Raw genomic sequence first — 144,179 nt, 5'->3', positions numbered from 1 at the left:
ATTTTATCTGGCCAGGGCGGCTTATTTTATATTATTTATTTTATTTATTTATTAAAACATTTTTATGCCGCCCCATTCGCCGAAGCCTCGGGGTGGCTTACAACAATAAATAAAACCAATAAGTTAAAATATACATATAAAATAATCATAATAATTTAAAACACACACAAAAATACTGAATTTTATCTGGCCAGGGCGGCTTATTTTATATTGTATTTTTTGGATTTTTAATGTTTATATTAATTTATTGTTGTTAATTTATAAATAAATAAATAAATAAATATCATTGTTCTGGGCTCAATCCAGTCCAAGTGCAAATACCAGGGTTTCTGGAGGCTTCTGCCATGAAGAAAACCATGGAAAATCCATGAGGAAAGCTGCAACATCCACAATCATTAATTATGTTTATATTAATTCTGTTTAAAAGGTCTCCTACAGCTTTATGATAGCGACATGTGGACATATCTTGAGAGAATCTCCATCATGCAATAGCTTTCCACTTGGTATAGCTAGTTATATTTAGCAAATTCAGGTCCAAACTTGTACTTCCATATTGGCTGGTATCTATGTGTCCATCAGTAGGACAGTCTCACTAATGATAGGTAAGCGTGGAAGAGGAAGTGATGACCAAAACCTGACAGCCGGCCACAACTGGACAAAGAAGTGGGGCTGGGATCAACACAGCCGATTCTGAATTTTGCAGATGTCTATTTTTATTTCTGTATATTTTAAACTTGAAGGATTGCAGGAAGTGGGATGCTATATTTTCAATTCTAATTAAAAGTCATCTCTTGCACACAAAGGTCTTTGGTTCCAATTTTCCACTGGGACTAAGGTTTTCACAGCTGCAAATTATTTGCAAAATGTATATATGTGAATGATCTTCCTGAGTCTCATTTCTATCGGTGTCTCTGTACACACACATCATTTGAATCCAAAGTACAATGTATGAAAGCAATTGTCCCTTGACAAACATGGATCAGTCCTAAGCCACCCTCATTTCCCTTTTATATTTGTGCTTCATTTCACATGTGAGCAAACTGGCTTTTATCATTCTCTCTTACTACTTTCAAATGAAAAGTAACTGGAAGAAGTTGCTGGATCTGAACACTTTGGATGCTGGTGTTGAAAAAGTAAGATGTTCCTTCTTGAAAAACTTAATATTGGCTTCAGGCATTTTGTTACAAGAGACTGTTCTATCTTGTACTACAGTACTGATCACCAAACCTTTAGAATGATAGCTTTACATTCAGTTTTTGCAAGCAAAATTTTACTGTGTTTCTAAAGAAGAGATGTTTGTCCAGAAAGGAATGAGGATATTTACAAGCCTATATGGCCTTCCCTTGAAGGTTTATGTAGAGCTGTCGGGGTGAAGGGAGAGAAACTGATCATCTGCTTTGGAAATGCAAGTGGTACAGCAGACTAGAAGAGAATGGAGCAATGGCAGGGTGAGCAAGTTGAGGCAGAGAAGCACCCCTTGAGAGGTGTGCTTATGGGGCTCAGGGGCACTGCCCCCACTTTACTGCCTTTCCTATGCAGATGGAGAAGAAAGGCCTTCCTTACATGCGCAGATCAATTTGTCCCAAAGCAGGCACTTGTCTATTCCCTTATAAAATTGTTTCTGACTCAGCCTTTGTTTATTGCAATTCTTTCAGGTCAAGGGCCAAATCCCATTTTGGAAGACCTCTTGAGAGATATATCCCAGTGGGAGAGGCTGAAGGCAAAAGGAGTGGAGCCAGACCTGAAGAAGAAAAAAATCCAGAATATTTCAGTGTAAGGCCATCACTGCCAGTAACTAAGCCTTAGAAGAAACATCTCAGCTTTTCAGAATGGTATGAAAGAAAAAAGTAATTCCCAGCACAACAGTTCAGAAACCACCAGAAGATTGGTGGTTAGACAAAGGGGATATGGATATCTGGGGAACCCCAGAAGATCAAATTTGGTGCCCTGGAGGATTGGATTTGGCCCCCAGGCCTGAGGTTATGAACCCATCTGGAAGTTCAGATGTTGTTATTGTTCAGTTGCAAAGTTGTGTCTGACTCTCTGTGACCCCATGGACCACAGCACATCAGCACAAAACCCCATGGACTGTATCAAAAGGAAGTTCAGGTACAGTAGTTGTCCTTAACTAATCTTTTATAGTTCTGATGCGTATTTGTTCATGATGGAATCTGCTGGCTGTGGAAATGCCTGTAGTGTGTGCAGTTGGGTAGACTGTGGGATAATATCATAGCTGAGCCAGGGAAAAGAGGAGGAAGAGGAGGCAGAGCACGAATAGAAAGAAGAGCACAAAGCAGCTCTTGCTTATGATTTTATCAGTAGAACCACACATTCCAGAAAGTTTATGAGATATCATCAGGTTTATGTTGAGAGGTGAAATTTATTTTATCTCATTCTGTTCTAGTAGTTGCAATTGACACCTCCCAAAATACATACTTTGTTTCACTGATTGCCATCTGCACAGGCTTTTAATCTTCCCAAAGGAGAATTACAAAATGATGGTGATGCATTTATTTACAAGCTTCTGTTTACTTAAGAGAGAACAGCCCGCCAGGACCAATGGGAAATCAGCCTTTTCACCAATGCGTCTATAAATCTCAGAAATAAAGATATGGAAGAAAGGGCAGCGAGTTGACTAGGTGACACAAACAGGTCAGTTAAGTAGAAGAAAATGAGTAATCGAATCATACATCTACATACTGTTCATACTGTGTTCAGCAGGACAGCAGAAAATTTCAGAATTTTTGTTTCTAATCTTCTGGACAAAACCATGAATACTGCAAATCCAATTAGATAAACAATGACAATTATTCAATGTACAAACCCTTGCAGGGAGCTGAACATTTGCTAACAATTTTATAAAGTACAGATTCTATGAAACTGCCGTTTTAAGTGAAAAAGCAGTCCCTTAGTCCTGTGGGACTTGCACAGAACTGCTTGCAAAGGCTGGTTAGCTTGCAAAGGGTTAGACCTTTCACTGAACCCCTCCTTTTAACAATGTGCCTAGACAGAAACTATCCACTGTCCATAACACTCATGAGAATGTATCGCTGTGCCGGTGGGAGTCTTGTTTTCTGCTGGCGCAGCACTTTGAAGAATAGTTCCAGAGTCAAGCACCACATGTTAAGTCCAATTCAGCCTGTGACCTTTGCACTGCCAGTACTTTGGGTGGTGTGCTTTTTGTACCCCTCTGGGTAAGATCCTTCACTGCTCAAATTCAAAGGTAGCTCCACTGGAAATGGCAGGAAACAGTCCAGTTCAGCTCACAGCTGAAATCAATGGCTAAACACTCCTCAAACCGTACAATTCCAGCGGTGTCCTAAATAAGCCACATAAACAGCCTTCCCGGGAGATTCAGTGGGAATGGTGAGTTGAAAGGAAAAACAATGAAATCTAGTTCACGGCAAGGCTGAACTTTGCTTGGTAAGAAGAGAGGCCAATCCTAATGATACCAGAGAAAAGCACTGATTTTGCTTCTCAAAGGGAGAAAAATGAAAGAATTTAACTTGTTAATAAATGAGTTGTTTCTTTACCCTTTCATCCCACAGAATGTCTGGACAGCTGCAACTTCATGTAACGTGCACTTCTATTTAACTTGTGTGTGACTTGTAGGTCATCCATTAAGTGAAAGTGTAATGTTTCTGTCAGTAGTGCAGGATAGGAGAAAGACTGGAATACTGCCAAACAACAGACCAGTGTTTTATTGTGTTAGAAGCATACTCGGTAGAAGCCAGACTGGTGAACATTCAAAGTTAAAAGGTCAAAGGCTACTTATCAGGTTGGTTGCTTTCGAGGGGGCTACTTCAAGCTGGACAGCAGTCTGACTAAACAAAATTAGCTGGAATGGCAATTTGGAGCAGGAAAGACGACTGGGAGTTACATTTGATAGGAAGGGAAGAAGGGATTGTCTTGCCACAGAACAGATTAAATTATTAGGCAGCTTGAAACATTATTTTTGCAAGTTAAAAGGCAGCAAGCTGCCAATGGCCTCTTTAGTAAATTCAGTAGGTTAAGGAACAAATTGTTCCTGGACACTCTCTGACAATACCCAGAGATGAATTGGTTTCACAGAACTCTGGCACTAATTCTCATTAGGAAAAGCCAAGAGACTAGCTGATTGTGCAATGCAAGCATCACCATTCCTGGCGGTAAAAACCCAGCACGACTTCAGTTCTCAGTATTCATACAGGACTTCACAGCCTCGCCTCGTCATAGCATGTCCCAAATGATTGTTCATCTCACTTAAGGGTCAATGGTTGTTATTAGCATTTACTTTACCGTTGTTTTGCCTAAGCAGTTCATACTAAAATGCAGCCTCACAGGATAAACTGTGAGATTAAATAAATAAATAAATAAAAGCGGTACAGTACCATAACAGTTTGTACAAGGCTTGGCTGAAGATCTGTGAAAGCGGCCTCAGTTTCTGTCCACTGTCACAGCTTATGCTACGTCCATATGGCCCCTGGGCAACTTTTCAGTGATGGCTCCCAAGAGTTGGAGTGTTCCCTGATTCAGAAAGCATTCTCCTCCCAGATTATGTTCACTGTCTACAATGTCCACACATGGCCAGACGTATTTGCCTACCTAATATCTACTCAATATTTATAAATATTTATAATGTGTCAGTGATAAAGAATGTCATAATGTCATCCTCTTTGGCTGAGGTGACCCATGTGACTAATTCATGAAGACACTAGCACAATGACAGCAAGTAGGATTTTCTTCCCCAAAATCTTCACTACTGAGGATATGTTTGTACTTTGATTATTAACATTAGCGTGCTAATATTATTAACATTAGCGTGCTAATATTACTAACATTAGTGTGCTAATATTATTAACATTAGCATGCTAATGTTAATAATAAAAGTACAAGAAGAACAGGGTGTTCCATGGAATGCAGGATTTCATCAGATCTTCCTTCAGAGGGGAACAGAGGGAACACCCTCAGAAGGGGAGATTTGACCCCCTCTCACCAACATACACACACGTACACACTGCCCTAGAACGTTTCGACACAGTTGTTTCCAGTACTAGAATCTCACATCAGAAAAGAGTAAAAGAAGGCATGGCAGTGATCGATCGAGGACGTGCCAAGAGAAGCTGTGAGCATGTGAGAACAGTAGTCCTCCTGGCTTCTAGACATGTCTCCAAACAGGTTCGTAAGTGAAAGCAGCCCTGGAACTGCTGTTGATCATTTCCTTCCCATGGGCTTCAGTGCAGTGCGCTGTCTCTGTTCTTCTGCCTAGCCAGACCTGTCCCAGCAGAAGTTCTGATCTGATGTAGGTTCCAGCATTGCAGCTAAACAGAATGGCAGCTAGGATTGCCATGCCCTTTACAAAACCGAATGTAACAATCAGGTCTCAAATAGGATCTAGTGCACAACAAGCTCAACAGCTACCATCCAGGTATGCCTGATTATAGGTTCCCCCTGAATTACTATACATTTGTGCTCTGGTTCCTCCTTGGACAACTGGTTCCAGAAGATAGCATCACACACTGCTCATTACTGCCCCTGCCCCCAAATAGCTGACATTTTTGTAGAGCTTTTCTGAATGATCTTTGTGAGTAACTGTGTCCATTATAAGAGACATCAGACAAATTCATGGCTGATAAGGCTATCTGTGTCTAACAATCATGAGAGCTACGTGCTACATCAGGAGTCAGAGGCAGCATATTGTTAGTGAATACAGGCAGAAGAAGGATGCTGACCTGTATCCTGCTTGGGAACTTCTTATAAGCATCTGGTTGATCACTTTGGGAACATAGTGCTGGACTGTATGGGCCTTTGGCCTATCCAGCAAGGCTGAACATAGACTTGGATGCAATCTGAGGTGCAAGCCCATGCATTTCTGAGTTTGAAATAATATTTGTGAATCAAAAGATATAAGACATACATTTGACAGCTTGCACATTTGAAAATGTGTGTGAAAAATATGTACTTTGATAAATGCACATAATTGCACTTTAATCAATGGGAGAAGAATGCATACATTTCCAGGATGTTCACAGTTGATGCATACATTTGTGGAAATATGGAAAATCACATGGGTTTTAATGCCCCTCCACCAAAAAAAACCCTTTACAATCTGATATGGAGCAGAGTCAAAACAAGGTTTGGAAAATATCAGCAAGCACAGGTTTTGATGATTCTCGGATCATATACTATAAGGTTAGCTTTTCTTTCAAGTGGTTCTAGAAGTAGAAGAATCTTTATAGGTTGAGAAATGGTTTTATAAAGCACTCCTTTTTAAAGATGAACACTTACTATGCAAATGGTAATATCAGTCTTTGTTTTTCAGGTAATCACCCCCATTTCAATTTATATCAACCTGAAGGGGCTTTGCATGCACGCACATATATTCTGCTGACTCTTGTTTTCAGCCTCTGTTTATGTTTTATCCTTTGTGGTCATGTTTGTTGAGCACTGCAGCCTTTTCCTAGGTCCCAGTGCAAATGAAATATTGGTTCCATCAATATTTTTTCTGGCTGAAAAAGCTAAACCAGCTAACTCCAAATGCAAGTCTACCAGCAAGAAATCAGGATCACCTTATCTTTTCCCCACAGAGATTTTAAAAATGAGTAAGAAGCACATCAATGGAAACATAGCAGAAGCATCCAGTTTTTCACATTGCATCTTGTCGATGTGGCAAGCAGGGTTAGTGAGTATATTATAAGAGCAGTTGGGCTGCAACATGAGCAGTGTGGCTCCTGATACTCAGAGCAGCTTTGGGAAAGAGGGGCCTCTCGTCTTACAATCACATGGAAAAGACCTCGTCCAAAGAGTTGTGGAAGGCAGCAGTGTGCTTGCATTAGGAAGCCCAGCTTATTTGAGTCCAGTGGACTTCCTGCCCATTTCCAATCCATTGGCTAGAAGCAAGCCATCAGGGGTTTTCAACAGTATGTATTTTCATGCACGTTTTTCAAATGCACACATGCTGACAAATGCACTTGCTGTGGTCTGCAAATCTCATTGTGAGCTCAAATGTACAGACTTCAAGTGCAGATTGTAATTATGTCTGTGTTTGGTCTAGAAGGTTCACACTTGATCAGAAATGGGCTGAAATACTTTCCTCATACATCTTTAGCTATAATAATTTGCTGTTTGGTTCAAAGACATCCAGTATGCACTGCTTCTTCACTTATACAACAGACTCCTAGGCCCTGGACCTCAGACCCAAGATCTGACACAACTGGTGAGGAGAAGCCCTGTCAGGTCTACTTGGTTGCAGAGAAGCAACCTTTCGATTTACAGTAGTATAGTGGGGTGATATAAGTGTATCCCCTAATCCTAAACTGCAACTTATGTTCCCTGAAAATGTGAATACTGCGGGACTATCTCAGCTAACCAAAGTGTCATTTGCAACCAAATATCACAGGGCTTGTGTTAGCCTCAGAATCACTGTCTCTAAATGGTGGCAATGGAGTGCAAAGTTCAATTAAAGCTGGAGCAAATTTTTTTCAACTGATTCAAATCAGGAACAGCCAATCTGATTCGAACTGGAGCTTCCTCCCTCTTGACTATTCAACTTATTTATGTTCAAAAAGAATTAGAAAGGGTTTAGAAAGGTAGTAACTTGCTCCCAGTTGAGGTATGCTTACTGGACAATGATCTAGGCTAGGGATGTGTGAAGAATCTGTTTTGGAGGTGGGGATCCATTGGATTCTCTGGAATCATCTTCATGGACTCCAGCCCACTTTCTTGATTCGGCTTCCTGGTAAATGTACTGAATGTCCACCTAATTGTGACTGAAATACTCAGAGAGTCCTGTGGGATTAATGGAGCAGTATATAAGTTCAATAGATGGATGGATTCCCACCAAGACTCAAACTCATATGAATGCTGCACAAGCAGCATCCCCTTCCATGCATGTGACACTTGGCACATACTGCAGAAGAAGGTTGTCGGACAGACGACTGGAGTCCTGCAAGAGTTTGCTGACATCCTTTCAGCATGGCTCCTAAGGAAGCACAGGAAGTCCAATGAACAGAAGAGAATAGGATTCCGGGGAGCATCGTCACAACCCTAATCTTGGGCACCCTGAGCTGAACATCTTAGGAGAACAGTTCTGGTTAAGGCACTATAAAGCAGAACCTTTGGGAAAGGCAACATCCAAATATTTTCCTAGAGACACAGAGAACCCCTTCTCTGATTTAGAGGTAGAAGTTTATCCATTTCCTTCTCTGAGAGAGTGCAGATACGAGTACTTCAAAGTGCTGGCTCAGTCCCCCAAGAGGCAAAGACCTGCTGAGCTAACAGTGCTCCTCTTTGCTAAGGTTCTCCTCATGAGTAAGGATTCATTGGCTGTATCGGTGCCCTAGGTTGGGTTCCCTGTGCTAAGGCTTAAATGCCTTCAGTTCCATGAAGAGAGTTGCTGGGCAATGTCCGTTTCTCATGTTCAAGGGCCCTTGCACTTCCTGGCTTTCTTGCTCTCTTTAGATTTTCTATGCCTTTGTTGCATCTCAGGTTTCAGTTGGGGTAGCCAAAAGAAGAATGTTTTGATGGCTAAACTTTATGTTATTCATGCAAAGGTGGCAAAAGTAGTCCATTAATGTTCTACATTGAAGACTCCCACATGTTGACAATTAGCCACAACAATTATTTGCCTTCACCTAAATGAGTTTCAGGATCCCACCATCTTCAAATATGAGTGAAATGAGTATCTTTTTCAAGGGGTTCTGTGAATCCATATGCCATAGAATTATGATCCATTGACGTCATATGGAAAATACCCAGGTTGGTGTCAAATTTTGGACAGAGTTTCTACTGGCAGTTTAACATTTTTCCCACCAAAAGTTTGCCTGAGGGTCACACAAGTCTAATTTTTTCCTCTACTTTAGTGTAATAACATGCAGCTCCGATTTGGATCAGATCCAGTGCTTTTTTTGTAAAAAAAAAAAAAGGGTGCTGGAACTCACGTCGCTGCCGGTGTGCGACCACACACACACACCAATCCCAAGCCGAGCAGCGTCCCAAGCTGGGCAGTGTGGACACAAAAGCAGCCCGCAGGCACCATGTTAATGATGTTTGCTGCTGACCTGCTACGCCGGCAGGCGATTCAAAATCACTTCGTAAAATCCATTGGAAAAAAAGGTGCCAGAACCAAGAAAGCCCTGATCAGATCCATACGCACTGGTCCCAGTCTGAATTAAGGCTGTGCACAATTACACTAAAGTAAGCCATTAGGTTCAGCTAATTTAATATGGTGTGTAGTGTGACTCCGATATCTTGTATTTTAGAATAAAACTTTTTTCCAAACATTTAAATGAACAAAATTTAAAAACAAATAAAAAAAAAGATCAAATGTTGTTTCTGTGGCCATGTCTGGCATTTTTATTTGAATATCTGCCCCTTTGTAGAAATTGACACTAAAATTATATTATTGTACTATTATAATAGTATAATATCCTATTATGTTATTCCTCAGTAGGGATATCTGTGTGTAAGTGTTCATTTACAGCTGTAAAGAATCAATACATTTATGCTTGCAGTACTTAAGAATGAACTTTTTTTATTGGAATCTGCTTTTAATATATTACTCATCTATATTATCCATGTGACTTGATTATTTCTGGGGAGTCCAGAGATTTTTATAAGGTTGGATGTATTAACATGTGCCTGCTGAATTCCCTACTGAACCACTGTTAATTTAGCTAAACTGAAAGAATGATGCCATAAAAATGTCCATTCAAAATCTCAAAACTTGTAACTCTTGTGCTGGCGGAATTTCTATATACAAAATTCCTCACTGATGATGATCTCCAAACTTGGCTCCTTGAAAGAACAAAAGCTAATTTCCAAAAATGTGCAGCAGAAGGGGAAACAGCAATTATGACTTGTTCCCCGAAAACTTAATGCATAGTTCCATTCTTCCCCAGGAGAAAAGTGAGAAAGATGCCAACTGTCAAAAGAATAGCACAGATCTAAAACAAACCCCCTGCCCCCCTCCCAAGAGCAACTGATTATTCATTCAATTCAATTTTGCACCAAAACTTTTTTTCTCTTTCATTTTGCTTGTCAGGTCTTAGCTAGAGAGCCAATGAATATAGAGGAAAGTTGGGGATGGAAAGGTTTGGCCTGATGGCCTTTGGGTGCCCATATATTTGTGCTCTGCTCAAGGAAAGGGACGGTGCATATTAAAGGAACCTTTATATTCCCTATTATACAATGACTGAAGAGACCTTGTAAAAGCATTGACACTTTTCAAGCACGTAGCAGGTGCAACCTATGAAGAAGGTGTAACATAGCAATTCTCCATAAATTTGGGTGGCAGCTAATTAACAGCAGCTTTCAGTTGTGCATTTTCAGCACTCTGATAATAGTAAATCTTCCAAAGCCTTAAAAACAGCTAGTCATGAAAAGAGTTTCATAAGAATAAATCCTGCACAGGATTGCATCCTATTTAGATAGAAAAATAACCACCTTCCTGTATGTCATTATGATTATTTCTAAAACATGAATGAAGTTTTGGAATCCTTTCTCTTAGTCAGATTGAACTTTTATCTCTTGGTCACAAATTACATTTGCAACACTAAGGGTGCAATCCTGTGCAAGTTTAGGCAGAAAAAGTCTTATAGGCCCAGCATGCCCAAGCCAGTTGTAGGACATTTTGGTCTAAACTTTCACAGGTTTGAACCTTAAGTTTTTCCTTGAAAACTTGTAATTTTCAATAGAAGCACTTTTGTGACACAATTTTATTTTATCACATTAATAATAATCCCTCCTTCTTGAATCACTGCCTTGTCCTGGCGAAGGGGCTTGCGTAGCTCAATGAAGCTGTGAGCTATGCCTAGCAGGGTCACCCAAGATGAACAGGTCATAGCAGAGAGCTCTAACAAAAGGTGATCCACTGGAGAAGGAAATAGCAACCCACTCCAGTATCTTTGCCATAAAAACCCCATGGACAGTACCAAAAGGCAAAAAGATATGACGTCGGAAGATGAGCCCCTCAGGTCGGAAGGTGTCCAATATGCTACTGGGGAAGAGCGGAGGGCTAGTACTAGTAGCGCCAGAAAGAATGAAGCGACTGGGTCAAAGCCAAAAGGACACTCAGTTGCTGATGTATCTGGTGGTGAAAGGAGAGTCCGATGCTGCAAAGATCCATGAATCAAGGCAAGCTGGATGTGGTCAAACATGAGATGACAAGACTGAACATCGACATCTTAGGAATCAGTGAACTAAAATGGACAGGAATGGGTGAATTTAATTCAGATGACCATCAGGTATACAACTGCGGGCAAGAATCCCTCAGAAGAAATGGAGTAGCCTTCATAGTCAATAAAAGAGTAGGAAAAGCAGTACTGGGATACAATCTCCAAAATGACAGAATGATCTCAGTTCGAATCCAAGCAAACCATTCAACATCACAATAGTCCAAGTCTATGCCCCAACCACTGGTGCTGAAGAGGCTGAAGTTGACCAGTTCTATGAAGGCCTACAACACCTTCTAGAATTAACTCTGAAAAATGATGTCCTTATCATCATGGGGGATTGGAATGCTAAAGTAGGAAGCCAAAAGATAACCAGATTAACAGGCAAGTTTGGCCTTGGAGTACAAAATGAAGCAGGGCACATGCTGGTAGAAGTTTGTCAAGAGAATATGATGGTCATAGCAAACACTCTTTTCTAACAACCCAAGAGACGACTCTACAGATGGACATCACCAGACGGTCAACACAGAAATCAGATTGACTATGTGCTCTGCAGCCAAAGATGGAGAAGCTCTATACAGTCAGTAAAAACTAGACCAGGAGCTGACTGTGGCTCAGATCATGAGCTTCTGGTTGCAAAATTTAGGCTTAAGTTGAAGAAAGTAGGGAAAAGCACTAGGCCACTCAGGTATGACCTAAATCATATCCCTGATGAATACACGGTAGAGGTGACAAATAAATTTAAGGAATTAGATCTGATAGACAGAGTGCCTGGAGAACCTGGTTCGCAACATTTTACAAGAGGCAGCAACTAAAACCATCCCAAAGAAAAAGAAATGCAAGAAGGCAAAATGGCTGTCTGAGGAAGCTTTACAACCAGCTGAGGAAAGAAGGGAAGCGAAAGGCAAGGGAGAAAGAGAAAAATACACCCAATTGAATGCAGAATTCCAGAGAACAGCTAGAAGAGACAAGAATGCCTTCTTAAATGAACAGTGCAAAGAAATAGAAGTAAACAATAGAATAGGGAGGACCAGAGATCTCTTCAAGAAAATTGGAGATATGAAGGAAACATATCATGCAAAGATGGGCATGATAAAGGACCAAAATGGCAGGGACCTAACAGAGGCAGAAGAGATTAAGAAGAGGTGTCAAGATTACACAGAAGAACTATACAAGAAAGAGCTTAATGTCCCTGATAACCACGATGGGGTGGTCACTGACCTCGAGCCAGACATCCTGGAATGTGAAGTCAAATGGGCCTTAGGAAGTCTGAGCAACAACAAAGCTATTGGAGGCAACCGTATTCCAGCTGAGCTATTCAAAATCCTAAAAGACGATGCAGTAAAAGTGCTACACTCAATATGCCAGCAAATTTGGAAAACTCAACAGTGGCCACAGGATTGGAAAAGGTCAGTTTACACTCCGATCCCAAAGAAGGGCAATGCCAAAGAATGTTCAAACTACCGCACCATTGCACTCATTTCACATGCTAGCACAGTGATGCTCAAAATCCTACAAGCTAGGCTCCAGCAGTATGTGGACTGAGAACTACCAGAAATACAGGCAGGGTTTCAAAGAGGGAGAGGAACTAGAGATCAAATTGCCAACATACGCTGGATCATGGAGAAAGCTAGCGAGTTCCAGAAAAACATCTACTTCTGCTTCATTGACTATGCTAAAGCCTTTGATTGTGTGGATCACAACAAATTGTGGCAAGTTCCTAAAGAGATGGGAGTACCGGACCATCTTATTTGTCTCTTGAGAAACCTGTATGTGGGTCAAGAAGAAACAGTGAGAACTGGACACGGAACCACTGATTGGTTTAAAATTGAGAAAGGAGTTCGGCAAGACTGTATATTGTTGCCCTGCCTATTTAACTTATATGCAGAGCACATCATGAGAAAGGCGGAGCTAGATGAATCACCAGTTGGAATTAAGATTGCTGGGAGAAATATCAACAACCTCAGATATGCAGATGATACCACTCTCATGGCAGAAAGTGAAGAGGAACTAAAGAGTTTCTTGATGCGGCTGAAGGAGGAGAGCGTGAAAGTTGGCTTGAAACTCAACATTAAGAAAACTAAGAATATGGCATCCAGTCCTCTCACTTCCTGGCAAATAGATGGGGAAGAAATGGAGGTAGTGACAGATTTTATTTTCCTGGGCTCCAAGTTCACCACAGATGGGGACTGCAGCCAAGAAATTAAAAGACGCTTGCTCCTTGGGAGGAAAGCTATGGCAAATCTAGACAGCATACTAAAAAGCAGAGACATCACCCTGCCAACAAAAGTGCGTATAGTCAAGGCTATGGCTTTCCCAGTTGCAATGCATGGCTGTGAAAGCTGGACCATAAGGAAGGCTGAGTGCAAAAGGATTGAGGTCTTTGAATTGTGGTGCTGGAGGAGACTCCTGCGAGTCCCTTGGACCGCAAGGCGATCAAACCAGTCAGTGCTAGAGGAGATCAACCCTGACTGCTCTTTAGAAGGCCAGATACTGAAGATGAAACTCAAATACTTTGGCCACCTAATGAGAAGGAAGGACTCCCTGGAGAAGAGCCTAATGCTGGGAACAATAGATGGCAAAAGAAGACGAGGACGGCAGAGGATGAGGTGGCTAGATGGAGTCACTGAGGCAGTTGGTGTGAGCTTGGGTGGACTCCGGGAGATGGTGGAGGACAGGAGGGCCTGGAGGAATGTTTTCCATGGGGTCGCGATGGGTCGGACACGACTTCGCGACTAACAACAAGAAGAAATGATAATCCAGAGAATGCTGTTCTCTGGGTGAGGGAGCAGACAGAAATAAAAGTAATCCAATAAGCATATAAGAGACTTGCTTTTGCATGTCTGGTTGCAGAAAATAATGGCGGAACACTCTGGAGTCCTATTGGATTGCATTACATTGCCAGTTGTACAAGCTGGCAAACCAAGTGTGTTCAAAATGGTAGTCCATCTGCTTCTCAGTTCAAGGAATTTCTAATAAGTCAGTATTTCAGTAACTTCTAGTACAAGCCCTAAAAGCTCTACATCAGTATTTGTGTGACGCATTTGCCTGGGAATCTTTAATCAGCAGCAAGCACTATGAGATACTGCCCTTGGAAATTTACTGAGGTATTGATATACATGAAACAGAAAGTAGAAGTTTAAATTCACATTTTATTCAATATTAGAATATTTGTATTTCAGTCTAACTTTAGAAAGTATAAATTTAGGGGAAAGTTGGCCTGTTAGAATCAAAGTTGTGATATAATCTATAATATGGCTGTGTATAATACACTAATAATATTATAGTGAGGTCAATATTAAACATACCTGTACCTCCATGATTTGAATTTCATCTTCATCATCTGGTCATCTCCCAGTCAGAGAAAACTGACAGAACTGGAACAGTTTTGTAAGAACCTGGGCTGGAGTGATTAATTTTTGCAAAATGACATTATTCACATCCAAACATAAAGTAATATTTTGACATGTTGCCCTTATCTATCCACTTACATAACAATTGCTGTTATATTTCATTAATTATATATTGCATATTATTATCAGTTTAGATTGATTGCTTGTGTATGTGTGTGAAAGACAATGTCTATTTCCCTTAAGCTTCTACATTTAGAACTGTAGGTCTATCCTGCAATGAGCAAAAACCCAACAACTGAGTTTTCAAGGTCTTCTGCAGGTGTGTGGGACTGCAACTTCTATCATTCTGAGGTAACATGGCTAATGAAGGACATCACATTAGAGAATATGGATACAGACACAAGTGGTGGGGGTTAATCTTTTCTTTTCTTTTCGGGTAGGTACTTTTTTAAAAAAGAATTGTCCAAACAAAACTTATTTGTCTCTAGAATGTGAGATACTGCAAATCATTTGACATTGTGACTTCCTGAGATCCTGTGGGAGAAATATGCTCATTTACGTCCAATTGATTGATTTTATGGAAATAATAATGTCTTTATTATGGCAGATCGGTTGGATTTCTGTGGTTTTGGCCAAAGGTTTTCCAGATGATTTCAACAGTTCAATATCCATAAAGCATAAATCTAATATGCACAATTTCTAAAACAAAGGTTGCTTTAAGAGGGAGTCTGTTGTCATTTTCCACTTTTGTTGACAACTTGAATTCTGAAATGTTAACATTGATATAACTAGCAGATGATGAATCAAATAAATATTTTATACTTCCACCAAATCTTCCCATTGCTGATCTGGAGATATTTCACCAGACATTTAATTAATATGACCTTTATACCTGGCAAAACATTGCAACAAACATCCAAAATATGAGAATTTATAAAAAAGACAGAAATATTAGGAGAATATTCCACTGATGTTTTCCACTAAGGAAAATGTCTTTAGATTTTAACAAACTAATGATTTATTTATTTTTTTCCATTCACAACTAAAGGATGGTTTTCATTAAGGTGCTCTGATTCAGTTTAGAGATATCCTTGCTATAAGTTGCATATTTTTGAAGCTAGATTTTTAACAATAGCATATCTGCAACATAATTTGGATGTGTTAGAAATGCCTTTCACACTTTGCTGTTGCTATTGCTGCAGAAAAAAAATAGCACTGTCTTCCTGCAAGGCCAATATTCCATGCACCTATGAACAAAGCCACTACAAATGCAGTGGCTGCCGGCAGGAACCAGCCAGTGTTAGGAACATTGGAAGCTGCCTCACATGGTCCACCTGGCTCAGCATCGTCTACTCTACTGTGACTGTCAATGGCTCTCTGGGGGCCTGACCCATCCCAGTCGAGGCAGTCCCAATATGTATATTTCATTCCCCAAAAAAGCTCATACTGGGAGCCTTCAACACCAAATCTGAGGCCCTCTCCATTGATTCAGACATGGAGATTGCTGGCCAGCCGCTGGCCAGTAAACCTGCAGAGATTCTCCAGTCTGTCCAGACTGCTCCCCATAAGGCACAGAGTAGTAGTGTGCAAACCCCAGAAGTGACCCTTGCAAAAAATCTTTGCTTTACTCTGAGTGAGACATTTTTTCAGCCTCTTCCCTGGAGAGGGGACAGTTTCAAAGAAATCACTCGTGGATAGCGGGGAGACCAGAATCCCGTAACTGGTGGCTTTATTCGGTGACGGAGGTAGCTGAGAAGTCTTTTGCATGTTTTTAACTTAGAGGATGGCCGCATTCTGCCCTACCCCACCCACATTCTTTATCACGGGGCTCTCCAGCTCAGCTTCAACTTTGTGTGTTTCGGGGTGAAGCCCACTCAGAACAAAGTCTTGGACTCTTTGCTTTACATTCCTGGGCTGCAAAAAAATTACCAGGGAAGGTGTGGTGGAGTTGTGCTGAACTTTGGCATGCTAGGCTAGGAGGTACCTTGCCCAGTAAATACATAATAACTTGCTTCTTATTAAATGAGCACAAGTGAGTACTGCTAAGCATCCAGTTTATTCTTCTCAGCAGATGCTTAGACAGATGGTAGATTGCTTCTGGATCTTAACAGACCACAACTAGGGGAACCATAAAACACAGCCTTTCTTCCTTTTTTTTCCTCCTAAAAAAGTATAGATTTCAGCTTATCCAGTACAGTTTAAAGGGAGCCAGTAAGCCTGGAGGCAAGTGACCAAGTTCAGCAGCTTTTCAAGTAAAATGATATCAAATTTTAAAAAGAATTTTGTCAGTTGAGCTGGACAGTTTCCTGAATAATATAAATATTGCAGGCTGGGTAATGTGTCATATCATCAATTTTCCAAGCTCCTAAGTTCCCTGCTTTTGATCCCTGATGGAAAGATTTATGGAAGCATTTTTATTTTAACAATAACCATTCACCTTGTTCAAACTGCACCAGTTTAAAGGGAGCGTTTTGTTTTTGTTTTGCTTTTCAAAAGAAAGAGAAAGTATGTTCTCTAAAGCCTTGAGGTCACCTGATGCATTCCAGCAATCATACTAAGCCCAAGGTTGCCTGCAGACACATCAGACTAGATACCTGTGTGCAGGGGTGGTTAGCCTGAAAGACGAGGCCGGCAAATCTCAGAGGGATGGCAGATAATGTTTTCAACTCAGCAAGAGCAGAAGGCCTGGAAATCTAGGTTCCACTCTTTGATCTACTCCCAAATGAATTCAAGAGCAGGTACAACATTTGATCGTTTCAATAATCTTAACAGCATAACAATAATGTTTGAATTAATTGGAAATAAATGTGCCAAAGCAGAAATAAACAGTACGTTGTAATCTTTTTTTGGTGAAGACTTGTGGATGAAGACAGGCGTGAATAGGGAAGCCTTGTTGGCAACCTTGTTATATAGGAATTCTGCACATGCTCTGCTGAGCTGTACCATTGTCATATTATTTCAGCCTTGTACATGGTTTGTTGACTGTCCTCTTCATTCAAAGAATTCTTGGCAGCAGATATTTTGGTGGATTTTCCCATCCTTTTGAAACAAGTGGATGACTGGGCGAGGAACCCTTACCCTGAATCATCTATTTCACCTCAGAACTTGACTTTAAAAGAAGCAGAAGAATTTCACGAGCTACAGTCTGATCATACACTCAAGATGAGATTTACTGACTTGTCTCTGTAAAAGTTCTGGATTTCAATGACAGAAGAGCATCCTACTATTCACAGGAAAGCAATAAACATTTTGCTGCAGTTTTCAGTTTCTTACATGTGTGAGCAAGCTGCTTCTTGTTTAACAAGCATCAAGAGTAAGTTGTATCATTTCAGCTGAAGATGAATTCTACGTGTGGTTATCTAAAGTTCATCCCAGAAGTGTTTGATTAGCAGAAAAACAAGCACAGGTTTCACACTAATGAAGTAGTTTCTAAACTATTACTGTCTTAACTGGTAGTTCTGTTATCTTGCTTTGATTTATTGTAGGGTTTTAAGTAAGTGTTCTATTCAACATTGTCAATAAATTTTCATCTTGTAAATAGCACTAATTAGGATCAATTTAGACCCCTTACTTGTTCCATCCAGAGCCAGTCTTGTTCCCTGAGACAGGAACATTCTTTCAGAGGTTCCTCTAAGGTAAACAGGTTGAGAACAGCTGCTCTAAGTACTATACAGAAATTGCTCACATAGACTAATGCTAACGAGCATTGACAACTATTGCCTGTTTCAGTCCATGCGCTTTTTTGTAGTATTGGAAGGTGTTAAGCTTTAAACCTGGGAGAGGACACAATATCCACTGCTCTATGGTTTTCTTCCTGTTTGCATAGGGCATGAGGAAAACTGCCTCCACCACTCCAAGGAAGCCAACCCCTCATCTCCAATTCTGACTTCATTCTGAGCTAGAGAAGAGTTTGGGAGCTTGCAAATCTCAGTGCTCATTCGGTAACCCCATTTCCTCTCCTTCCTTTGCCCTTTTCCCAGCTTCTGGCCTCTTCTGCCTAAACCTACCTTCAAAAACATATCATTGCAAGGCTTGACTTCAGTTCAAGCTGCACATGATGTTAAATGCATCACTGGAGCAAATAGTGAGGTTTCTGGAAGTGCAGATTACACCAGGTGGGAGGCTTGTGAACTGGTGTCATCGGAGCAGAGATTGTCCCTTTCTTCCCCCGCTTTGGTCGTGACGAGATTCCTCTCCTGAAGCTGGTCCCCTTTTTGGAAAATCATTCATTGGTGCTGAAATTCCATTACTACTAATTTATAGTAGGAAGAAGGTCTGCTCAGATAGTAATTAGAGAAGCTTTTGCATATTGATGCAGATGTCAGCAGATTAAATCACTCCGGTTCACTCTGGAATAGCACCTCCACACATTAAGTCTATGGAAGTCTACTCATTTGATGCAGGCTTTAATGAGTTCCTAAAAGTGTTATTTGAGCCTGGCTCAAGAAAATTTCATCAGCAGCTCAAATAAATAAAATAAAATCCTGTCCTACATTTCTGTATGCATTTTCATGAATTATTAAAAAATGTGATGTCTGGAATGAACTGAACTTGAAACCCAAGCAACTAAAAAACTGACAGAGTCGTTCACCAGAAGTCTCAAAGAACAACAGTTCATCTCTTTACTCCTCGTGCCATTCAGTTATGGGCATTCCTCTAACACTTCTGATACAAAGTCTGAAAAATTAAATGGTGGGTCTCCTTATGCTCAAATTGTATAGAGAAATTTAACTTGCTATTAAACTTAGAAACAGTTTAAAGATTGCAAAGACAACATTTATTTTTATTTATGTCAAGTGCTATGATCTACTGGATGATCCGTGTAAGGCTAATGTTACAAATTAAAAAGAAAATCATTTGTAGTGCAATTTCATCTGATTAGAAAGTTCACACCAGGACAGAAATGTGTTTGATGTACTTAAAATAAATTCTTAAATCAATAGGGAAAAGACTAATGACAAAATGCCCATAAAACATCTCTGTTTCCTAAACATGAATGAGTGGGTTGGGTTGGAGGATGCTTTGGAAGGGAGCTGAAGGAAGCGCAAGATCAAAAAGTTGATGATAGTCCAATTTTCTATAAATGTAACTGAACAACAGCCTTCTGTGTGTATGTACTCTGTTTTCCCTTCCCCTGTCTCAGCTGAATTTTCCTACCAACTTCCTGAAAGCGCTTCCTGATTTCTCACCATAAACATCCTTTCCTTTTATTGGACTATTTGACTAACTGCTCCTATGGTGTGAAGCCTTCCTCTGGCCTCTGACAGAACTGTTGTACATTTCCCTGTCTTTGATAATTTCCTGACTTTGGCATCAGCAAACACGGAGCAGCTGCTTTTTCAAGCCATGCCAGTCACACTTTAGTATCGCTATCACCTCTGGAGCAGGTAAAGTATTACTGAAAGCACCAATAGCATTTCTCGCTTGCATTGGACTGTATCAGCTTCTTTCATATAAATATGAAGAATGAGAAAATGCTATGGAGCATTCCTTGAAGAGTTGACCTTGGAAACAAAGATGTCAGAGGCTTCATCTTCCCTTCTTGGACCAGAGTGGGTTTAAGAATGAGAATTCACTGGGCCCTCTGTAGCATGCCGGGACTTCTTAGCATGAAACTGGGTATCATTCGAAAAGGCATCCATCATTGCATGCTAGTTTTGGAATGGCCTGTGTGCCTCAGTGGCAGTGCATTTCCCACAAAACAGCCCACTAGAGATCCTTTTCCTCAATGAGACCTTACAAAAATGTTGACACAGCTGCTAATGGGGCCAGGGCAGTTTTTAAGGATGGCAAAGGGGCAGTTGTCCAGGATTTCCTGGGGTGCAGCACTAGACTGAAGATCAAGTTTAAAACAAGAGTATGAAAATACAGGACCCAGATCAGTCCTGAATTTAACATACTGTAGCTATTGAAATACATCATGATTGAGAAAAGTGGAATTGGACTGGCTTGGCCTGTTCTTGTGCACTTTGCAGTGCAGAAATATGCTGGCAAGGGTTTACTGTCTGCATCTCAAGCCATGCTTAAAGATGAACCAACAGATACACCACCTGGGTGAAAAGTTAGCAACACCTGGCCGAGGGAGACCAGTTTATTGTCAATGCATCTTTGAGGCCACCAATGACGTTTTATCTATGAGTGTACTTCCCCCGCAGGGTCTCTTTGGTGAAGTCACATCAAGGTGTCAGCAAAGGTAGAGATGTGCTGTTCCCAAGCACAATGTTGTTCTCAAGTGCAGCATTTGTACCTTCATATTAGTGAATGTCCCCCTTTCCTATTTAGAGGGGAGGGATCCAAAAAAAAGGGAGAAGCTAAATCCAGGGATCTTAAAGGAGTGAGAGCTGTCTTCTACTACTGGCATCTGACCTTGGTATCTGGAAGGAAAGTCCAGTGATGTCTCTTCTCAATCATCTATGGATCAAAATTCAAAGCCACTGATGGTGCCAAATACAATACCCCCCTTAAGAAAGAGCTCATAAGTCTCCTTCTAACAGCAAGACACACAGACATTGCCCATCACTGGAAGTCAAAAGAGCCACATTCATTGCTGAGCTAACAACCTGCTAGAGTGAATCTAGGCTGCCAAGTCCTCATTCACTGTAGCTAAAAGTATAAATAAGATACATAAATCCATTTGGAAGAACCCTCTCATCTAAGGGCTTACAGGGCAATCCTAGAAATACTTGTTCAGATGTCCATCTGACTAAGATCAATGTGGCTTTTTCATATGTAAAGGCTCTGTACAATCATATCCTGTAATTATACTAAGGGTAGAGTTATATCTGCATTGCCAGGAGCAGAGGAATAAAATGGCTGCTCTATCCTGTACACTTTTGGCTGTGAGGAGGGAAAAACATAATCAGGGATGTGCCAAAATAGGGAAATCCATCCGGTCTGAGCTCAACGGATTTGCTATCCACTTCCAGTTGGAAGTAAGCTGACTCGGGTGGGGGGTGCAACGTTTGTTTCTAAGACAGACTGTGATTCACACAATGTTTATAAAATGTGCATGGATAAGTGTCGCAGAGCCACACAGCTCTAGCATGACTTGTGCAAAATCAGCCCATTCTGCTCAAATCACAACAGAGCCATGCTGTCATGAACAGGCCTCTCCATCACTCTTTTTCTCTGCAGAAGGCAAGATGCGACCTGAAAAGTACAGCCCTTTGATGAGAGCTGGACTGTTTACAATACAGAATAAGTCAAAGAAGAGTGCTCTTCAAGATGCTGGGGAGGCACCTGCTCATGTAAAGAGTTGGATCCAAATGAAAATGTCCTTTTCTTCCCTCCCTTTCAGAAAGGAGTCTAATTCCAAAGAGTCTAATATTCACCATTGCTCCACGCTTGCTGCAAAGGTGAGTATTATGAACAGGTGTGTTTTTATCACAGAGGTGACTTATTCAGCAACATCACTAGGATTAAATATTCCCAAACCAAAGCTCCTTTTGAGAAAAAAAAGATCCATGCATAGTTTAGTGGATGTTCTTGGCCATTATTTCTATATTCTATGAAATGTTTATAAGATCACAGTTCATATGGGATAGAGTATTTCATTCAGAAAATGGTATGGAATGCATATTGTTGTTCAAGAATTGTGTTTTTACTTGCAAAACATAGAAGCATGTCCTGTTCAAAGTTCCAAATGCATGAGCATGTGCCACCAAAAATATTTATAAATTTTCAAACACATGCTTACATCTTATTCCTACTTACCAGTTTGTTTTGCACAAATTTACAATTCACACATATTCCTTCCACTGGCTCTAGTCAGTGGACAAGGTGTGCAAATATCCTGTTTGATTACTTCCTGATTTGCTCTGGTTTTCCATTTTCTCAGAATAAGCAGTAATCACAAAGGTAAACAAGAGTCAGACACGAGACAAGTGGCAAAACAATGTTTAGCAAAACCAATCTCAAACATTGCTCGCTCACTTATTTCTGAAAATGAAAGCCCACAGCTACAAAAAAAGTCAGGTGATTAGAATGAAGGACTGATTATTTTCTCACCATAATAAACCTTCATTCAAGTCTTTTCCAAAACTTTTATTAAGAAGGCTTGACACAAACATTATTAAACTGAAGTTAAATGGCATCTTCTCCTATTAGTGATTTCATTCCACTGTTGATGTGAGTTGCTTTCCTTAGATCACCCTAACAGAAAGATTACAGAAATTAAGAGAAGTACAGCACACGAACAGTATGGACATATTGATCCACACATTAATCCAGGAGCAACAGAACAGTCAGTCAATTCCAGGCTTCACTATAGCTCAAGTATTCCCCATTCACATGAATGTTTCTGCAGACCAGTGCTTACAAACTGAAACCCATGCAGAATAAGTATTCAAAGCATGACTAAAGCACACATGAGAACTATGACCAATGAGATGGGACAATAGATAATCACAGAATCTAAACAAACTTCCTAAAATCCCCCCAGGAAACCTTACTTCCTTGTCTGCTCACCTGTCCATTGTTGCTAACGTTTGTAGGCTTCTGGAGGCTGGGGCGGGCATATTAATGTTTGCTAGGTTTGACTGTTTGGCTAACCACCTGGAGCTATGAAGAAAAGGCAAACTTAAAAAAAATAGATGAATGAATAAATAAATAATAGTGGGGCAATCTAGTAAGTGATGGCCTCTGAACAACCCCTGTAGTGAAGGTCTGTGTCATAAAGGCACCATATAATATCAAACTACATCTGCAATTAAAGTCATATGCTGTAAAAGTTTGAGTTGTATCTAAATATTTTCATAAGATAAGATCAGCAACCAGTGCAGCAGTATTTCAAAGGGCTGAACTTGGCTTAGAAACAAATTATATCAAATGCGTAAGAGTCCAAGAAATATGCAACATCAATACAGAAAGATGTTTACCCTAAAGATGTTTCTGTAGGGTAGAATGATCATATGAAGTATATGCTGAAGAGGTAAGCTTTTGTGGATCATATACTTTATGGACTAATACTGCTGCGAGTCCTATTCTTTATGTAGTATGCTGACGAGACAAGCCTTTGTGGGTCAAAAAATAATGGTGTGAGGACCACAGTCTCTTGGATGGAAGCAAAACATGCTGAGTGCTTTCACACAGGTTCGGGTTTTCCCCATCACTGGCAGGACAATCCTATACATGTCAATGCTAAGTCCAGCTGAGGAGCTTATAATCAATTAAGTGTGTAAAGAATGTCAGCCTAAATGGGTCATAAATAATCAACATGACAGGATGAAGTGGGGCTACCTAACACAGGTTGTCACCATATTCTAAAGAGTAACTGCTTTATTTACTCAAGTGTCCAATCACAAACTAAGTGCAAAACAATGACAAGTATATTCTGATGTATATTCCCATTTCCTCTCCTTCCTTTGCCCTTTTCCCAGCTTCTGGCCTCTTCTGCCTAAACCTACCTTCAAAAACATATCATTGCAAGGCTTGACTTCAGTTCAAGCTGCACATGATGTTAAATGCATCACTGGAGCAAAAATGAGGTTTCTGGAAGTGCAGATTACACCAGGTGGGAGGCTTGTGAACTGGTGTCATCGGAGCAGAGATTGTCCCTTTCTTCCCCCGCTTTGGTCGTGACGAGATTCCTCTCCTGAAGCTGGTCCCCTTTTTGGAAAATCATTCATTGGTGCTGAAATTCCATTACTACTAATTTATAGTAGGAAGAAGGTCTGCTCAGATGGGAGAAGCTTTTGCATATTGATACAAAAGTCAGCAGATTAAATCACTCTGGAGTAGCTCCCCACAAATCATGTCTGCAGAAGTTTACAAAGAAGTAAGCATTAACAGCATGCCTACTCACATGTAGGAAGGACAAGACTCCAATGAAAGCAGGACTTATAACTCTAACCCAAACCCTCCCTGCCTCAAAGGGGAAAGTTTTTCTCTAGTCAGCTGTTGATCAGGAGAAGCACTTTATCATTACTGCCCAGCAGAAAGCAATTGCTTTTGACCATCCACCAGGGATGTACAGACTTTGTTAAATCTATTTTGTTTTGCAGATCCTCAGATGCCTTTCATTATGTCATGTGCTCATGGATGGAATCAGTTTTTGCACAACTGTGTTGGAATGCATTCATGCAAATTCACACTTCTGAAAATGTGCAACCCCCCCAAACTATACAAGCCCCCAGTGCACATAATTATTGTTATTGTTAGTTAAGGAAAATGGTTCACCAGTTTATGGAGTCTTTACAATTCTCGAATCCTGGTCAGAGTCCTGAAATCGTTTGAATCTGTCGCAGCTTTTTCCAACATCCCCCTCAGCTGCTGATCAAATGGGAACAGCTGCCCCCCTTCTCCAGACTCAGAAAGTCTACCTGGACACCAACCGGCTTGATATGTTGGTTGTTCATGCAAAGTGCTGTAGAGCAATTCAGTCCTGCATACTTTAGTGTCACCATGCAGAGGTTTCCCCTACTTACCTCTGAATAGTCAATTAATGGGATCAGGCAGGGAGAGTGAGATCAGAGAAAGAAGCTCCTTGGCCAAAGGGGGAAACCTCTGCAGGCTTGATGAGGCCTGTAGACCACATGCTTTCCATCCCTGTTTTAGTCCATGCCAAGGGTGGGTGTATTTGCTTATTGAGGGGGGCAGGCGAGAGAACCACCACAAAATGACTGCATGGGAGTCATAGCAAAGCAGAAATAAACTACCTGAAAGTCTGAGTATGAGACAGAGGCAGGGTCAGAAGCCCAACAGGCCAAGCAAATCCTTTTAACTCACTGGTTTCAGCACCAACAGAAACTTATTTTCTGGAAATCCCAGCTGCTGTGAAGGAAATTAGCTTTAAAAATGGATGGGGGAGGTCACCTTGGCAAGACTAAGAAAGTTATCTGAGAGTTGCCTACTCCTGATCCATGCTATATAAGGTGGAAGCATGGCAAAGAAATGTGTGTCATCCCAGAGGTTACACACAGTTACCCCAAATGCCTACATTCTACATGTATCTTTGCAAGCCTGTCCTGTCTGTCTGGGCTTGAAGACCACAGTTCCTTTATGTCAGTAGGAACTGTGAACGTCAATGGAATGACTCAGCAGCATGCAAGCTGTAGATCTCTGCAATCCACGGCTGAAAAGTTTAGTTGATGGATCGAGCTATCCTGTGAGAACACAGTCAAAGTGTCAGCTGGGAAGAAAACCCACATAATTCTCATTTGTTACAAATGATACACTCCATTCTCATCCAGCTGTTTTGCACATCCCCTTCCCCTGCCAGCTGTTTTAGCACATCTATGAATGCAGGGACTGTATTAGGATACATACAAGATGCTTGATGCCAAGCATTATCTAACTTGTTAGTGTTTTATGATTCTCTCACAGCTTTAAAAATTATTAGGAAACAAATGACCAATGGTTAAAAGGGGAGGGGGGGGAGAACAACAAAAAGAATAATTTTAGTAGCCAAAATGACCACATAATAGATATTTTATGTGCTGAGCATAACATATGAGTCATAGTCCATATGGTGGTTTTGGAACCAACTTATACATTGCTTTTAAAGCCTGTGGGATGAGCTCTCCAAGTTTTTCACATATAATCGATGGTGATTAGGAAAGGATATGAATCACGATGGTGCATAGCTCTCAGCTCATGTTTTAATGGTGAGAGGTTCACACTTTTCCTGGATGTGTTTGTGCTTGATTCTCCATGAGCAAATTGAATGACAAAATTTTAAAAAGAATTGCAATGTAGGGAGCTTTGTTTCATTTCTTGTTTTTGTTTGTTTAGATGTCCACATGTGCATTACTCATGTATTAATGATTTAATTAGCACACACCAAACCCACTGCAGCTACAATGAACATTAAATAATCCATTATCGTAGGTGTAGTTCCCCCAGCAAGAATGGATGGTGGAATAGATTCTCACCTCCATCCTGAAGCCCCATTTGGGGTAAAAGTAGGGACTGCAAAAGGGAATTAATAGGAAGTTCCATCACAAAAGTGTACTTATGCTTATGAAAGAGCTGGAACCAAGACCATATACATTTGCTAATGTCCCAAACCATGTTTGACAGGAAAACTACCTCCTACGACACCTCCTTCCACTTCAGAGTGACACCAACTGACGAGCTGTTTCTGCAGCCACCAAACCTTTCTCTATGCTCATCTCTTATGAGAGCTCAGGGAAGTGAATAGCACAGCTGGAAATTCCTGGGTTAACATTTGAAATGAAGGCAAGTGTTCAAGAATAATCACATAACCACATGATAATACATTTCACGGCGAAGTTATGTATGATGCTATAAATACAGATTTAGTAGAGCAATCAGTTGCAAAACAAAGTGACAGTAAATCATATGAAGGGGGGGACACATAGGGTTCTTAGCTTGACATACTTGATACAGGTTTGTGTATGTTTCCTAGGGTATCTCACTTCCAGTGCAATCGTATGCACAATTAGGTGGGAAAACATCCCACATTCCCCAGTCAGCATGGAGTTGTAGGACTTCCTTTTCTGTTCAAATGGATTGCACCTTTAGGTGACCAATCACTTGCAACACAAATTCAGTTTGTTTTTGAAGACAAAACTTATGAGCAAAGAAGTAGCATACAAGCAGCGTTTCTATGCTCATGGGTGGGTGGGGGGAGTGTTTTCCTTTGCATGTGTATCAAGGATTTGTTTGTAACAAAATCTGACTTCTTGCATGGTCATATTCATCTATAGAACTCAAAGAGCTTTACAGAATTGAATTGCTAAATTAGGACTGGTCAGAAAAGATTTCATGACCTTTTTAATAGAACACCCCAGCTTTCTAAACTTTCTGCAGCACCATTTTGTGTAATGTCACAATTGTACCATGTGGGTACAGCTGTCTACAAATATTCTCCGTGATCGTTCGACAAAGGTCTTGATCTGGAGAACATCCCATCTGTTCTTGAAAGGAGCTCCTACTCTGACAGAAAACTGTACCATATTTGGTTTTGCTTTCTGAATGTCACCATTGTTTAATATTTGAATATGATTGTTGTTTTTCAAACATGTTACAGCATTTCGTAAAGCCAAGGGTGAAAAACCTGGGGTTTGGGCCAAATCCAGCCCTCTGGTTCCCTGTCTGACCTTTGGGGTGGCTTTGCCCCTTCACCTGGCTTTTGTGATGTATTCACCCCTTCTAAAAGCTGAAATGTCTCTCCTGAGGCTTTGATGCTAGCAGTAAGAGTTGTAGCTTAAAATGTGCAGCTATTTTTTTAGTTTGTGCATATGTGTTTTGGGTTCACCCCTTTGCCTTTGGCTCCAGCTGCCTTCAGCCCAACACAGCAAAGGAATGCGGCTCCTGAAAAGTTCTCCAAGATGGACTTTGTCCCATGGGATGAACCAGGCACATGTGATGCCATAACCACAAGAACAACCATTCTGCTTCCTTTCCTGACCAGCCCCTTCCCCACAACCCAGCTGTTCCCTCAGCCTCTTTGTAACTACTGCATCAAGATTAAAAACCGTATCAAGGAGGCAAGAGAGCAGTTGGGAGAAGGGCAAATTCTAGTGAGCAAAGTGAACTTTCAGGGCCCCCATTCAGCTGTATGCTTGGCTATACTTTTAATCCTGCTTATCTGGAAATAGTCCCCATTGAGCAATGTGAAATTAGGAAATTTGCATAGGGTTTGTGCTGCAAGTGGCAAGAGCAGTGCCTTCTAATATTTGCTTTAATAGCGTATGCTTCTGCCTTAGAACTAGGCCAATGCCATCACAACACAACGGTTCATGACATTGTTATAGTTAGGAGGGTAAGAAACACTAAGCAAGGGATTTGTTCTTTGCGGGTACAGAATTACTCTTTAGGAACATTTATTTGTTTACCGCCATGGTTATGTGATGTGGGGCTCACCAGACTCAAAAACACTGGGAGCAGGCTTGGACCCAGACGTCCCGCCATCGAAGGCAAAAAGAGCTGCTGCCACTTCTCCCATCTGGAGGAGCTGCCACTGCATCACCGTGAGTCACCTCACCCATCAGTGTCTCCTTGTGAGGGGCTCTTCCTCCGAGTGATGGGGTTCTTCCTCAGGGGTTCTTCCTTCCAGTGGCTTTGGAAGTGCCCGCTTTGGCCCACACAGGCCCAAGACGGCTCCTGAGGCCACATCCTGCGTGATGCCCTGCTTCAGGAGGCCCACAGAACAAGGCAGCAGACCCGGCGGAGCTCTCTGGAGTGGCCGCCCAGTGGCTTACTCCAAGGGGTCCTCCCTCATACGGAGGCACTGGACCCACGTGGCTGCAGCCAGCTGCACAAAAGCTGCCCACCCATGTCATGGCGGATGGCTCTCCAGGTGGTGGATGGGGACGCAACACCTTGCACGGCTTCCAATCTCCCGGCTTTTGAACTTCTATTCAGCTCATGCTATTCGAAGTATTAATCCATTAAATCCTTGATCTGAAGGATATGTGGTTATGTCACTGTTGTGCAATCATCATGCCCAAGAAGGCTTTCATATATTTGCTGATGTGAGCCGCTCCTGATTTGATGGGTTGTCCTTGCTGAGCACCACCAAGCATCTGTTTAGTAACTCAGCCCTCTTGTTGATGTAACTGGAAATCATCTTAGGAGGAATCTGGAGCAAGGCAGCATGGCCTGTCAGGCACCCCATGCTCCAAAGGAAGAATAGTCAGCTGCACTGGAGAACTGTGAGCAAAGCAGCCAAACTGAGTCTGCAGGCTTGCGAGGGACCCCCATGCCAAGAACAGCAATAAATAACCTGTTCCAAGATGATCTCCAAGTAGCAAGAAGATTTCCAAGCTCAGCAGGGGCCCTTTTCCTTCTTTGTCTGAAATAGTCCAACGGCCCTGGGATACCTGGGGGGCATGGGGGAAAGTCACATTACACTGAGCACAGCTGCCTGAACGGGATATTTAAAGCTGGCTTGCTAATGACCTCAGTGTGAAAAAAAACATTTCAATCAAAACAACTCAGCAGTGCAATAGATGTTAGATCCCTCATGCAGTATAAAGGACTTTAGTAATGTCAGGTTCTGCCTGATCATCTCTGTCACTCGCCCCCACCCCCCTGCCACTAACTCTTACAGTTTGGAATGCTCCGTGTTAAATACAAGAATTTCTGTCTCTCCCTGTATATATATTTGGGTTGTGGGTTTCAGGAAAACCTACAAGCCTCAAATGAACTCACATAACGACACTCTTTTGTCTCTTTTTAAGCTCTGAGTATCAAATTAGTTTCACATAACCAATGTCAGCTTCCCTTCCATTTGCAGTCATTAAGAATGTGCTACAGACAGATCAAATGTTTATGCCCTGTACAGACGATTATCTGGCAGGAATGAGTGCATTGCAGGAGAGCTGAGAGCGTACCCACTGGCATCTCCTCCAGGCCCGTGCATTCCTCTGAAACCCTGCATGCACACGCTGAATGCACACAGGCGTTCTCCCACATTACATTCTGCACATGTGCAGTCTGTCCATAGTGCACATGATTGCCTGCCCTGCAAAAATGCATGGGTCTGATGAGGTGGAGGCAGCCCACATGTGCTGCTTGTACGGAGATGATACAAAGCTAGATGAAGGTTCAAAGGGGTGAATCAACTCTCTCTCTCTCTCTTTCTCCGTAAAATGCCACCTCTTCAGGGCTTTAGTAAATGAGAATGACAGTCACTCTACAGATCACTGGAATGAGTGCCTTTAGCCAATATTTTTACGTGTCGTTGAAGCAGGGTTTTCTAACACATGCAACATGAAACCAGCTCTAGAAGAGTCCTGGGCTGGGCTTCTCAAAGGCTCCAGTTGGCTAAAACAAACTTCCTTGTCTTCTCAGTTACCTAGAAATAAAATACGCAAAGACCAATGTGCTTATTCATAATGCTCACATAACCATCTTGCACAGAAGAGTACCACTGAAAACAAATGAAGCAAATGAGCAATTGGTGAAAGCAAAAACAGGCCAAGATGAAATCTATTCCAGGTGATCAGAGTCCCAGTGAGCAGGTCAGCCAGCAGTTAGCTCTAAATACTCGGTAAGGAGTTTCCATCACAATGGTACATCACTTTCATAATCTAGGCTTCTGGCAGGATTTTAAAATGAAATATGAGATGCTCACTGACCCTCTGCTTAAAAAATAACACTTCTGTAATGCTTCTAATTTAAACACTGCCTGGACACAGTCAGAAGAGAAAAATAATATCTCCATTTGATCCAGCTTCTACAGCTTTCACCAAAAGAATGTTCATTGTTCCCTCAGTTAAAGAATAACATGCTTTCCTTTCTGTGGCATTGTATGGGCTCCCACACCAATTTGTCAAATTAACTACATGCAGCCTGGTGTATCCTATGGCATGATTCGTGATTTAGGGTGGAATAGTCATTCCCCCTTGGGCCACCTTTAAAAACACCTTTCATATTTGTGGGGGAAATGCATATCAGCCGCTAAAGTTGCAAGAAACTGATCAAATGCTGCTCGAAATCTGCAATAGCAGGCATGTGAAATTGCCATTGATCTGTGCAAAGTAATCATTCCACAGGGTGTCTAGGTAGGGAACCTTCTCTAAACTGGGATAGATAAGCCCTCATCCCCCTCCTTAGACTGCCAGAAGGCCAAATTCAGCCAATGCAGTATAGTGGCTAGACTGGGCACCTGGGAGATCTGGGTTCTAGGCCTCACTCAGCTATGAAGCTCACTTGGTGACTCACAGCCCAACCTACCTCTCATGCTTATTATTGTGAGAATAACAAAGGCATGAAGAAGAATTGCATAAGCCTTCTTGGGCTTCTCACAAGCGGAACAAAATGAGATGCAAATATAACCTTATAACAACAACAATAGCAACAGTGACCATTCCAGTGTGAGAGATACCTCAGGAGCCGCATTCCGGTGCTAGGCAGGGCCAATGGTCAAACAGCCCGATTTGTTTTTTTTATTTTAAAGCATATGGTATTGCGTCTGCTTCCCTATGATCCAGTTCTGCCATATCCTGCAGTGTGAAGGATGCGGTCTCTTTTCTTTGTTGTTACTGTGATGTACCGTCAGGTCATCTCCAACTTCTGGAGACCCGATGAATGCTATCCAAAATGCTCTACCCTACAGCCCTGCTCAGCTGTTGTAGACTCAAGGTTGCAGCTTCCTTCCTGAAATTGAACCATATTTGAGCTTCTGCCTCTTATTCTGCCTTCAACTTTCCTTAGCATTATTGCCTTTGCCAGTCAATCTTGCTTTCTCATGATATGCCGGAGGTACAACAGCTTCCATTTTGTCATTTTTGTTTCCAAGGAACTTTCCAAGGAAAGTTTTCGCTTTTGATTTAGGATCTGCCTGATTGTCTTTCTGCCAGTCCAAAGTATTTGCAAAGCTCTCCTCCAACACCAGGTTTCAATGTACCAATTTTCTTTCAGTTCATATTCTTCACTGTCCAGCTTTCACACCATACATAGTGATCAGGAATGCAATAGTATGTGTCCAGCCTACAACCTGCTCGCTTGACTCTTGCCTTGGCTGTAAAGTCTAAAGAGGGGATGCTGGGTTGGGTCCAGAAGGTTGTTAATGCAATTCTTAGAGAATGAGTTATGCCTTCCACTGCAGTTATTACAGCACTCCTGAAAAAGCCTACCCTGTACCTGACCAATGCCAACAACTTTAGACAAGGTTCCAACATCCCTTTCTTGGGCAAGATGATCGAGTGGGTTGTACCCGGGCAGCTTCAGGCTCTCCTGGCTGAAATGGATTATTTTGATCTATTTCAATCAAGCGTCAGGCCTAGTTTTGAGACAGAAACTGCCTTGGTTACCCCATGGAATGACCTTTGTTGTGAGACAGACAGAGGGAGCACAACCCTGTCAACAGAGCCTCTCCACAGTTTTCGATACGATGACCATGATATCCTTCTGGAGAGATTGACCAGACTGGGAGTTGGGGACACCATCTTATGGCGTTTCTGCTCCTATGAGGCCAACCATCTCCAGACTGTAGTGCTGGGACACTTTTGCTCTGCAGCATGGCCTTTGTGCCATGGAGTTCCACAGGGCTCCATTTTGTCCCCCATACTCTTTCATATTTACATGAAACCACTGGGAGAGGTCATCAGGAGGTTTGGCTGAAGTGTCATCCATATTCTGAGGACACTTATTGTCACACTCAGCTCTATCTTTCATTTTCATCTAATCCAAGTGAGCCAGCGTCTGCTCTAAACTGGTGTCTGAGCTCAGTAATGGACTGGATGTAGGCCAATAAGCTGAAGCTCAATACAGATAAGATGGAGGTGCTGTTGGTGAAGAGTCTGTCTGTTCAACTAGGGAGTTTTCAATCTGTCCTGGACAGGGTTGCGCTCCCTAAAGGACAAGGTCCTCAATGTCTTCAGCCTTGGAGAGCTGCTCGATCTCAAGTTATCACTCGTTGCTCAAATGGACTCAAGATCTAGAACTGCTTCTATCAGCATCAGCTGATCTATCAGCTGTGTCCCTACCTGGATGAGCGGAGCCTTGCCACGGTTTTCCGTGCACTGGTAACCTCCCATTCGGACTACTGCAATGTGCTCTGCCTTTGGAGACAGTCCAGACATTGCAGCTTGTTCAAAATCATACAGGATGCCTGCTAACTAGGACTAGCATTTCTGAGCATATCACGCCGGTCCTATGCAGGCTATATTGGCGGCCAGTTGTCGTCCAAGCCCAATTTAAAGTGCTTGCAATGACATATAAGGCCCTAAATGGCCTGGGGCCAGGCTATCTGAGGGAGTGCCTTTCTCCACATATACCCTCCATATATACCACTGCGGTCAACATCCAAGACCCTCCTCTATGTTCCTTCCAAGAATGAAGTGTGTGGGGGGGTGTATTTATTTATTTATTTATTTTCTGATTTATATCCTGCCTTTTTCCTACAAAGGGCTCAAGGCAGCTTACATCATTCTCCTCCTCCATCTTATCCCCACAACAACAACCCTGTGAGGTAGGTTGGGCTGAGAGTCTGTGACTGGCCCAAAGTCACCCAGCTGGCTCCATGGCTGAGAGGGGACTAGAACTCAGATCGCCTGAGTCCCAGTCCCATGCTCTTAACCACTACACCACACTGGCTCTCACTGGAGTTGGCAAGGAAGAGACTTTCTCTTGCATTCCACTCCAGTTGTGGAATTCAATTCCGCAGGAGATTAGGCAGGCCCCAATTCTAGGCTCCTTCAGAAGCCAGCTAAAGACCTTTTTGTTCCACACAAACTTTGAAGGGTAATTGGTTGGGTATGTTCTGAAATTTGCTGCTGTTACCATTTTAACTAAATTTTGTGGTCTTCTATTTTGATTGTTAATGATGATGTTTTATTGGATTATTGTTTACATCCCCCTCTGTTTATTAACTTTATGTACTTAATTTATGCTTTATTATTAGTTGTTTTATCATTATTAATTTTATTGATATTATTGTCTTATTGTATTGTTATATTTTATTCTTTGATTGTATGTAAGCTGCCCAGAATTCTTATGGCTAATCAAGCAACTAATAAATCAAATAACTAAATAAAAGTGTAGATGATCTTGGTCTCCAGCGAAACATCCTTACACTTGATAATCATTTTTAGTTCTTTCACTACTGCCCTTTGACTTTCAGTTTTCTTTGAATTTCTTGCATGCAGTCTTCCCTTGAATTGAATTGCATAGCTTAAGGCTTTACTGTAGTCTATAAGACTGATCTTCCGAAATTCTTCGGTGTGCTCAAGTACCCAATGTATATTTGCAATTTGAGTTTGAGGGCCCCCTTTTCAGAATCCAGCTTAAACACCAGGCATTTTTGTGCCATATGGGTTTTTGTTGTTGCTTTGCTTGCATGAGAATATGATATATATATATATATATATATATATATATATATAACATAAAAAGATGAGGAGGCAATCAGCATAAAAGAGGAAGCAATCTTAGTTCAGCACCACAAAATTGCTTGAATACATTGAGTTTCAGAGCCAGCTCTTAAAGTACACAAATCCTGACCCTAGATGGATGAATTAACCCCTATCCACAGTTTGTAAATCTTATATTCTTTCCACCTTACTTATGGAGAAATGTGCAAATAAGTTCTTATTTAAAAAATAACCAGAGGAAATTCTAACCTACCCCAAGATGCAAAACACAAAGAAGGGAGAAAGCTTCAGAGGTACACACCAAAACATTGTGTACCATGTCCTCTTTTACAGAGGACACGCCCCTGTCTGAGGACCTGGTACAGTATTTTATTTTGAAGACAGCCTCTGTTCAAAGTCGGTCAAGTAAAAAAAATCCTAAGGAGAGAAAGCAGCAACAACCTTGAAGTCAACTGTTAGGACCTGGGCAGCCGACCTGTTACCTGCCCACAGGCTTCCATATGACGGTGAGATGTGTTGTGTTTCTATTCAAGATGCAATTATTTTAAATGCACACATCTATATCTAAATTAGCATATGCAAACCTATGCAAAGATATGTATGTATATATGTATGTATATATTTATTTATTTTTGCAAAACACTTTTTTGACAGGTCATAAATAGTCAGCCTACTTCTAGCTGTGATTTATTTATTTTTAGGTGTGCTAGTGGAACTGCTATAATGTGGGTGTGCTCATGAAACATGATGAAACCTATAAACAGATGATTGAACAAATTCAGGATCCATAAAGAAGCATTCCATATCAAAGAGCACAGACAGTCTATATAAATGCAAAAGAAAAGATTTGTTTCCCATTAAGTTTGTCCTATAGGGTACTAAATTGCACCAACGATTTACAAATGCAGTCTCCTAGCAACCCAATGCAAAAGAGAATACTGTGTCCAATGGGAAACATGGGTGGGATTTTGGCATAAAGGGCAAATTCTCACAAGTAAACATCAACTGGGATTCAGTCAGGCCTACTTTCACAGAAATCAGACATTTAATGACCTCACAGGTTGCCAAGAATGTGACTGAAAGTTGGCTCTCCACATCCCTTAAGGCTGCATTTGTAAACACATTTACTGGGAAAGAAGCTCCATGGAGCTCAATGGCACTTTTAAATAAACCTGCTTAGGATGGCCCTGCATGTGTCCTGAGGCTGCAAAAAGCATGATTTCTTGAAAATAAGCCCCACTGAAAGTAATGGGACTTTCTTACAACCAAACCTGGTTAAGATCTGGCTCCAAATCTTTGACAAGCCTTGAATGCTCACTCAGGGATAATCTGTTTCTTAATGTTATCAATAATAAGTGTTATTATTACTTCATGCAATTAGCTGCATCTATTGAAATAAACAGGGATATACGCCAGGGGAGTAATTGTATGGCTCTAGCAGCGAATTATCTGTCAACTTGCATTGTGGGTCAGTTGGATTCACATCCCAACTGAAAGCACCTGGATACTGTCCCAGAGTGAATGCCAGGGTTTATATGCCTGTACTTCTTTCTGCTTAGCTTGGCAGTCCAAGGTCCTAGAAACATTGGTCTTGGCTAGCTTTACAAGTACAGCTACGAGCCAGAAAGGGATGCATTCACCCCCCCCCCAAAGCCATTCATTCACGGCACTCACCATCCCAGATTGTCACAGTGCTGGATATTCTGAATGGTATGAGAACTCTTCCAATATAAATCTCATTCTCTGCCATGAGGTCTCAGTCTGGAACATGATTCTGAACCAGACTGGGATCCCAGACCAATTTCTAACCACCCTTCCAATACAGGCACACAGCTTGTACTGACCCCAGAGCTGCCATTGGCTCCAAATAGTACTTTCAAGGGCAAATAACAGCTGGCTTGTAAACTGGGTGTTGGACGCAAATTTGGACTGGTAACATATTCTGGGTCAAAATAAGGGAAACCAGTTTAAACATGCTTCTTGCTAAAGGGTAAATAATGTAATATGTAGTTTGGGCCCAAAATGCACTCAGATTCAGTGGGATTGTGGCACTGCTTAGCTCAAAATTATGGCCTGGTCCTCCAAACTGACCTGCAGGGTGTCATATAATGCTGTTTAAATAGCACTGCTGCTTCTCATCCAAATCTGAACTGTTGAGAAAATGATTCATACCAAAACATGTTTGGATCATGGTTCTTTCTGAAAAAGGGCCAAATGGATGCTTTAAATTATTTTTTTCAACTGCATAACAAATGACTCCCTTCCTTTTACTACAGCCAAATCCTCTCCATGCTGCATGGGTGTTCCCTAAAAGGATGAAGTGTGACTCTCCTGTGTTACTAATTGTATAACTTAATGAAACAGTCATTTCCCCAGTTCATACTGACATCTATTCTTAGGTATTTCATATGCAACAACTATGTTTACTCAGAACTAAATCCCACTGATTGTAATGGGAATTATGCCCAAGACAAAATGCTTAGGATTGCAACCTTTACATGTGGAAAATAGAAAACGGATATAGAGTTAGTAAAAGGGATTTATATGGAACAACTCAGTGCCTGTGTTGCTTTATCCTATCACTCTCTTCCAAAAATGGGACATCAGTCATTGGGTGTTTATCCCAGCCCCCTGAGATGCAACTTGAATAACACCTAGTACAGCGTGATCTGAAGGCCTGTTCTCTCCATCCATGTTCCATATTAAGAAGATCCTTGCTCAGGTATTTCATAACCAACAGCAGTAAGCGCATGAGGAAAGGGGCCTGCATGCTTCCAGTGTCACTGGAAGTATCACCACATCTTCACATGCAATGCAACTTTGTATGGAGAAGATGTTCCTGTCTAGTAGAAGGCTTTCATAATTTCCCCGTGTTCCCATAGATAGAAGACACTTTCCACAAAGTCATGAGGACATAAGGAAATGAAGAGTCAAACTGGATCAGACCAATGGTCAGCTCCATTCAGGATTCTGTTTGCCCAGCCTCTGTCTTTAGGAAGCTCATGCATGATGTGACTGCAGCAACGCCCCTCCTGCCATGTCCCCTAGCAAGTGCGCACAGGAATGTCGCCTCTGATACTGGAAGTAACATCAGGACTTGTAGCTACTGCATGTGCCTAATCCTCTTTTAAAGCCATCCAGATTGGTTGTCATCACTGTATCCTGTGGCAATGAATTCCACAAGAAGTGTGTGGAGAAGTACCACCTGCTTCCTCTCCCAAATCTCCCACCAGTCAGCTTGATGGAATGACCCTGGTTCTCATATTATGAGAGCAGGCAATGGACAGAGGGTGACATGGAAAGGAGGAACTAGCACACCTCCCGCTCCAACTTGTATGCTTATTATTTATTTGATTGTTTTTAGATTTATAAACTGCTCCCATAGCCCAATAGGGTTGCTCTGGGCAGTATACAGTGTAATAATAAAATCAGTCATAAAAACAGATAAAATATATACAATAGTACAATTACAGCAACTACATAGATAAAGAATTATTCAGGCATAGTAGTAACAAAGCCATCATAAAAATTACTCATAATATAAAATTAATTCAATATTATTCAAATTTAAAATATTTGGAAAAAAGGAATGCCTTTGCCTGGTACCAGAAGGATAATAACAAGGGTGCCAGACATGCTTCTCTGGGAAGCCCACTCCATAGGTGGGGCACGACCACCAGACAGTCCCCTTCTATCTGCCACCCGCCTCAGCTCCCACCATGAGGAGGCCTGAGTAGGGCTAGGGGAAATAAATGTGGTTTCCCAATTTGAACATCAGCATGCACACACATACAAAGTGTCTAACTTCTGGGCTAATGAAAAGTGATAGAGAGAGAATTCAAGAACTTCCTCACTACTGGCCTGACAAAGGTATGTAGAAGGACCATGGCTCAGCATTGCAGGCAGCAGGGTCCGGGATCAATCCCTGGCATCTCCAGGGAAAGCAAGGAGAGAATCCTGGCTCAGATCCACCAGCAGCCCATGCTGGCCACCCTGGGTGAGATGGACTAATGCCACGACTCAGGAGAAGGAGACTTCCTATAAATGTAGGTTTAGGTTTTAATTGATGTGCTTTAAAATGGTATAATTATATTTTAGTATTCCAAATGTATTTTTATTGCTAACTGCCCCAAATACTGTTTTAAGGGAGAAGGTGGGATTATCAGTGCGATGGGTTCTAGCCAATGTTATTCTGACATAAGCCCCATATAGACTAATGGGTCTGCTCCAAATAGGATGGACACTGGATGGAAGCCAAGAAATAAATGATAAATGTACTAAAATTGCTTTTTAAGGCATACGTGAGATACAGCATTCCCCCTCCCCACCCCCAATCACCTTTCACAGTTATTACTTGCATTGTTGGTACATTTTGTGTTGTGTGTGGAAGAATATTAGGTTTTCTTACTTTTTATCTTGTTTTTTACCTTACTTCGTAGGGAGGGGAGGAAATGGGGAGGGGAACTGGACTCTGACAGAAAAGGTTTTCATCTATGATCAGTAGGGGATTCATTTGCCCTGGATGGGAGGCAGCATGAAACAGCTACTCTTGCCTATTGCTGTTTCCTTTCAAGTTGCTTCACCTACCCAGCCACCCAAACTTCTCATAAACTGATTCCAGGAATGTGGCTTAGAGTCTTAAGAGATACTCAAAGTCCTCAACATGCGACTCAGGGCTTTGGAGGCATCCTAAGAGTCTAGCTATCACAGTGGACTTTAGAGTCAGGGAATGACCATCTGCAAACAGGGTCCTTCTAGGAAACAGATCACAGATTGGGCTGAACAGAACTCTGCCTGAAGCAGATACTGTGAATGAAAAAGACTGCTATCAGTCAAGAGAAGGACAAACACATGATTAATGTGGTTTCAGAATGAATTATATTATTTATAGCATTACTGGAACTATGCTCGATTTTTTCTGTTCTAGTCTCCACAGGGGAAAAAAAGAACACAAAAGAAACTCCTGTGACTTACTCAAATGCTTCCCCAGTATGACTTTCGTTTCCACTGGCCCCCAAATTGTTTACAGAAAGGATTATCTGCATGTATGTAAAGGGTAGGATCCCTCCTGCTGCAAAATGGCCCATTAGAATTCCAGCCACACTTCCAAGTAAGGCCTTTACATATGACCCTCCCGCCCAAAAAGACAGCAGCAGCTGTGGAGGGGGCTGACGCCAATGGCGGCTTGATCCGTCAAGGTCTGGTAAAAATGCAGGTGCGCCATTGCTTGCATGTTGCCGGATTAATGCAACGTGTGTTTGAACGGCCGACCTCTCAGTCAACCAGCCCAGTGACTCAACAGTTTCAACCACTTTCCCTAATAGCTGCTATTCTAACTTTGCTGCTGTTAATTATTTCTGCAATACTCCTTTGGTATCACAGAACCAGCTTCACTGGCCAACTTTAACCTAATGAAGGCTGCAGTTAAAAGCCTCTGGGCTGGATCTGCTTGGAAAGAGAGGAATGAGAAAAAAGCAGTCTTCCAAGAGCCTGACTTTTAGATGATCTACTTATTACACTAGTCCCTTCCTCAAAAATACCTCTTCTGTCTTTCCAGCATCTTGAAAAATTGGTAAGAAAAAAAAGTATATTCCAAATTCAAAACACTCTAAATTTTGAACCATTGAATGGAAGTTCATTAAAAACCACTAACCGTTTCTCCCCTAAAAGAATATCCACAAATTCTTCAATGATTGTCTGGTGATTGATACCCAGCCTCATGTACTGAAGGTCAGGGGAACAATGATACACAGAGCAAGAGCCAATGCAAGGTGGATCCAATACATTCTGGATGTAAAGGTGGGTCCAATGAATGTTGTTCCCATTCTCATCCCTTTTAATGATTCCAGGAACTTAATCACTGCAGTGCTAAACAGCACCAGATTAGCAACAGATCCACGAGATAGGTTCAAATCTTCACATCACAGGTAACATTTGTCTACATACACTGGACTGAAAAGAGAGAGAAAGGGAATTCTCCACTTTCTAGTCCCACCACTGAATTGATCCAATGTATGGATTCTCATGGAAATGAATAAATAAATAACTAGTCAAACAGGCTCTTAGATCCAGACTTAATCATGCTTAAAATAAATCATTGAAATTAGTGGCATTTTAGCTAGTGTGTGGTGTAGTTTTAATCATTTTTATGGTTTTATATATATTTTGATGACAACTTATGGACTGGCAAATATTTTAAGTAAATTCTCTATTTTTTTCTCATCAGGACTTTGAACCTCCTCCTCCTCATTATCATCTCTATTAATACTAACAAAAGCCTCTTCCAGATAAGGAATTTCTTTAATGTATGTATGCATGTACTTTCTCTGTTTATATAGCCACTCCATAACATGAGTGCTCCTTAAAATACAAGTAGAACCATATAAAGACTGAAACTACTATCATCTTATTATTATCATCGTCTATATTACTAATAGTAATATTAATTACTATATGCTTAAAGCAGGCCTTTACAGAACTTCAAAGTCCACAGGAGTGTGGATGTGAGATGTATATATCCTTGTGCTTTGATATTTTGATATGCAGTGAAATTATTATCTATTCAATCCAGTCTGTATTTATTTTGCTTAATTTATCTCTGTTATTTCTTCAGCAGTAAACTGCCAAGGAAGAGCCCTCCCCCTGATTATTGGCAAAAGCAGAAAGCAAAAATGGAAAGTGCTGGTACTTTTATCTCAAGCATTTGAACTCGCTATGCCAGGGCTCTAAAGGGACTTGCCCAGGCTCCTCCTCCCTTAATTTATGCCTTTCAAAACCTGGCCAAGTTTTCTTTATATAGGTTCCCCTGTGCTCAGAGAGAGGGAAAAAGTCAGGAAGACTACAGCCAATCTAAAGTATGATCTAGAGATATTTTCTTTCCCCTTTTCATTTGAAAGGAGTGTTCTGTGTTATATTTTAGAAGCAGCCAAAGAAAGAAAGAAAAAAAATAAGAGTCTCTAGTCTTGTTTGTTCAGCTCAGTCTGCTAAAATGAAGATATGCATAAGCTAGGCAGATTTTATTTTTTATTATTTATTCATTTATTTATTTATCTCTGCATACAGACATTGCATGGATAAATGAAATGCACTGAGATAGGGGAAGAGTGCTAACTACCAACTTAATTTGGATTTTATAACCAGAAGTGCAGTCCTATAAAAGACTACTCAGAAGTATCAATTTGACCCGTGAGGTTCACATGGAGCCTTCAGTTTCCAACCTTGTCCACACTTACCTGCCACTAAGGTCAGTTGAATTCAGTCTTCCTCTGAGTAAGCAATCATATATAATACTGCTCCAAAAGGGTAGTAGCCAACTAGGGCAAGTGACATGACTGGAAACAAAGTTCCAGTTATGCACAAAGAACCCATTGAAGGCTCATTTTGTGCAAGTACAATGATACAAGTAATTGCACAAGAAATTGTGCAACTGATTGGCAAACATGTGATACAAGTATCATGCATAAGCACTGTCACAGTGGAAAGATTCACTGGGGGGTTTTGAGTTTGCAGAATGATACCTTTGGAATCAGAGGCAGAATGCCTTTGAACATTGTCACTGGGAAACAGCAGGAGAGGTTTATGTCCCTGTAGGAATCTGGCTGCCTGCCGTGAAAAGTGATACTTTATTCTATCAGCCTTTGATAGGTAACTTTGCAGAGTGATACCGTTAGATATCACCACTACCCAAGTCACTAGAAATTGAGGTATTGTAGCTGTGGCATCGAAGAGGATATTAGATACTTTTAAAAGCATGGGAAATGATGAATACAGCAATGGTGGAAACAGCAGAAGGAAGCCTTTTTGCTTTTATCCTGGCATCTTCTGGTGATAAAGAAACACTGAAGAAGTGTCTCCCAGCTGGAAGAGGTGGTGCAATATCAAACCCAGGGATGCAGAATGTTTAGCTGAATTCCAGTTTGACATTTCCAGCAGCTGTATTCCAATGGGGGGGGGGGGGGGGAAAAAATGGCAGTGTTTTCTAGATTAAAGCTCTTACTGCCAGTAGGACACTAAACCTTAGAAAAGGCATTTCAACAATTTAGAATGGTGAACTACTTCGGAAAAACGAGGAAACCACCAAGCAATTGTTTGTTGGGAAAAGGGAAGGAGGTGGGGCTCGTAGAGGTCCAGGGAAGCAGGTGGCATTCTCTGGAAACCTCGGAGCACTGGACTGGGAGAGCTCTAGGCTTGGGGTTTTGCACCTGGTCAAGATAGGTGGTGATGACTGTAAAAACAAGTACAAAGGGGATGATCCATGACCCCATAACTATGACCCTTCTTAAAAGTTGGTTGGTTAGATCTGTTGAATTTCAGTCTACATTTTCTATGTTAACATAATCCTATCATAAAAATGTAGATATAACTATATAGAGAGACAGTTTATCTGCCCTTGATCAGAAGTTCATGGTCCCTGTACAGAAATCATAATCATACCAACATCGAAATGTGCTTACCAAAGTTTCAATAGAACTTGATGTAGACGTTCTGTTTGTAGGGAGACAGAGTCAGAAAAAGAAAATGTTGGGAAACTATGCAGTTGCACACAGTGAAAAGTCTCAGAATTTCATTGCTACACCTGATATGTCAACTGGTATGCACAGAAGTGGGAATTTTTGTTTGTTTGTAAAAGAAAATTTAAAAAAACCTGTGAGCACTAAATATTTCTGAGTCATCTTGTCTGTGGATCATATCCCAGTCTTTGAAAAATCTATATACATTTTTGTTTCCTTTCTGCTTTGTTTTGTTTACTCAAGAATTCCAATTACTACATTCTTTGGTGAGCAGAATGCTAGTTTGCTGCTATTCAGAAAATTATTTTGCTCATTTATCCATGGAAGGATTCTCTGTGTCATGCCCAGGATTTTTCATAAGCTCAACACATGAACTAAAGTTGTATTGTAAAGACTGTATCCCAGGAAACTGTCCATTATCAAGACACTAATCATGTGCCACAAAGAAAAGATTGATAATTGCAGATGAGTTCCCCTTAGTTCCCCTGACACCAGTACTGACTTTTCCCTGAAATTTTCAGCTCCAGGGCAATGCTGAATTCATTCTAGGATACACTCTCTGTTTCTGTTCTAGGAGAAACAACAGTGAGGCCCAATAAGCTTGATCAATGTACCTGGGCAGATAAGCCAGTGCAGAAAGTATGAACCGGGAAACAGGAAAACCTCACAACTAGGATGGTTTACATACCACCTAAGAAGATGGCAAAAGAGAACATGGATTTGCATAAAAACTGCAAGAGCAGTTAGTGTAGAAACCAGAGTGTTGAACTGAGGTTCAAGAGATCCAGGTTCTAGGAAGTTCCATTCAGCCATGAAGCTCGCTGGATGACTTGGGCCAGTTCTGGACTCTCAACCTAACCTACCTTATAGCATTGTTGTAAAAATAAAATGATGAGAAGAAAAACCATCTTGGGTTCCTTGCAAGATGAAAAGATTGTATATGAAAATGTAACAACAACAAATACAGTGCATGTGTATTAATTTGCATTTATAATTAATTGCTGGAATTTAAACAGAAATGCCCTTTAGAAGGGAAGATTCTAACCAGGTGACCTATGCGTGCCTAGTCCATCTGCTGCTCCTAGCTGCTGATGACCACCTCAGAGCCCTTAGACTCTCCCTACTGTGGTTTTTAAATTGGACTTGGACTGGACAGACCAAACAGAACTTTCTTCTGTAAAGCAGGACACACGAACACCCTAGACTGCCCTAAAGAATCACAGATATACCACAACACCGTAACAGTCCTTTTCTGTTGGGCAAATGAATAACAGTCCAACTACACAGTTGAATGCTCTCGTTCATGGCCTTTTCCCTGTCCTGACTCCTGCAGCGCTACTCCTGCAGAGTATTGCTCTCATGCATTTTCAACTTTTTTCACATAGACAACCAAGAAGCCCAGCGCAGTAAAGTTACTCTGCATGTACATACATGCTCATATGCACACAAGTGCATGAACAACCATGTGTGCATGCTACGTTTCACTTCCTGCACACTCATCCTGTTTTCCCCATAGCAAAGTACCAGGAAAAGACAAGCTTCCTTCTCCAACATGCTCAACACAATAGCAATGGCTTTAATGCAGAGGTGGCCAGCCTTTCATCTCTTGAAAGCCAGAAGATTATTCTGTCAGAGGCCACATATCAGAGGTGGGTGGAGCTGAAGCTAGCAGTAGGAATAGTACCACTGTAAACTGTGGGCGGCGCTTCCCTCTGTCTCTGATACTACCCTCTCTCCCCTCCTTTCCACTACTTCTCCCTCTTCCTTCTTGCCTAGCTTGCAGGAACAAAATCAGTCCCGCTGGAAGACTGAACTGCTTGCTGCCAAGGTGATATGAAATTACGCTGACTACCACTCTGGTGGCAAGAGGGCCTTCTGAAGTGTCTTCAAGGGCATCCCCAAAGGGCAGGCTTTCCTGTAATCTGACATGGAGATTACCAGGGCATCGATTACTGAAATCAAACTATCTGTGTAGAAGCATAGGTGGACAACCAGCCAAAGCTGAGGACACCTGAGCCTCAAGTAACAAAGACAGACAGTTCCAGGAACATGCCCTAAGCTATGAACCTGCTCCTTCAAGAGGAGTGCAAATCTGCCCAGGACAGGTTGAGCAGCCTCCTTCCTGTCAGAAAAACCACCTGCTAAGAATATCTCGACCTCAGTTTATTAGCCCTCATCCATTCCATTATTGCAACCAAGCACTGATGTACAATATCCACAGCCTTACCCAATGGAGGTGAAAAGGAGGAATAGAATGGTCTGTCGTCAGTGCACTGACAGCAGTGCACTCCAAAACTCCAGTGATGCCACTCAGTGGTTTCATGTATATGCTGAAAAACAACTCTGTGCTGGAAAACACACAGGGCTGAGCGATATTCCCCAAGCACCCTCTTCAAGAGCTGAACATTGAAGAGGAGTGGAACCACCGGAATGCAGTACCTCCTACTCCCAGCTCAGACAGTTAGTTGCCCAAGAAGGATGCTGTGGTCAATGGCACTGAAAGCTGCCAAGAGATCCAGGAGTATTAATAGAGTCACACTCCCCATGTTTTTCTCCCAATATAAGTCATCACACAGGACAGCTAAAACCTGATCTGTGCTCTGACCGAAATGGATCCAGGTCACATCCAAGGGCACTTGGAACCAGCTGACTACCTACGAAAGGAATACTTGCCACCAGCCTAAATTTGTAAAGCTCTTCCAGGCCCAAACAGAGAGTGCTTCACCACTTCTTTCAAGTGGCATCAGGCAACTCTTTCTCACGAGTAGACATTAATCACTTCCCTGGCCCAGTCAGCTATTTCCTCTTTGCTACATTTATAAGCCAAGAAGGACAAAGATCCAATACATGAGCACCCTACACTGGGACAGTGTATTTGGGCAATATTTTCTTCCAGGTTTCAGTATGGCTTCCCCTCCACCTCAGTAGCCTACTGAATCTTCTTGAACCTTCCTGGTCTACAAGGCTGTAGATCAGGATATGTAGCACTCTAAATCTTTCTTATGTCACTTCTGATCTTCTCCAGACTTGCCAGTCTCCTTTTCAGTGTACTGCCATCCTATTAATATGTATCATTTCACACCTCTGCTCAGTTCTACCTGCAATTATCATCATTGTCAGTGGTGTTACATTACATTTATACCTTCCCTTTCTTCCTCTTTCAAGAATCCCAGGGCAGCTTATAAGGTTCTTCTCCACTCCTTTTTCTCACCATAACTGTAGTTCAGTGAGGTAGATCAGGCTGAGTCCACAAGTCATCCAGTAAGCTTCGTAGCTGAGTGGAGAATAGAACCCCCATGTCGCAATCCCAGTCCAGCACTCTTAACCGCCATGTTTGTCTTTGATACAAACTGATCCCTTGGTTCCAAATGCACACCACCTTAAGGAAATAATCGCATTTGGGTTTCAACTCAGATTTGGCCAAAACAATTTACTTGTTCCTAGAAGTGTCCATGTCAGCTAAGTTCAGCCTGCTAGGTTGTTGCATCCACACTTTGTGGTCTTCTAATGTACTTATACTCTAACTTACTCCATTCCTGATCTTTCTTGTGTGTGTGCGGGTGAGTGGGTATCTTTTGCATTTTGTTTAATTTTAGCACCAACAATATTTTATGCTTTCAAATCTCCTTTAATTATGATCATAAATGCAATTAACATCCCGTGGCTAAAAATGAAAGCTTTGACCAAGTAGGATAGTGTATCTGGACTTAAAATGATCACAGTAATTGTGGAGAATTTATTCATAGCTATGTTGTCACAAATTAGTTGTAAAGTCTTTTGGAGAAAAATATCAAAAGTATGACATAAAAGTAATTTATTTCAAAAGCTTGATGCAGTAGAGAAACCCATCCCAATGCAATTTCCTTCTAGCTATTAAACTGCTAATAATAAAGGCTGGGCAACATCACTTCCTCCCCCCACCCCCTCCCACCACCTTTAAATGATAGCTTGCAGCTGGACTGCTATAAAAGCCATGACATAATATGTGGCTTTGCCCCTAATGAGATGAAGGCTGCCTGGCCTATTTGTATGTCTAATGCACCAATTACAACTGTACTCTACGTCTTCACTTTGCACACTAATCTGCTCAGTGAGAGAATCTGTTGGCAGCAGCTTTCTGGTTCAGCCCTTCTTTACGTCAAGGGAGCTCCTAGTGTCGAGGGTAAAAAGCCCCCCCTCCCAGCCACCCTCCGAAAGCTGAAAGCTGGACCTCTGCATGCTGGAGAGTGAGGCTCACAGTTCAAAGAGGTCGCAGTATGAAATAATCCAAGAAAGGAACAGGCTTCAAGAGATTGTCTTAAAAGCATGAAACCAAATACACACTACCTCAAAGAAGTAATCACATTTGGGTTTCTAGTCAAGTTTGGCCAAACGTAACTGTGTCTTCCTAACACAGTTTAGTCATTCATAAAGGTCTCTATTTCTGCTAAGTTCAGCTTGGCAGTTCAGATTGTTATGTCCGCTTTTTGTGGCTTTCTCTCACACTACCCCTTAGAAAACTTACTTTCACTTCCAATTTAACACTAGAGGAGGGGAAAATGAAACAGAACCTACTGCATCTCAGAGGCAACTTTTTCCAGATTTTTTAAAAAATTACTTCATTGGACTGGAACTATGAACAGAGTCCAGACAGAGGTCTTTCCTACCAGCTTTCAGTTTGTCTTTGCACCTGATATTCTGTAGACATTTTCCTCTCTTTGCTTTTCAGCTCTAATGTTGAATGGTGGGAGTAGCTTTGATGCTGTTCCAAACGCAAATGCCAGAAGGACTTCAACTTTCCAGCATACGCTGCCAACTTCAGCAATCATTAATTTTATGTACTAATTTTTCATTTGGCCATCTTTGTGTCTTAAACTCTGAAGGACAGCTTTATTCAAAATTGAGGATGTATTTTCAAATGTTGAAAGCAACAAGCAAATAAAAAACAAAAAGCCCACCCTGTGCTCACTCTCACGCTCACGTTTTCTCTTCCAAAAATAAAAAAGGCAAATAAAATACCATTCTTTTTGGCAGAAAGTAACTCAAGTTTCAGGGAACAAACATTTCCTCTTTATAGACTCAAGGAATTTGGTTGGGAAACATGCTAAATATTTGTTTTGACTAAGGAAAGCAATAAAAATGGAGAAAGAAAGCAAAACCTCAATTGTGCAACAACCTTAGCCCAATTTTTTGTGTGTTTGTATGTGTGTGTGTGTGTGTTTTTTTTTTTTTGCAACCACAGAATATTTAATACTAGAGAGTATGTGATTTGTTGGTAATTGGTTTGACTGATGCTAAAAATACATTGCTACATGCATTACATCCTTATACAACTAACTAGTTTGGATAGTAATTATAACATTGTTGAAGTGGGTACAGTAAAGTTCATCAGCCCATAAATGCCAAGAATGAAGTGGAAGGAGGATTCCAATGAATCACAAAGTGGTTTTAAACTATACCAGAGAAGCAAAAGCAGCCAAGCAGATGCTAAGCTTTGCTTAACTGCCCACTGTGCATTCAAGAACATCACAAACGTACAGTTTCCATCAAGGATGCACTAGATTTCTCAGTCCAGAGTGTACAGCCTAGAATTGCCAAGCTGAAGGGTGAAATCCATTGGTGGCCCTGCTTCCCATTGCTACCTGCCTTCCTTAAACCCTTTGCTTTGGGATTTACTTAAATCCCAAAACTTCTCCAAAGAATTCCTCAGTTCTAGATAGCAGATTTTGTAGGCATGTGGTTGCTGAGGGGAGAGGGAGAGACTCATTCTCAAGTCCCCCAAAGTGTAGCAGTCTAATTTGCTAATTATGGAAATGAAGTGGTAATTTAAGGAAGGGTAAAGCACTGGGCCCAGTTGTTGTCCACTACTTCATAGGTTGGTGACTTGTTCTAATAATGAGGAAACCATTCCGCATTCTAAGGACTATCAAAGGGGAGTCCTCCTCTTGAAGGTGCCATCCATTTGAAAGGTCATCCAGTTAAACAGCCATACAAAGAAAGAACAGCAGAGACCTTGAAGCTACCCATCAACCATCCAACATGAAATTATCTTAAGGCCAGGTTGGGTGAGAATTTCATTTGGTGCATTTTTGTTTCTGTTGTTTTATGAGAACCTACCAAATGTTGAATTTTTCATGAAGAGGAAAGTGTCTGAGTTTCTTCCTTTCTTTTTAATGGAGAAGAAAACAAAGCTGGCACATCTCCCCATCCACATCTGTGGCTTTGATGGCCACACGAAACATTCTTGTAAACACACGTAACTCAGCTATGCGTGATTTGTTTATTTATGCTAAAATATGGACATCTAACCTCAGTCTGAATCAGTGCCATGGCACTCTAGGAGAAGGGGCGAATCTTCCCCCCACCACCCATTTTCATTGCAAAACTGAACCCCAGGCCTAATGGAGGGAATGGGGGAAAGTCACCATTGGAGTCCATGGCTGCATTTTCTCTTTTCTTTTTCAACTTTTACCCAGAGCTGGAATTCCAAAACAAAAAATGGGTGGAAGAAGCTGAACCCTATCCTCGCAGGACATCATAGTCCTGACCTGAATTGGCACCATGCATGCTTACTCTGGAGTAAATAACCAGTTCAGCTATGCACAATCCCAAGAACATTTACTTTGACTCTGACTACTTAGTTCTTAGAAGTCTGTGTTGAAATCCCTCTCCATGTTCAACCATCTTTGTAATGCTCAGTTAGATTAATGCCTCTTGTTCCCGTGAGGCACCTGATGATCAACAGCTACCTGGCAGACAGGTACAACATGTATGGGAGCAAACATACCTGTTGGTTTTTGTGGTGCAGGTGGGTGAGAATTCTGTTTTCATTCCTTTTAACATAATTTACAGAAAACTGCAAAGTTCTTCACTAACAGGAAAGAAAGAATTTGATTTTTTTAAAGAGAAATCCTGAATACTACAGAAAGAGAAACTGACAAAATTGCCCAGTCCTGCCCATGCAGTGATCAATAGTGGTATATTGTTGGAGAATATGTATTATTATCCTTCAACTGATTTGCAAGGCTCCAGCCACCTTCATAATTTTTCTTCCTTTCCTGAACATCAGCATGTTAAAATATCTATGAATGTAGAAAATAGTTCTGTCAGTGCCTAGTAAAATTCTCTCCTTTGTATCTTTCTGATCTCTATAGAGGAAAATCAGTGCTTATTTTGGTAGTTTAATTGTGAATAAGTAAGGATGTCCTTAAGTGAAATCCATAACTCCATAAACAACATAATTCTTCTGCCATATTATATTTCTTCCATTTCAGTTGTGAAGAAACAGAGCCATGTGCTTTTCATTTTACTTTCTAGACCCCCTGCTAAACTTATAAACATAAAAGAATGGTAGCAAAGGGCAGGGAGCAACTTGAAATTCATGGGAAGGAAGGAAGGAAGGAAGGAAGGAAGGAAGGAAGGAAGGAAGGAAGGGAGGGAGGGAGGGAGGGAGGGAGGGAGGCAGGGAGGGAGGCAGGGAGGGAAAGAGAAAAATGGTGAAAAGCTACAGCCTCTGCCATAGAAGGGTTAGCAAATGTGAAACAAATGCATTTGCCTTCATTTTTACATTGTTATGAAGCAAAAACAGCTGAACACTCCTGGCTTCATTGCCTGCACAGCAGAAGTTGTGGGACTTGTCAGAAAAAAATGTTTGCATTCTGTAAGCAATTAAAGTGTTTCTTATTGTATCTCATTACCAAACTGAGGAAAGAAGAAACCTAGGAAAAAGGAACAAACAAGGCAGGCTTGAAACTCATCTTTCAAAATATTAAAACCACCTTTTTATAGTTACATTTCCCACTCCATCTTTTTCTTATGTTTTGTCCACCAGCCAAGTTTAAGCTGTTTTCTCCTAGACCACTAAGGATAGTTTCAATTCTGAGGAGATTTTGGCCTTTGAGAGCAGGTTCAAACCACATTCTTTTCCCTTCTTCACATAGGCAGAGTCAAGATTTATTGTTCTGGCAGGGTGGAGAGCCACACAGGGATGATTTGCAGCCATCCATTATGCAGTTCGACGTCCACAGTGCCGATACAGAGATTTTGCGGCAAATGCTCTAGGTGTCACCAAGTCACTTCCCCACCCCAGGGCTCTCCAGAGGTGTTGGACTGCAACTCCCAGCTTCCACCCTGCACCCTGGAGAAAATGGGAGTTGTAGTCCAACATGTCAGCAGGTTGGGGAAGGCTGCAGAAGTATGACCAGAGTGGCATTGGTAGGAAAAATAATGATCCGGCATAGACACATCTCTTATTAATTTCACAGCTTTGTCAGCCATAGCCACAGGTTGGGAACAACTTTTGTTTCTTCCCATACTAATGCTTCATTTCTCTCTATAACCCAACACCGCTATGGCTTTTATACCCAGTACATCATGGCCACCCAAGACTCTCAAGGAGTGGGACTACAAGCAGTTACAAGGCAAGCAAGGTCTTCTCAAACTGTGACATGCCTGAAGGTTCCATATTTCTTTGATTTATATTTATTAGAAATATTATTATTTATTTGGATATGTTACTGATGAGCAGCTTAAATCAGGTGGGTCCAACACCTTTCAGCCCAAGGGCTGCATTCAGTTTCAGAGAAAATCTTGAAGGTCATGTTCCAGGAGTGACTATGACCAAAATACAAACATATTTTAGCCAGAAGCTCTTGGTAATTTAGTAATTAGGAGAGGTTTTTCAACCTCTTGAATGAAAAATGGGGGGAAGCCAGGAAACCACCAAACAATCAGAGGCTGAATAAAAGTGGTCAGACCAGAGGAAGAGGATATTTCAGACCCCCGGCAGGATAGAGCTGGCCCAGGGAACTTGAGGGTCAATATGCCTGGCCTTAAGGGTGAGCCATCCTGTTTTCCTAATGCTCTCTCCATCACAAAGATGCAGCACAACCAATACAGTATAAAAGCATCAACTGAAAATCACCTAGCACAACTGAAATACTGGCAGCATCGTGGTGTAGATGTGAGAGTGCTGAATTGGGATGCAGGGGGTCTGGGCTCTAGTCCACCCTTGGCCATGAAACTCACGGTGTGATTTTGGGTCAGTCACTGACTCTCAGCCTAACCTACCTCACAGGGCTGTTGTGCTGTTAAAATGGACAGCAGGAGGATTATATGAGCTACTTTGGTTCATCATAGGAAAAGAGCAGGATATAAATAGAATAAATAAAATAATTATAAATATAATAAATACTAAAACTCCCGAGCAAAATCAATTGCAAGTTTCATCCCACCACCAACTGAAACTCAGTCCAAAGAGGGAAAAATTATGCAATACCTACAAAAGATATTTGTATTTGGATCTGAGAAATTCCTAAGGCTTTCCTAGTCATTAAAAAGCAAGTCTAAATACAGTACATAGACAGTATTGTTAGGAGGCAGCTCTCAGACCATCACAGAAATTGAGAGGAAACAGGAAAGAAGCTGTATCCATGAGATGATCTATACAGAAAAATGTGATCTTCCCATGTTCAGGAAAAGCATCGCCACCTGAGCTTCCTCCTCTCCTCCTGTTCATAGAAAGATTTGTGGGCAGACTGGAACAGGCAGCCAGTCAGGCAGTGCATTAAACATGTGCAAATCCTAAGTCTTCTTGATGCAGATATTAGAACTAGGGTTCTAATCTTTGCCGGGTAGAAATGCTGTGAGGAGACGGTCTTCTGATTGAATGCATCCCTTCTCTGAAGAGCTGTTCTGCCCAGTTCTGGCCTAAAGCCAAAGAGAACCAGAAAGAAATGCAGGGATTTGAAGTGGTCCAGCAACAGCATCTGACCAGAAGAGTAAGGAGGTCACACTCTTCCACACTATAATTTATTTACCTTAATGGCATTCGATTGGCTGAACAACTGAATTCTGGATCTAGGGCCTTTGACTATGATTTTTTTTTAGTCAATTTAATAGCATTTCATTGCACATTTATTTATTAAAAAAGAAAAGTAAACAAGAAAATGTAATAGTATGTGAAATGTAGATTCACATATGAGCCACATTTATGGTCTCATAAAAGCAAACCCAGAACTTTATGCTGTGTCTTTGTTATGATTCTATCCTCTTTATGCTGTCTTAACCTTTGGTTATTGCTGTTAAAAACTTTTTCACACTTTTCTATTTGTCATCCTTTGGAGTTTTATTAGAGGCAGTTTGGCAACACGCTTATCCAAATGCACCAAGGTTGTCAACAGAGCCCTCTAGCAACAAGTTTAGGCCAAGTAAGCAAACACAGAAAGAGCATGAGAAAATACGTGATACCAAATCATATTTGATCTTGAATTAAAACAATTGCAGAATAACCACAGGCTTATAAGGCTCACTATAATTCGTTTGCTTGGTTCCAAAATGCAATTCCTGCTGTTTGTCACCATTTCTCGCTGTTCAGAAAGCCCTGAAAATGGCATGCAAGAGGCAGTCCTGGGAGGCTGATGCACCCCGCTTTAGCGAAAGACATGGGTTGGATCCAATATGTCCATGAACAGAATTCCACCTGGAATCCCCACAGTGGAAGAAAAGGAAGACGTGATTTTTGTTCATTCCCTTTCTCCCATGCAGTCCCATCTCCCCTAGTGAAAAGCTGGGGAGCTTCCATAACAGCATTAGTGGTGGTGCTAGAAGCAACAAGGGAAGGAGGAATCAGCAAAAAGAACTTGCTCTTGCGCTAACAGTGAGCTGCCACTAGACTTTGGTTCCTTCAATGAACACAAGAAGCTTGTGCACAAGCCTATGATCTCATCCCAATTTGCACAAAATATGGTTTTGAGGGAATATGAGATGGGGTGCCAGAGAAATCAACAACGGATCCAAATGAATCCTGATTTCCCCAAATCTGCTTTGCAGGTTCCACATCTGGCTTGCAAACTGGCTTTTCCAGAGCATACAGAGTCCACGGGGCTTACAAACTGATTGGCAGAGGGCAGGGCAGAAATTGCCCCCAAATCCAAAAATTGCCAATGAAGTGGCTTGTTCTCCATTCACTTATCCTTAGTAATACATATTCCCAATGAGTTTGCAAATATCTCTGGCCAATGCATATGACCACCTCCTTTGGCACATACATTTTTGGATAACAAGGGCATTGGGCTCAAACCAAGCAGAAGTTACCTGAAGGAGCGCTTACATCCATATACGCCCGGCCACCCCTTGAGATCTGCGGGAGAGGCCCTTCTCCGGGAACCCTCCGTGAAAGAAATTAGGAGGGTAAGTACTCGGAGGAGGGCTTTCTCTGCGGTGGCGCCCAATCTATGGAATGCGCGCCCCAGAGAGGTCCGCCTGGCGCCGTCGTTATTTGTTTTTCGGCGCCAGGCGAAGACCTTTTTATTTAAACGTCATTTTAATTGTTAATATTATTTTCTTATTTTATCTGGCCAGGACTACTTATTTTATATTGTTAATTTGTTTTATATTTTTAATGTATTATATTTTAATTTATGTTGTGAGCTGCCCCGAGGCTTTGGCGAATGCGGCGGCATAGAAATGTTTTAAATAAATGAATAAATAAATAAATAAAGATTAGCCAGGGTTATTAAACTATTAGATTTTTTCTTCCCAAATTCATAGCATGTTTGAAACTTAATAGAAACATAAGGAATACCTTTACTATCATTCTTCATAGCACAGTTGAGATGTCTATGGGATCTTTCAGTACTATTCCATGAAATTGCTCCTCTTCTAGGCAGAACTTCTGAGAAGATGTTGGTGTTGGATGCCAAATATAGTATCCTAAGACCAGAGAACATAAACTGGGTGGGGGTGGAGATTTCTGTCTAGGGATTGGGAGAAATTTATCCAATTTGCATTTTAATGTGAAAGTAACTGACTCTGCACTTTTGAACCTCTATGTGACCTAAATATTAATGATCCTTCAGAATTTATGCTTCTCTGAAATTTGCAGTGAAGATTGCAGATCAATGAATGCATATATTGGGGGGCATATTCACAAATATATATGAGGGCATAACTTATTAGGAAAACTACATGGCAAAAGAATGTATGTTAAGTAAAAGCACATATAAAAATGCATATATCCAAAGATCATGCACAAAAACATGTACAAATTTTCTTGCAAACTTAAAAAAAAATCTTAAAAGTTAAGATTGGCTAGACGAGAAATAGGGAGCAACTAGAACAGAGAGATTTGTCCACAGGCATCTGTGGTCCTCCAGATGTTCTTGGCCTCCAAAGCCTATCAGCTCCAACCATTGACTTGCTGACTGGAGCTGATCTTGAGAAGTCCCCAGCTTGGGTTCAACTTTCTTGATGTGAGCAGGGGCTAAGTTTCCAAACTTACTAGAGGGCTTTTGGAGTTACTTTGTCTTGCAGCAGCAAAGTGGCAATAAAGATTTATTTTGCATAGAGGCTTTCCAGTGATTTGCCGCCTAACCACAAGAAGGGGATAGCCAAACTCAGTGACACAGGCTAACAAAGTAGAGAGGAAAGCTGCAGGTGCATAGACAGACACCAATGACTGTGGTAAGAAACTGAATATGACACAAAGAAACTGTCATTTTAGTAAAAAATAAAAAATAAATAAAATTCACAGGATTATCTTGCTAAAAAAAGCCTGTATCAACAACAGCCAACACGATTTATTCCCAAGTAAATTTTTTTAAGAGTGTAGCTTTAGAATAATTCTACTATATTGCGACCACATTCAAGTGCTTGTTATTAAAGAGTTCCCTCCTCCGCTGCAATTGCTGTGCTGCTGATGTCATCATGACAATGCGTTTAGGAATGTAGCCATAATCCTGTGCAAGCACCTTCATTTCCTAATGCTCACAGTTCCACCAGGGATACCACTCCATGAGCAGTAAAACCTAACCAACTTAATGGAGGCAACCATCTACTCAAAAGGTAGAGGCAGTGATATCTAAGAGCATATTAATTAGGGGTTGTCTGGTGGCATATGGAACTGTTCCAGAAAAGCCACTCAGAAGCTCCTCTGTATGCCTAGAGCTCATTTCATGATCACCCTTTCAGATCCAAGCTAGAGGACAGGATCAGACACGCATTAATAAACTGCCCACAGCAATTCATGTTGTGGGTGCAAAGCAGAGCTTGAAAGGGAGATGATTCCATACTAGTGGGGACACTGCCAAGAAGGTCCTTACCCTCACTGCCACCTTCAGAGCTTCCCTCAGAGGAGGCATCTGGAGAAGAGCCTCAGAAGACGTACACAGTGTCTGGAAAGTTTCATGCAATGTGGTCAATAACACATCAAAGCTCTGCAAATATGATTGGTAGAACATTAAAGCTCACTTATGGACTGAATGTGGCCAGCCACCAACCTGATCTCACCCATATAGCTGCATTGCAAAATAATTCCTCAATCAAGTAGTATTTGCTCTCACCAAAACTCACTCCCATATAGGACTGCAGGGTGAAGCACTGCCCCTACAGGAAATATTTTTACATGTGTTACTACTTTGATGCTTTGAAAAACGAGTATCCTCCCATTTGAAAGTAATCCTATAATGTTTTCAAGTAGTTTAAGGACTGTAGCATCCATTCTTTTCAGAGGATCAAGACATTGGGCAGCAAACAATTATTGGAAGAAGGTTTTTGGCATGCCTTCCTGTTACTAAAACTGAAACTGCAGCTTACTCAATAAGGATTGAGCAGTCTAGTGGTAAAGGGGAGAGCTCTGCCTCAGGGTGAAGCTGCTGCTCTACCGATAGGCTGATTCCATCCTCAGCATCTACCAACAAGGCTGGAGAAACTTCTGTCTCAAACCTGGAGGGCCACTTCTGCTCAGGATCAACGGTATAGACCAGTGGTGCCAAACCTATGGCACGTGTGCCACAGCGGGCATGCAGAGCCCTCTCTATTGGCATGGGAGCCAAGTTGCCCCAGCATCGACCCAGCAGCCAAGCATCGGACAACAGTATACACAGGGGCCATGCACATGCTCAGAAAGGAGTAGCAGTGCCAGGTGATGACATCACAAGCCACTACTCGTCTGAGCTTTCACATGGCCGATCAGTGTGCTGCCAAGGAGAGAGAGAGAGAGAGAGAGAGAGAGAGAGAGAGAGAGAGAGAGAGAGAGATTTGCTTGGACTGGCTGTGAGTTTTAATACATTCATTTTTATTAACACAAGATTTATGTTTAAGTTTTCTTATGAAAAAATGAAATTTCATATCTAAGATTTAGCAAAGAGATGTTCTAATTAAGAGACTGAGAATCTTTTAATGTTGTGCTGTCCCCCTGGCATATTTGAACCAAGGTTTGACAAATTATCAGCATGCATACAACAGCAAAGATCACATTAATTGTGCAAAAGCACACCAAATGCAAATTTTTATCATTCAATAAAAAGCTGTTTGTATCATTGAAAGCTCTGTTATTGTGTTTTTCTTTTAAGACAAAAGATGTTAATGTATGAGTTGTTTTTTCTAAACTAAAACCTCATTATTTGGGTTTTATTGCAGTGTTGGCACTTTGCGATAAATAAGTGGGTTTTGGGTTGCAGTTTGGTGACTCGGTCTCTAAAAGTTTCACCATCACTAGTATAGACTGATAGACGCAAATTTGGACTCAAGGAAAGCCAGTGTTCTATATTCCAAGGTTCCTATGACAAACCTGAAAACACAAGGCATGCCCAAAGCCTCTTGGGCCACCAGATATTTCAGGATGATTTAAGCTGGAAAAACCAACACTTAACATAGCACAGGTGGCACTCTTTGTGCCCTTCAGGATCCAACTAAAAGAGTCTCATCTCCAGCCAAGTAGCTGGGCAAAGAGCATGATGGTCATTCACAAAGGGATGAAAACAAGGCAGCCCTTGTGGCAATAAAATGTTTTGCAATCAGCACTGCTCAGCTACTCTTGGCCTAGGCAAGAAACACAAATAAGTCTCCTGGGTGGGCAATATTCACCCCCTTCCCAAGAAGCTAAAAAAAATCTGATGTGGGCTCCATGCCTTGGGAACTGAACGAGTGCAGCACACCAATTATTTTCCGTGAAATCCTCTAAACAGGAACGTTTTGTAATTAATTAAGCATAGCCCAAGATGCTAATAAGACTGGCCAATCACTAAGATTTTATGTTTGTATCACTGAGACCTTGCTACAAAACCTAGGGAAAGTTAGTCTTTCCTAGTTATGCCCCACCCCCCATTTATTTAGGGCATCATCAACATAGGCTGGACAGTCAGAAAAAGAGAGTCAGTGTCACCTATTATAATTGCCTCTCACTTTCCAGGTCTCTGATCTGAGTAAGTACAAGTTTGATGAATGGTGCTTGCTTGTTGCCCATTGCTCATCTCTGTCTCTGCTTGAGCTGATCTCTGACATGGAGGCAAGAACTCTCAGGGGCATTGCCTGGGCTGGGGGAACTTCCAGGCTCAGATCAATTGCCTGTGCTGGCTCAGGACTTCATGGCTGCCAGACAATCATGTGGCTGCCCCCACATGGGCACCTCATTTGTCCAACACACAAATTAGGAGATGGTGTGTTCTCAAAAATACAGGAACAATGTGATCTGAACTTAATGGGTTCAAATTCTTCTTTGCTATACATTCTGTACTCTATATGAACTGCACTTCACAGTTCATAATCGATCCAAAGATTTAAGCTGGCAGTCTTTTAAAATGGTTTTTCACTTCTTCTCAGAAAACATTATTGGGGACTGTTTTCCTCTTTATGTATTCTCACTTTATCTCATTTTTACTCAGTGTTGTGGTTAACAGTTTGCAGTTTCCATTAGCTCTAGGGATCAACAACATCTTCTACTATTTCCACATTCATTTCTACACCATCATGGGCATAGTTACTCTCCCTTTCACACCCATCTAGTTCAGGTTATCCCTACCCTCAGTATGAAAAATTGTCCCCTTGGAAGAGGAGATGATGCTTTGGCCTCTAGCACATCATGACTGTTTGTGGTTTTTGCATACTGTATCTTCCAATGCATCAGGGATACAGCTAAATACATACAAGAGAAATTGCAGTTCACATAGAAGTAAATGCTCCATTATTATACATTCATGAAGCCACCTGGGTCGTGGACTTAAATTTCATTATGTATTTTATAAACTCAGAGGTTTAGCAATAACATCTTGTATTGCCAGCTCAGCTCACAATGCATTTCCATCATAAAGGCTGTTATTCTCATGGGAGTATGTTAAAGCCAATGAGAGTTATACTTCAAAAGCAGCATGTATCTCTGCAAAATAATCCACAAAATCATACCCAAACACTAAAATTTGATAGAGACCCATAATTATTTTGGCATTGCCATCTGTTCTCGGATGTCTAATACTGGTGGAGTTTGGGGGAAGGGATGTGTGTGTGTGCTGAATGTAGTGGGAGTTTTTATTTTCAGAGCAAAAACAGTAAGGTCATGTTGTTAAGCATGGGAACTTCACTGCTGTCTGTAGTTAGCCCTTTATATTGAAAATAAAAGGTTTTCAACACCATTGGAAAGTTAATCCCTGTGAATGTTTGCATACAGAATAATGGGCCCAATATGTACTAGAAACTGCTATCTGAAAGCAGATCAAAGGAGTGATCTCATTCAGGACTTAGAAGAAACCATGTTTTATGTAGGCAACAGGTTGCCAGTCCTTATGCCTTTTGTAAGTATAAGACACAGATTTTTACTGGGTGTTGCTTTATCTGAGAAGCAACCTGATCGTAGAGCTATGAGCTTCAGGTGGTAAGCAGCAGGGGGCTCTGACTGGAGCACCAGGACCACTGATAATGGAGGTGGACAAAGATCCTGGTAAGATGGAATAGAGGCAAGGGCAAGCAAGGGTCAGATACTGGCCAGGCATAGCAGGACCACGGCATGAGTGTCACGTTCGAGTGATGGTCAGATACCAGCAAGGCGTGGTAGGACCAAAAGCAGAGACAAAGTCAAGAACAAGCTAGACAAGGCCTTATCCATTCTGCAGATATGACTTGGCTGCTCTAAAGGTACTCTTGGATACACAGAGTGGATTCTGAAGTTATGGCAAAACAGAATATCGGATGCTACCAAAAAATGTGGAGCCAGTGTCATCATATCCACATGCAGGTGGAAAGGAGATAAAGAAGGAGGAAGCTGCACACACAGTCCCCATAAGCATCCCTCCATGCTCCTCCTGCCCTTTCCCATCATTGTGCTCACTTGTGGGGGTGACCAACAGAGAGCCAGTGAGAAAGCAGGCAGCTACTGTTCCTCCTTCCCAGCCCCACCGCTGCCCACAAGCTCATGAAAAATAACAAGCCAGGTTGGTCCCATTCTATGCTGCATACTGGTGACTGAGAGGGAAAGTGTGAAATGCAGGAATTGCAGCCCCTGAAGTCCAGTCTATGGACTGGTGCTGCTATTGACATCCATGTATCAACAGCACAGAGACAAAGAGCTGTGAGTTTATTAGGTGTCGTTTGCCTCATGCAGAATTCCCAGACTTTGTTCCCAGCTTTCTCAGAATCTTCCTGATGCAGGAAGGTGGCCCAATAGTAGAACTCGATGCAAAGCAGTTTCCCACAATACTTGAACCCACCCCCCTCCCACACCCCATGAAGCTGAATCCTGGAAGATTAAGTACAATAAAAGGGCTACTGCCAGCACTTGGGCAGAGCAGTGATGGCAAGGCAGAGGGAAATATCTTTGCTTGCAGCACAGTTACTTTACTCTCATACACTCTCTTATTCTTTGCTTGCTTGTTTACTTGTTCATTTCTACACTGCCTATTAGCGAGAGGTCTCCAGGTGATTTTCAGCAACTATAACTATAATACACAAGACAATAAAATGCAATATAAAAATTGCAAAGTTTAATAACAGTAGTTGTAGCTATGGTAGTAGCAATAACAATGATAATAACCAAATTGTGCAAAGATTTAAAATACAATCCCAGAAAAACTGAAAAAACTGAAAGACAAGAGCCTTTGGGAAGTTCATTCCACATTTGGCATGCTGTAGCAGAAAAGGCCCTGTTCTTAGTAGACACCCACTAATTCTTTCCATGGGGGATCCAGGGAATGAACCACTGAAGATGATCTCAGTGTCCAGGCAGGTGTATGGGAAGAAAATATTGTTCAGCTATTCTGGTTGCAAGCAGTTTAGGGCTTCCCTTTTATGGCTCCTCCCTACAATGAAAATAAATTCGTTTTATTTCCCTCCTCCACCCTTTTGCCTCCAAACACTTAAGGAGACCTATCAACTAGCAGTATGATGGAAGCCAAGCCATCTAATTACCAGCATGTATGTCGTTAGCAGCCAGTTAGGGAAAAAATGCATAATTATTTCAGCTGGTCATTGAGAACAGGTATCAGATCATCTCTGTGGAAATATGACCACAAAGGTTTGAATTACACCCCCCCACACACACACACACACAATTTTTATTGTTAACTCCCCATTTTATCTGATAATGATGGGGTTGGATCAAAATACTTTAACACAGAGGTTCATGATACAGACTGTTAAGTAAAGCAAAATCACAGCAGGTTCTGATTGAGAAGATCCGAAGAGCATGTGCTTCTTCCCGTGTTTAGTGGCCAAATGGTTCTTGAGTTCGCCTCATAAAATGCAATCAAAAAGACCACTTCCTCTTGATATGAACCTCCACAGTGAGGTGGCAGCCAACACATTTCCAATATGCACAATCCTTGCCACCTCATGGAGAGTGGTTTCTTTGTTGCATGTTTAGTTCAAGCTCAGGTAGTGATAAAGACAAGGACCTCAGTGTCAAAGGGTGACATGAAAATCTAGAGGCATCTTTTTTGTTGCCTGTCCTGCAAAAATAGCTGACAATGCAAGAGCAGTTCTGCCAACATGAATAAACACAGGCATAACATTTTAGAAATATTAGAAAGACAAATTACTGTTCAAATCTGCTGCTATCCAAATGTCAGTTTAGATGATAGAAACAAAGCTTTTGGTTGGGGGTGATAGAAACCAGACCTTCTGAGAGAATTAATAAGCAGTCTGAAGCCCTGATACTAAGGAGAACACATTTCCCTGTTTAATTGCCTTTATTCTTCAATCATCCGTTCATTCACTGTTTATGCCAATAAATCACACTTATTTTCTTTCTTTTTCATGACAATAGTTAAAGCTCCTTATAACACTTAATCTCAAATCACTGCATAGCTGAAGGGTCCATGCAGCTCTTTAACAAACCATAAATTTTCTCTCTGAAATAGCAAACACAACAGTACATTGTGGATTACCCAACAGACCATCAAGTTTCACCTAGATGTTGATGGTACCCAACAGAGCCCCAGTGGAAAATGTAGAGATAAGAACATGCTGAGACCGCCAAAGAAAAGTTTCCTTTTGAGTAACCTCACCATTGAACAAAGGTTCAGTAATCAAGCTGGGCTTTCTTGCTTGTCAGTGCTTATAAAGTTGCCTTCTGCTTTCAGTACAAGCTGAATGTTCAGTGTATGTCATATTCTAAAATGTTGCACAATAACATTGTAAAGGACCATGCCTCAGGGCCAAAACAGACCCCTTTTTTTTTCTTCCAAAGTAGGTGCAAGTGGCCCAGTCCATATATTAGATGCATCTCTCCTCTTTTGAACACCCTTTGCAAAGTTACAAATCTGGATTGGGGAGCAAGTGGGAGGGTGGGGGGAGAGAAAGGTGTAACTGCTAGATAAGGATTAAATGTTATGTCACTTTGGGCCCACATAGCCTCCCTCCACTATTTCTAAAGATCCTCCTATGCTTTTTGGTGTGTGCAACATTTCCTGGCATGGGCTACAACTACAGTAGGTAATTTAATGATTGCCAGACGGTTTTGACTAAAACTCCTATAATTTCTGGCATTGGCTATGCTAACTGGGACTTAAGACAATTGTAGTCCAAAATATCTGGAGAACATCCATTTGCCTATCCTTGGACTACCTTCATAAAGAAGTGGATCTACCTATTAAAATTCTATCTAATGTATTACCTTTAAAGGTTTCAGAACCTTGCAAGGGGACAAAAGTGCCAATCCAAAGTTGTGCATGTAGTCCTTTCCAAGACACTAAAAGTTTGGTGCTTGGCAGGTGCGCATCTTTAGCTATTTCTCAATCACAAGACCATCAATGGTCTTCTGAAAGTCCTGTTTCCCCAGTTTTGCCTATGAGGCCCTTTGCAGTTGTTCCTTCTGTTTTCACAAACACCTTGAAAAGACCCAAGCTATTAAAGTTTTCATTCGTCCACACATATTTAAGATGGGATAAAATGCAGAAGAGGGACCTCTGAAGCCAAGTACCCAATCTAATTTTACATTAAAATCCGAGGTCCTGCAGAAGCAAATGAGCAGTTTTAGTCTGGAAAGAGTGCCAGAGAGGACATCCAAAGAATATTGAGATTTTCCTTCTTTTTTCTTGCCAGAGGTAGAGGGAGAGATCCACCCACACAGTAGGATGCCAGTGCTCACAAGCATCCTCCATGAGACTTGTAGAAAAGTTCTGCAGCCATTGTTTCTCTGATCCTGGCACTCAGAAAGCCACAAAGGAGGCACATGATGAGTGTTCTGTGCACTTGCTGGGAGAGACTGTGACTCCACAGGATCTAATCCCCACCCAAGCCTCACGTGCTCCCCCTGAGTAGTGAAGGAACTAAGCCAGCCCCTGATATGACAGAGGGAATTTCTCTCTGACTGGAACCGGCGGGAGGAAACAGTAACAAAGAAATGAAACAAAAAGGCCCACAATGGGCAAATAAAAAGGTGTAGACCCCAACCCTGACCCCAGCTGGCAAGGCATGGGAAGAAGCATCTCCTGTGCCTCAATTCCTTTCCCTCCTCTCTCATAGGATTATCAAGAGCCTGTCAGAAGCAAATGTATAATCCAGCAAGTAGATAAACTGACTTGCAACTTTAGACCTCAGCCAAGCCATCATCCCCAACGGTTGCTTTTCCCTTCTCCTCTTCTCAGCCTAAAATAGGAACACAATAAGCCTAGAAAAATTAAGGTTTCAAGGTGGTTCACTTGAAGTGGAACGGTGATACCTATGTACACTGTCTAATGTGTAGGAACATATTCTCATTTCTCAATGGTGCAATCAGTTTACTAGTGTATTCTTGTCTCCTATCTTGAATTAAATTTCTCCGGGTTCACAAGAGCAGCAGTGGGAAACTTCTGGAGGTTCAGCTGCTTCTGTCACCCACCTGCCTCAGCACCCTTAGAGTGCTGGGGGGGTGGGGGCGATATACTAAGTTGCTACAGAGGGCCAAAGGGGTCGAAATGAGTTTCTTCTCCATCTATTTTGACCCTTGTGATGTTATTCAGAACACTAAAGCAATCAAAAGTTCTTTAAAAGGGTAGCTCTAGGAGCCTTTTTTAATTTTTACCATTTTGATGGATGGTGGGAGGTACTGCAGAGGCTTCTGGGGACACACGTAGCCCATGGGCCGAACATTGCCCACCCTGCATAGAGAAGGTAACAAGTTCCTCGCATGATCTGGCTTGAATGGAATTCCCACCATCAGTCCAAATGCTTTGGTTGGAATGCCAGCTGTCCTGAAAGCTCCACACTGCTTTGTGTTAAGCACACTTGGCTTCCTCAATTCTGGCAAGGCCCTTTTCCTGAAATTGCCCTTCCACAGAAGCTAATCTTAGGGTGGAGGTTCCAGAGAATAACATCTTCCATTTGTAACTCTCCCATGTTTTTTCCAATGTCTCTTCTGTCTTTTTTCCTACAAAAGAACACAGATCTGTTAAGAAAAAAAGCATGGACAACACCTTTTGACCTGTGGTACTTATAGTCTTCCCTCTGGAAATACCCCGTGTTACAAACATCAAACATTCTGAAGCCAAACTATCAGTGTACATTATTTCAATTAATGCTGCAGCATATGTCTAACTTTTAAAAACTCCCTGCTGTTTCTTTTCCATGTTCTTTTCTTTTCTGTATTTCCATATTGCGACATGGTCTCTTTGTGTTTACCAAATTTGCAACTCCAGCTGGGCTTTGTTTGGCAAGATACTGCATTTTTATGAGAGGAGAAAACTATAAATCTGCTGTCACTAGAAGACACCATACACTACGTGGCATGTTCATGATATCACCAGCATACACGGCTTTTAACAGAGCCATTTGCCCATAAAACTGCCATCCAGGAAAATCACATCTGAAACCAAAATGTTTCTAGAGCAGCAAAACATTGTTCGGAGATGTCTTCCTCTCCCTGCTGCCTCACAACTGTAAGAACTTTTTGAAACAATGAAGAACCTTTCCCAAAATGAATATCCCAGTGGATAGCCAAATAATCTCATCTACTTCAGGAAAGATCCAGGTGTCATTCTGAACACTAATGAAGAAGAAAGAGCTTTTCCTCCACTCTCCTAACATCCATGTGAGAGCAACTCTTTGCCCATGGGCACAGACAGAGATAGCATTCATATGATATGGGCTGTGCCTTTGCAGCTGCAAATAATATAGTAAATATCCGTTAAATCTGTCCAAATTTGAAATGTGGGTCTGATTGCATGGATACCAACCACATATAGGTTTTAACTAAAAATACAACAAATGCTAGGCACAGGAAGATTGGTTCTCATTGGGACCCCAGCATATGCGGGGGGGGGGGGGGGGGCAGAGGTTTACAAATCCCTCCCCGACAGTGATACAGGCAAGAATCACCTTTCCCCTCTTTCTGCAATGATCCTCAGCAGTCACCTTTTGTCCTTTTTTGGATGGTCTTTGGGAGCTGAGAAGGTATCATTTTGAAGATGGATTGGTTTTTTTAGGTCACCTTTCAATATTGGTTTGAGAAGAACAGAGATCAAAATCTATATATCTGCTTAACTAAAAGATTTTAAGGTCCCATTAACCCCCACACTCACTAAAAAAAGGGTTGAAGTGCCATTCACCACCATCGATAATACGGCAGCCCTGAGCACCAGCTTAGAATCGAAGGGCTTCCCTACACAAGCCATTTCTTGGGCACATGATTCTTCACTCACTGTGGTTTGAGGGTGCTTCAAATGACTTTGTCTTCCTCTGGGTCCTCTCCTGTGTTTTCAAAGCAGTCTGTAACTTATTGCAGAGCAATTCCGCTGTACTGCAGTGCCACCTTGTGGAACACATGGACAGCCAGAGGAAGACACTTGCCCCAGAAAACAATTAAAAATTACACCATGTAAAGGACCGAACCCCTTCATGGATCACTGCCTTGCCATGGCGAAGGGACTTGCATAGCACAATGAAGCTATGAGCTATGCTGTGCAGGGCCACCCAAGATGGACAGGTCATAGCAGAGAGCTCTGACAAAAGGTGATCCACTGGAGAAGGAAATGGCAACCCATTCCAGTATCCTTGCCATGAAAACCCCATGGACAGAATCAAAAGGCTAAAAGATATGATGCTGGAAGATCAGCCCCTCAGGTTTGAAGGTGACCAGGGTGCTATTGGGGAAGAGCAGAGGGCTAGTATTAGTAGCACCAGAAAGAAGAAAGCAACAGGGTCAAAGCTGAAAGGACACTCAGTTGCAGATACAAGGTGAGACACAGAAATAACCTGATTGCACTTAGGGCTTTCCTGGAAAATTGTCTGGTGGTCAGCTAGACATACATCATAGAACTATATCTCCTCCTACACGTCCTCTCAAACTACCAACTGGCTAGGTACATCCGATGAATAGCCCAGTCAGTATTCGAATACACTCACTACACGTGTTGCCGCGATAATGTTGCGGGGGGCGGGGGGATCGAACAGCGAATCAACATTGCACTCCCATGCACAATGCTTTTTCTGTTAAGCAGTTTTCGAGTAGAAAAAACATTCCTGTCCTCGATCATCCTCCTTATTCATCAAATTTAGCTCCCTGTGATTTTTACTTGTTCCTGAAAATCAAAAGTGACCTGAAGAGAACACGTTTTGCATCAATGGATGAAGTGAAGACAAAAACGGCAAGTCCATTGAAGAGCCTCATGCAAGAAGACTTTCCAATCAATGGAAAATACATATGGAGCGGTGTAGAGATTGGGAGGAGGAGTATATAGAAGGTGACAATGTTCAGAATGCTGTAATTCATCAATAAATATTTGTATTACTAATCCAGTTATTTTTGTGTCACACCTCGTATATCTGGTGGTGAAAGGAAAGTCCAATGCTGTAAAGAACAATACTGCATAGGAAGCTGAAATGTAATATCAGTGAAACAAGGTAAAGTTGGGCATGGTCAAACATGAGATGTCAAGATTGAACACTGATAGCTTGGGAATCAGTGAACTAAAATGATCAGTGAACAGGAATGGGTGAATTTAATTCAGATGACCATCAGGCATACTATTGCGGGCAAGAATCCCTCAGAAGAAATGGAGTAGCCTTCATAGTCAATAAAACCTAGGAAAAGCAGTACTGGGGTACAATCTCCAAAATGACAGAAAGATCTCAGTTCAAATCCAAGGCAATCCATTCAACATCACAGGAGTCCAAGTCAACCTCAAGTCACCCAACCTCTGATGTCAAATAGGCTGAAGTTGACCACTTCTATGAAGGCCTACAACACCTTCTTGAACTGACACCAAAAATGATGTCATTATTATCATGGAAGATTGGAATGCTAAAGAAGGAAGTCAAAAGATAACCAGAATAACAGGCAAGTTTGGCCTTGGAGTACAAAATGAAGCAGGGCAAAGGCAGCAGAGTTCTGTCAAGAGAACATGCTGGTCATAGCAAACACTCTTTTCCAGCATCTCTAGAGACAACTCTACACATGGACATCACCAGATGGTCAACACAGAAACCAGATTGATTATGTTTTCTGCAGCCAAAGATGGAGCAGCTCTATGTAAGGGTGCGGACCCGATTGTGTGGGTCTGCCCCCGGAGCCGGATGGATCTGGAAGGATTCCTGAAGGCTCTGGGGGAGTTTCCGGCTGACAAGATGGGTGCTCCTGTCGAGGCTCTGGTTGAACTGTGGAATGGGGAGATGACCAGGGCTGTAGACACGATCGCTCCTAAGCGTCCTCTCCCACTGGGCAGAGCCCGCTCTTCCCCTTGGTACACTCCAGAATTGAGGGCAATGAAGCAGGTTGGGAGACGGCTAGAGCGTAGGTGGAGGAAATCACGGGATGAATCTGACCGAACACACTTAAGAGCCCACTATCGGGCCTATGCTGTGGCGGTGAGGGCGGCGAAAAAGAGATACTTCTCCGCTTCCATTGCCTCCTCACAATGCCATCCGGCGGAGCTCTTTCGAGTGGTGCAAGGCCTGGTTCGCCCAGGCCCGAAGGAAGAGCTGATTCCACCCTCAAAGGCCCGCTGTGACGACTTTGCCGGGCATTTCAGGGAGAAAATCGCTCAGATTCGTCACGAGCTGGATTCCACTATCGATTCAGAGGTTTTAAGGGAGACACCAACGCTGCCGTCTGGTCCAGAATTATTGGATGAATTTCAGTTATTGTGGCCCGATGATGTGGACAAGGTGCTTGGACGAGTACGTCCTACCACTTGCCTTTTGGACCCTTGCCCGTCTTGGTTAATAAAGGATTCGAAGCACGGGATTGGAACCTGGATCTTGGAAGTGGTTAACGCTTCTCTGAGGGAGGGTCGGGTGCCTGCCCCTTTAAAGGAGGCGGTAGTCCGGTCCTGAAGAAGGCGTCACTGGATCCAGGGATGGCCACTAATTATAGACCAGTGGCCAACATCCCGTTTCTGGGCAAGGTGTTAGAGCGAGTGGTGGCGGGACAATTCCAAGCACTCTTGGATGAAACTGATTATCTGGACCCATTGCAGTCCGGCTTCAGACCTGGGTACGGTACTGAATCTGCCTTGGTCGCCCTGTACGATGACCTGTGCAGGGAGAAGGACAGGGGGAGTGCGTCCCTGTTGGTTCTCCTGGACCTCTCAGCGGCTTTCGATACCATCGACCATGGTATCCTTCTGGATAGGCTGGCGGGATTGGGGGTTGGAGGCACCGCTTTGCGGTGGTTCTGCTCCTATCTCAACGACCGATTCCAGAAGGTGGTGTTGGGGGACTATGGCTCTGCGCCATGGCAGCTCTGCCATGGAGTACCGCAGGGTTCCATTTTGTCCCCTTTACTGTTCAACATCTACATGAAACCGCTGGGAGAGGTCATCAGGAGGTGTGGGCTGCGGACCCATCAGTATGCTGATGATACCCAGCTCTACCTCTCGTTTTCCACCAATCCAGGTGAGGCAGTGGCTGTACTGAACCGGTGCCTGGCCGAGGTAATGGGCTGGATGAGGGCCAATAAACTGAAGCTCAATCCAGACAAGACGGAAGTCCTGTTGGTTGGCGGTTCGGGCTTCGGAGAAGGTGAATTGAACCTCGTCCTGAACGGGGTTGCACTCCCTCCTAGGGACAAGGTCCGCAGCTTGGGCGTGCTCCTCGACCCGGAGCTTTCACTCGAAGCTCAGGTGACAACAGCTGCGAGGAGCGCTTTCCTCCAGCTTCGGCTGATTCATCAGCTGCGTCCCTACCTGGAGCACGACTGCCTTGCAAAAGTGACTCTTGCGCTGGTGACTTCCCGTCTTGACTTCTGTAACGCGCTCTACGTGGGGCTACCCTTGAAGACGGTCCGGATACTTCAATTGGTTCAGAATAGAGCTGCCAGGATGCTGACGGGGACTGGACGTTATGTTCACATGACTCCAGTTCTCCGTCAGCTTCACTGGCTCCCCATTGAAGTCCGGGCCCAATTCAAGGTGTTGGTAATGACCTATAAAGCCCTAAACGGCTTGGGTCCTGGTTACCCGAAGGAGCGCTTACATCCATATTTGCCCAGTCGCCCCCTGAGATAAGCGGGAGAGGCCCTTCTCCGGGAGCCCTCCATGAGAGAAATTAGGAGGGTGGCTACTCGGAGAAGGGCTTTCTCAGCGGTGGCGCCTAAGTTATGGAATGCGCTCCCCAGAGAGGTCCGCCTGGCGCCGTCGTTATTTGCTTTTCGGCGCCAGGCAAAGACCTTTTTATTTAAGCAACATTTTAAATGCTAATACAACTGAATTTTATCTGGCCAGGGCGGCTTATTTTATAATGTGTGTTTTAAATTATGATCATTTTATATGGATATTTTAACTTATTGTTTTATCTAGTGTTGTAAGCCGCCCCGAGGCTTCAGCGAATGGGGCGGCATAAAAATGTTTTAATAAATAAATAAATAAACAGTCAGTAAAAACAAGACCAGGAGCTGACCTGGTCAGATCACAAGCTTTGTGTTGCAAAATCCAGGCTTAAATTGAAGAAAGTAGGGAAAACCACTAGGCCAATCAGGTATGACCTAAATCTTATTCCTTATGAATATACAGTGGAGGTGACAAATAGATTTAAGGAATTAGATCTGATAGGCAGAGTGCCTGAAGAACTATGGACGGAGGTTCGCAACATTGTACAAGAGGTAGCAACTAAAGCCATCCCCCAAAAAAAAGAAAAGCAAGAAAGCAAAATGGCTGAGGAAAGAAGGGAAGTGAAAGGCAAGGGAGAAAGGGAAAGATACACCTAATTGAATGCAGAATTCCAGAGAATAGCTAGAAGAGATAAGAATGCCTTCTTAAATGAACAGTGCAAAGAAATAGAGGAAAACAATAAAATGGGAAGACTGGAGAACTCTTCAAGAAAATTGGAAATATTAAGGGAATGGTTCATGCAAAGATGGGCATGATCAAGGACAACAGAGGCAGATGAGATTAAGAAGAGGTGGCAAGATTACATGGAAGAACTATACAAGAAATATCTTAAGGTCCCTAATACCCATGCTGGTTTTATCACTGACCTCGAGCCAGACATTCTGAAGTGTGAAGTCAAATGGGCCTCAGCAAGTCTGAGCAACAACAAAGCTAGTGAAGGTGACAGTATTCCAGCTGAGCTATTCAAAATCTTAAAAGACAATGCAGTAAAAGTGCTACACTCAGTATGCCAGCAAATTTGGAAAACTCAACAGTGGCCACAGGATTGGAAAAGGTCAGTTTACATTCCGATCCCAAAGAAGGGCAATGCCAAAGAACGTTCAAACTACTGTACAATCGCAGTCATTTCACATACTAGCAAAATTATGCTCAAAATCCTACAAGCTGGCCTTCAGCAGTATGTGATCTGGAAGTACAGGCAGGGTTTCACAGAACCAGAGGAACTAGAGATCAAATTGCCAACATACTCTGGATCATGGAGAAAGCAAGGGAGTTGAGTTGGAGAAGACTCCTGAGAGTCCTTGGACAGCAAAGAGATCAAATCCTAAGGGAAATCAACCCTGACTGCTCTTGAGAAGGACAGATACTGAAGCTGAAGCTCAGATAGTTTGGCCACTAATGAGAAGAAAGGACTCATTGGAAAAGACCCTGATGCTGGGAATGATTGAAGGCAAAAGGAGAAGGGGACAGCAGAGGATGAGGTGGCTTGATGGGGTCACTGGGGAGGTAGGTGGGGTTGGGTGGACTCTGGGGGATGGTGGAGGACAGCAGAACCTGGAGGATTGTGGTCCATGGGGTCATGAAGAGTCGGACATGAATTTATGAATGAAAAGCAACAAACTTAATCCTGCAAAGAATCTATAAGCCAGTGTGGTGTAGTGGTTAAGAGCATGGGACTGGGACTCAGACGATCTGGGTTCTAGTCCCCACTCAGCCATGGAGCCAACTGGGTGACTTTGGGCCAGTCACAGACTCTCAGCCCAACCTACCTCACAGGGTTGTTGTTGTGGGGATAAGATGGAGGAGGAGATGTAAGCTGCCTTGAGCCCTTTGTAGGAAAAAGGCAGGATATAAATCAAAAAATAAATAAATAAAATAAAATGCCTTGGTAAAGTGGCAGGTAAGAGCCTCATGTACAAAGGCCTTAATGGCATGACAGAAAGGTAAAATTGATTAGACAGAACAAAAGCAAAAAGGAAACTTAAGTGCTGGTTTTCAGTTAGAAAGTTGATAACAAATTAAAATGGAAAATATTTGGAGAGGAGGAGCCAACATTGCTGGTCCCTCAATAGATAAAATGGACTCATCTCTATTCCTCTGCTATAGCCTGTGGAAAGCTGCTACCAGGTGTCAGATGATAGAGTGGGGAGCCTGATGGATGCACTTCCCTTTTGCAGTAATCTCCTTTGAGCCTGCCTTCCCTCCTGCCCCCCTCCCCTGTCCAAGGCCTATCTACCCAGGGTGTGGTAACTTGGCCAGGAATGCCCCACTGCAACCTAGGATGTGTGGGCTCTGAAGGGTCAAATGTGCAACCAGTGACTTGTGTGAGGACTTCTGTGAGTCAGAGTGGAGTCAACCTAAGAAGGAAACAGAGTAGATGGAGTGCATGCTAATCACTTCCTGCATCCCATGAGCCATCTTTTACAGACAAGTGACCTCTGTTTGCCAGAGAACTCTCATCTATTTTGAAGGTATCCTGCTCTGTTTAGAAAGGTTGCCTAGTCCAAGTTTGGTTTCAGGACAAAGAACCATCAGAAGGAAGTGCTGGACCTTGAAGCTGTCCAGCAACAGCATCTAGACAGCAAACTGAGCAAGGCACGCATGGTCACAGCCTCCCTCAGTACGGTGAGGCACACAATATTGCTATTTAAGTTATACTAATTATTTCTAAATATAAGTGTTGATGTTGATATAAATTAGTATATGTAATATTTTTGTAAATTGGTTTTCTCTTTTGTCCTCATGTTTGTTATATATGTCCTTGTTTCAATGATTCACTGGCCAACCTACATGATCCCCTTAGATTCATTCACAGAGAGGGTGGGGGTTATATTAATTAATATAAAGATTTTACTCATTGGAGATACTTCTCAAGATTAACAAATCTGTGGTAGCAGACAGCAAATATATATCATCAGAAAGTGTTACGAAAGAATGTCTCTCTGTGTTCTGCTTCAGTTACTCTACCCTTTTTATCACCCTTTCAAGGCATTTTCCTAGCAGGATAGAGAGGAAATCAGGAAGACTCCAGGGACCAAAACTGTGGCCCCAAGTCGATTGAGACCAGAGAAGCCTTTCTAACATGGGCTACAGCAAATTTAAACCAAAACATAAGAAGTGTCTTGGGGCTCAGGGTTCCATAAGGCAGAGAGATTTTGTGTATTCATACCTGTAGACGAAATTCTGCTTGTCGACCCCAGACTTGTGCCAAAAAGCCTCTTGGCTAAGAGGTTTTAAATTTATGCTTCAAGAAGGACTGCGAGGTTCATGGAAAGGTTATATTTCTTCTGCCTCTTTGAAACAGTAATACTATATTTCTCCGAGCAACATTAATTAGATAACTGGTAATTAATTTTTTTTAAGCCTGCGTTTTCTTTTTCTTTCTTTTTTCCCTTTTCTTTCTTCTTTAAGGAAAATATCTTGTTATTCATTTTCATAATAGTAACAACAATAAGGAGGGAAAATAAATGTAAAATCCTGGAAATATACTGGGGGAAATAATAAGATAATAAAGACATCAGTGAGACTGCATTGGACATAATAAAGGTCCAGGAGGTAGAAAAAACAGTTCGGATTATTCTGGAGCAGCCATGAAATTCTATGAGGATATAATTTCTGACCAGAATGACTCATGAGATTTTGCAATATGTCAACAGGTTAAGTGCTGGCTGGCACAAGCTATGAAGGGATACCAATTCTTGTGAAATCATCTATACACATTTCTTCAGTGGAGACATGAACATGCTTCATTTCTGATCATGAACAGAACAAGGATTGCTACTGTCATGGGCTTTTCTTGTAAAAAAAGTACCAACAAATGTAAAACAGTTTCTCCCAATTACGTTATCTAATGATGTCTCCAATAGACTGGTTTTCTCCTCCATATTTCACAGGGCCTCAAGATGCAGGAAGATTTAAAATGTATTTCTGAGATTTATTTTTGAGATTTGGTATGCTCATTGCATTGCAATGCTAATAGCACACTGAAATTAGAAAGAAGCCACTAACAGAGCAGTAGGATCAGGGAGGAGCAGCATGCTAGATCCAAACCCGGCAAGTTCATTCTGGCCAAGGCTTAAGGTGGGGAAGGATGAGTGTGGACAGGTGGGGAAACATATTTTTGCATTTTGGTTGAATCAGCTCCTGGCTGGCACAGAGCAGATTGGGACCATTCTAGGGGAACAGAATATCTTTCAGTCCAGAGGTTTCCAAGTTAGCTCCTATCCACCCTCAGTACTCCTCTTTAGGGACTATCTACCGGCTCCCAGAAAGACAGCTTTCCAGCAATGTCAGTTCCATGTTTCTGTGAGCCTTCAGAAAGCCACTTTCCATGGTCCCACTCCTTCTCTACCTTCTCTCCACCAGGGTCACCAGCTGCTTTTTTCATCCTTTCCCTTCATGAATGCCACTTGATAACTCAGGAGAGCCAGGGAGCAAGCAGGCACTGGAAGCTACTTCTCCTCCTCATCACTTCATTCATCTGGACCAAATTGAAAGGCAGGCGAAGATGAGAAGCAGGTCCAGGAGGCTCTTTTCAGTGAGCCTCTGCTGGGGTTTGGGTGGTCAGTAGGCCCTTTATCATACCTGCCTTTGATGCTGGCCCAAGCACAGCAAGGGCCTCCAGCACGGTGAGGCCTCCTCACCAGTGATGCTTCTCTTTGCCAGGAGAGGCCAACAGAGAAGCCCCAACTCCATCCTCATGTGCTCCACCCATCAACTTAATGGGGTTAGGATTGCACACATAGGTCTTCGTGGGCTGGAATTCTTGGCTTTAAAAAGAAAACAGTTGTCCTAGAGAAAAAAGTAGTAGATCATGAGTATCCAGAACTGAAAAGCATATATTAATTGTAAGATATTCCTGAACTCCTGAGACAGAATTTCTGTTAAACGGGGGAGCTACTGTATTTCATAGCAGAGTAGCTGTATAACAGGCAGTGATCCAATAAAAAATGAGGTGACCGACAAAACAAAATGGATAAACATCCTGGCTGAAGGAATCGCCCATCCTTCCCCAGTGCTCCTTGATAGTCCATTCACTTACTTATCATAAGCTATAACTATTGAAAGATGAATTCAGAAGCTGCTTTCAAAGGCAGCCTCTCCCATCCTTATTGAATTCATCCTGAGAGTAAAAAAGAGCAATATATGCAAACCCATACTTCAGACTTATTTTATTTATTTATTTATTTATTTAAAATATTTATATGCCATCCTGTCGCGAAGGCCTCAGGACGGCTTACATACATAAAATAATATAAAACATAACACAAATGAATTACAGATCCATACTGGCTGCAGTTTAAAACCATATATAAACCAATATTAAAAGTTATTAAAACATTGTTGGAATAAAAAAGTCTTACCTGCACCGAAAAACAAATAACGATGGTGCCAGGCGGTCCTCTCTTGGGAGTGCATTCCATAGACGGGGTGCCACCACAAAGAAAGCCCTCCTCCAGGTACTTTGCCTCCTAATATCTTTCACAGAGGACTCCCGGAGGAGGGCCTCTGCTGCCGATCTCAGGGGGCGGGAGGGCAAATTTGGAAAAAGGCATTCCTTTAGGTATCCAGGTCCCAAGCCGTTAAGGGCTTTATAGGTAATAACCAGCACCTTGAACTGAGCCTGGACTTTGATGGGAAGCCAGTGAAGCTGATAGAGGACTGGGGTTATGTGAGAATAACGCCCAGTCCCCGTCAGCAACCTGGCTGCTCTATTTTGCACCATCTGAAGTATCTGGACTGTCTTCAAGGGCAGCCCCACGTAGAACACATTGCAGAAATCCAACCGGGAAGTAACCAATGCATGTGTCACTGTCGCTAGGCAGTCTTCCTCCAGGTAGGGACGCAGCTGATGGATTAGCCAAAGCTGAAGGAAAGTGCTCCTCGTCACCACAGTCACTTGGGCTTCCAAGGACAGCTCCAGGTCGAGGAGCACTCCCAAGCTGTGGAGCCTGTCCTTTAGAGGGAGTGCAACCCCATTCAGGGCAAGGTCCAAGTCACCTTCCAGTTTTGTACTTTCCCCATCATTTGGATCTTCCTTCTGATAGCCCCACTGTTTGTCATCCAGTAAAACATTGAAATTCATACATGTGTGGACTACAAAATGCCTGAAAACTCTACATTCAATAGACTCTGCAAATATCAGAGTAAATGGTTAGGGATATGCAAAACAGCAAAACTCAGACACACAAGTTGTCCAAATTCTGTCTCATATCAGGTTGGAAGCATGCAGGGGAGGGGTCTTTTGCAGGCAAAGTTGTGCATATGTCACATCAGTTATGTGCACTTTTGAAATGTATGCATTCTCCTCCTTTTGATTAAAGCATATTTATGCACATTTTTCAAATATGTGTATGCTGTTAAAGTTCTGCAGGGAAGCAGTCTTGAATTGCATTACAAGCTCAGAAATGTACAGCTATCCACCACTCCCTCTATCCGAGTCTGTGTTTTGTCCAAGTGGTGCAAACTGGATAAACCCTGATCAAAACAAACTGGACCCCATTTCTCATAAATCTTTAGGAAAGGCTATAGAGTGTGAAATAACTTACAGGGTTGCCATTGTCCATTTAGTCAACCCTTAGGAATAACAGAAACTGCCTTGTACCAGGCCGGACTAAAGGTCTCAGAGCCCAGAACTGTCTGATCAGGCTGGCAATGCTCTCTAGAGACAGGTCTTTCACATCAGCTGCTGCCTGATCTTCTTAAGTGGAAATGCCATGGCTTGAAGCTGAGATTTCCTGCATGTCAGTATGTACTCTACCTCTTTGGCAAAACAGAGAGCAATGCCCGACCAACAGAGAGGAAATGAACTATACTTTGAATCATATATAAACAGTATCTCCAGAGGCATACATATGTTTGTATTTACACTGCAGAGTTACAAAGATAAATGGAATTGCACTCAGTGGTGATGAGCAGCATCTGAAAGCCTTTGCAAATCTCACTTTGGTTAAGCATCTGTAACTCACACAGTGAGGCAGTCATGTGTGTTCTCTGTGGATATAATTTTGCAAATATAAACCAAGAAATGCTTGAATAATTTTGAACTGAGCTGGCATAACTGGTCATGTTTCAATTTTTCATCACTTTGCCCTGCCCTGCAAATGTCTAACTTGGGTGGGGGGAGGGGGTCTGATTTCCATCCTGTATGAGTAACTCTGTCCTATAAGAATGTCCTGGAAAGTAATTTTCGATCAAGAACAAGAAAATAGCTGTGCTTGTGTAGCGTATGATCCAAGTGTTGCTGAGATGTGTTAGCAGAACAAGCACTTCTACAAGGCCACCAAAAGTGTTTATTTTTTGATATCTCAACCAAGCCAGGTAATAATGCTTACACAAGCAGTTTTCCTCTTCAGGTTTGATTCAAAACACAAGACCACTTCAAACAGAAGGAAACATCTGAGAGATTTTTTATAAACAGCTGCAATGGTTTAAAATATAAACTGTGTGGGACAAACTGCCCAGCAAATCAAATTATATTGTAAAATTCATGGAGCAAGTTGAATCTAGTGGGGCTTAAATAGGAGCCCTAGTCAAGCCTAAGTTTATTCCTTCACACACCATGTGGGCTAGTCACACATCTCCAAGGGTGCAGTTGTACCAGCTTGAGCTTTGGGGATATCATGTAACCATCCAATTCCACGTTGAAGTCACAATCCTGCTGTCTTCAGCATGGTGTCCAAGGCACCAATGTGCTCACAGACACATCTTTTGGAGCACCTCAGGTTCCCTGTCCCTCAGAATCCTAATTTTATTTCTTAAGCTTTTTTAAAAGCTTTAAACTAGGAGGGTGGTGTCCTGCCAGTCAAAGTGCTGCCCTCAATACAATTTCTCTTTGCATTCAAAAGAATGGTTGTATGTGCTGCTACTCAGTTTTGTTGGCAACTTGTATTTTTTTAAATTTTGGCTTTAGTTTCACAAGTTAGATTTCTAGGGAACAAGTCACTACTGATACTAGCACAGCTGTTGTATGTACAGCAAGCCCTGAGCCTTGGCAGCCATTTTGTGAGAGCTTCTCTGACATTCTCTCAAAATCCTAAACATGCCAGCCAACTCAAGAAGGTTGGGGACCAAACTCATCACTATTCCACTTCCTGGTTGGAAAGAAAGGAGAAGGGGAAGGGGAAGGGAAAGGGGAAGGAGAAGGAGAAGGAGAAGTTGTCTCTCCTTAAAAATGTTCAGTGTAGTGTCAGCGTGACTGTCAGGATCAGGGTCTGAATGACCCTGCAAGTGCCTGCAAAAGCAGGAACACCCTCAGGCAGTTGCAGAGAACAGCTGAGAAGCAATTATGCAGTGTGATTTGAAGTCCTGGAGAGCAGCACATAAGGCTTCAGTGCGCTGCTGCTCCTTGCCCCAGCAATGCAAGTGTCTTGGTGATTCCTTGTGCTCTGGACACTGCATCTCCATGCCTTGCTGCAGCCCTGCCCCAGTTGCTCCTGCCTTGCTGCAGCTCTGCTCCAATTTGTTCCTGCCTGACCCTGATTTCTTCCCACCTTGCTTCATCTGAACATCTCCTCCAGCTTTGCCTTTGGAATGGAACTTGCTGTTTGCTTCAGGCCCCTAATTTGTGAAGCCTCACTTTGCAGGGGTGCCCTGGTCCTGGTGTTCTGCCTGTCCTCGCCACTGCCCACATCCTGGTCTTTACAATGACTGTCCAAGGAGAGCTCTCCTCTCTTACATGGCAGAGCTCTTTCCAGCAGGCAGAACTGCCAACTACTTTTCCAAATCCGGGAACAGGGAAGAATTCCAAGTCAAGGAACAGGAGAAAGAAAGTCTGCCATTTAAAATGAACTGCTCCAACTCCTCCCACTCTTGCTGCGGCTCTTCCAGCAGGGATGGGTTCTGGTTCTGTCAGAAGCAACACCACCCAACACACCTACTCATAAACAAGAAACTCTGCAGCTGTTTTTGTAGATGCAAGCTACAATTCCAGAGGAATATAACGTTCTATATTATTGTCATTACAGTGTGAGAATCTAGTGCCCTCCTGATGTTTTGGACTATCTATTGGCCATTCTGGCTAGGCTTCATGGTAGTTGAAGTCCAAAGTGTCTGGAGGGTTCCAGGAACTAACCTCTATTTTATGGTTGCACTGAAATGGGTTCAGCCACTGAAGTTTCTCAGGCCCCACCTCACAAGTTTCCTCTGTCATTGAAGGTTCAGGAGCTCCATCCTCCTTTGTAACCAGTCTCCCAAGGGCCTATTGACCCTTCAAGAAGAGTAACTGAGTCTTTGGACTGTATAGTTCTGACCTCCTCCTGAGTGAGGAACACTAAAGCAGCAAGATTTATCTGAATATCTGTCAGTCCCTGAAAATAGGAGTGTTGCCAAAACACAGTTTTTGGTTTGTACACAGAAGAACTAAGGTTCAACTGTCAGCCATAGGATATCAGCTTAGTGGGGCAAAGGGACTTTTCTGCCCAAGAAATTGGGATGCTGGTGCCAGGAAATGATACCTTAGCAGAGGAACCAGTGAGTCAGTTAGGTGAAGATTTAAACAACCTGACTAAGAAACTTCAGAAATCATAAATTCCTCAGACATGGGAGGACTATGTGATTCTCTCCAGTTAATTTTTTGCCTGCAACTCTCATCAGCCCCAGTTAGCAATCCCAATTGTCAGGGATTATGAGAGTTGTAGTCCAAAAAATTGACTGCTTTGTTGCCAGAGGGTAGGGAAACAATTTATTTATCAGTGGGCAGTCTGGTTCTTGAAGTTTCATTTTTTTCTTTTGTTATCTCCATGGTAATGTAATAGCATTGAAATAAATTCTATAAAGCTTTAAATAAACCCAACTATGCTCATTTTTTCTTTTTACAAAGCATTATTGGAAGCTTTTAATGTTTAAAATTAAGTAAGTGTCTGTAAAAACCCTAGGCAAGTATTATTAACCCATATTGGCAATGCCAAATTAGATTATTAACAGTGATGAAAAGTCACTTGCCAGCATTCTGCTAACAGACATAACAGCACCGAAATCAGTTTCTCGGAGCACTGACTGCCTGAGTCGAGCCGTACATATATGTGCTCAGCAGATCATAACTCAGCTACATTCATACAGCTGTAATCAGGGCAAGCAGAAACACTTCCCTGACCTCAATACTCAAGTTCCTGCCAAATTTCAAAGACTTTCTGCAAGTTAGAGAGGTGCTGAGCCCTTCAGTAAAAAAAAGTCCAAGGAATGTACTATACATGTATGTATATAGTACATTTCCTTGAACACTTTCTACATCACACTCTTGAATTCTTCTTCATTGCCAAGACTGAGTGCCTGTTTTCCACAGTCTGCTTCTAAGTGTCCATTGCATTATGTTCACTATTAGCCATTGGTCTAAAAGTATAATTAGGTTTCTACCACACCATCTTATCTTATTTACTCATTCCGAGTTTAGCAGGACTTACCCCAAGAACTGCAGTTTTAAACATTCTGGTTGCCTTTCAGCTCTAAAATGGAGAAGATGTGAAGAGCAAACTAGATTCTAATGTGGGAGAAAAAAATAGAATAAAAAGGATATTAAAAATGTAAGAGGTAAAGGAGGGCCATCCCTAGCTTTGTTCAACCTCTCTGGACCTCCCAAGTTTTCCAGTTGGTCCCAACTGTGACCCAGACTCTGTGCCCAGTGAACATGCTATGTCATGGGGTGGGGAGATATGTTTTTAATATTTTTTCTAATTTTTTTCTATTTTTTAACTTCTTGAGAGTTCTCCCAAGCTGCTTATACATCTTCCTTTTGCATAAATGATGCCATTTGGTTACACAAGAAAAACTGAGATTGCTAATTTCTGCACGGGCAACTTGTAGGCATCCAGATTAATGCACAGTAATTCCCATCAGTTTCAACCAGCATAAATAATGATGAGGAATGACGGGAATTGCAATGTAACCATATCCAGAATGCTACAAGTTGCTCATTCCTGGGGTACATGAAAAATGAGGAAAAACTAGGATCCATTTCTTCCTACATTCAATATTTTCCTTCAAATTTCACCGATCTGGATTTTCTCAGGAACATCTGAACTCTGCTGTCTCAAAGGGGAGGGGAGTCAAATGCTGTGACCATCCCAGATAAACAGCATTCATTGGAAAGTACATCTTCATGTCATATGCTCTGATTGATCTTATCATGCTCTTTAAATCCTTGAAAAGAATATGGCAGGTACAGCCTTTCTAACAGATTCCTTAAGAAGTTTCACAATCTGTACCTGACGGGTCCCTTGATGCTGCCTTCATTTGCTGCTTGTGCAACTGTTCATTTCCTCCCAGTGGAGCCTAGTGATTCTATCAGTGCTCATCACCAAAAGTGAGAAGTTATATTACCAGCAAAGGTAACAAAATATAGGGCATATTTAACAGGAATTCCCAGCATGTCAGTCAATACCTTGCTTCTTAGTTGGGGAGGCTGTGGACAGGTGCCCTGTGCAGTTGCCCAGCCTGCCTCCCAGGTGCTCACAACTCACAGAGCCAACTTCACAGCCAGCTGTCTGGCCTAGCAATTCTTCACATGTAAGCCAGTTTTCAGTGATGGAGCCCTTCAGAGAGGTGTTCAAGTAAAGGACTCTATAGTGGGGTACTTGCACATTCCTAGTTATCATTTTGAAAGAAGGATCCCATGATACATAGTACAGAATTGCATGAAAAGTCCAGAACCTGGCCTTTGGGGAGCATTTGTCCGTAGACCATGCAAAAATTGATTTCTGGTATCTTAAAATTGATCACGGGGGAGGGCTGCCCCCATGGTCAGGGACCCCAGAGACTCACCTGGAACATCGAAGGACTGCCCGGCCCCACCACCCCTCACCCCACCAATCCACCGCCGGCAGGCCGCAGCGCAAGGCCAGGGATGCTGCCGCCACAGCCTGCACCGCTGGCAAGGCCTCAGTGGGCCTCCCCTCACTTCCTTCACTCCCCTGCACAGGTGGGAGCTGATCCTGGGGGGGGGGGGGCAGAGATCATGGGGGAGGGGCCGCAGCAGAACCCTTTTCTTGCCGCCCACGGCCAGGGCAGTGGCCTCAGGCTAGCGGCCGAAGGACGATGACCAAAGGGCAGAGCCATTTGGGGCCATTCAGGGCTGTGAGAGGCTGGGCTGGGCCAGAGATTCTGTCTGTCTGTCTGTTTTCTTTCATATTTTAAATTATATCTGATTTTTCACATTTGAAATTATATCTGTTAAGTTTTTAACATAACATGGGATGGCCTAGAGTGTGTGTGGGCACCACCATTGGGGTGGTAATGGGCAGAGGAAGATATGGTGTTGGGGGTCTAACAGGTCATTATAGAAGAAGGAGGGACCAATGTTTGTTATCAGTCCCCTCTTCTGGTTATTCCCCCAACCAGACGGTTTCTGGCAGTAATATCAATCAATACACATCACACATTTCTTTATCTCCAAGCTTACTTTTAAAATGATCCCAAGGAAGCAAGCAATGCAATCAAGCACCTTGGGACATATCAGTGACCTCCTCCAGGAATAGGCAAGGTGCTGCCTTCCAGAAATTTTGAACTAAAACCCCAGTGGTATAGCGCTATATTCCAAAACATCTGGAAGCCACCGGGGTGCCTACTCCAGATCTATGCTATGCCCAGCCCAATTTTGCGAAATTATTTATCTTGCTACATCTCCACTAATTCCTATAGGATTCTGCATTGTAAGTGCTGTAGAAATGATGGAATCCTCAAGGTATATTACTGTATGATTGCCATGGGAAACAGAAGAGATCAGCTATTCCATTTTAGGAGACAGAGAGCTTACAAGGGCTCCAGTAAGAAAATGTGGGGAGTCACTTCCTTGAGTCTTATACAAATGATGAAAAGCAACCAATTTAGTGCAAGCGTGTCCATTCCCCATTCTCAGCTAAAGAGAATAACATATGGTGAAAGATAGCTACTGTCCAAAGTAATCCCTGCTGTCAGGGGACACATGTAGAACAAACAGACTTTCTGCTGTATTAGGAAAAGCCAGGCTTTCACAGTGTACCACAGAATGACTTGTTGTTTGTTAATATAATTTCATTATAATCCATCTAGGAGGTACATTCACATGAAAAAGGCATCAGTAGTCAGTAGCTAGATTATTGTGCTCACAAACCAGAAATGTGGGTGTGTTTCCTAGATGACTTCACGAGCAAGGACTGCACAATCAGAAAACTGTGGCACTGCAGAAGAGCATAGGTACTACCTGGGGACAAGGAGGGGGGAGATATAGAACCACCTTTTCTTTGTAAAAAAGTAAACTAGCAAAGCATAGCTGCAGAAGTATATCCTCTGCTGTGTTGCCTTTTAAAGAAATTGTCTTTATACATGGGCAGAATGTTCTCTGCAGTGCTGAGAAGACCTTCTGAGAGAAGAACAAACTGCATTTGCTGCGGAGTTCTGTACATTTTGCCATAGCCATTGCCTGTCAACCTGGATTTAGGAGCTGGCAGCACAGACAGAACAAGACAATGGGGGAGACATTGTTTTACTTGCTACTGAGACATATTCTTCTCCATATTCATCTGTGGTTCCCTTCCAGAAGGAAAACTACCCAGAATCTTATGGATGATTAACCTAATTGTGCCTTATGTTTTACTATGTTCTTGTATTTTATATGTTTAAGTCTTCATTTGTTGAACCACGTGGCTATAAAAATATAATAAATAAGTAAATGATGTACACAATATTTGTAAGGAGAAGAAACCTGCCATGGGTGCCAATGGGAGATGCTCCGAATTGCAAATAGCAGTTACAAGAGAACGCAGTTGAGGATTGTGGCATTGGGTTAATATTCCATTTATGCACTTCTGCCACACCACACAATCTGAGAGGACCGCCTCTCCATTTCCAGCCTCATCATCAGTGGCTATTTATTTTACAGAACAAAAAATGAAAAAGCTCCACACGGGCTGAGTTGGAACTAATATAATGTCTACACAGACTCTTAAATAGTTGTCCAGACTTTACTCCAGGGATGGCAACATACCATCCATGGGCCTCATGCAGCATCTACTGCCTTCCCACCATGCTGCTGAATTCAGTGGCAGCAAAAGCACTGATAACCCAAAATGATAACCCCAAAATAACCCCAAATTATAACCCCAAAAGATAACCCCAAAATGATGATTTTACTGTTAAGGGGTGCTTAAAAAGTCAAGGAAAATGTACCCACTTTTGTTCTAAGGAACTCTGCAAAATGATTGCACTGAATTTGCCAGCAAACCATGAATTTTTGCCAATTTCCTCCCAGCACCCCAAAGATTTGGCTCATGGATAGTCATCAGGTATGGGCAAAAATGGACTCTGGACCTCCCAAAGTTGCCCAGCCCTGTGCTATTTCTTCAAATATCCTCAAGAGAAAACCTACAATATAACACTTACGGGCTCTTCTTTATATCAGATATATATTAATCCTAATAAACCTTTCATAAATGAGAGGTGCAGCTAAGGAAGAGGGCTGGCTTCTGCACACCAAATAGATATGTTAAACCACTACATAGGTGAATAAACTAATACAGACTAGAAAAACAGTTAAAACCATCCCCTTACATCACTAAGAAATTTTTGCAAACAAGTCTTGAATGCTACTTTCATTTTGTCCATTGTTTAGTAACCTTGATTGCTTCCTGTGTACCATACTGAACAAATGTTTTGCTCATTCCTAATCATAGCTTAACTATGATTATTTTGGATAGCTAGTAGTCCACCTGTTTAAAGGGTTTTGGACTGCACTGAACTTACGGAAATTGCCCATGGTCTGCATCCAGGTACACTTTCAAGTCTCCATGAAAGATCAGCGCTGCTTTGCAACTTAACTGATTTATTACACTGTGAGGAACAATCCCAACCCGCTGGCCCCTTCATAATGCTGCCAAGCCTCTTTTTCTTGCATTCTCTTACTTGGCAGCTCTTTCAACATACTGCAGATCTGTTAGATTACTTGTGTTACAAGGAATTTCAAAGTGGAATGAGATTTACAGCTCAGTGCACAAGAAAACATCAATACTGCAGACATTTCCTGATAGGGAAAAGGATACTGCACACAACTCAGACCCCATCTTATTTCCATATGTGCTCCCCCTGGTGGAAGGAGGGTGAGACAGCAAAGTATTGTATGCACCTGGAAGGTCTTCCATGATGTGCTACACATTTAATGAAGCACATTGGGAAAAATAGCCCTTTACTTTTAAAATAAAATTAATATTCCATTTTAATACAGCCAATCTGTTACAGTGTTGTTCAGTCTTCATCTGTTATTTGAAGTCTTACCAACTTCATTCTCGTCTTTCTCTTACTACTCTGTCACCTCATTCTGTTGCTTCTCTTTTGCTCCCTCCTCAGCTATTCTTATTCACCATTTGTACTTCTCAGTTCCTTTTTCTTCAGCTTGTATTTAGTGTGGATTATTCTCTAGTAAGTGTTTTTAGGATTGTAAACTTTAAAAAATGCAGTTCTTATTCACGTATGCAGTGGTGTAACTTATCCATTTGCTATGCAGGAGCCAGCCCTCTTCCTTAGCTTAGGAAAGCTATAGGAGCAGTATAAAAGGGAATAAATAAATCGATGTTATAGAGGCTACATCGACTTTTTAGTTTCAAAGTGTTCACTAGACAGTGGCCACATTGCAGTAGCTGGAATGTTCATGCATGTAATAAGAGCATGTATGCAATAAGACCTTCTTGCAGGGGTCCACTCTTTTTCCAGAGAAGAAGAATATGTTTCATGTATAGTGTGTAAGCCAATGGATTGAATCCTTACGTATATGTGACAAGTTATCCATCAGAAAGAAAAATGGACTTCTGGCCACATAAAATTCATAGTAGATCATGGCCATGATCTAATAAGAGGGAGGGGGGGAGGAGGGGGCAGCTCTTTACCAACATCTGACCTGTACAATCCCATATATGACACAGTTGCAAAATCCTAAATCAGTACACCTGTGCAGCTTTTTTGCTGGATTAATACAACACAGTGAAATGTGATTCCACAATCCCAAGCTTCGACCTGATCCTATTTGACCTGTTCTTTGACCCACAGATCATAGGATCGGGCTATTAGTCTTAGCAATTTCAGCAGGCCTAGCAGCCTCATCCTAAGTACTCACCATATGCAACACTTTGTCTCAGAATTGCTTGTAGTATTGAGCTGATGAAGCAGGCTCAGAACATAAAGTGGTCCTTCACAGAACTCATAAAGTGGCTTAACTCCAAGCAACTGTTTTGAAGTACTGATTGATGTTGTGGTAAGTTCTCCTGGAGTCTCGCCAAACTGTGCTCAGATGCTGACATGAGTGTGTTGGCCAATTGTACAACTTATGCATGGAGATTTAAAATCTGAAGAAATAACCTCCGATGTACTTTTTGTAGTACACCACTGGACAGGCTGATGTATGCATTATGACACCATCATCTGAGGCAGGGAACCATAAGAAAACAGTTCTTGAAGACATGCATCTGTGGAGTATGTTAGAACCAGTGTTGTCTTCTAAATTCTTTAGAACCAGCTGTAGGAAACAAGTGGAGGGTGTCATGTGTTCATTACCTTAGAAAGCTAAGGACTTAAAAAGGGAAGTAAAGCAGGCTTCCACAATCTAATGGGTTGGAACACAATTCCTATAATCTCCAGATGGACACAACTAGAAGACCACTGGTTGGGGAAAATATGCCCGCTTTTCTTTCCATTCTGCTTGCTTTGAAGACCACATCGCGCAGGCAATTTTCAATGCTGGCCATGTATGGCAGGACCCTGTGCCCCTGAAAAGGGCCATTAGTACTTGCTCAAGCAAGCAGGTAAGGGGAGTCCAAGAAAGGAAACTCTACTGACTGTTTCCATTTCAGAAACAAGTATCCAGGCTCATCTCTGGTTGCTTACCGTCAGCTTCTCATTGTACCAACAGGGGAGCAGGCAGCCACGACACAATGGGTGGAGGCATAGAGATATCATTCAATTCTGCTTGCTTGCTTTTACTTAGGAACCATGAAGATACACTTTATGCATATTTTGCAGACAAGGCTCTTATTTGCATATATTCATGCAAATCACGAATGGCTATACAATGGTGGGAAGGATTACATTATTTATTTTATTTATTTTATTAAAACATTTTTATGCCGCCCCATTCGCCGAAGCCTCGGGGCGGCTTACAACATAGATAAAACAATAAGTTAAAATATCCATATAAAATGATCTTAATTAAAACACACATTATAAAATAAGCCGCCCTGGCCAGATAAAATTCAATTGTATTTAGCATTTAAAATGTTGCTTAAATAAAAAGGTCTTAGCCTGGCGCCGAAAAACAAATAACGACGGCGCCAGGCGGACCTCTCTGGGGAGCGCATTCCATAACTTAGGCGCCACCGCTGAGAAAGCCCTTCTCCGAGTAGCCACCCTCCTAATTTCTCTCACGGAGGGCTCCCGGAGAAGGGCCTCTCCCGCCGATCTCAGGGGGCGACTGGGCAAATATGGATGTAAGCGCTCCTTCAGGTAACCAGGACCCAAGCCGTTTAGGGCTTTATAGGTCATTACCAACACGTTGAATTGGGCCCGGACTTCAATGGGGAGCCAGTGAAGCTGACGGAGAACTGGAGTCATGTGAACATAACGTCCAGTCCCCGTCAGCATCCTGGCAGCTCTATTCTGAACCAATTGAAGTATCCGGACCGTCTTCAAGGGTAGCCCCACGTAGAGCGCGTTACAGAAGTCAAGACGGGAAGTCACCAGCGCATGAGTCACTGTTGCAAGGCAGTCGTACTCCAGGTAGGGGCGCAGCTGATGAATCAGCCGAAGCTGGAGGAAAGCGCTCCTCGCCGCTGTTGTCACCTGAGCTTCAAGTGAAAGCTCCGGGTCGAGGAGCACTCCCAAGCTGCGGACCTTGTCCCTAGGAGGGAGTGCAACCCCATTCAGGACAAGGTTCAGGTCACCTTCTCCGAAGCCCGAACCGCCAACCAACAGGACCTCCGTCTTGTCTGGATTGAGCTTCAGTTTATTGGCCCTCATCCAGCCCATTACCTCGGCCAGGCACCGGTTCAGTACAGCCACTGCCTCACCTGGATTGGTGGAAAACGAGAGGTAGAGCTGGGTATCATCAGCATACTGATGGGTCCGCAGCCCACACCTCCTGATGACCTCTCCCAGCGGTTTCATGTAGATGTTGAACAGTAAAGGGGACAAAATGGAACCCTGCGGTACTCCATGGCAGAGCTGCCATGGCGCAGAGCCATAGCCCCCCAACACCACCTTCTGGAATCGGTCGTTGAGATAGGAGCGGAACCACCGCAAAGCGGTGCCTCCAACCCCCAATCCCGCCAGCCTATCCAGAAGGATACCATGGTCGATGGTATCGAAAGCCGCTGAGAGGTCCAGGAGAACCAACAGGGACGCACTCCCCCTGTCCTTCTCCCTGCACAGGTCATCGTACAGGGCGACCAAGGCAGATTCAGTACCGTACCCAGGTCTGAAGCCGGACTGCAATGGGTCCAGATAATCAGTTTCATCCAAGAGTGCTTGGAATTGTCCCGCCACCACTCGCTCTAACACCTTGCCCAGAAACGGGATGTTGGCCACTGGTCTATAGTTAGCGGCCATCCCTGGATCCAGTGACGCCTTCTTCAGGACCAGTCGGACTACCGCCTCCTTTAAAGGGGCAGGCACCCGACCCTCCCTCAGAGAAGCGTTAACCACTTCCAAGATCCAGGTTCCAATCCCGTGCTTGGAATCCTTTATTAACCAAGACGGGCAAGGGTCCAAAAGGCAAGTGGTAGGACGTACTCGTCCAAGCACCTTGTCCACATCATCGGGCCGCAATAACTGAAATTCATCCAATAATTCTGGACCAGACGGCAGCGTTGGTGTCTCCCTTAAAGCCTCTGAATCAATAGTAGAATCCAGCTCGTGACGAATCTGAGCGATTTTCTCCCTAAAATGCTCGGCAAAGTCGTCACAGCGGGCCTTTGAGGGTGGAATCAGCTCTTCCTTTGGCCCTGGGTGAACCAGGCCTTGCACCACTCGAAAGAGCTCCGCCGGACGGCATTGTGAGGAGGCAATGGAAGCGGAGAAGTGTCTCTTTTTCGCCGCCCTCACCACCACAGCATAGGCCCGATAGTGGGCTCTTAAGTGTGTTCGGTCAGATTCATCCCGTGATTTCCTACACCTACGCTCTAGCCGTCTCCCAACCTGCTTCATTGCCCTCAATTCTGGAGTGTACCAAGGGGAAGAGCGGGCTCTGCCCGGTGGGAGAGGGCGCTTAGGAGCGATCGTGTCTACAGCCCTGGTCATCTCCCCATTCCACAGTTCAACCAGAGCCTCGACAGGAGCACCCGTCTTGTCAGCCGGAAACTCCCCCAGAGCCTTCAGGAATCCTTCCGGATCCATCCGGCTCCGGGGGCGGACCCACACAATCGGGTCCACACCCTTACAGAGGGAGATGTCACTCTCGGGCACAAACCTCACTAGGAAGTGATCTGACCATGACAGGGGAGTCAAGCATAAATTCCTCACCCTCAGACCACCCTCTTCCTGCCCCGTCGAGAAAACCAGGTCCAGAGTGTGTCCACGTTCATGGGTCCACATTAAGGGAGCCATTGACCTCATATCTTGTTTGTAGATAGGTAACTGGATGGCCACCATGGGAATGGAATATTAAGACTTCGTGGGTCTTTCTTAGGTCCTTGGGTGTCCCTCAAATCATAGCTAGATACCACAATGCACATATGGTTGCCACCAAAACCAACAGCCCCATCAGTCTACTCTGATATCAGCTAACCATTGCAGAGCACTGAAAGCAGCCACCCAAAGCTCCTTTCTCCCCATAACACACAATGCTGCCACATCACAAATTCCTCTGGTTCCCACTGAACTTCTTTGGTGCCCACTTGCAGGGATGTCACAAAACACCACTGGAAGAGTGAAGAAGAGCACATAGGGAGTTGCTGCTTTTGATGGCAGCTTCCCGTGCTAAACAATCTCTCATTTGGGCCTATGTTCAATAAATACCAGTCACACAAATCCCATCCACCATTTTCAACTCCTCCAAATTATTCCCAAAATTCATAGAACCTGCTGGCTCCCTTCTTCCTTTCTTATCCTTTCATTACACAATGAGAGTATTTTAATATCATACCTAAAAGGCAGCATTTCCTGCTGAAATTTAGTAATTCCTACAACTCCTCTGGCTATAATAAAATTAATCTTACTTTTTGGTAAGGAATGAATTCCTTTCCCCCATATTTAGGGAATTGAAGTAACTTCCTATTTATTTCTTAGGAAATCTCTGATTCTTATTAAAAGTTCAGAGAAGACATATTTCATTTTAGTGTAATTGAGTATGTTAGGTCTAAAAACTCTTTCATTAAGTGGGACAATAATTTTTGCTGGCCTTCTTGAAAATTCTGCATGCACTGCAGATATGTATCAGTGTTAAATTGGCCAAAGCAAGGAAGTTTACATGTTAAGTCGCAGGAAGAAAAACAGCAGAATCAAGACATATATTCTAGGAAGAAGAAACAGCTGTTTTAAAATGGTCATAGATCACTTCTGTTTTAACCTACTGTAGACCTTGAAGACAATCTGTGTCTTTTATTCTCCAGTGTCACCACGAGTATATCTTAAGAATCAAGAAAAAATAAATGCAGAGATTAGTGCAGTCAAAAATATATAAATTAGCACTCTGCCTAACTTTCTTAAAGTTCAGTTTTCATGGCAAAAATGTTAATGACATTCTCCCTCCCACCACCATTTCTGGCTACATTTCCATCTGGAATAAAGAAAATTGTATCTGTTCCATTCCATTTCTTTACCTCTTTATTTATTCATTTCCTTACTCCACTTATTAGTTACAAAAGTTCTCTGGAGAACATGCATAATAAAATAAGAATAAAAATCAGTTTTTTTCACACAGAAAAATAAAGCATCCATGTAGAATAATTGTCCATCAGTGCTGTAGTGCCAAGACCAGCCTGGGCAGTGAAAAATTGGCATGTATTTCAAGGAGATCCTGAGATGTGCAGGATATTGTTGAAATTAATCTGAATTTAATGGGTCTGTGCGGCTGAAACCTGTAGGACAATCTACATCCACTAGGAGCAGACTTCCCCAACCAGCAGCCTTACAGGCCAGGTAATATGTATTGAAGGAACATTAGTGGGTCAAGAGATAGACTTCCTCTTCATCCCTGCAACAGGCAGTACGTGCTCTTCTACCTCATGTACTTTTTTCTACATGATCAACTTTAGGGGATGGGTGTCATTAAATAGTACTACGTAGGCTTTTCAATGATGTGTATAAAAACAATAATAAATTAACTTGATTTGAACATCTCCTAAAGTTCTAGGCCGTATTGCATAGATCCATAGAATCATAGTATAGTAGAGTTAAAAAGGAGCTATGAAGGCCACCGGGCCCAACCCCCTGCTATTCCAGGACACCAGTTTACACCATCCCACTAAGATGACTGTCCAGTTTCTTTTTGAATGTCTCCAGCATGGGAGAGCTCACTACCTCTCTAGGCAGCTGGTTCCACTGTTGTATTGCTCTGACGGTGAGGAAACTCTTTCTGATATCTAGCCTGAACTTGGGTTGTTGCAACTTGAATTGATTATTCCGTGTCCTACACTCTGGTATCAGCAAGAAGAGATCTTGACCTTCCTCTTTGTGACAGCCTTTGAGTTACTTAGAGAGGGATGTCATGTCCCCCCTCAGGCTTCTCTTCTCAAGGCTGAACATGCCCAGTTCCCTCAGTCTCTCCTCATAGGGCAGTATTTCCAAACCCTGCATCATTTTTGTTGCTCTCTTCTGCACCCTTTCTAATTTTTCTTCATCTTTCTTAAATCTTGGTGCCCAGAACTGGACACAGTATTCCAGACTAGCTCTGGCTAGTGAAGAGTGTAGGGTAATTACTGCTTCTCATGAGTTGAAAGCAATATTTCTATTAATGCATCCCAAAATACCATTTGTCCTTTCTTGCAGCTGCATTGCATTGTTGGCTCACATGTAGCCTGTTGCTCCAAGGTCTTTTTCTTTTTCAGCTCTGTTGAGCAACATATTCCCCATCATGTATCAATGTATTTGGTTTCTTTTTCCTAGGTGGAGGACTTGGCACTTGTCCTTATTGAATTTCATTCTGTTGCTTTTAGCCCAGAGTTCGAGTTTATCATGGATCTTCATTTTGTCTTCTAGAGTGTTCACTATTCCAGCCAGTTTTTATTATCTGCAAATCTGATCATTGTTTGAGTATTTGACTTTTCCTTGCATGATTGCCTTCTCCAGTAATTCTTGCCTTCTCATAATGTGCCCAAAGTATGACAGTTTCAGTTCCATCCTTTCTGCTTCCAGGGAAAGATCCAGCTCAATTATGTCTAGATTCATTTGTTCCTCTTTTCCAAAGCTTTCTTTGAGTACCATGTTTCAAATGTATTAATTTTCTTCCTGACAGCTTTCTTCACTGTCCAGCTTCTACACCCATCCATAGTGATCAGGAATGGGTGATCTTGGCCTTGGTCTCAAGTGAAATACCCTTACATTTAACAAACTCTCCTTCATTGCTGCCCTTCCAAGTCTCAGACTAATTTCCTGGCTGTAGTCACCTTTTGAATTGGTGAATGAGCCAAGGTATTGAAAATATTTCAGAATTTCAATTTCTTCACTGTTGACAGTAAAGTTGGGCAATTCTTCTGTAGTCACAATTTCTATTTTCTTAATGCCTACCTAGAGTCCTGCTGCTTTCTTTGATTTAATGTATTTCATGAGAGGTTAATATCTCTTATTTTAAGTTGTTATTATTGGGATTTTTCTGCTTATATTGTAAGCCATATGGTAGAAGCAATTTGTTTGGAAGAATGCCACATAAATACTTACATATTTAATTAAGGATTTTTCTTTTCTTTCTGTGAAACTTACTATGACTTCCCCTCTGCCATTCCATTGCGCTTCATAGTCCATAATGAGTTAACTACCAAAATGAACATCAGCATCTCGAAAGAGAAGGGATAAGACACATCTGCTTTTTGTTTTCTGAGTCCAAGTCTTTCTGCACATTGTAGATTAAATGTCTGCATTCTTTCTAGATAGAAAGAAACTCCCATGGGCTGCTTCTAACAATACTGTCCTCCACGCCCTGCCACCTCCAGAGGAGCATTCCTTACTACTTCAGGTACGAATTTGTGCAGAGAAATACAATGTGTGAACCAGCAGATACCATCAGCATCTATTTTCATGATCAAGGGACCGGCTTTTGAACCTCTTGTAGCACAGGAGGAGACATAGATTATACCAATGACCTACTGCTTTGCACATTTTCGATGCAAGCACTAGGCAAGCTAGGTCAAGACTACTTGCTTCTTTCTAAACAATAATTCCATGAATGTATGTAATCCATCCATACTGTGGTCCCTTTGGAGTCCACTTCAAGTAGAGCCTTTAACATACTGGATCTCCATCTGTGGAACTCCCTGCCTTTTGATGTCAGGGAAGCACCAGTGAGTCCGGCATTTGGCCCCTGCTGAAGACATTTCAGAAAGAAAGAAAGAAAGTGTGAGCATAGTGTTTCTGGCCCACCTTTCTTCTCATCCTGTTCTCTCTTCCATGCATCTTTCTTGGGCACATTGTTACTTCTGCTATCAGCCCTTTTTACTCCTCTCTTTCCCTCATTCTTACAATGAAGCTGAACAAAATTTCATTTTTAAAGAAAAAGTTCTGAATTATTTGCAGCAGTATATCCTTTTATAATGCAGTCAGTCCTCTTTCAGTTGTGTCTGGTCTACAGACATGTGGTGGGCTGAGCCAATAGGAAGTAGACTCAGGTGTGCCGCCTCAGAGTGCAGGTAAGGATCACCTCTTCTTAACAGTCCTTATACAAGCACCTCTCTGCAAGTGAGACATGAGAACAGTGCTGAGCAGGTTGGATTATTTCCTTCCTTCTTGCTTTGCTTTATTTTCTAACTTTCAAAGAAGTGTTTTACATGGAAGAATTCAAATGTAATATAACCCCACCTGCAGGCAAAAATGGTACAGTCCTCTCTCCCACCTCATATTTCTACTTCCTACATAGACCGGGCTTTATGCATATGTACCATTGTAAATGGCAGAAGTGAGAGATGGTTGACATTCATTAACAAAGTTTGACAAGTGCTCCAATCATGTTTGTTTGAGTTTATTCCAAATGATTTTTTCCCTACTTCCTGCTGAGCTGATCTCAGAGGTTGTGCTGAAATTGTCCAGATGTATGACTTAGTCCTATGACTGACTGAGCCAATGGCAGGTTTGTAATAATGTTCATGCTGACTTCCTTTCAGGGACATCAACCCATGATGAGATGGTTGTGTGCAAAGAAGCTCATCACCCACCCTGAATTCATTTCACATGCCAGCATCTGCAAAAACAGCATCCCTATCCCAACATCTTTCCCTCATCCAGAAGGGAGATGAATTATCACCACCTGATGGTGGTTCCTCACTTTAGGAACTCTCACCACCCAATGGTAGCATCATCAGTGAATACCCACTACCCCAGTTGATGGTGGTTGTTCATTGTGGCTTGGGTGTATTCCCAGTATCATGTGCTGTTTCACATTCCGAGTATTCCCAAACTTTACAGGATAAAGAGGACCGCTATGCTAGCCTTTCCCAAGTCGGTGACTTTCAAATGTTTTGGACTACAATATCCAGCTCTCCTTACCATTGCCCATGTTGCCTGGTGCTGATAGAAATTGAAGCCCAAAACCTATGAAAGTCATTAAGCACTATGCTATGAAGATGCTTTTCCAGCAGCATCCCTATAGCATCCCTAACCTCTTCTTTTGCTCAAACAACTATGTCTGGAGTGGTGTGAAAACAGCCAATGTAGACCATGGCCTTGGTGTGCACATGACTGTCTTCTCATGGGCTCTAAACACCACAGGGTATATTGGGTGATGTGAGGAGGCTTCTAAAAGCCAAACTACATGTTACATAAACCATATATAGAAACATAGAAACAGAGCGAGTCCGAAGTGGCCTCCCGGGCCATCTAACCTGACCCCCAGCTTCAGCCAGCTCTACTCACGACATGCCTACCATGTGCATGCCCAGCCTATCCAGGAAGGCTTTCCATGTGGTGTGGCACAAGGGGGTGAAAGGTGGAGTGGCAGAAGTCTGCATCAAGTAGTACACAAGTATTGCTAACAGGTTAATGCATCATACCTAGCCATCATAGCCAATAGTCAGGAATGCTGTGAGGATCATCCCAAACCATCTGGAAGGCACCAGGGAGAAGAAGACTGAGTTAAATGAACCAGCTCCTGAGCATGCATCTAGAACAGCTACCAATATCTCTGGTTTGGTCTGAGCAGTATTGACCAACACTCGGCATAAGCATATCAGCTCATAATGGAGTAGGCATTTTGGGGAAAGGTTGCCCAACTCATAACCAAGTGGAAGCTACAGGTAGGGAACATTAGAAACCAATCATTAGAGAACTTCATCAGAATCCCTAACTTTTATTCAAAATGACAAAGTGATCTTAATGAATGAAAGCCTGGAGCAGAGATAGAACTTGTGCTAGTGCAGCAGTTCCACTGGCTGAAATTCCCTATGCCAGTAAACGTAACATTTGATCCTCTACACGAGGAGTCTTAGATCAACCCTGTCCTTATTCAGCTGGTCACTTTGTGAGTCTTCCACATTACAGTAATGGAACTAGAATATCTTCTTGCAAATTTCAAAAGAGTCTTGTTCAGCAAAAGAAAAAAAATCATAAAAATCAGTTAGTGAAAGATTGCACTTAGAGTGGACAAACTCTTTTTTTGATACCCAGGTAATTGCTTCAATGATCTATAAAATGAATGGCTAAAATAAGGATTTTATGGGGATTATATTTCAAATATTATTTACCTGAAATAGAATATCTTTTGTTAGTAATTACCAGATTTATGAACTGCTATGGAATAAAGGAGAAGCACCCCTTGGGAGTACCATAAATATCCCACAGATGCACATATACATTATTCATTCAAGCCAAAAGTTTTTTTAAAAATTAACATAAGGAACTTTATATTTCAGCTTTCAATTTGCCTCTGTCTTTTCCTAAATCATGAGTCTGGGTGCACCTGAAGGATAAAGGAACTAAACAAATAGCAGGAGACTCATGTCACTGATTGTTACTAAAAACTGAAATTTATTTAGAAAGCAAACTTTTCTGTGTGTTGCTTTCTTGTCTCACACATGCCCCAGCACACGCGCGCATGCGTGCACACACACACACACACACACACACACACACAGAGAGAGAGAGAGAGAGAGAGAGAGAGAGAGAGAGAGAGAGAGAGAGATTATACCTACATTTCTAAGAAATTCTATGGTGTATTCCATCTGAATGATCTCTTGTGCAAGACCCACTGAAATCCCCTTTGCTGTCATTCAAGCCCTCTGGTTCAGCTTGCATTGGGAAAGCCTCGATGCCGGCTGCAACAAGGATAACCAGGTTCAGTCAGGAAAGACCCCTTTCGCCTTGAACCTCAGCAATTTCGTTGAAAGATCACCCAGGATTCCTGCAGTTACTTATGATAGCATGCTACTGGGTAGTGGTTCTCACTGCCAACTACAAGCTTTTAGAACATATACAGAGTGTTTTATAGATTCTGAGTCACATGAGCCCAGCAGCTGGGCGGTTGATTACAAAATAAAGGGAACACTGTCAGAAGAAGGTGAGAGGTCTGTAGAGGGGACTCAATACAACGGCATTTGATTGCAGGAGATTAACAACCACCACTGAGGCACAGGGATTACTGTGGGTCTTGGCATGCAAATTTCAGGTGCTTCCTGAGAAAGGGGTGCAGGCATTTTATAACATAAAGGCACATAAGCAACCCTTTTCTGCCATGGTTTATCTGAATTTTTCCAACACTTGCCTACATCTCTGGAGCCAGAGAAGGCAACTGTTTGATAGCTGTGGGCACATCTGGCAATTTGGAAAAATGTCCTGTTTTCCAACTAGCACAAACTCACTGCCCTGGGAAGTGTAGCAACTACTCCAGGCCCCTTCTGACTCGCTCTGTTTCTATGTTTCTACTCAAAATCCTGAGTGGTGTCATTCTGTAAGCTCAAATCCTGCAACTGGGGCTCCACTGAAAACTCTAGTTATGTGAACATTTGACCATTACAGCTGCACAGCCAGTTGCATGAGCTGGATCAAAATGCCTTCCATCAGTGGAGGAATGCAATGCAAGATGCCTGTTTTCATGTCATCCCCAGTCCCTTCACTATTCCTGCTACCTCTAACCCATGGACAAGCAACACCATCTAAAACTATTTTGGCTTGTTTTATACACTGGATATGTAGGAGAAACTGGAGTTGAGGAGTGCATACAGTACTGAAGGAACGATAAAATCTGGAAATTGCCATTTACCTGCATGATCCAAACGTTTCACACTGGCCTCCAGACTATTTGGACAATGTTATACCGTACCATCTGTATGGCATGTAGATTATGGATTTGAGACAAGCTTATCGTTTTGAATTACGCACAGAACAGCTGGATGAATGGAAGGCCTCTGAAGAGTGTTGCCAACAAGAAAATCAATTGTAGCAACAGTTCTTCATTCATGCAATGATGCCCACAGGACAAATCCTGGGAAATATTGGTGCCTTCTGTTTTTGACACCCCAGGAATACTAAGATTGCATTTAATACCTATAATGTAAGCTAAAGCAACTAATAAGGCAAACACCTGTTTTCCAGCTGTTAAATCTAACCCTACACCTCCACCCCACCTACAACTTCATAACTAGAAAATGGTGTGTTTGAACAGACACAGATCAGAGTTGGGACTATTTTGATTAGGCACTATTTTTCTCATTTTTATATGTTCTTATTTATTTCAAATTAAGGCTCCAAGTCTCCATACCTCTAGGCCAGTTCACAGAGGCAGAGCAAAAGACCAGTGTGGTAGATACTTTATCCAGGCAGTAGCACAATCCTGTGCAAGTTTAGACAGGAAAAAATGTTTACAACTCCCAGCATTCCCCAGCTGAGGTATGCTGGGAGTTGTAGGCATTGTTTCATCTAAACTTTCATAGGATGCACCTCAAGTCACCGAGCAGAGCGATCATGCTTCTTCCCTGTTGGGATTAAATTCAGGCTATGATATTCTTCTGTTGGAAAAAAAAAATAGCAAAGAAGTTCCACCTCAAGAAAACATCTTGCTTTTTGCTTCAAAGAAACTGTGCAAATCTTCTAACTCTGAGTTCAGATTCCTGTGCTGACCACCTATTTTTAAGTTCTCAATCTAAAAGAACTTGATGGGTATCTGTATTTTTCAGGACTGATGTTAAGAAAACAATTGAATAGAAACAGAATCAAAGTCCTTTGCCTTCCCCAACTTGGTGTTCTACAAGATAGTTTAGACCAGAACCCTGCTCATGCCAGCCACCATGGCAAGTCATCAGTGAGGATGGGATTGTTGTTCCGAATAGCTGTGGGCACCTCCCTATAGAAGTCTACCTCTAGATCAATGGAACACCTACAGTCAGAGTCATGATAATACTAGTGGCACCTTGTGAGGGGTTCCAACCAGGGACATATGGATTTTGTTAGATTTGATCCATCTATCCTTCACAGTTTGTCAGGCACCTTTAATTTCATTGTCCACTCACTGACATAAGAATTTTGTTCCACTTGTATAGTGTTTATTGCCGTTATTTCACATTTGTGCTAATGAGTGAATCTGCACAAATCTCCTCAAAAAAAACCGTTTTTGGTGGGAAAGGTAAGAGTTCCGTGCACCTCAGCATTTAGTCATGCCAGCCACATGAGCACAGAGGTGTCTTTGGACAACGCTGGCTCTTCCACTTACAAATGGAGATAAGCACTGGCCCTCAGAGTTGGACACAATTAGTACATTTGTGCAGGGGAATTTTTGACTTTACCTTTTACCTCAAAAAGAGAGAGAGAGAGAGAGAGAGAGAGAGAGGGAGAGAGAGAGAGAGTACAGAATTCCACTGACCCTGGAAAAAGTTATTCTTCTGCAGAACTCAATTGGAGTCAGTGAAATTCAAACTCATCTGAATCCATTGCGGATTTCTGCAACATCGTTCTGCAACAAATTTCTGCGGATTTCTGTTATTGTGAGCCACCCCAAGGCTTCGGCGAATGGGGCGGCATAAAAATGTTTTAATAAATAATAAATAAATAAATAAATAAAAAATATACACAGGCTTGTCTGCAAGCCACCAAGTCACCAGAGAGCGCCACTGGAGCATGCAAGTGAATGGGTGCTTAATGGACAGGTCGGCCCAGTGGAAGCTGGTGACATCTGCAATTCACTTCTGCAGAACTGGCCTCCACTGCTGCTTCCCAGCACTAGAAGGAAAGGGGTGGACTCTCCCCTGTAGCACCATGCTGTGCCCTCCTGGCTGCTTCACCTAGCAAACCACCTCATTTGCCAACACTGACTAATACTGTGCATTCAGATTTTTTCATGTGCACATACATTGTCTCATTGAGTCCTTATAACAACCCTGTATGAAAATGTCGGTATTATTATCTCCTATTGCTCACGCACATGAATCTGGGAAACAGTGGATTGCCAACAGCCTCTTATGAATCCATTGCAGAGGCAAGATCTGAGCAAGGAATTTCTTCCTACCTCTGTCTTACGCAACAACACAATCCTATTCAGAAGTTGCACTAATTTCCATGGGAATTCAGTTTAGGAGTATAGGCTTAGGCACAACTCTGTGTCAGTGCTGCCTATAGTTCTGTTGACACCACCCCAAGAAGAATAAACTAAGCAAAGTAAGTCATGTCAAGAAGATTGATCATCAGGCTACTGAGCACATTAGCTAAGGAAAAAAAAAACCATACACGGTTTTATAGATGTCTGCAGAACTTTCCACAGAAGGACCAAAAGAGTTCAAAAGCAGGCAGGAATTGTGAGGTGATCCACTTGCAGATTTTACTTTGGAATCACAAAATAGGAAATTAAACAAGATAGGTACAGTGCAGGGGTACAGAACCTGAACCCACTGGCCTGTGAGATACCACAGACTGGTACAGCTCTTGGGGTTCCTCCAGGATGTGGGGTTCAGCTGAATCTCTTTAGAGGGTGAATCTCCCTGGTGTTGTCTCCAATCTGCATTACATTCCCACTTGTCCATGTTACAATGGTTATATATTGCCCTGCTTTGGAGCAAAACCTGAAGTTCTGCTCATTATGAGGGTAGACAAAGTGACTGAGGAACTTCCCACCACAGAGTTGTTCACCATGCCTCACCATACCTCATGGTGCTCTGAACTTTAATTAAGTGATAAAAGGTGACTAGGGAAAGGCTTCTTCTTTCAAAATAAATATATAAAAGCAAAAGGATCAGCACACAGCTGGGTGCTTGGGCTAGAGGGAATTGTTGAGGTCATCCTGCTTGAAGGATCTTGTGGACAGCTGGACCATTGGTCTAATTCAGCATGGCATTTCTTAAGTATTTATATTCCAATACAATCCATTCATTCACCTGTCTGAGTCAAATATTGCTGGCAGCCTCAGGAATAAAGCTGAATACACAATCTGCTCCATAAGGTGTTCTACAGTATTCTGGTTTATAAACGGATGCCAAATGTAAGATCTCTTTGGATGACATCCCAAAAAAGACAGGATTGTTTGCTTAAAGCTGCCCACTGGAAGATCCATTGCTTACAATTCTGGCATTCATGGAACGAGTCTGTCCAAGTATGGGGCAGTTCCCATCGTCTTAAACCTTATGAACTAATTGCTGCATTAACTAAGTACTCAGTGACACCAGCCGATTTCTTACATTGCTCAAAAGTCAGCCACAGTTAAAAAGTGCAATATATACCACCATTCATTTGCAAAGATTTAAAGCAGAAGAAAATCCTCTGTTCTAAGCTGAGACCAATTGAATTTTATGGTTCTTGAAACCAGTGCCTCTAATTACAAATGTATGGGAATGAATGACCTTGGCATCGTAACACACTAAGAAAAATGGCAGACAGCCATTTAACTACTTTCTGGGTAACAAGAGATGACTGATGATTTTACTACTTAGGTTCAAATAGTGAGATCAACACGAATTCTCAAAAACAACGTATTAATTTAAATAGTATGAACTTTTCACATCACTAAGGGAAGTGGGGGGAAACCGAATGTTGCCATTTGGAGTGACTGGGGAGGGTTAAAATAAATAAATAAATTACCCCTCCTTTCCTCATTTCTTCCCCCTCCACACACACAACCAACTATTATCCAGTTCACCAAGTGCATGAAATGTGAAGAGCCAGGCTTACCAAGATGTTCCAGTCATCACAAACAAGGATTTAGGGGATTCTCAGCTGATTGATTCATTTGAGAATCATTGCTCTTTAACGTAAAAGCTGGGAACTGACGATTGACTATTTATACCAAAACTATAAAATTTAACAGTGCAAAAGTAACCATTAAAAAATAAAAACACCCTCTTGCTATCAAACTTCTTACCATCTAGATCAGCCTTTTCCAACCTGGTGGCCTTCAGAGGCATTTGGATTGCCATTCCCAGAATTTCCTTCCAGCAGGGCCATTGACTGGGAATTATGGGTGTTGCAGTCCAAATGTGTCTAGAAGGCACAATGTTGGGGAAGACTGATTCTAGATTAATCAAAAGGTTCAGTTGTTGACCAGGATTTAGCTGGACCAGGACTATGTATACATGGTTCAGATCTCCGGTTAAAGGATCTGTCACAACAGGCTGAAAATAACCCTTGTAAAAGAGTGCCTGGCAGTCATGATCAACAATTCTGCACCACACAACCCATAGTTTGCATGAAGACAACTTCCTGTGCCTGAAGATGACTTGATGTCAACTTTTCAGGTGGTATTAACTTCATTGACTGGCAAGCTGCCAAAGCTGACCAAGCCCCAAAAAAGCTTTAAAGGGGCAACAATTGGGTCTGAAATTAATAAAACTGAGCATCTGTTTTACATTTTGTATGAGCAGCATTGAACATAACAATTTGGTTCAGACAACAAAAAACCCATACTCAGGGGTTAAGCATGGGTTGAGTGTGGGCTGTTGCTGCATGTGGGTTATTCTGTTGTCTGCACTAACGACCTTTGGATTGTTTACCATGAAAACCTATGAAGAATATCCACAATTTGTTGTTGGGTCCTGAACTTTGTATTGCTCACCATTCTTCATTATCTCATCTGGATTTAGAAAAAAAATAACCTGCATTTCAAAAACAAGCCACCATTCAGCGACAACCCACAGTCAACCCACACTGAATAGTTTGGTGAAGGTTCTCATTTTGTCCAAATGCTTCACCATTGTGAATCTATTGCAGAGGCAGAGTAGAATGATTGTTAAATGCAAGTCACAGGAAACTTTTAAAAGTTTACTTGACACTTGTATTGCAACACACACAACAGTTTTAATATGTTACATAGTTATGAAGATGTCCACAGCTATTTTTCCTCGGATTTCCCCCATCACACATTTCCAACACCTCTCCTTTTTCTCACTGAAAAAAATTGACCATGTTCTGTAGTAAATTATATGTAATTTGTGTGACGTTTCTGCATGCGCAGTCTATTGGCCTCACCATGGATTATGAAACAAGCTCTGTTCAAGTGCTGTATTAGCCTTATGTTCCATTTTTGGACTCGTAGTTCTCAATATGTTTTTGTTGCATTTTCATTTGGGGATCAACAGGAGGGCCTTTCTCCTGCTAATTTAACACCTGTGAATTCCCACAGGTGCTGGGGAAGAGGTGGGATCATGTTCTTCTCTCCCAAGGATTACCCTGGTCATCTCCAATTGGTGCCAATGTGAAGGACAACTTCAACTGACCCAGAACAATGGTTGCATTTTATTTCACAGTGAACTAAAACTCTGATTAGGTTTCACTTTAATAATGCTAGCATCAGTGGGGGAAGATCTGCAAGACTAAAACTTCAGTCCCAAGTTTCCCATACTCCTTTGAAAAGTCAGAGGCAAGATATGAACTTGGGGCTCAGATGGGAAGTCTAAACTTTCAGATTGTGCCTTAGGTAAACTAAGGACAGGAGCATCATGTGGGGCAAGCTGTGAGCCTTCCTACTGTCTAAATGTGGAGGACTGTACATTAAGTGTATTGATTATAGGAACTCCAGAAGCTGCCGTAACACAGAGTTCAGACCATACTCGTAGGCCCGTCTGTCCCAGCATTGTTCACACTGACAGGCAGTGACTGTCCACAGTTCAGGCAGGACTCTTTCCTCACTATACCTTCTGGATTTAAAATTCCATTGTGAAACCAAAGGCCTTAAATGATGGTTAGCATGGATTGCACTCTCCTTGACCCGAGGTCTTGTCTAGAGCTTTGCCCATCCTGACACACTTTTGCTTATGTTGCCACTCCATATGCCTCTTTGTCCATTACATGTGAGACACTTTTAGAGAGGGTATAGGATAATTTGGAGGAGCTACCCTGGAATAAGATGATCCATTGTCTCAGTTTTCTTTTTTTCCTCACTAGAACCTAGGAATGTGAGACACAGCGCTGCAGTCATGTCAGTCAAAGCTGGGGCTGCCCCCACCCCCATGAGGAAGACTAAATACTTAAGCAAGGGATTGGGAGGAATGGCAGATCACACACCACTGTGTGTGAATGGCAGGCAAGACCCCCCCCCCACCCCCCGCTTCCCATGAGCCCTCTTGCAAGGCATAAAACCAGGTATATGGACTTTGAAGACGCCGCCTGCTCAATTGCTCACTTGAGGACTGTGAAAGAACAAGAGATCTGTCAGCTTCTCCAGAGAAACTGCCCACTTGCCCAATTTTCTGTGCTAAGAGAGCACCTAAATGAGAGATCAGGCAGGTGGCCTTGCTGGAGTGGCAAGGATCCAGGACCACATCACAATGCATCGCTTTGAAGAAGGACCCCTCAAGAGAGGCTGTCTGCTCATTCTGTCACTTGGCAGGGGTTGGACACTACCTTTAGCTACACAATGGACAACTGAGGTACTTCCTAATGTAATTTACAATCATAAAGGAGCAGATGTTATTCTGATAACTGGGTGATAAGAAGAAGTCTTTTACCCAGGTGAAGGAAGGGCTGAAGAGGATAGCTGGTCCAATCAGTTTCCATAAGGTAAAGACGGGTTTCTGACTCTTTCAGAAAGTTTCTAAAGGAGAAGATTTTCTCTCAATGGCATGACAGAAGCAGGTATGTTCTCTTGCCAATGTTCCCTTGTAAATTGTCCTTTATATCTTGGGCACATCAGCTTGAACCCTAAGATTATGTAATTTAAGGACATTGCAAGAAGAAAAGGATTTTTTGTTAACTACCAAAAAAAAAAAAAAAAAAACCAACCCTCATGAAGGGAGATCATGATTTGTTCCTGGGTTGTGAACTGTGAATTGTTTATTATGGACAAGCCACATTTCAACAACTATACATAGTTCCTTGACAACCCATATTCTGTACCCAGCCCATACTCAGTCCGAACCCTGGGTTGTCTGAACCATGTCACTGAGCAAACAGCTGAATTACATACTCCTCTCCAACTCTAGGAGGCTCTTTCCAACTCAACATTTCTATATTCCTTCAGGATCCAGATACTGCATTTTCAATGCAGGGGATGAATTTTTGTGAGTGATATTCATATCTGGATTTCTGTGAAAAACTGAAAACATGAGTACTGCATGGTGCACTAATTGTTTTTTTACCAACCCTTGCCTGGGCATGAGTTGATCACATGATTATGGAGGAGTACAAACATTTTTAAAAACCAAAATCAGTCACTGAAGCAGTCGGTGTGAGCTTGAGTGGACTCCAGGGGATGGTGGAGGACAGGAAGGGCTGGAGAAGCGTTGTCCATGGGGTCGCAATGGGTCAGACGTGACTTTGCGACTACCAGCAACAATCGTATGTTCACAATATCCACTTTCAAGGTAACTTGTGTGCCTAGAACATGCACCATGGATATGTGTGCCTTGTATTGCCTGTAGAATAGCCCCTTTCTTTTCCTCAAGATAGTTTGCTTGTGTTGCTTTTTCCCCCCTCACACTTTGGTTATTTGAGAAGGAAACATGTAATTATCCTTCATTTGTGGCATCAGAGAAGGTGGAAATGGTGGGTTCTCGGAAAACAGAAATGTGGGATTCCTATGAGAGGATATGTTTTGCAATTGCAATTTTAATTGTAAATAATCTGCTATGTAATTGGAATGGGAGTCTGAGGAAAACTATTGTCTGCAGTTTCCAGTATGTTTACAGAAGAGAAATCCCAATGACTTGAATTTAGGATGAATTTAGAATCAGCTGTAGTGCTTGTTGTTAAAAGCTTTTTCCTCCGCCTGCTTTGTGTCACCTGGGGCCATGAAATCTGTTTCGGTTGTTATAAGACACAATGGTAACTTGAGTTGTGTTCACTTAACTCAAAACATACTGCAGCAAGAGGCCACAGAACTAGCTGGGGCAGAGACAAGATGGATTGTCTGAGCTGAGGGAGTGAAATCCAAATAATTAAGTAGTTGGCTCAGAACACCTGAAAAACCAGTGACCATTTGTCAACCAATTTACACTCGGTGTTCTCTAGCATTGTTGGACATGTGTAAATAATTTACAGAGAAAATAACAACAGGGTATACATGGAACTAGCAGTAGTAATGGTTCCCAAATAATGAACGTACACAAATGTGAAAAGAGAGGTCTCAAACAACTTTAGCATTTGCTATTTGATATGGAAGTACTAGCAAGCATACAGTAAAAATCAAGGTGGAATCCCATGCATGTTTAGAGACAAAAATGTCTCCTTGGAGCATTTGTGGCTGGCAGGGACATGTTGGGAATGAATGGTTGTAGAACATCCATAGGGCTGTGCCTTCAAAGCGAAAACACAAACCCACCTGCTGGGAAAGGAGAGTACTGTGCTGAAAAAGAACATTGCATTTTAAAAAAATGAATCAGCATTGAGAAAAAATGGAGGGAACTCAAAGAAGGTGACTTGCATTTTGGAAGCTGAGGAAAAAGAAGAAACTTTTCTTCAGCACATGTGCAAGCTTTGATTTGTCAGGTGCGACACACACCATGCTGCCTGACCTTTGTGCAAGCACGTGGCAGTGGGTTTATCAGGTTTTGACTACCGTTATCTTCCCTGTGCACAGCTCTCCTGAGCAGGTTCTGAGCCTTTCTATTCAGGTCACTATATTCCCTTCAGGAACCCTGCTGACCTCTCACCCAGGATTCATGCAAGATGCTTTCTAATCCATCAGAGACACCGGCCATTGCCTGGACATTCCCTTCTGGTCACAATCCTATCATGGAAACAGAAGAAACTCCAACAGCTTCAAGCTAACTAGGAAAATGACCTGAATACTATTATTTCCATCACTGTCACGCCAGGTTTACCTCAAAGGTTCTGAAAATGCTTCAAACTGGTGAGCAGAGTACAAGGTTCAGGTTCATCCCTTAAAATGTTGAGATAGTGCTGGCCTGTGTCTGAAAACTGAAAACTGGAGAGTAACTGGACCAGTCTTTCCCAATCGAGTGCCCTCCAGAAGTTTTGGAATACATCTCCCAGCATTCTTGACCATTGGCATTCTTGATCATTGACCATAATGGGTGTGGCTGATGGATGCTGAAGTACAAAACATCTGCTTAGTAATTGTTGTGAGAAGGCTAGTGAAACAATATTCAGTATCATAGAATCATAGAAAAGAAAAGGACCACAGATGTCATCTAATCCAATCTCCTACTCAGTGCAGGATGTGCAATGCAGGATCCAGCTTCAGCATCCCTGAATACTCATAAGATGAGCATTCCACCCTCATCTTAAATTCCTCCAGTGGCAGAGAGACCACCTCCCAAAGTGTCTTGTTCCATGGTATAACAGCTCATGTTCTTAGAAAGTTTCTCTCTTGCTCACCTGTCATCTCATCTTCACCTTCTCAGCATGATTGCAACTTCTTATGCTCTCAAACAAGTCACAGGTTACCAGCCACCAGCTCTCCTCAGGAAAAGATGGGTATACCCTCTATTTCTTCCTCAAAAGAACATTTGCATCCACATTTCTTCTCATCCAAACAATGGAGGATCATGATAAATGCCCCATGTGAAAAACATTCAGGATTACGGCCAATAAGCAAAGCAGGGAGAAATAAGATCATAGAAAAAGAAAATAAACTTGTTTTAGAAGCAATGGTTCTCTTACTTTTTAAAGTGCTAAGCAAGGTTATATACTTTTTAAAACATTTTAATATGGTCATAACTCTGTTCCAGAAGAATGTTGACTCCGTGTGGTTTTCATCCATTCTCATCTTGGTATAATTCAAACAATAGACTAACTCCTTCCATATCATTTCCTGGCTACAACACCACTAGAGGTAATTGAGTGTTCACATTTTATTGGCAGTGCTGGGGCAGCACCTGACATGGTGTACCAGAATGTGCGAGACCAATGTGCTGCATGAACAGAGAACAGCCTGAAGGATTCAGAAACAGCAAGCACTAATATTTTCCATGACCACGTGGGGGTGGCTGAGTGTGCCATAAGGACCACAAAAACATCTTCATGCTGAAGTTATTAGTGGGCTGAAGAAGGAAAAGCCAATGTGTGCCTAACTAAATGGGTCAATTTATTTATATGGTTGTGCCATTTAGGCTGCAACTCTATATGCTTAGTGTCACCCAACCTGTTGCTCATCAGATGTTTTCGGCTTAAATCCTCATTGTGCCTGCCCGACAGGTCTGGTTGTCAGGAACACTGGGAGTCGTATTCCAAAACGTCTGGGCAGTACCCGGTTAGACAAGGCTTTTAAACACTCTTACCTGGGAGTAAGTGTGCAATGGGGCTTGGTGGGGCTTACTTCTAAGTAGGCAAGCATAAGATTGTAGATTGTAATCCTACATACATGTACATACATGTATACTGAAATGAAGTCAGTGGAGCTCACGATTGATGTATAGGATTGCACAGTTCATAATTTACAGCATGTTATTTGTATCTTTGTCAAGAAATGATAGTGATGATGGTGTTGAATTCATATTTGAAGGACACCAGAAGGGTAATTAACAATACTTATTATTTAAAAAAAACCTGTAATTCAGTGTAATGTAGTTTCTACCCCAAGAGGGCTTGAATGTGAAAGTATGACAAAGGAATACAGTACAAGAGAAAGAGCAGGTGAAATTCGTTGTATGTGTGATTTGTGTGATTGTAGACAAAGGAAAGATCTCAAGTATGGAACAATATTGTATGATGCCTGCTCCACACATGCATGTACCTCACACAGTGTTTCAGTAAGTGACTGCTATACTCTTCCAATGCCATTTTTCCCAATGTGTGAGCTGATTCATCTGGGAAAATGGAATTGGAAGTAATATGAAGACAAACGAATTGGTTCCCCACTTTTCCAAGAGATGCTTCTATATGGAGAGCTCCTGGCCCCACCAGTCAAAGGTCATGTGCACCCAGTCCATCTTGTCCTCCTTGATGCATTACTGCTGCTAAGAAAATAAGGAGGTAAAAGAGGCAGAGAAAGACAAGAGATTTGCAAATGGAAGAATCCCATCTGAAATTGTGTGAGAGAGGTAGGATGTTTGTACAATCAAAGCCTCATCTGGAGCCCCCTCAAAATAGCTTAAAATAAATAATGTAACTAAATACTATTCCATAGGTCATCCAAGAGAAGAATGTAGGGAGGACATAGAGAGCTGAATCGGTGTGGAGTCTACTGGGTTCTCCAGAAACGTTTGTAAATAAGCACCACAAATGGATGCAATGATGTTGCAGCTCCCAACGCTAGCAAAGAGTTCCTGAGCACAGATAAATGAACAAGTGCCCAAAGGTAGACTTTGTCATGGGTCATGATTCCAGATCCATTTTGAATTCTGGAACCAATCAGATCAGGGGGGGCAGATCCACCGATCTTACATAAGTTTTTCATAACAGCCATATTGTTGACAAAGGCATTCTGAGAACACCTTCATCTTTCTGACTCCAGATGTGTCAGTGCATTATTTTGCCTAAAGTCCATGTCCATGTTTTCTTCAAAATTGTCTGGAGATCGTTAGTGCTCCTCTGTGCACCATGTCCTACAATTGTCCTCTCCTCTTTCATACCAGGCACCCACAGAGCACTACAACCTGTTCAGCCCACCTGATCATATTTCCTTGCTTTTCCCAGCTGTAGCAATGATGCCACTAACCATCCCACTCCAAAATGTTTTGCTTCTTCCTGGTGGCAGCATTGACATGGGTCTCTGTAGAACTGAGGGGTTTGACAGAGAAGTAGAGCACATCTCAGGTATGCAAGAAATTAGCTGGTGTGAACCAGATCTAAGATGGATGCCTTGGGGTTGGTTTACCTGAAGGATTGCCTGCTCCCACATACACCTACTGGTTCTTAAGGTCATCTACTGAGGTCTTCCACCTAGTGCTCCTACAAAATAACATGTGACATGAGACTTTCTCGGGGGTGGCACAAGACTTGTGAAACTCACCTCCCCCTGAAAAAAAGGATTACCAGGTGTCCATGTTGTGATCTTTCTGGCACTAGATAAAGACTCTTTCTTAATTTTCCCAGACCTTTCAACCTTGAAATATTTTTAGTGTTTTTATACTAATAACATTCTTTGTCAATGACTTTCTTCTTTCTTTAGGTTTACATTTGTGTTTCATTGCTCGTCATAACAAACATAGTTTGAAACTCCTTAATCATTATAGCTGCAAACTACCCAAACAACATTAATCACAAATGAATGTACTGAATAAAAATGAACAAAATGAAAATAAATGGCTTTATGAAAAGAACAGAAGCAAAGTCAAGAACAAAAAATGTAACAAACCTTGCAAATTTATTTCCACACACCCAATATTTTTAAAGGGGAGACCTAAATATCCTAAAATTCAAAGAGGGCAGAGCATGCTTTCTCACTCCCTATGCAGTGTGCACACAATGTCACAGCCATATTTGCTGCTATGGACTGATTGCAGCAACACGGAAATCACTTGGTATATACATGCTTTAATAATAATGACTTTTTCCTTAACCTGGCATCTGACATATTGCTTCAGTTTTGCCCCATAGATCTCTTTTATCCCTATGCACCAAATCCATTCAATGAACATTTTCTTCCTGCACTTTGCTATGCTGGCAAGAAAAGGGAAGCAATAATGTGAAAGTCAGTCCATCAGAGAAAAACTATCCACGGCCAAGATGTGTCTCATTCTTTTCTGCTGGAAGCATATATATCTCAAAAGATCCCAGAGTTCTTCTACTTATGAATACCACTGGCATGAAAACATCTGTTTTGGATTCATTTCTGTGGGCCTGGACTTGATAATAAGTCCATTCTATGTTGAATGTTAGCCTTTACATTGCCTACTCTGATTCATATCCTTCTAGCGATTTACTCACTGCTAAGACTGCTGGGTCATTTTATATAACCAGCCAGGTATGAAAAACATGAAGCATTTAAAAACATTTTTTTAAAAAACTTTCACATATCCAGAGCTACTTTCAGAAAAATGAAATCAGTTGTCTTCCCTTCTAAGATTTCCATTTATTGTTATAGGTTCATATAGGAAAATATGTCCAGTATGATAGTGTTTTTATTTCTTTCTAAAAATGGGTATGTTGCTGTTCAAATAGTGGCAGCAGAAGATTGCAAGGCAAACAGGAAAATGAAAAACCATATAGGTTATCATATTAAGGTCTGTTTTATGTGCGGTGAGCCATTTTGAGCTAGACAGCAGTGGAATTAAAATATGAGCAAAAAGGAGAAGATGATGGAATTGTCATTAATATAGGGAAGTAAAATGTGTAGAAGTGCATAAGTGGAGAAACCCAGGGAAATATGGTGATATTTGGAAAGCAGAAGAAGTAATATAGGCAGGAGTGAATGTAAAATAGCGCAGCCATGTTGGATTTAGAAGTGGAAGCATGTGGAAGAAGAGGTTAATTCAGGGGACCTACAACTCTAGCCAACTTTCCATCTTTGTTAGGAAAAGAAATGGGGGCATAATATGAAATTAACATTTTATTAAGGGCACCTGAAATTCATGAAAGTTTCCGTGTTGAAGCCATTCCTTTCATGTCTCTCACTCCTTGCCAGTCATGACAATATTGCTTTCAAATTAGAAAGGAGTTTGCATCAGATGTTCAGATCAGGTCTCCTCGGCCAAATCTGACAGAACTGGATTTCACTGTGAATATTCAGTTGAGCTCTAAAAATAAGCAAGCTTTTCACTGACTGCTTAACTAAGCTATTAATATCCTTCTCTGCTTTGATGCAAATACTTCTCTCTGGAAAACTGTTGCAGTTCCAGTATGTTTAAATAATCAAATATGTCGGCTTCTGACAAGGAAAGAAGAGAAGAGAGGAGAAGAGAGGAGGAGTCACTTTCTCTACATCTAGGAGTTGCTATGCATTTTAAAGCTTTTATAAATCTGTTTATCTTGCAATCTGCAGGCTTGGAAAGCTAACCGATCCCTACAAAAATGCAGAATGGAAATGGAAGGCATCTTGACTAAAATTAAGAGTGGCAAGATGCTGATTATTACCTTATTTGGGCATGACAATGGGACAGTGATGTTCAGCTACCCAAGGAGGTAGCCAGGAATTATCCAGATATATTATAAATCATCGCCTTTATCTTCCAGCTAGCCCCATCCATAGGCATTGGATGGGTGGCAATCATGTAAAATCTTGAAATCCAGACTTCCATCTATATTTACTTGAAACGCTGCACCACTGAACTCAGTAGGGCTTCACTGCAGCTAAGCACATACACCAAGCCTGGAGCGCAGCAGCCAGTTTGCAAGCTGAGCAGGCCCTCAGCAGCAACACTGTCGGCTTCTTTCTTAAGCCAATTTCACCTAAGAACATCAGAACCCAAACAGAACAGACCAACAATCCACCTTGTCTAACATTCCAGTGCTGCCTTCTGGATGCCTCTGGGAAGCCGACGAGCAGGGAGTGAAGGCATTAGCTCACTCCTGCTGCTTTCCCCAGGAACCAGTAGTGAAATGCATTCTGTCTCTCAGCCTCTCTGGCTAGCCATCATGACTAGTAGCCACTGTTAGCCTTATCCTCTGTGAATTTGACTAAGCCTCTCTTAAAGCCAACTAAGCTAAAGGACATTGTCACATCTTGTGGCTGTGAATTCCACACTCTGCTCACATTGCTTTTTATGGGGCCAGAAGCTGCAGAATCATCTTCCAGACACCCAGGCAGAAGTGCTGTAGCCACCAGAGAAGTAGGGCAACACCTCCCTCTGCCTTAGAGTTGCCACAGTGCCACAGGCAGTAGGGCCAAATCAACTTGGCCCAGCTCAGTCCCCAGCCTCAGTCCCTGGTTTCTTTATAAGGCACAGGACCAAGCTAAAGAGCCAAGTATCTAGAGGAGATAGATAAATCCAGAATTCCAAACCTGATTGCATCAATGGATTTAGCTTTTATATCACTTCGAGGAAATGGCCAGGTTTAGGCTTCAAGGAAAAACAAACAGCAACCAGTCAGCCAGCAGGAATTTATTTAGCTAGTTTGTTATTATTGAACTTATATTCCTCATTATTAACTCAAGTACACTCTAAGCAGATTAAGCTGAGTCAATATATAGGATATGGAATGAAATTAAGTCATCCAGTCACTGGTTCAGAGATTGTGAAAGGAGGCACAGAAGAAGTGGCGAGAATTCAAGGGGCAAGTCATTTATTGTTAGATCATGCAGAGCTGGAAGAGACACCTGAAGAGAAAAGAAGGCCTGGTATTAGTATTCAAATTGCTTTGTTAATCCCATTTCAATACCACTCTCTTTATGCCATTTTTAAATCATTCACATAGTCTGGTTAGCTTCATTGCTTTCTTCTGCTCTTCTCTAACAATTCTTAGCATTTTCTAGCTACTATTGCTACCCTATCTGTCAAGTCAACCTTGTTTTCTATACAAAGATATTTTTGACATTGTGTATCAATAAACCAGCTGATTCATTTCAGTCAAAATCCTGAGTCTGCTGTCTTTTACTTTGATCATGCTTTGCCACCCCATTCACTGGGTTGCAAAAGTGATAATTCAAAACTCAGATCACAGCACTGAAAGAATAATGCACTGGTTGAACAAAGCCCAGAAGGCAGCAAAAACCAGCAAGAAAATCTCTGGAGGTCAAGCAAGGCATCAAATTCTGGATATATTCCTGATACAAGGGCTCACAAGATGAAAGCTGAAATTGAGGATGTTTCAAGTGGTGTTTGCAATCACTTAAGAATCAGGCAGGAGTTAAGTAAACAAAAGTACGGAACATGGATGCTTCTAATTCCTCCCCACTCGGCCCCCGTGTTCCTCCCGCTCTGCCTCTGTACAGTTAATGCTGAGTCACTTCCTCGTAGCTGTTCCCTCAAGTCTTCCCTCTCAGAGATCTGCGTCACTGAGTTATTCTTCTTGTCTGCTGCCCCGGCTCTCCTTCCTAGATCCACATACAGGCCACCTGGGATGTCTAGCCAAAGTCAAACATTGCAGCCCTTGTCCTGGGGAGCCAAGAAGGCAACAACTCTTTGCAGACTTACTCATTCTTTTCTCCGCGAACCTCTTAACCAAGAGAATTTACCCTCGCCGGTCCCATCGCACATCCCCCAGTTTCCACGTTATTAACGTAATCAGGAGCAATCCAGTGAAGCATAAAGTTATTTTACCATCCACTTGAGGTTTGCAACCTGCCTTCCAGGCAACATGTTTCAATCTAAGGCTGCTGCATCTTTCATGGAAACCAAGCAGGTCCATAAATTATTGGCCATAATCCCTGTGACTCTGTCCCAGTAGCCTCCCACCACTGGCGCCTGCTGGGTGTTTGCTGTTGTTCTTGAAGCTGGCGCTCCAAGCGTGGGGAATGTGTGATGTATTGGTAGAGTAGTGAGACCTCATTGCTCCTCAGTGAAAAGGTCACAGCTAGGAAGAAAGTCCCCTTCCCAAAGATATTTAGCCTGATGTAGGCCCTCCTGTTAGTGCCACACTTCACTTTGTCATTCCCTGCATCCTGCTTGGAGAGCTCAGCTCCACTTCATCATCATAAACATGTCAACAGTCAGCCGTAGTGGAAGGTCCTGCTCTTTGTTCGGCAGGCTCACATGGAAACGTGTGGCCCTCCCCTCAGCAGCAGTTCATGCACTCATTCTCTATACCCAGTGGAGCCAGACCTGGAACGCGTCCATCTCATTTGTCTAGGGCCGCTTGACTTCTGGTGAGGAATGAAAATTGTGCATGTGATAAATGCAGTCAGGAACATGTCCTGGAGATACCTCCCCTGTGGCTGCCTGCAGGCGTCAGACGGTGGCACGAATGCAGGGCTGTTGTTATCTCTCTCCTGTGGGTGGTACAGTTGGAAAACGGCTGAGGATACCCAGGTCCAATTCCCCTCATGACCATGATGCTCACTGTGTGTTTTGCGGCCAGACACTGGCTCTCAGGAGAACTGCCTAACAGGGTTGTTGTGAGGATAAAATGAAGGGGAGTACAAGGATTATGTATGTCAGTTTGGGGTCCCTGGAAGGCAGGATATAAATATACCATTTTTATTTTATTTTTTTAAAATCTGCTTCATCTTGAAAGGTGCCAAGCTTCATGCCTGCTCGAACATTTATTTATTTTTAATTTAAAGCTTTTATAGACCATCCCATTACTTGTGTCTTGGGACAGTTTACAACAAACACAGATAAAAATGGCACAACATCCAGCAATTCACAGTAAAATCACAATTAAAACCAATTAAATATTAAAATAATGGGAGAATAAAAGGGTGCTGAAAAGAAAAAAGCATTGGCGCCAGGCGAACCTCTCTGGGGAGCGTATTCCACAATTGGAGATGCACAGAAAGCCTTCCTCTGGGTAGTCACCCTCCTAATCTCTTTCAAGGAGGACTCCCAAAGAAGGACCTCCGCCTCAGACCTCAAGGGGTGGGAAAGCATATAGGAAGAAAGGTGATCCTTCAGGTATATCCAGGACTCAAGCTATCATGACATCTGCCATTAAACAAATCATAAAAATATAAAAGCTTATTCATTATCCCTCACTTGATTCTATCATTTGGATTTGCTGCTTTCTAGACCTTGATAGCAAGTACAAATTACACCCTCCCTAACAAGCATTCAGAATTATGATCTCAGATGCCTACAATTAGATCAGAGCTTTTTCTAGGGATCCTGTCTACTGTTTAGCACATACTAAGTTGTACTATAAGATCTTAGAGCAGCTTTCCCCAATCGGGTGTCCTCCAGGAGGTTCGGACTATACCCCTCAGCATTCCTGACATTTGGCTGTGGTTGATGGACATTGAATTCCAAGACATCTGGAGGGGGCCAGGCTGGGAAGGCAGCCTTAGAGCATGAGAAATTTGAACTGAGATTCTTTGGATACAGTTCAGATTTTGTGTTGCTTTTCTTTTGCTCGTTGGTTTTCTGAATTCATTCACTTTTGCTGAATTCTAGGGGTCCTGCTGGGATTATAACAAGATCTTTTCTATGCAAGGCCTGTTCACTCATTCCCTCCTCATGGTTGTTTTCAGCTTCTTTAGATAACTGTCTTATTTTGCTTCTGTTTCCAAACTCTTCTTCCACTTTTGGAGAATCCTTCTGGAGAAGGGAAAATGAGGTATTATATCTGGAAGTCAAAGAAAACACTATTTCAGGTGTGTGTTCGTTTTCTTCTGCTTTCTCAGAAAGCCAGCTATAAGTTCTTCACCGGAAAAGCTGGAAAGGAAATGCTCTTTGTGTAGGACTCAAATCTTAATTCTGCCACAAAGTCAAAAGAAGCCCCAGATAAAACATTTTGATGAAGCTGAAAGTGTGTGTGTGTGTAAGATTGCTCCTGATTTATAACTAGTTTAAGATTAGTAGAAATTTGTGTGCTCTGGTGCTGTCCCATATACTAGAAATGTTTTGCCTGATAGCCCTTTCTTCTAGGTTACTGTAATCAATTTATATCAACCTGTGGGTAATGATGCTTAATGGAAACTGATTGTATTTTCCCTGTACAGTGAGACAAAGGAAGGAAATGGACATCATGTATATTTTTTACCATACAGTACACTTTTTTTTTTTACAATGCATGCCCTAGAGAGTGTTTTAATAGCCCACTTAATTACCCTCGCAAACAGAAGACTCTATAACAGAAAGTCTGAAAGATCCTTTACTAGAAATTACAATCACCTACATTATAAAAATGACTAATTAGGACTATATTTAGCTGTCAGAAATGATGCCTGGAGTGTTGGGTGTTAAAAGTAGACAGCAATAACAAAAGGCTGCCAAGACCAAAGCCTATTATATACCGGTTGATTTCGTGGGAAGATTTGCCTGCTGGGTTGGGAGCTTATGTAACTACACTGAAAACGCAAGGGGACAGGAAGAACAGCTTACTGAACATTAGACAGGAAGCCGAAGCCAGAAGTGAGAAAGAGTGCAATCTGGGCTGCCTGGCTGAGTTCATGTAAATATACTACTTTGGAGTGGGAGAGCAAGTAGCCCACTGCCTTACTGAGAAAGCTTTTGGTGCTTGGATCGTCTGCCTCAGTTCTGACCCGTCACAATGGCCTCACCCAGGGGCTGCCAGGTTATGGATCCCCAGCCTTTCTGCAATGGTTGGCACATTTAGAATTTGGAAGAGTGTGGCATTCTCACAAGATGGCTGCCATGGGGTGTGCCTATTCATAAAATGGCTACCATGACAAAGTGCAAAGTGCTTTTCCAGAAGACAAAACAAAAGCAACTTGCTGAACAACATGAGTACAGGGAAGAGGTGGGGATCTGAGCTCCAAAACACAAAACCGTTGTTTTGAACACAAATATCAATGGGGCTGAAGGCCAGCACTTCGCCTTGTTGCAAGCCAGCCCCGCTAGCATGCCAGTCATTGTTTTCAAAATTGAGAATTCATCTCATTAGTGCATTGCCACCACTGTTTGAGCTTTCACCTCTTGATTGCAGCTTAGTGCCCACCTCTCAGCCGACACTGTGGGCAAGGACATTAGGGACTACCTTCCTCTCTAGGGCAGTTCAGGACTTCCAAATAGGGACAAAAGCATTAAGAGCAGGTTAGTAATTCACAAAGGGGTACCAATTCACAAGTGAATATTCCTTGTTGAATAAGGGTATATCAACAACAACAAATGGATGCAAAAGTCCGGGTAAACTCTCTCTCTGTGTGTGTGTGTGTGTGTGTGTGAGAGAGAGAGAGAGAGAGATTGATTTTGCTTCTGATTTGTAGCTGGTTTGACATTAATGTCTATTCCTATACTCTGATGCTATTCAGTATGATAGCATTATTATTTTTTATTTTGTTTCACAGAACCTTCTTTACTTATCTGTAATCATTTTACATTGACTTATATTACATGTGGATAAAGGTTCTGCATGCAATATCACTTGCATTTTCTCTTGTATAATATCATGTAGGAAAGGGGGGTTGAAAAACTGAGTGTTTCATTCTTTACCATGCATATCTTTACTTTACTTTACTCCCCAGACCATGGGCCCTTCAGGAGTTTAAAAGCTCAGATGAAGATCCCATGCTTTGTATGCAGAAGGTCCCAGCTTCAATCCTCCAGGCAGTGCAGGAAAGGATTCCTGCCTGGAATACATCAACAATATACAACTGTGAGGTAGATCTATAACACAAAAAGCCACTTTATGCCAAGACTTTATCCCTGTGTTACATTTTATATAAATATGCAATTTCATTTGACAAAATTACCCTCCATGCATTATGTGGTGAATAAATTAATTTCTGGCCACAATTGTTGCTTGTGATAGATTTTGTTTTTGCTGCCAGGATGAACTCTTTGTGATGCAGCCATCCTCTTGATTTTCAAGAGAAACAGATGCAAAAAAAGAATTTACAAGGTTCGGACACAAAACAAAGATGGTGGGAAATTCCCTCAAATATATGCTACCCAGACCTGTACATGCACAAGAACACAGTTAAACATAAATAAGCCCACTTTTCCACCATTTGCACTCAAAGGGCAGGTATCCAACAGCATCATTCTGTAAACCCAAACAGTGCCAGGGAGCTCTGAATCCATTCCACCCCTTCCCACAATGGCCCTGAAAAGGAGTCCTGGGTATGGATATCCTGATTCAAGGGAGCATGATCCTCTTTGTGGCCAATGTCTATAAAAAACATATGTAAACCATTCCTAGATATTGGTTCGAAATGTTGTTTTCAAGAGAGCCCATTAATTAGGATTTTATAGGGCACAGGTTAGCATGTTGCCAGCAAAAGGTTAAATCCTAATGGCTTGCACATGTTTGCAAGCTGAATGGAGGAATGATGATTAGCTGAAGGGCTTTTCCTCTCCATGTGTTTTTTCCACCACTGCTGAAGAGCTGCTTTAAACCTGGCACAGAATCACAACAAAGCTTCACTCCTAGGATGTTGCAGCAGCTATGAAAACTTGAGTCACTTGAAACTCGGTTGCAGGATACGCTGCAGAGAGCAGCACTGAATGGGCAGGGGAGTAAGCGAGATGACCTTGTGGGTTTTTTCCATCCTCAATGTCTGTGGTTCCATCATTTCCAATAAACTGCAAAACTATTCCGAGAACTAGCTTGCACCCCTAGAGTGTGTGCAGCTGGCTGCTAGGGCAGCAAACATTTGTTAAACGTATCTCTGGAGAGACCTTTTATTTGGAATACCTTCAAAAACCAATATCGTTATTTTTTATGTCAAAATGGAACATGCCAAGACAAGAGAAGGGAGGAACGAGGGGAGAATTGAGGGGAAGTTCAGCTCTTGCCATAAGATGAAGGACTCAATGAAAAATGAAAGGGAGCAGGCTCAGAGTCATCTGCAAAGGGAAATGGCATGGCAAAGAAGGGGAAAACCTGCAAATACACATATTTTGCAAATATGTGAACATAATCATTTCCTGGAAACAATTGGACAAGCATGACTTGGGAGCTGGGCTTTATTTAATATTCCAGAAAGAAGAGCATGAACCAGACTGGGGCATGGAAGGAAGCAGATCTCAGAAATTTACTGGCTTAGGTAAAATGTTATTAGGAGCCACCAAATCCAGGTATTCCAGGACAGGAAGGTGGATAAAGGCGTGCATTTCATTTCACGTAGGACAAGCCTTGCTTCCAAGTCCTGGTCTCAAGGTTCCATCTTCCATCAAGGTTGCATGCTTTGCTGGTTGATTGGAATCACTATCTGCCCCCTTGTTTGACCTTTCCAAACTCTCCCATAAAAGAGGTCAAAGTTAATTTTATGAACTCACTCTTAAAATTCAGAAGGGAATGTGAAAGATTAAAAGCTGACCGTTGTGGGGCCCTTTCTCCATTTCTTTGTAGGAACTGCATTTACTACCATTATTCAAAGTTGATACTCCAAAGCTCAGTACAGAAAAAGAAAGGTTCCTTGACTGGACCCCCTAGCTTGCCTGTGCGTGCTTTTAGGATGTGTGTAGTTTGATCATTGTTGTTACTGTCATTATTTTTATCCAATGGCCAAAGTTTCCTGGGTGGATCACAGAAATGTACACCACCATGCAACACAGCAATACAGCATGTAAAATCTCTAACATACAGAATTTAGAAGTAATAAGTAGCTGGCGCATCTGCACCTGATAGAAACAGCTGAAATAATTACGTCATCTTATGCCATCAAATGATTTGGAATGGAGGACAGTTTTAACCAATACTAGAGCAATTAGACTCTTGGTGTCACATGAACCTCAGAGTAGAAAGTTTTTCATAATGAAAAGGGGCCACTACTGAAAAGGCCCTCTCCCTTGCTGGCACCTTCCAAGACTCACTTGGAGGAGGCAGTCAAAAGAAGGCCTCTGATGTTGATCTTAGTGGATAGGTAGACTCTGGCTGGAAGAAATGCTTCTATCAGGCAATGCTTAAATCTAACACCTTGAACTGGGCCTGAAAACATACAGGAAGCCAATGCAAGTGGGCCAGAATTGGTGCAATATATTCAGTTCTTTACATCCCTGTCATTAATTTGGCTGCTACATGTAACACAAGCTGCAGCTTCTCTACTACCTTCAAGGGCAGCCCCAAGTAGAGTACAGTATCTAACCTGGAGATCCCCAGAGCTTAGACTACGGTGGCATACCTTAGTTCTGCTTGCTTAGAGTCCAGCACTCTCTCTTTTTGTCATTCTCATGCTACTACTGGGAAGAAGCAGAGGCAGAAGGTGACTGCCTGTGGAATTAGAACTCACACAAGCTCGACACTTAACTCAAGTTAATCTTTCTGCTGAAGAATGAAGGCTGTCATATAACTGCCAAAGTTATTAGGTAGACCACTCTCTTCAGTTTTTTAGCATAGGCTTGTCTGCCCAACTTGGTGTCCTCTGCATGTGTTGGACTATAGCGCCTGTCATCCCCACCCTGACTGGGCAATATGGTCGTTGGAGCTTCCATATAGCCTGAGGTGCCTGAGCCTGCCTAATCTTGGAAGCTAAGGAGAGTCAGGTCTAGTGGAAATCTGAATGGGCAACTTTATGTTGTGAACTGCCCAGAGAGCTTCAGCTATGAGTGGTATAGGATGATGATGATGTCAAACTCATCAAAAGAGCACCAAGCTGAAGAAGGGGGGCATCAGGAGATCATGACAGGAGTTAGTGCTGTTGGGTTTTTTTAGATTGCTTTCTGTGAGCACAGCAGTAAGTTTGAACCAAATTGGAGCAGGGAGAAATGCAGACAAAAGGGGAGAGGGAGCTTTCAGGCAAAGGAATTAAATTTTATCCATAAGGACAGTTCCAGCTCAACCAAGGCAGCAGGGAATGCCCCCCCCCCCCAGCGCACCTTAAGTTCGACAGAGGTCATTCTGCGCACCTCAGCTTGGTGGTGACCTTGTGGGAGATCTTGCAAAGCACATCTGGATTGTATTTTGGTTTCACGGGGGATAAATGAAAACACTGCGCGCAACAGGATCGAGGCAATGTTGTTTGAAAGAAAATGTAACGTGGCCTGTGACATGTCTAGTTCTTCCACCAACTGCCAGGGAGGTGCCGCTTGTTTTGTTTGGGAAAAAATGATGAGCTGTTTCACTGTTTTAGCGCAAGCAGCTTTTAAAAGGCTTGCTTACACATAACCTTTGAGAAGCTTTGTGTGGCACACACCCAAAACTGACAAAGACAAGGAGCTGTACCCAGTGATGTCATTCCACCAGTGGAAAGGAGCCGAGAACAGAACAGATTTCTCTTTTCCCCCTGCAGTCTTCCTGTGACCCCAGAACCTGCTTCAGGAGGTGGGGGGCCCTGCAGAGAAGACTTGGGCCACATTCAGACCTGCAGAGAGGATCCTGCAAATGGATTTCACAGAAGGGTTGCATCCAGGCCAAGGTTGGCTAACAAATGCTGGATTTGGCTCCCAGATTCAACACTCCTGATACCCCCACCAACACAAGAAGTCCTGTGTAATCCCGTGTTCTCCCATAAGCCCCAGGATTAGCTAGAAGCTGCAAAGAGAAGAAAGAAATCAAAACATGAGCCACTGACTTTCCATCAAGATTCATCAGATCCCACCTGATGAGTTGAACCAGTTAAGCCCTGTGTAAGATCAGAGCTCAACAAAATCTTGCTGACACTTGGTTGGGTTGCACATAGTTTTTAGAGGTGATGTACCTTCTTTTAAAGGGAAAAAAACTTTGGTAAGTAATGGCAATTTTCAAGGTGGCAATTTTGAGCAGAGAAACAATAAAGTGAGGTGCTAGATCTTTTCCTTCTGGCAATAATTTGATTCCCTACCTCATATTCCAAACCAGGGATGGGAAGAATGTGCATTCCTCCAGATATGGATGGACTGCAACTGCCCTCATCCCGGTTCATTGTCCGTGCAGGCTGGGCTGAGGAGAGCAAGAGTTGAACATAAATTAGCCCCTGCTAACTCATAACTCTCTGGCCCATTTTCAGGGTCATATCTTCACACTAACTGAACCTTATAACATAATAAATGTCTACTTTTTAAAAAATCATGAATGTACCACACATACACATTCATCTTGCACATTACATTTGTAGGAAGGCCTGTGACCTGAAGCCTTTCATTTGGGTCTCACAACCACTCTTTGTTCAAGAGTAGGATTTCCCCTCAGAATGTGCCATTGAAGGTCTGACAGGCATCTCTGACTGTTCATCAACCCTGCGGGCTGCTGAATTAGCGACGTGAACAACAGAAGAATGCTGCCTGGATTAAACCACATCAAATGACTGCTCTGGCTTCTGCTCCTCAGTCCTTTCCTCTTGGTTCCTAGAGGGCCCGTGAGGTGGCAAGAGAAAAAGACCTGGTTGCTGGCTCTACATATTGACACAGCACGAGGGCTCTGCTCAAAGGGCCTGCAGTGCTCGGGTTGCCTCCGTGGGTAGCATAAATGGAGCAGCAAGTCCACTGCAGTGTCTGTTTATGACATACTCAAGCTGATTGGAAATAGGAGCAGTGCCAGAGCGTCCTGAGAACTGGATCTCAGATCAGGTCTTTCTAATGTTGCCCTAAACAGAAACAGTCGCAGGATTGTTCTGTTCTGTGAGCCTGTGACCAGATCGTCCTGGCACTGTGTGAGCTCTGTATACAGATGCACTTGCAGCCAGAGCCGTGCATGTGGAGCCGAGGAGTAAGCGCAACTGGGTGTTTGGCAGGGAACATCAGCAGGACACGATGCGAACCCTGCTCAGCTGGCTGGTGGGAATCAGCACCAGAGCTGGGCCAAGGCTCCCCGGAGTGGCTCCTCTTCAGCCTTGCAGCCCTCTTGCCCAGACAATGGTGGTGCTGGTGAGGAGGAGGAGGAGGAGGAGATGCCACAGCCTATGTGGTTGCTGGATCTCTGCTGTCCAGTCAGCAAGCAGTAGCCGCAGTGGGTCACAGGATGAGGAGCAAGGGCAGCTAGTGACCGCAGCAGTGCAAAGCCAGCTTTTCTGGGGCAGAGGGTCCACAGAGAGTTCCATGTCCAGCAGCCCTCCAAACCCAGAGCTGGCACGGATTGCCTTTGCTTCCTTTACCACACAGGAGCTCATGTTTCTTCCCCATGTGGAACATCACATGAAGTTCAAGGTGTAATATGAACATCCCCACAAAAATACTTCACAGGATAGGTGCCATGGCTCATGTAGATACAACATTTGCATGTACAGCTGAGATCACATGGTGAGGAGGAAGCGGCAGGCACACAGGGCTAAAAGCACTGCATAGTCTCCAAGTGTTCCACTCAGACATCAAGAACACTTCAGCATAAATATATCTGTCTTGAATTATAGATTTCTATGAACTTTCAATTAGTACCAGGGATATTAAGCTTGCCATAAAATAGAATATCATTTGAAGAAAAAAAGAAGAAGAAGAAGAAGAAGAAGAAGAAGAAGAAGAAGAAGAAGAAGGAGAAACAGTCATGGTAATACCAGCATATACTATTCCTCTTGATGTCAACAATGATAATCTATGTTATCATTTCATATGGTACTTGAACTAAGCACTGTACAGATATTTTTAAATTATCAATTAGTAGAATGCCAGCATCTAAATTAAATGAAAATGTTAGCTCCAAGGTTTACTTTCAAAATATCAGTGTGGCACAGGAAGGAAGGGTAAGCAAGCATCTACTAAATGTACTATGTTTAGAAGACCACCATGTCTTCTTCCTTTTGCCTGGATCTGTGGCTGTATGATTTGTTCAGTCATTTGGCATGGTCGGAGGGCAGTATTAACTCAGCCCTTATGCTGTGCATTGTTAATTTCTGCAAAGTGAATCCCAAGCCCAAGGTGTAAAAGTAATTAAAGAGGTAGAGATTTAGCTTTCTGACATGACCATCACTGAGTTGTTCCAGGTTAAATACCCGAAGAATGAAAACACATTTAGTAACAGAAAAGGAAAAGAAAAGAAAATAATCTCCTGGCTTTTAGAAAGTCACCACATATTAAAACATCAGAATCTCCAGAGACTGAGAGGCAAACAACATGGACATAGAGAGAAGAGACTGTTCCGGCCTTCAGAGGTGAAAAGTAGACAAATAGCAAACAGCCCCACCCATTCTCTGTTTCCCTGGGAGTATATAAAACAAGATTTAAAAAAAATGGGAAGGAACACACAGAAATTAAATTGTTGGCCTGTGGCTAGCAGTCTCCACCCCTAAGTGCAATTGTCTAACATTCTGCCCTTCCTTTTCCAAATAAAAATGTGTCAATGTCATTGGAGAAGCTGGCTAAAGCCAGGGCCAGGCCTGCCATGCATCAGTGTGAAGCAACCTGCTTCAGAGCACTCCAAGAAAGGAGTATATGGAGGCAGGAAACTGTGCCCAAATGGAGCCACGAAACTGTTCCAAGTATTGGCTTTCATGGGCAGTCGGGGATGAAAGCATTGCTTCAGGCTCTGGCCAGTACTGCCTGGAGCTCCTAAAAGAAGATATACTGATGCTTTTCTTGAAAAAAGAAAGTTATGGGGGCTATGATTTGTCTCAAATAATAATTATGGAAAGTTAGGGCTGTGTAAATGTAATTAAGCTTCACACACATAAATAAATTATGCACTTTCAGAAAGCAGACCCTAGTAGTTCCACCAGCAAAGAACAGTTGGTAAAAACTGGCAAAGCTTTCTAAGAAGTCCAGGGGCAGATGCCATTATTTAAACAGACTACAGTCCTAGTCATGGCAACAAAAGGTTTGCAGCCAGCAACAGAGACAAAGTCACGAAATTGCTCAAATGGCTAAATCCAGTCTGAAAATTCTCATATCAGTGATGGGGACCAAGGGCTGGATTCAGTTGTGAAAATGGTCTTAGAAGTGGTATTTCAGAGGCAGGCAAGACTGAATGGCAAAAAGGACAGGACAAAAATACCCCAAATACCACCCTATTTTAGCTTGAAAGTCTTACTGTCAGTACCAAGCCTTAGGAGAGGCATGGCAGCTGCCTAAAATGGGGGGAAGGCTGTGCAAAGGCAAGGAAATCACTAAGTGATCCAGGCATCAAGAAGGCATGAGACTCTGGGAACCTTGCAAGGCAGGATGGGGACTCCAGGTGGGCAAGATCCAGCCTGTGGGCCACAGGTGACTTAGCCCCAGTGATTCATATAGTATTCCTGGTGCATTGCCTAACCTGTGTTTGGCTGTGAAGAACCTTCCTTGGTAGTTTGGCTAGTCTTCCTACAGTTCCCATCTTTGGGCAGGCTTGGGCAGTGGCACAAAGGCTGAACACCTGCCCACAACACCTTAGACCAGACCTGGGCATTGTACGGCCCGCAGGCCACATCCGGCCCGATGGCTGACCCTGACTGGCCCGCATGAGGTCACTGGCAAATTAAAAGTCAATGCAAATATATATCGTCGTAATATAGATGCAAGCAGTACAACTGCACTGCTTTTACTTTGAAGGATCTGCTAAATTGAATTGAATTTATTGTTTTTCATGTAATGTTCATGTTAATGTTTTTGTGAATATTCATTAAATAGTGTTGTTCTGTGCTCCACATTTTCATTGTATCATTGTAATGTTTCATTTACTGTTTTTATAGAGATACATATTGAGCAGACCTGTAAGTGTATTGGTCCGGCCCTTAACAACTGTCAAAGTTTCTCATGTGGCCCCATAGGAAAATTAATTGCCCACCCCTGCCTTAGACCAAAAGGTCCCATGCTTATATCTCATTAATCAATCCCTGGCAGAGTTCAATTCAATCCATAAACCGGCCCTACACCCATCAACCCCATAGATGCACTGACAATTGATTATACAGGTGGATAGTACTCAGGTTCGAATTCTGGGAAAGGGTTTAAAAAACGGAAGAAAGAAAACCCACCAAAACACAAACCCCATTCCTGCTCTCTCTACAGCTATTTTTAAGCATTAGAAGTACAGAATGCGATCCAGTGATGGATCATCCAGCCATCTTGTCCCAGTTGACCCTTTGGCAGCTCAGCCCAAAGAAGGTGAGGAAACCACAGGAAGAGCTTGGGCAAGAGGGCTTTTTCTGTTGTCTGCTGCCACCTGCTGAATCCAGGAATAAAAGACAGCGAGTAGCAACCATCTGGAGCTCTGCACAGGCTGCCTTAAGAGTTCCGCGACTGAAATCCCCAGTGTCATTTTCTTCTTCAGAGAGCAGCCATGAGAGGGGTGGTTTGGATTATGGCCATGCTCTGGAAGAAGTGGCGGTGGATAAGCATATGCCGACTTAAACCATCCCTGAAACTGTTATTAACTTCTATTACTAGTTTCTGCAGCTGGGTGTTCAATGGTCTAAGAAAGAGAACTTCCATAACCCCCTGTAGAGACACTTCCACAGTCTGCTTCTTCTCCATATCAGGAGATTATTTTTCTTGAGGAAATGGAAATGCACAATTAAGAGCAGATGTATACCCACACATATATCCCCACAGTCACTGAGGGAGATCAGAGATGAACATAGATTCAAACCTACTTCAAACTCTAAAATACTTCAGCCAGGGCTACCTGTGACTGAGTTATGGATTCATTTTTTTTCTCATCATAATATCTATTGAGGTTTCCACTTTTACCATGTGGTACAGAGCTTAAAAGTCCAGGGGCTGCAATACCAGTGGATTTGATCATAGTCCCATCAAGATTTTTTTAAGGGGATGCTAAGAGCTGCATTCTTCAATTTCCCATTATGTATCTTAGCTGACATCTTTATGGTAACTTTGCTTCCTAAAGAACATGACAAGTATCAGAGAGCAGTAGAGAAGTAGATACTGTATTGTTTACTTGACATATTCATCCAAGATAGAAGCTAGCTTCTTCATTGTTGTTTCATGCCCTCTGTCAGTTCTACATGGAAAAAGTAATTGCTTACTGCCTTATACTCTTATCAATTCAAGGACACAGTCATCCACATAACATTTAAAAATCCCCAAGCTCTAGGCTTTTGACTGAATATTATTCTCAGGAATGAGTTGCTTAATTAAAGGGTCATTCGTGTTTAATGAAACATAGAAATCAAAGATGGAAAGATGTGATATCACCCTCTTGTTTTATGGGAAATGAACCAGGTTTACATTTTCTACCAGTTTCTGTAGCTGGGTTTTAAATAGTCTAAGAAAGAGAACATCTGTAACCCACATAGTCTTCCACAGTCTGATTCTTCTCCACATCAGGAGATTGTTTTCCTTGTTGCTCATTCTTCTTTTTCCATTTGTCATCTTTCAACCCAGTACTAATAGTAACCCATTACTCATAGTAAGCACCCATGCTGCAGGTAGAAACTTGCCGTTACGACAATAGGGTTGTGTATCTTCGTAGGGGAAATCAGGTAGTTCCCAAGTAGTAGATACTTGTAGCAATGCTTCCCACTATACAGAAGACAGTCTTCTGTTTGAAGGTTGTCTGGTCCAAGTCCAGGTTACCGATCGCCAATCTGAAAGGAGACCAAGGGCATTGAAGTTGTGCATCAACAATTTGCACCTGGACAGCAGACTAAGTTAGTACACATGTCTCCTGGTCACAGTGTTTTCTGCTATGGTGAGATGAGGTGTACTTTATTGAAATTATAGTAATGATTTCTGAAGTTGCATCTCTACATATGAATTTTTGTGTGTATTTTCATGCAAATCTCTTTTGTCCCCTTTTTGAGGTGATATATTCCTTCTTTTTTGGCAATGCACAGGTGCCCACACAGAAGCTGAATTTGGACAGTGCCAGTGGTGGACCCTGTTACTCTTTCAGGCATTGTGGTCCCTTTGTTGCTGGAGTGGAGGGAGGAAATAACGAAAAAATAAATGCAGAGGATGGATAAGTAGAGACAACACCCAGAGTTGCCCCATCTCAGGCTCTGACAATCCGTCTTCTCTCTCTGAATGGCTCTTAGATGTTTCAGGAACAAAACTCCCAGGAGGTTCCATTCCATCTCCTTTCCAGTCATTAATTCCACTCCCTAAACCCAGCTGTTATCTTAACAGGCTGAATGAGTGGGTCAGACATGCAATGGGGAACACGGGGCAGGGGGGGACCCTCCCCTGTCAAATTATGCATTTATGCAGTGTTTCTACAATCTATGCTGCATGGGAAAATGTCAGGGCAGATAATAGCAGTAAAAACAATGATACAATAAAATTAAGAAATACTCTAGCAAAACCAAGTAGCACCAGAGCTACCCATTATAAATGCCCTGGAGTTAAAGATGTTAAAGAGATCCTTAACCGATTCTAATGAAGTCAGATTTCTATTAATCCACTCTATGGATTCTGGATCAGAACAGCTTTTTCCACAAGGGCTCCGCAGACTTGCAAGCAACTTTTGCTTGTTGTTTGGGTGCGGGGGATTTGTGCAAATTCACACTTGCCCTGATGAATATATATGCTAATATTCATTAGTGCAAGTAGAACTAAGTGTTTGAACATCCCTTAAAAATATGTATTCCATCAATGAGCAGGATAGAATGAAAGACACTCGATAATCCATGAAACAGGCATGGTTTGGATTATCAGTTTGTCTGCGTGGCAGTCTTCCTTCACAAGTGCCTGCTAGTGCACTGAGCCAAGTCCTCGGCGGTCTACAGGACCATCTACCCTTAGCACCCATTCTCCATGTATGCTAGATCCCAAAGTGTGTGCCTAAAATAAGGCAGCAGGAGTGAGCACCAGACAGGCAATTTTGAACATATTGTGTGTAGGTTGGGTGGATTCTGGTGCCATCACTACCAAAAGTGGTGGCACCAGAATCAAATTAAAGCAGTAATTGTCTTCAACTTCTGTTAGATTGCTGTGATAAGTGGGTTTGCTCTAATCAATCATATAGGGACTAAATATTTTGTGTGTGTGCGTGCATACATATATACACACTCACAATAGTTTTTCCCACTCTTTTCCTGTGCAGGGTAAATTGGGAATCTCCTGAGAGAACCTGCTGAGGAAATGGGAATGCAAAGTGAATTGCAAACAAAAGCTATTTTTAGTGGTGAAGGGAGAGGAGATACTTACAATATTTGACGAACAATACAAGGAAGCAGCAGACATTGATGGCAAGAGAGAGCTGATATCCCGTGTTGTCGGCACACCTAATGTGTGGATACAAGGGTTCTGAGATATTCCCAGGCTTCTCACCCGTCCTTTCAAAATTCAGTCTATGTAGGAAACTCAGGCTCCCTGGCTCCTGCCTCCATGTGTACAAATATGAATCAAGTCACAAATCCAAACATGACTTGTGCATTGCTATTATGATCACATTACATGTACATTCCACCTTGTCCATCTTGAAAGGAACCCAAGACTGCCTGCAAGGTTCTCCTTTATGTGTCTATGACACCCATATTCGAGCACCCAGGCCTTGTTCTGGCCACCATCACTGAATCTGCAGCTGAAATTTGACGGTATGTTTTCAAGAAAACATGCTGTTGGCCTGCCACTGGAATTTGGCAATGCTGTGGTTTTGACCTCATTTTGAAGAAAGATATGCCTTTTTTGTTACTGTAAAATTTAAAGTGCCAGGCTAAGGTAGGATTGTGAGTCTTGCATGCTTCCAAGGGGGAAATTGGCCTCATCAACCTTCAGATTTCACCAGCCCCATTCTCATACCTGGGCAAGTAGCATCTCCCCAGTTGCCTCTCCCAAGCAGTGCATTGTTCAAGCACAGTGGGTTGAAGGTGGATATCTTTTTCCCACAAACTGCTACTGGGAAGTAGCAGCAGCATCTGTTTGTTCATGTGGTCAGCTATTAATGCCTCCTCAAAGCTGTGTCATGCTATGGCTGAATCTGACTCAGAGCTGACAGCAAATTACGGGTCCGATCCAAAGGGAAAGGCAATACAGCAGGCAAATGGCCAAGCACAAAGTTTTTGAGCCAAAGGGGTGTGATGTAAATCAAATAAATAAATAAAGTATAGCCAAACATTCAGCTACAGAATCAGCAGGTGTTCAAAGGTGAATCACAAGGCAAGGATCAGGAAACAAGGCACTGAAGATAGGAAGATGGGGGGAAAGGACTTCTGCTTCAGTTCTGATTAGGCTAAAACTGAAGGTTTACAAAGCCAGAGCCTCCTAAGCCCCCACTCAAGGCTCAGCTGCAGTGCATTGCAAGATCTCTTGCAAAAGTCCTGCTCAGAAGGAGATCCTTGCCCTTCTTCTCAAAAAAAAGTCCTATTGGCCTGCTTCTTGAGGCAACAATGCTTTGGGGCTCTGGGTTGGGAGCTCCCCAGCTCTTCCTCGGATGTGGAACTTCCCTCCACCTGCCAAGATGGACTAAGAGTAATCTCTCCTGTGGGCCCAGAATCCCTCTGGCATGGGTACCACTGTCTGTTTCTGGAAGCTGTGGCCCCTCCTCAGGAGAGGATTCCTCCAGCTGGGACGGGATAACTGTGTCCACAGGCCATGTGGGTGCATGAAGGGGCCTTCTGATATCATAGATATGCTGGCAGAAATCTAGAAACATCTGCTCTGTTTGAGTCTCTGTCGATGGAGTGACTGTGAACAGGCACAGCAAAACTGCCTGAGGAAACCTGCAGTGAGTATATGATTGTGGACAAAAATCCTTCTAACATTTCAGAAGCTTCATATCACAAAAGCCTTCCCCAGTGTGGTGACCTCCAGATGAGTTGAACTTCAACTCCCATTATCAAGGAATCGTCAGGAATTCTGGTGACCTCCAGATGGGTTGAACTTTAACTCTCATTTGGAGAAACAATTGGGCTCTCCCTGTGCTGTGAATGAGCGGCTTGGGATAGGGATGCTTCACCCAATCATTCCCACCTCTGAGATGTGTTAGCTCAGCCCCAGTCATGCTTCATTGGAAGTCAGTCCCATCTCCTTTGATGATTTTAGTGTGCTTTACCTCCAGATACTAATACTTGACAATATCTGTTTTGCTGTTTCATATTAAGTGTTTTACATGTTATTCATATAGTTGACACCTTGCTCTATAGTATTTTCAGACACTTACATAACTGAAGGGAATTTTTGGTTGTTTATCAAATCACAAAAATTCAGGCAATGATGTGAGACAGTTCAGTGACTGAAGTTGAGGGTTGGTCCTGTGGGATTGCTAGACAGGCGTTCACCTGGAAATTCTAGACAAGTTACTGTCAGCACTGTGAAAAACATTTCAGTGTATTGCATATGTAATACAATCCCAGTTGTGTTTTCTCAGAAATGTCTGAGAAATGGGACCAATTAATGTAATGGGACCAATTCTCTAGTAGGCATGGATAGGACTGTAGTCACCGTGAAACAAAAAAAAATATTTACAATGCTACTTTCTTCCAATACCAAGGTAGTCTGGTGACTGCAATTATACCATATGATATAGACTGGACAAATATCTGGATGCATTCATGTCCAGATATTTGTAGAGTAATTCCTTCAGATAGTCCAAATAACTTCTTTCTTTACCTGAGTCACACATGCCTTGGGACATCCTTATTCCTTCTGCCCCCTTAGGATCTCTACACAAATGGGCCAGCCCTGCCAATAGACAGAATAAGGCAACTGCTTCAGTTGATCAATGGCAAGAAACAGTCATAAGGTGTTAGAGTACAAAGCTGTGTGTGCTGCATGGCTTGTCTTGCACCTGCTAACTTAGCTTACTGCCTTAAGGTGTGGTGCAGGATTCTGCCATGCTCCAGGGCAGGACTGAAGCTCGATGGCTGGACCAGTCAGATGGAGTAGGAGAGGCACCATCTTGCCCTTTGTCTAAGGAAGCAAAATGCATTGGGCCAGCCATTCATAGTGCAGGAAGTTCAGAGGAGCCTGTTGACAGTGTTCCCAATCACAAGGAGCAGCAGGAGAGAAAACCTGCTCTCAGTGGGTGTTGGAACACTCTTCCTCTGGAGGTCCTCCTACTAAAAAAAGCTGACACCTGGACCTCTTCATATATATGTTTCTACAAGCATAGCCTTGTTTTTTCCCCTAGTCTCCTTTAGCTCTTTAGCCACACACTGAACTCTTAATAATTCACTGACTTCTTGCCCCATTCTGATGGCGCTGATTCCGAAGAACATTCAGTTATAAAGCATGGATCTATATTTAGGGCAGGATGTGTCCTACCTAGATTTATAGTTGCCTTATTTGCACATGATACTTTTACCTTCCAAGTTTACATTGGCAATGGTGTGAATCAACAAAGAGGTAAAAATAAGAATTTGTTTATTATTTATATCTATTTGTATCTAAATACACACATGGGTAACCTCTTCCTACTGAGTCAGTTACAAGAGATGGAAGTTCTCTTCAGAAGAGCAAACAGGAGAAACAATTTCACCAGAACCTGGGAGCTTTCTTTTTATAATAAATAAAGGAATAAGCTTCTGCTCAGGAGTTCCACCTCAATTCGCTTTGCTTCCTCAGAAATAAACTGAGGGTTAACTAATGATCCTGGGCTCTGACCTATGAATCTAAGATCAGAAATGCTGTAAACACCTGCCAGCAGAGAAGGCCAATGCTAATTCCCCGTCAATGCCACAATCTGACTAGAAGACAGGCACAAATTAAGGTTGCAGTCAAGAAAATTCAGGGTGTGATAATTTTTTTTATTTTTGCTAAAATCATAACTGCAGAAATCAATGCAACTTTCAACAACAGCCTGATTAATAACACACAAAAAGTTTTGTAGGCTTCTAGGCACAATGCTATGGATTGCTTTCTCACTACACAGAAGCCCCTGAATTTTATTTTTAAATTATTATTATATTTATATCCCACCTTTCTTCCTTCCAAAGGACTCAAGGCAGCTGACATAGTTCTCTTTGTCTTCTCAATCTCATCTTTACAACAACAACCCTGTGAGGTAGGTTGGGCTAAGAGTCTGTGACTGGCCCAAAGTCACCCAGTTGGCCCCATGTCCTGCACTCTTAACCTCTACACCACGCCTTGAATTCAAGTGGGCACCAGTTACTAGAACCAGCATGTCCATGTTGCAGATTCCACACCAGTGATCATCAGTATCCTTTGACATGCCTTTAGTGGGGCAGTGGTAGAGCACCTGCTCTGTATACTTAAGTGCCAGGTTCAGTCCTTGTCATGCCCAGGGATGGGTGGAAAAGCTCTTGCCTGCTTGGGCCAAAGGACTGGCTCAGGAGAAGGCAGCTTCCTCAGCTCCTGTGTCCGAAGAGCTTTATAGGCACCCCACACATTTGTACAGATGATTGCATGGAGGCTGCCAAATGTATGGCATGAGCCTAAGGATACAGTAAATATACATATGTGACCTACCTGGACATTAACTGATGGACCTCCTTTCATAGAAATAGCACTGAAATAACCAACTGGTTGGCCACAGTTTACCGTTGACCAGGGAAGCTGATTGGAAAACGACGCCATTGTTGTGGACTGACAGGATTTTAATGGAGACAGACAGCAGACAATGCCGTACTGTGGGTTGCTTTTCACAGTCACAAAACATGGTTGGGAAGGGGAACTCTGGCCCATCAGCCACTCCTGGGAAATGAGCAGTGGTAGGTAGAAGTAGGTCACAGACTGTTCTCAGTCCAAGACTTTCTGTACCTCTGAGGGAATGCTGGAAAGCTGTTCTTAATGTCATGTCAGCAAATGCATTTATCTTTACTAATGAATGCCTGGTGAAGGAGGAAACTATCTTGATTGTACAAATAAGGAATTCAGAGGAGGTGGACAACAAATGACAGAGGGATGGGGAGCAAACTGCTCCAACGTACAATATAAATCTTGAAGCAGACGTCAAACTTGAAAATAAAAATATGTTTCTGAAATGCCATGGGTTGGATCCAGACTTAGTCATACTGCATTTGAGATGCCAGAGAATTCTGAATCAGATTCAAAAGTCTTCAGATTACTATGAATTTAACCCATAGATTCTGCAGCAGGCCAACATCTTTCAATTTGCAGAGGTTTCGCAGGCTTGCAGTCTTTTTTAACTTTCCCAAATTGTACACAATTGTAGTGATATGAAATAAAGTTAGCGTGGAATATGCTAATGTATAAACATTGTATATATATCTCTTCAACTTCCACTGCATATCTGTAAGAAAAAATATGCAGAATATCACATATCAGCAAAAGATACTTAAGCAGTAACAGATGCTTTTGAATACTTTTTTGGGGGGAGGGGGCGCAAATCTGATTCCACCAATGTGCAGATGACAGAACAAAAGACACCTCATAGTCCAGGAAGCACACACAGAACAAATTAAACAAAATCCATACACTCCTATTTAGAACACTGACATCACTGGGGCAAGTTCGCAGCTTGGGAGGTCCGCAGCTTGGGAGTGCTCCTCGACCCAGAGCTTTCACTGGAAGCTCAGGTGACAGCGGTGGTGAGGAGCGCTTTCTTTCAGCTTCGGCTGATCCATCAGCTGCACCCCTACCTGGAGAACGACTGCCTGGCGACAGTGACACACGTGTTGGTGACTTCCCAACTTGACTTCTGTAACACGCTCTACGTGGGGCTGCCCTTGAAGAAGGTCCGGATACTTCAATTGGTTCAAAATAGAGCTGCCAGGCTTCTGACGGGGACTGGGCGTTATGTTCACAGGACTCCAGTTCTCCGTCAGCTTCCCATTGAAGTCTGGGCCCAATTCAAGGTGTTGGTGATGACCTATAAAGCCCTTAATGGCTTGGGTCCTGGCTACCTGAAGGAGCGCTTATGTCCATATATGCCCGCCCGCCCCTTGAGATGAGCAGGAGAGGCCCTTCTCCAGGAACCCTCTGTGAAGGAAATTAGGAGGGTAAGTACTCGGAGGAGGGCTTTCTCTGCGGTGGCGCCCAATCTATGGAATGTGCTCCCCAGAGAGGTCAGCCTGGTGCCATCGTTATTTGTTTTTTGGCGCCAGGCAAAGACCTTTTTATTCAAACATTATTTTAATTGTTAATATTATTTGTTTATTTTATTTGGCCAGGGCGACCTAATTTATATTGTTTTATAGGATGTTATTTATTTATGTCTGTGAGCCGCCCCGAGGCTTCGGCAAATGAGGCGGCATAGAAGTTCCCTAAATAAATAAATAAAATAAGTTAAATATGAGTAAGTCCCATTGAATTGTATGTGTCTGCTCTAAGTATGACTGAAGGTACAGTCCTATGCAAGGTTAGACAGCATAAAATCCTACTACTTCCTAGCACTCTTTAAACTAGCACAGGACTGCACCCTACACCTTGAAACAACTCAAGATCCGCAATGCAAGAGTAACAGATGTTCATTTCCTTTCATCTATTTATTTTCAGGAGTTTCCCTTGTGACTCCACATCATGGACTTTCAGAAAGTAAGAACCACCCTGCTGGACCAGATCAATGGCATGTTTCGTCCCACCTTCTGATTCCACAGGGGCCCATAAGGTGCTTGTGAGAAGTCCACAGGCAGGACATGAGGGTGGCAGCATCTTCTTTTTCATGGACCTGGCAGCTGGTCTTGTGGGCAATGCTGCCTCTGATATTCAGCTCATATGGAGCCATTAGGATGAGTAGTCACTGAGAGCCTTAGTTCCTGCGAATTGGCCTGATCCCCTTCTGGAGCCAACTAAGTTGGTGGCCATTGCCATCTGTCAGTTCCTTAAGTTTTCTGTTGCAGTCTTGTGAACCTTAGTACTCGAAAGGCAGCCTCTGAGGCTCAACCAAGTTGCCCATTTATTGTAAAGTTCCTATCAGAAGCTTTTATCTGAAGGATGGGATAAAACCCACGTTTCCCTCACCCCGCCATGTAAGACAAAATAAGTTTGCATATTACAGAAATTGCTATTTAAACATGTGCACATCCACGTGTGCTCTGATACAGGCAATTTTTAAACTGAACATTTTAAACTTAATGTGTAGGTTCTGTTGTTGAGACACTGTAGGACCAGCCCTCACATGGCTGAAGGTTTTCTGGCTCCTGGCCTGAATTTCAGGTCATTCTTGTCATAAGAAGAATGCCCCTGAGAGTGTCATTCCTCACGCTCATTCCACTTTTTTAACCTGGGACACATTGAGCAACCTTTACTATAAAGTATGTGTGCAGAAAGCAAGAACCACTCCTGCACAGCTGATGAGTCACCTCCAAGCTGCCACCCAATGCTGAAATCTCTGGGAAGCAAATGTTCTTTATGCATATTTTGTTAACCACTCAGTGTGTTACATAAACTCCCAATGGGTACAACCTTAGTAAAGGGTTTTGAAAGAACATATTTATTGCAGCTAGTAATACTGGCACTGTAACCATCTGACAGCTGCTACAGACAAATGTGCAGGGAGAAAAAAAGCAGCAATTCAAAACTAACATTCTTAATGGAATTAGGGCAAAATGATTGCGGGGCAGGGAATCTTTATATAATACCTTACCTGCATCACTTGGTACTCAATCCATACTCATGGTTTCATATTCAGTCCATAAGTATGTAAACCCATATCTATCCAGCTGGTAGAGTAGCTAGGATGGAGATTTTCTAAAACCGTTATTTTCTACTTTTGTTATTACTAAACATTGAGGTGCACAAAATAGGTCAGTGATGCACCTTCAGCAACTTAAATTGCCCTATCAATTAAAAGGTTCCAAAGTAAGAAGAAGGCCTCCAGTTCTGAGCCACTTCAGACGCCATTTTGACAAACACACACACCCAGAATTGGGTCCCTTTTGAAGGGGGGCTCGATATGCCTCCAGTTCAATATGTTCAATATGCACAATTTTTTGCCAGGAGAAATATGCACATCCCCATCCTTTGAATTACTTTCAGCACCACTGAGAGTTGCAATAAAAGTTCTTCCTTCTTTCTTTTTCATGACTTCTCTGTAATGTCCAAAGCAGTTCAAAGTTAGAGGAATTATCTTCTCTCTTAAGCATAGCAGAACTTGTTCACAGATGAACAATGAGTTGGGGGCAGGATTTTGTTTTGAAGAATGCACAACAGGAGCAGATCAGGGCCAGATCTATATCAGAGCTGGAAGGATGCATTTTTAGGGTGTCTGAAAGGGGCTGAACTTGACTGCTCTTGCTGTGCTGTCAACACTGCCTGGGCGCTTGCTGCCAGAGCCCTGGCTTGGGGTCATATCTGGCAGTGTCCCAGCATCACCACCAACACCAAGAGGTCCGGGGGGGCTGGTGGCAATATGTTGCTGAATTTCATTGCACACATCTCAGATTTTGCCACTGGAACATCTTAGCTCTGGCCTGGTGTTGGATGCTATCCCAAAGCTGCACATTGCTGACACATGTATACCTCATCTTTCCTCCAAGGAGCCCAAGGCACCAAACACATATTCTTTTCCCTCTCCATTTCATCCTCAAGGCAACCCTGTGAGTTAGGTTAGGCTGAAAGTCAGTCAGGGCCGAAAATCACCCTGTGGCTTTTATGGTCAAACTGGGAAGAGAACCCAGGCCTTCAGAGTCCCAGTCCAGTGCTCTGACTGGGACACCACAATGTTGCATTCAGTTAGCTCAGGTCTGTAACTTAAAAATGGCAATTGTATGAGTGGGGAGAACTATCAGGTCTGTAAGGGCTGAGAAGGGGGACTCTTCCCAAGAGAAAAATCACCCCACACTCCTGTAGGACCTTTCTGTATTGCAGGTTTGGAGAAGGGGATTATTGTCAGAAGATGGCATAGGAGAAATTCCTCCTTCTGGCTCACCACTATTCCAGTGCTGCCAAGGTCCCACACCACATCTATGCACATTTATAAAATTGTGCACTCTGTGGTTCGTGTAGCCATCCAACCCAAAGGGGTGATTCCTATCAACGTTGGCTGTCTTGTTGTTAACTAAGCCAATTGTTGTACTGGAAATTCAGACCACAGACCGGGCAGCCTGTTCCTATGCAGGAGGATCCAATAGGCAGGCTAGCTCTGGAGCAAATACTGAATTGACTACCTAGGGCTGCAGCTTGCAGTTCGGTGATTCACAACATGGGGCAACTGTGCACAAGCCCGAAAGCTCCCATTCTTCACTCTGGCAGCTGCTGATGCATGTTGCGCTGGACAGAATTCAGTGAGCCTCTACACAATCTGTGTGCCTTGACTGATGACTGATTCTCTACCTCTCTTCTAAGGAAATGCTGCTTGAAGCAACTATCAACAGGAAGAAGTTAAAGTAGAAACTTGGCTAGAAATATAGTTATGTTTTAAGAGAGCTAGTGGACTAGTGGTTCCAGTGCTGGCCCTTGTTTTGTTTACTCACAAAGTCATGACCCCATGGACAACATTCCTCCAGGCCTTCCTGTCCTCCCACCATCCCCCGGAGTCCACTTAAGCTCACACCAACTGCTTCAGTGACTCCATCTAGCCACCTCATCCTCTGCTGTCCCCTCCTTCTTTTGCCATCTATTGTTCCCAGCATTAGGCTCTTCTCCAGGGAGTCCTTCCTTCTCATTAGGTGACCAAAATATTTGAGTTTCATCTTCAGTATTTGGCCTTCTAAAGAGCAGTCGGGGTGATCTCCCCTAAGACTGGCTGGTTTGATCTCTTTGCAAGTGCTGGCCTAGGACTCAGCAGACTTGAGTTCTAGTCCCTACCTAGCCATGAACTCCCTGGCTGACTTTACTGCCTCTCAGGGTTGTTGTGAGAGTAAAATGGAGAGGAGAAAGGTCACTTAAATTGCCTTGGGCTCCTGGAGGGTTGGAGGTGGGGGAGAAGCAGGATATAAATGCAACAGACAAAAAACATTTTAAAATGCCATTAAAAACCACAGCAGAAAAAGAATAAAAACAGCTCTGCAGGTCAGCTTATGTGCCAAAGACGTGCCTGAATAAAAGCATCTTTGCCTACCTGTGGACAGGCAGCAGATAGAGCTTCTCTAGGCAGGAAGTTCCACAACCTGCTGGCAACCCCCAAGACTTTCCACCTGCACATCCCATCATATGCACCTCTGACGGTGGTGAACCAAAAGAAGGGATCTTCAAATCCCATTTGGGCCTGGTCCCTATGAATTCTTGATTGCAGATCCTAAATTCTGCAACAGCACTTTGGCTGTAGGACAGGTGTTCCCTCACTGTGCTATTTGGGACTGTGTTTGCAAGAGATGAAATAATGGATGGTCATTTGGGGAAATACTGCTGGGTTCAGGAAAGGGAGAGGAAACTGAAAGGGGCCCATTCAGCTAGTCCCATGCTAGCAGACAAGGTTCTACCTTAAAGCCACTCTAAAAAGCATGTTAAATGAATAAAGTAAAATAAAAGCCTGGGTTCTGTCCAAATGAAGGGTCGAAAGCATGGTCCGGTATGGGGAATGTGTGTCTCTCCAGTTGTTACTGGACTACAACTCCCATCAGCCTTAGCTACCATAGCCAGTGGTAATGGATGTTAGCAGTTGCATCAGGAAAGTCACACAATCCCTATTCTAGTTTTTGACAAATTTAATGGAAAATGCTGGCCTTTCATTTTCAATGTGGAAAAGCCCTGACAGACTTTTTGCATTTGATAAGCCTGGGATAAAAAAGGTTTTTACACAAAATTTTTTTTGCATGTGATAGACCAGGGATGAAAAAAGACTTCAGTGTAGCCATAACCCTAGAATATGATCTCAACAAAAGGATTGTATTCTGGAAATTTAGCAACATTTACAGGTAGTACACCTTTATCCAACCTAGTGCCCTCCAGGTGTTTTGGATATCAACTCCCATCATGGACAATGGTAAAGAATGCTGAAAGCTCTGGCCCAAAACATCTGGAGGGCACTAGGTTTGGGCAGACTGATGTCAGGCTGCAATCCAGAAATCTGTTCTAAACATTTAAATTTCATGGCGTATTGGGAAGTGGGTCTGTTGTAGGTTCTCCCAACCATTCCTTGTTCAGTCCTGCTGAGAGAGGTATGAGAAATTTGATTCAGTTCAAATTCACTCAAATTCTTGACCCAAATTCACCCAGTTCACACCTCCTGTATCCACATACTATCTATGGTCAAAGTCTTCACATTTCCAAGCTTTCAAGATAATTCACACACCAAAGAGTGTTCAATATCATGTGCACATTTAGCAAATGCATATGAAAAAAGGAACACCAATGGGGGAATTATGTAGACATTTCAAGATAAAAGTACTGATGTGTTCATTTATAAAAGATAATCAGAAACCTTTCAATTATACACAACACACAACAATTTCCATTCAGAAAGAAAAAACCCAAAACAGTAATCTGGTGCAGATACAATTCCAGAGGAGCTTCAGAGTGGAAATAAGAGCACTCCCCTCTCTAGCCTGTTCCCACATTTCCTAAAATTAGCAAAGACCAGGTGTTACAGATTGCACACACAGCAACTGGAGGACAGACAACAAGATCAGGAAAGAAACAGGCTCTAGTTGCCTTGCTTCTTCTTGGACTGACAAATGTGAAAAAGCAGCCCAGATTTCTGGGTTGTATCCTGGCAATTCTCTGTTTAAATCAGCTGCAGATCCTAACCAGATGTCTGTAGCTGTTAAGCCAGAATTTGGTTCTGCATCATCCACATTAAATATCTTGCACATGTTTATAATAGCGTTTGCCTCTAAACTTTTAAAAAAAACAGACATTTGAAGCCATAATTTCACTTGGGGAAAATCATTGAAATGCTCAGGAACAGGAATGGACAAGAGAGACTGGCCCAAGACATCTGTGATGAGGTGGGGGCAGGGCATTCATCGAACTATTTTATAACCCTTCAGAGGGAGAGGAGGGGGGAAGCGAACACATTTATCTGCCATGCTCTGTTATGCTCTGTCTCAGTAACCTGTGGAGAATAAAGCATCTTGCGCAAGATGTCTTACTGCTCCCAGCTGAGGTTGCCAACTATCACCATATTTGCTGACTCAGTGAAACGAAAACACACAGATGCATTCATCGGGAAAATCCAATTTTGAAATGGAAGACATATTTGGTAACAGAAAAGAGAACTACTTTGTGCTGTGAGGCGTACAGCAAAGGATTGTTTCACACAAGATGAAATGTCCAACATGAGTGTGTCTTCTGCATATGAAAGTGTGGGCCAAATAAAACATTGTCTGATTACACACAGCAAAGCCACATGTGATAGGGTTCTTTACTCCAGTGTAAATGCATAATGCCTTGATCTGGATTGGGACTGCAGTGCTGTGGGAGGTGAGGTTAAACCTTCCACCTCATCCATTTTCATCTCAATATTCTGCAAGGGCTAAGCATTAAAATGAAGGGTTTTTTTTAACATGCCATCCCCAGAGAGAAGTGGAATTTCACGGTGTTGGGCAGGTTTTAAAATAATTGACCTAAAGTACCATGAACCGCATCCTGGTTAGGGTCACACATGCTTACACTGGAGCAAATGTGTGGCTTAGAAGAACTTTTAGTTTGGCCCAGTCTGCATCAGGCATGTAATGCAATAAATCCAGGTGATGAATGCTTTAAACACTCATCAGTTCAAGCATGCATCCACACGGCAGGAGAGCCATGACGCCTCAACACATGCAAAAGACTACATATGAGAATCAGCCATTTCCAGCATGCAAGTGACTTCAGTTTCAGAAACGATGTGAAGCAGTCTTGGTACTGTCACTTTACTCTGAGGAGAAGCTTTACTTGCAAAATACAGAAAACCCTGCGCTGCAGCTCTGGTTGGCAGACTGAGGCTTCCCCCACCACCATCCCAAAGTGACATGGATGCAAGCAAGTTAATCGTAAAGGGTTCTTAGCTACATGGAACTCGTGCAGAGTACCTCCTTTGTAATGCTAGGTAAGATCTTTAATGTGAATGTTTTCATATTTCTATCAGCCTTCCACAACCTGGCATGCTTCAGATATTTTGAACTACAGCACCCATTAATTCTGGCCGTTGGCCATGCTGACTGAAGTTGATCAGAATAGCGGTCACATAGTGAAGTCACAGTCCAATGCATCCGGGGATATCAGGTAGAAGAATGATTGGTTTCCATATCTGCTAGGACAGGGCTCCTCAAACTACGGCCCACGGGCCAGATATGGCCCACCAAGGTCATTTACCCAGCCCACCTCAGAGCTTTCAGACTCGTTAAGAGAAAACAATCTCCGAAGGAGTCCGAAAGCTCTGAGCCAGCACAGGTGTTCTCTGAAACTCTTTCAGTTTCGGAGACTAGCAGAGAGCCAGCGCACACACCAAATTGTGACGGCTCCCTTCGACTGCACATGCACTGACTCTCTGCTAGCTCTGCCTAGTTCCTGCTGCTGTGCTGGTCTTGCCAGCGTGAATTGTGCACGCACTGACTCTTTCCCCTATTGCACACATCCATTGGCTCTGAATACAGAACAGAGGAGTGAATACGGAAACGGACATTGACCATCTCGTTAGCCAAATGCAGGCCCATACTTCCCATTGAAATACTAATAAGTTTATGTTGATTAAAATTGTTCTTCATTTTAAATATTGCATTGTTTTTCCTGTTTTTTGCACTACAAATAAGATATGTGCAGTGTGCATAGCAATTTGTTCATTTTTTTTCAAAATATAGTCCGCCCTCCCAACATTCTGAGGGACAGTGAACTGGCCCCCTGTTTAAAAAGTTTGAGGACCCCTGCGCTAGGATATGGAATGGGCTTCCAAGGGAAGAGGTTGAGACCCAGCCAGTGAGTGTTCAAGGAAAGATTGGACAACCACATGTTGGGGATTAGGAGCTGGTGGTCAGAACAGATGGCCTGCAAGACCCCTTCTGACTTCCTTTTTTTCTATGTTTCTAAAACAGCAGAAGGGCACCAGGTTGGGAAAGGCTGTAGAAATCTCCCTAACATTCTTATTGCTCACCTGTACAGTGCCTCCAGGCTGCTCTTTTCTTTACAAGCAACTCAACATTCTTCAAAAGCTCCAGCAGAATAACATTGTATGAAAGCCTCCATCTCTTTCCTAAGCTTCCCCTCTCATGCTAAGCCACATATATATAGCCTACCCTGCCTCTGTGTTGAGACCTTGCTCCAGGTACCCTCTTTCCTGGGCATGCACTGTACTAATGGATGGAGTGTTCTTGACACTGGGGCTCCATTTATGGAATACTTGCCCAAAAGTGACTCACCAGTGCCACTGTTTCAATAGAGTCAGTGTCAGGCAAAATGTCTTCATTTTCTTAAAAAACAATCCTATGGTTCCATAAAATATGGGAGATGCCCAGCCTCCACTGTGAAAAGGGAGTAGATAGAGATAAGTCACAATATCTAACGGGAGCTCCAAGACATATTTTCTCCCAAGGACACTGTTGCAACCTCAGATGAGGGTTAGAGGAGCTGCCACTTGAATGAGTTCATGGCCATGGAAGGGGGAGGGACAAGAGAGCCATAGATTCACCACCCTCTCTGTCCTGCTCCCTGCTGGTTGCCAGGTAAGCAAACCAGATGGGCTCAGATACCTGCACCTCCATTGTTTCTCCAGCCCTGCCTAACTCTCACTAGCTGAGTATTAGATTCAAGGAGTGCTCCAACATTGGGAGTTTTGCCATAGAAGCTAGACGCCCACAGGACTGCTCTGTTAGGCATTTTAAGGCTGACGATTATGACCTTGGTTTTTATTTAATTTCTGTAGTGCCCAATAGCCAAAGCTATGTGGGCAGTTTGTAACAGTTCCAACAAAGCCATAATACAATAAAAATAACCATGCAATGTTTCTGTAATGCATTTCAAATATAAATAGAATATAAAATTTCAAAGCAGTATACACATTTTTAAACAATTTAACAGCTAAACCAATATTTAATATACAACTGACCAATTAGAAAATACCAGCCATGGATCCCCCATCAAGCCATTGGATAACTCCTACATAACTTGAAACGCTGAGCACAGAGGGTTGTCTTAACCTGATGCTGAAAGGAGACTACATTGGCATCAATGGGCCACAGGGCTGAGGTGAAGTCATTCCACAGTTAGTGGGCCCACCGCTGGGAAAGACAAAGGCATTTGGAGGAAGCCCCAAAAGTTGAATGCAGTGTATGGGTAGATTGCAGCTTATGGATTTTTTCTCCATTCTATTATTATTAATGGTAACATATTATAGTTGGTCATACACCAACGTTGCTTCATCTCGATCTTGCTGGGCTTAGAAGTATTCATTCATTTTGCACAGGAAAATCACATACTCTGTCCACATAATTGAAATGACATTATTACCATATAGTCACTCTGTTGTCTGATCTGCAGCCTTGATTTTCTTTGCTGCAGGTGCTTTGTTGTTGAAATAAAACCACTAATTTAATGTGTATCTGAAACTGTAGATAAACAAACCTTTGGAAACCAACACTTCAGCGTAAGTAGTAGGTAGCCTATTAGTACTAAGTATGCAGTAGTTAGTATAGTGAAGCTGTTCCAGATTAGAAGCAATGCTATTCCATTAAGCTATCAACATGCAAAATACTTTTACCCAAATTTTTAGACCATCCAGTGGCCCCAAGCTCAATATACATGAGATAGCTACCTGAAGCCCTGTTTCTAGAACCTGCGGACATTGTTAGAAGAGCAGTATAGTCAGTTTCATTTATGAAAATATAATTCATTGCAGTTTAATGTTTTCATTCAGCCAAAAAAGGATTACATTAAATCAGATATTTATATATTTATTCACATATTTGTGACTAAGTCTTCAAAGGGCTGCATGTCCAAGAGTCAATTTGCATGTGTTCAGGAAACAATATTTCCAAATTACCCTCTTGCACAAGACCAAATTCTGAGCAGCACACAGCTTAAATTAATGAGATAACACCTTATCCATTACCTGGAGGATGACCGTGAACTGGCCAGAGGTGCTGTGGCACAAGTGGGCAGCATACTAATGTTTTAAATAGCAGCCACCACCTGCAGTGGCTATTCTGGAAATTCCCATGAACTGCAAAGCAATATGAACTCTATTTTTATCACTGTGATAGTAATTTGACCCC

Source organism: Varanus komodoensis, unplaced genomic scaffold (genome assembly GCF_004798865.1).
Source record: "Varanus komodoensis strain SLA01 unplaced genomic scaffold, ASM479886v1 scaffold20_1, whole genome shotgun sequence".
Taxonomy (NCBI): domain Eukaryota; kingdom Metazoa; phylum Chordata; class Lepidosauria; order Squamata; family Varanidae; genus Varanus; species Varanus komodoensis.
The sequence above is the reverse complement of the archived record's forward strand: the minus strand, read 5'-3'. Positions refer to the sequence as shown.